The 144,179-nt window shown below is 41.8% G+C and overlaps 3 protein-coding genes and 1 long non-coding RNA gene across 8 annotated transcripts; all 4 read right to left on the reverse strand.

The window, feature by feature from the left end:
• Positions 1–17,777: 17,777 nt before the first annotated feature.
• LOC115156209 (uncharacterized) lies at positions 17,778–74,157 on the reverse strand. 5 transcript variants are annotated; one of them, XM_029703589.1, is made up of 66 exons: positions 73,892–74,157; positions 72,999–73,598; positions 72,266–72,862; positions 71,537–72,148; positions 70,635–71,234; positions 69,902–70,498; positions 69,173–69,784; positions 68,271–68,870; positions 67,538–68,134; positions 66,809–67,420; positions 65,907–66,506; positions 65,173–65,769; positions 64,444–65,055; positions 63,542–64,141; positions 62,809–63,405; positions 62,080–62,691; positions 61,178–61,777; positions 60,445–61,041; positions 59,716–60,327; positions 58,814–59,413; positions 58,081–58,677; positions 57,352–57,963; positions 56,450–57,049; positions 55,717–56,313; positions 54,988–55,599; positions 54,086–54,685; positions 53,368–53,949; positions 49,431–50,042; positions 46,763–47,362; positions 45,239–45,838; positions 44,450–45,061; positions 43,803–44,137; positions 43,525–43,603; positions 43,273–43,418; positions 42,868–42,960; positions 42,418–42,471; positions 42,027–42,098; positions 41,877–41,903; positions 41,703–41,747; positions 41,331–41,384; positions 41,143–41,205; positions 40,725–40,790; positions 40,431–40,484; positions 40,223–40,258; positions 39,071–39,133; positions 38,676–38,738; positions 37,779–37,841; positions 37,353–37,415; positions 36,150–36,200; positions 35,886–35,921; positions 35,572–35,634; positions 35,222–35,284; positions 34,639–34,671; positions 34,479–34,515; positions 33,753–34,258; positions 33,350–33,458; positions 32,319–33,020; positions 31,959–32,067; positions 29,617–29,672; positions 29,168–29,428; positions 28,661–28,744; positions 26,181–26,366; positions 25,673–25,726; positions 19,974–20,159; positions 19,008–19,124; positions 17,778–18,673 (listed from the first exon to the last, which is right to left on the reverse strand). In XM_029703589.1, the coding sequence occupies exons 1-66, from the start codon at positions 73,950–73,952 to the stop codon at positions 18,633–18,635; spliced, it is 22,209 nt and encodes a 7,402-aa protein (XP_029559449.1). In that variant the 5' UTR covers positions 73,953–74,157; the 3' UTR covers positions 17,778–18,632. The 5 variants fall into 5 exon arrangements, with proteins under 5 accessions (XP_029559449.1, XP_029559448.1, XP_029559451.1 ...); XM_029703588.1 differs by having other exon boundaries at positions 44,450–45,067; positions 73,892–74,156; XM_029703591.1 differs by lacking the exon at positions 26,181–26,366 and having other exon boundaries at positions 44,450–45,067; positions 73,892–74,156.
• LOC115156211 (collagen alpha-3(VI) chain) lies at positions 50,089–53,361 on the reverse strand. Its single transcript, XM_029703593.1, has 3 exons — positions 52,153–53,361; positions 51,009–51,566; positions 50,089–50,812 (listed from the first exon to the last, which is right to left on the reverse strand). The coding sequence occupies exons 1-3, from the start codon at positions 52,661–52,663 to the stop codon at positions 50,103–50,105; spliced, it is 1,779 nt and encodes a 592-aa protein (XP_029559453.1). The 5' UTR covers positions 52,664–53,361; the 3' UTR covers positions 50,089–50,102.
• A 2,160-nt stretch (positions 74,158–76,317) lies between the features above and the next one.
• LOC115156212 (uncharacterized) lies at positions 76,318–78,982 on the reverse strand. Its single transcript, XR_003868204.1, has 2 exons — positions 78,625–78,982; positions 76,318–78,414 (listed from the first exon to the last, which is right to left on the reverse strand). It is a non-coding gene; the product is annotated as an uncharacterized LOC115156212 (long non-coding RNA).
• A 33-nt stretch (positions 78,983–79,015) lies between these two features.
• On the reverse strand, positions 79,016–88,693 carry LOC115156382 (collagen alpha-3(VI) chain-like; the record flags this gene model as incomplete). The annotated part of the gene is made up of 8 exons (XM_029703851.1): positions 88,397–88,693; positions 86,167–86,763; positions 83,557–84,150; positions 82,740–83,369; positions 82,011–82,601; positions 81,260–81,886; positions 80,013–80,603; positions 79,016–79,224 (listed from the first exon to the last, which is right to left on the reverse strand). Coding segments are annotated over exons 1-8 (4,050 nt in total), but the record flags the coding sequence as incomplete, so codon positions are not given.
• Positions 88,694–144,179: the final 55,486 nt, after the last annotated feature.

Consider the following 144,179-nt stretch of genomic DNA (forward strand, 5'->3'; position numbering starts at 1 on the left):
CCTCATTGGAGACGTGCGAAGTGTCACGTAAGAGCAGAGATCCTTTGTAAATGATAGAGATAATAAAGAAGGGCAAGAAATGTTCAGACAGGGTACTTCCTGAACAGAAGCATCTCAGGTTTTTGCCTGCCATAGGAGTTCTGTTATACTCACAGACACCATTCAAACAGTTTCAGAAACTTTGGAGTGTTTTCTCTCCAAAGCTAATAATTATATGCATATTCCAGTTTCTGGGCAGGACTAATAATCAGATTAAATCGGGTACGTTTTTTATCCAGGCGTGAAAATACTGCCCCCTATCCATAACAGGTTAATAAAAGCAGCCTAGTCATCCTCTAAAACTAGCTAGAATGATTCAATCTATAGCTAGCTAACAAAACTACTATCATTAGCTTTAGTTGCCTAGCTAGATAGCTAGCTAACATTAGCTAGCTAGTTAGGTTGATGCAATCATGCAGCCAGCAGCTAACATTAATAATTTGCAATCACTGAATAAATGTGTTTGGCAGAATCTTTAATGACGTGCTGCTGCTACCCAAGGCCAAGGGCTATGGAAGTTCCTGAAAAGGGGCGGCAGCGTAGCCTAGTGGTTAGAGTGTTGGACTAGTAACTGAAAGGTTGCACGATTGAATCCCCGAGCTGACAAGGTACAAATCTGTCATTCTGCCCCTGAACAAGGCAGTTAACCCACTGTTCCTAGGCCGTCATTGAAAATAAGAATTTGTTCTTAACTGACTTGCCTAGTTAAATAAAGGTAAAATAAAATTAATACAAATAAAAAAGGTTAGTTGTCCAGTAATGTTGACACATTATTCTTTTATTTCCGCTACTGGTGATTATTCATAAATGTTTGTGATGCAAATTCCGCCACAGAGCCATCAACACAGACAATATTAACACATTTGTGTAACCGTAAGATGGATGGCTAATGCAGAAAGAGAGAATTGATTAATTCTATCCCCACAATAACTACAATAACCACAATCACAAATACAGAGATAAGCAGCCATCATGGAGTCTTTTTCGACAAGCTAATGCATAGTGACACCTACTGATATGAACTGGTAATGAAGGTTTGGTTAGAATAGAGTGTAATATAATGAGTGACACTCAACAAAATCTACTTCATGAAAAGGGTGGTATTATTTTCAATGAACATTTAACAACATGTAGTTGATTTAACGATTGAGTATATGGATTTTACAGGCAATCAGTTCCTACATTGAGCGCCAGGGAACCAACTTCTGGTGGGCCAGATGGAGACCAGAACAACACAAGGTTTAATTTCTTTATTTTATTCTGTTTATATATATTTTTTTATTCTTTATTGAAGAAACACACATGTACAGTTGTGTCAATGTGGGCATAATTGGGACAGTTTACTATAAGTACAAGATAAATATTAACCTCTTATGGCTAGGGGGCAGTATTTTCACGGCTGGATAAAAAACGTACCCGATTTAATCTGATTATTAGTCCTGCCCAGAAACTAGAATATGCATATAATTATTAGCTTTGGATAGAAAACACTCCAAAGTTTCTAAAACTGTTTGAATGGTGTCTGTGAGTATAACAGAACTCCTATGGCAGGCAAAAACCTGAGAAGGTTCTGTTCAGGAAGTACCCTGTCTGAACATTTCTTGCCCTTGTTGATTCTCTCTATCTATTACAAGGGATCTCTGCTGTTACGTGACACTTCCCACGTCTCCAATGGGCTCTCAGAGCCCGGGGAAAACAGGAATGACGTAATTCAAATCCCTGGCTGAAACACACGAGAGCTTTTGCTAAGTGGTCTATCAGAGGACAAAAGCTTAGGCGCATGACCTGCCCCGCCCTTGTCTTTCGGTTTTTCCCTCAGTTTACAGACACGCAGATTCCCGGTCGGAATATTATCGCTTTTCTACGAGATATATTGCATAAAAATTGATTTTAAACAGCGGTTGACATGCTTCGAAGTACGGTAATGGAATATTTAGAAATTTTTTGTCACATTCTGCGCCATGCGTGCGACCGTGATTTACCATTCGGATAGTGTCTAGAACGCACGAACAAAACGTCGCTGATGGAACATAACGATGGATTATTTGGGACCAAACCAACATTTGTTATTGAAGTAGAAGTCCTGGGAGTGCATTAATGAAGAACAGGAAAGGTAAGACCATTTTTCTTATAGGAAATGTGATTTTGGTGAAGGCTAAACTGGGTGGGTGTCTAAATAGCTAGCCCGTGATGGCTGGGCTATGTACTTAGAATATTGCAAAATGTGCTTCATCCGAAAAGCTATTTTAAAATCGGACATATCGAGTGCATAGAGGAGTTCTGTATCTATAATTCTTAAAATAATTGTTATGCTTTTTGTGAACGTTTATCGTGAGTAATTTAGTAAATTGTTAGTAAATTCCCCGGAAGTTTCCGGGGGGTATGCTAGTTCTGAACGTCACATGCTAATGTAAAAAGCTGGTTTTTGATATAAATATGAACTTGATTGAACAGACATGCATGTATTGTATAACATAATGTCCTAGGTGTGTCATCTGATGAAGATCATCAAAGGTTAGTGCTGCATTTAGCTGTGGTTTTGTTTTTTGTGGCATTATATGCTAGCTTGAAAAATGGGTGTCTGATTATTTCTGGCTGGGTACTCTGCTGACATAATCTAATGTTTTGCTTTCGCTGTAAAGCCTTTTTGAAATCGGACAGTGTGGTTAGATTAACAAGAGTCTTGTCTTTAAATAGCTGTAAAATAGTCATATGTTTGAAAAATGGAAGTTTTCGGATTTTAGAGGAGTTTGTATTTCGTGCCACGCCCATCATTGGATATTGGAGCAGACGTTCCGCTAGCAGAACATCTAGATGTAAGAGGTTAACAAACAAATGAAAAAAATAATAATAACAAAGGTTGGTGAATAAAATAACATTTCTTGACACTTTTGTTCTGATTCCCTAGTACACTGAGATCTTTGAGACCAAGGACTTTATTTAGTCATTGCTCTGCTGCTACCCCCTGCTATCTCTGGCATGGGGCCACTGTGCTGTAGATCACATAATCTGGTTCTGCTGCATTTAGTTGTGTCTTGTTCTTGGTGACCACGGTGCTGTATGTCGCTGCATCATCAGGAAATGGGTGCTGTACAAGTCACCGTGGGTTTCAGGGTTCAGGCCCTGTTGTGCTGTTCCTCTAGTGTGACTTATAGTGCTGTAGGAAATGTCCTGCTTAGGGTCAGCCGGCTGTACTAACCCTAACAACACAAGGTTAGAGGTTTTATAACTTACACATATAAAACATTTTGTTACAAGTCTACTGTGTATAGTGTTAACCTTTCTGGGAAGGGGGTTCTGCTAACCGCTAGCGGAACACCTGGCCTACAGCCAGTGAAATTGCAGGGCGCCAAATTCCAACAACAGAAATCTCATAATTAAAATTCCTCAAACATACAAGTATTATACACCATTTTAAAGATAAACTTCTCGTTAATCCAACCACAGTGTCCGATTTCAAAAAGGTTTTACGGTGAAAGCACACCATGCGATTATGTTAGGTCAGCGCCTAGCCACAAAAAACCATACAGCCATTTTCCAACCAAGGAGAGGTGTCACAAAAGTCAGAAATAGAGTTAAAATTAATCACTAACCTTTGATGATCTTCATCTGGTGGCACTCCCAGGACTCCATGTTAGACAATAAATGTTTGTTTTGTTCGATAAAGTTAATCTTTATGTCCAAATACCTCCTTTTTGTTCGCGTGTTTAGTTCACTATTCCAAATGCACAAGACGCGGGACTAAGTCCAGATGAAAAGTCAAAAAAGTTCCATTACAGTTTGTAGAAACATGTCAAACGATGTATAGAATCAATCTTTAGGATGTTTTTATCATAAATCTTCAATAATATTCCAACCGGACAATTCCTTTGTCTTTAGAAATGAAAGGGAACGGAGCTCGTGTTCACGGTAGCGCACGTGACTAAACTAAAGGCTTTCAGCCAGACCACTGGTTCCAACAGCTCTTATTCGCTCCCCTTTTACAATAGAAGCCTGAAGCAACGTTCTAAAGACTGTTGACATCTAGTGGAAGCCTTAGGAAGTGCAATCTGACCCCACAGACACTGGATATTTGATAGGCATTCACTTGAAAACTACAAACCTCAGAATTCCCACTTCCTGGTTGGATTTTTCTCATTTTCACCTGCCATATGAGTTCTGTTATACTCACAGACATTATTTTAACAGTTTTGGAAACTTTAGAGTGTTTTCTATCCAAATCTACTAATTATTTGCATATTCTAGCTTCTGGGCCTGAGTAACACTTCCCTATGCTGCCCCCTATCCCTAAACCCTGCCTTGTTACAAAGTCTACTGTGTATAGTGTTAAATATAACCCTGCCGTACACTGTAATCAGATGAACAAATAATAGGTTTTATGACAAACAATCTAAATACTTTGGCAAAATCTACATTCAAAACCTATCATCTTTCTTATTTTTCAAAGTCCACTACTTAACATTGTGTATGTATAGAGTGAAATTAATATTTAAAGGTCCAATGCAGTCGTTTTTATCTCAATATCAAATCATTTCTGGGTAACAATTAAGGAAGTTCCTTACTGTGATTGTTTTCAATTAAATGGTCAATAAGAAACATGAATTGCTTCTTAACAAAGAGCAATTTCTCATGCAATAATTTTGCTAGGACGGTCTGGGAGTGGTCTGTGGGGAGGGGAAAACATGAAACTAGCTGTTAGTAGCGAGAGGTTTTGAACCATAGAGATCCTAATCCTATGTTTGGAACTCTCTTTCTTATTGTCCTATTAACTGGTGATGTCACGAGGCAGGTCAAAACTACATCTCACCAAAACAGGTTGGAATTTTAGGCGGTCTTTTCAAACAGCTCTTACAATAAAAGGGCATTATCAGAATTTATTATTTCAACTCCATAGTGTGGAAATATATATATAAAAAATGGAAAATCATGTTTTTGATTGCACTGAGCCTTTAAAGACATTGTAACCTTTCTATGCATCATGCTCAGCCCTGCAATAGTAGTTCACTATACTACCGAGTATGTTTTCCATTGAAGTTGTTTTCTCTGGCTCTTTCAATATCCGATTCAGGAATGGTTTGATCCACCTTAGGCCAGGAGTGTTTCCAATTCACATGACCTGACAGGAAAAACCCCAGCCGTATACTCATAGCACAGATGATAAGGGAAGCTATCTACTATAATAATAATATTTTGTCATAGCCTACGAATAGGACCCAGAGTTCTGCCTGACCAGGTCATGAGATCAGGAAAAACTCTGCAGAAAAGACGTACACATTTTGCCAAACCCCTTTTGAACCAGTGGTACCACCTATGCTTAAAGATGTCACCCAGTACTGTTACTATAGTGCTTAAAGATGTCACCCAGTGCTGTTACTATAGTGAAGAGTGCCGCCTTGTAGTGGCTCTTTTTCATTGTCCTTCGAGCCGGAGTTGAACTAAAAACCTTGTCTTTTTTCAGTTGTTCCTTCCACCTTTCATCAGCACTTCTTTCAGGTCCCCCCTCTTCAGGTATCACTATTTTAAAAATGCTATCCATAGTTATATTCTGTTGTGAAACATCTCATACAAACATGAAATGCAAGGTAGCTCAGTATTCTGTGCAGGAACCATTCTCTAGTTGTCTCACAATGTTCTTTATTACACTACATGACCAAATGTATGTGGACACTTGTCCATTGAACATCTAATTTCAAAATCATGGGCATTACTATGGACCCTTTGCTGCTATAACAGCCTCCACTCTTCTGGGAAGTCTTTCCACTAGATGTTGGAACATTGCTGCCGGGACTTGCTTCCATTCAGCCACAAGAGCGTTAGTGAGATTGGGCACTGATGTTTGGCGATTATGCCTGTCTCACAGTCGGCGTTCCAATTCATTCCAAAGGTGTTCGATGGGGTTGAGGTCAGGGGCTGTGTGCAAGCCAGTTAAGTCCTTCCACACCAATCTCGACAAACCATTTCTGTATGGATTTCGCTTCGTGCACGGGGGGGCATTGTCATGCTGAAACACGAAAGGGCCTGCCCAAACAATTTCCACAATGTTGGAAGCACAGTATCGTCTAGAATGTCATTGCATGCTGTAACGTTAATATTTTCCTTCACTGGAACTAAGGGGCCTAGCCCAAACCATGAAAAACAGCCACAGATTATTATTCCACCTCCACCAAACTTTACAGTTGGCACTATGCATTGGGGCAGGTAGCGTTCTCCTGGCATCCGCCAAACCCAGATTAGTCTGTTGGACTGCCAGATGGTGAAGTGTGATTCATCACTCCAGAGAAAGCGTTTCCACTGCTCCAGAGTCCAATGGCGGCAAGCTTTACACCACTCCAGCCAATGCTTGGCATTGCACATGGCTGCTCGGCATTGCACATGGCTGCTCGGCCATGGAAACTAATTTCATGAAGCTCCCGACAAACTGTTCTTGTGCTGACATTGCTTCCAGAGGCAGTTTGGAACTTGGTAGTAAGTGTTGCAACCGAGGATAGACGATTTTTCCACTTCACAATAACAGCACTTACAGTTGACTGGGGCAGCACTAGCAGGGCAGAAATTTGATGAACTGACTTGTTGGAAAGGTGGCATCCTATGATGGTGCCACATTGAAAGTCACTGAGCTCTTCAGTAAGGCCATTCTACTGTCAATGTTTGTCTATAGAGATTACATGTCTGTGTGCTCGATTTTGTATACTGTCAGGAATGGGTGTGACTGAAATAGCCGAATCCAGTAATTTGAAGGGGTGTCCACATACTTTTGTGTATATATAGTGTATATCTCATAATACATATTGCACTATGAATACCCTATGAGTTAACATGGCTGTTTTTTAGTATTGTTATATTAACCGCAATTCTTCCAATATTGTCCCTCTGATGAGAGGAGATACGAATATATCAGATTATCTGTGTCTGGTTAGGTCTTCAATTTGATTCAAATCAGGTCTGAGGATGCTTGTAAAACCCTTGGGTGACTCAGACTGGAAAGAATGCTAAGTAGGTCTCGTTCCCTTACAGAACCTAGGCTTTGGGGTAAAAACACAGACCTATGATGTGGGTTTATAGCTTTGGGATGCGCCTGGATCAACATTTCTGATTATTAGGGCCAGAACATGTACGTGGAATGGATTCAGCTGAAAATAAGCATTGTATATGCGTTGAAAGGACCCTTTATTAACAAATTCTTCAACACCAGCCAACATCCATTGTCATTAAATAGGCTGTACAGTTTGTGAATCTTTTCAAAATAAACAAAGGCTCCAAAATAATTCCACGCTTTAGGTAATATTTCAGGTGGTCTGATGATAAGAATAACATCTGAGTGGAAACATTTGAGCTTCTCTCAGGAGACACTGCAGAATGTAATGAGCAATGACTTCCTCCTATCAGAATGTTTTTTTAATTGCTTTCCCTGGCTCTAGAGATTCAGCAGGATTCTTCCCTAGATGACAAGATACGATACCTTAGTTGAAGCTCGAGGTTCTTCAAGGATAATACTTGCTATGGTTGATACAATTTTCTCTCTTTCTTTCTCTCTCTCGCTGAGCTCTACTCAACAGGTAGGGGGGCAGTACACTGGGGCAGTAAACTGTTTCATAAACTTAAGTGAATACTTAACCTGCTATGGTGAAAATCTCAGGGTGAATATAATGAAGAACAGACAAAACATCTGTTCTTCATTTTATTCAGCCTGAGATTACGTTAAAATCGGGGTGAGCAAAATTACAAAAATTGTACTATATTTTGACACAATTTCAAAAAGTGTCACGGTTACATATCATTCCAGGTGTATGATTGCATTGTGTTTATGCATATATTATTACTATTACAAAGTTGTACGTTCACAAAGGAATATAGCATTCCTTTTCTCTGTATGAAGTTTCTAGTCAGAATTTTCAATCACTTGACTTTTAACAGTACAGTGGCCCTCGCTGCCTCTTTTGCCTCAGATCTCCAAGCCTTCCCCACATCTTACTGTTTTACTTGGCAGAGTTATGGCAGTGGCCAGTCCTGGGAGATTTGCCGACTTGCACACTCAGCATCGGGGAAGTCCAGGAGGAGAATGGAGGCTGACCGACTGTTTTCGGTTGTGCCACAGGATGCCTGGCCTCAAGGGGATCGATGAGAGAAAGAAACAGTTTGGAGTCTAGAAAGAGTTTCCACTGTGACTCAGCCCTGCAGATAAATTAAGTGTATTTACAGCTAGGCTGCTCAATGTGAAACCCATTAAGGGTCCAGGCTTTTATGGCTCCTTTGGAAAGACGGCGAGCCAGAGGAATGAATCACCACCAACCGTTGTAGCTTTGGCATGTGTGGTGCTGCTGAGCACAGTCGTGGAGAGCTATCTCCTCCTTTCTTTCTTTCTCTCTTTCCCACTCCCACTCAACCACAGACATTACTACCAAGGCAGAATATCTCTTCCCACACTCTCAGTTTAACCTTGACAAATTCATCAACTGGAGCACGGACTGACACTGTCATACCACAAGTGCACAAGGACTTTTACCTTGATGCTGCACAGTACTGCTTAATGGCCTTTGACGCAAATTCCTTCAGTGCAAAGACATTGCTTCATTCCACATCTGCGCCCTAGAGGAGTGTTATGTGGATAATCCAACCTTAATCAAAAAGTTGAGGAAAGACACTCTTCGATCGAACCTTAGGTTTTCAAAAGTCACGCAACCTTAGAGATCTGCTTCAGTACTGTTAGTTCTTGGCCTATAACTGAAATATCATTGACCCTCCCTCTAACAATGTCTACGTCTACGCAGTCTCATGACACTCTATGACTCATCAGGCTGAACAGAGGGGAACAGACCACTGTGTTGGCATAGCCAGCATACTGCAGAGCCAACAGAGTCAGTTTGTTAAAGCAGACTCGATGAGATCTCTCTTATACTCAGTCTAAATGGTTTCAATAAAGAACACATTAATCTGTCACGGTGAACAAAGGGAAAACGACAATTGCAGACAGAAAACTTGAGCATTGAGCATACTTATATTTAGGTGCCATAGTTTTTCCTGGTCAGGTCACATGGTCAGGAAAAACTTGGAACCATAATTATACATAAAATAAATCCCTTGCTTCAACTGAATGACCAATGTAATTTCTTTGGTTCAATTTGTGAGAAAGCCCTGTCCTTTCCTCGTCTCAGTCATGTAACATCACAGCTGAGCCACAAGCCTTCAAACACAACATAGTAATGAGGCAAATACAAGTGGTTCACAAGCCCAGAAATGTTGTTCCACTGATCAGTGCTCTCTTCACATGACTTGAGTCTGTTCATGCCAGGTTTGTATCATTACAAGACTTGCCTAGCTACTGCCTCTGTTGATTATCCAATAGGTTGGTAACTACTTAGTAGCCTAGTGTCATTTGTCCCCTACCAACGTTAATCACAGCATTTACCAAATAACCAAAATGTGGAGCTCTGTGATAGCATGATGACACAAACTCACCACACCTACCTTTCAAAATAAGGTTAACAGTAGTATAACATGGTTTTAGACATAATTTTTTAAAACCAAATGTGTGGTTTTAGACAGGGTTCTTGTGACGCCTGTCACTTTTATTGTTAAATGGAAACCAATACCATGATTTGTGCGGTAAATGGAGTTCATTAATTCGGCAGACGGTGGTGTCTTAGTGGCAAGGAAAGGGACGTTTTCTTTGGCCCATGCTGAATGCCCTGCAGTACGCCACTTAGTCACTCTTCATGCCCAGAGGAAACTCTGACACAGTTGGTGCCAGTCTGGCTTGGCCCTCGTTTCTGTTGTACATGGATGGCTGACAACTTAGAAGTTTGCACTGCCAGAGTTCTTCTCTCCCAGGATGAACCACACCTCTTGGAGAATCATGGAGAAGCTACCTAACTCGGCTGTCGCAGCACAGGAGAAGATGTTAAAATCCACACGCCGCTTATCAAGTTCACATAGCCGCACTGGGAGCCATGTGCTTGTGAAGCTGTGTGAGCCCCTCTTAGATGAGTGATAAGAGGTGACACTTGGAATGTGTGCTGGTTATTTATCACAGCTTAAAGTGTTAATCAATGCAAACAGTGGATTGCAGGTTAATGGGTTGTAATTGTGACGGGGATGGAGATGTGATTGTTTTACAAACAAAGAGCATGCCGAGCAAGCACGAAAAGCTTGCATGATATATCCAACTGTAAAACAGAATGGGGCTTGTATCCAGTATGTGTGTATGTGTGTGTTTGTGTATTTGTGCAAGTCTGATTCCATGCCATTAGACTTACACACTTACAGACACATAACACAGCTGTTTAGAACAGTTTAACAGTTAATTTTACAAATCAAACCTAAACATTCTGAAGAATACACCACTCATTGAAACAGTTCCAGAGATCAGAGAAATTCTTTGTCTATTGGCACGGTTAGGGATACTCACACATAAACACAGTGCTTTTAACTTACATATTTGACATACATTGTGCATGTTCATTTAAACAGCAATTATTAAACATGTCCTCACCTGGGATTGGAACTCATAACCTCTTTGTTCACAGTACTCTGATCTTCCTGCTACGCCACCATGTCTATTTCAGCATTTAAGGGCTTTCAGTAGATGTCTGATGTTGGTGGGGCACGTTAACCTGTTTTAATGATACTCCTGAATCATTATGATAAATAAAAAAAGTTTTTTTTGCTGAGACTTACTTCAAAGTGCATTCACCTTATTGCTTACAGCCTTACACCTATCAAGTTGTTTCACATCTACACAATTGCCTAGGGAGGAGGGGGTAGAGTTTATTCTGGACAGAACGGAGCCTAACTATACTGGCTAAATAAACATATGTCCTAGTGATATACCTAATTATATTCCTAATTTAAGTTCATATGGGTGAAGTGGAATAGTAACTGAAATATGGACACTGACTGAAGGGCTATAAACCTCTCACATGTAGCCTAATGTAATATTAACTCCTGCAGAATTATGCATTTCTTGCAGTAAAATTATTCAAATATGTTCGTCTTGTGGAGAAATATGTGGAGAAATATGATTACATTCTTTCTGCATCTCTTGAGGAAATGCAAAAGTGCGTGTAACGTGTTATAGGATGTTTACATGCGTCAACTCAAAAACAGAATACTTGAGTAATAATAACGGGATATTGGTGTGCATGTAAATGTAGTCAGTGAGAAAGTCAATTAGATCAGATAGATGTGTTGTAACTGTTGCCAAATAATGACATTAACATACAGTTAAACTCGGAAGTTTACATACACCTCAGCCAAATACATTTAAACTCCGTTTTTCACAATTCCTGACATTTAATCCTAGTAAAACTTCCCTGTCTTAGGTCAGTTAGGATCACCACTTTATTTTAATAATGTGAAATGTCAGAATAATAATAAAGAGAATGATTTATTTCAGCTTTAATTTCTTTCATCACATTCCCATTGAGACAGAAATTTACATACACTCAATTGGTATTTGGTAGCATTACCTTTAAATTGTTTAACTTGGGTAAAATGTTTTGGGTAGCCTTCCACAAGCTTCCCACAATAAGTGAATTTTAGCCCATTCCTCCTGACAGACCTGGTGTAACTGAGTCAGGTTTGTAGGCCTCCTTGCTAGCACAACATTTTTCAGTTCTGCCCACAACTTTTCTATGGAATTGAGGTCAGGGCTTTGTGATGGCCACTCCAATACCTTGACTTTGTTGTCCTTAAGCCATTTTGCCACAACTTTGGAAGTATGCTAGGGGTCATTGTCCATTTGGAAGACCCATTTGCGACCAAGCTTTAACTTCCTGACTGATGTCTTGAGATGTTGCTTCAATATATCCACATACTTTTCCATCTTCATGATGCCATCTATTTTGTGAAGTGCACCAGTCCTTCCTGCAGCAAAGCACCCCCACAACATGATGCTGCCACCCCCATGATTCACCGTTGGGATGGTGTTCTTCGGCTTGCAAGCCTCCCCCTTTTTCCTCCAAACATAACGATGGTCATTATGGCCAAACAGTTCTATTTTTGTTTCATCAGACCAGAGGACATTTCTCCAAAAAGTACGATCTTTGTCCCCATATGCAGTTGCAAACCGTAGTCTGGCTTTTTTATGGCGGTTTTGGAGCAGTGGCTTCTTCCTTGCTGAGTGGTCTTTCAGGTTATGTTGATATAGGACTCGTTTTACTGTGGATATAGATACTTTTGTACCTGTTTCTCCAGCATCTTCACAAGGTCCTTTGCTGGTGTTCTGGGATTGATTTGCACTTTTCGCACCAAAGTACGTTCATCTCTAGGAGACAGAACGCATCTCCTTCCTGAGCCGTGTGACGGCTGCGTGGTCCCATGGTGTTTATACGTGCGTACTATTGTTCGTACAGATGAACGTGGTACCTTCAGGCATTTGGAAATTGCTCCCAAGGATGAACCAGACTTGTGGAGGTCTTTCTTTTGATTTTCCCATGATGTCAAGCAAAGCTGCACTGAGTTTGAAGGTAGGCATTGAAATACATCCACAGGTACACCTCCAATTGACTCAAATGATGTCAATTAGCCTGTCACAAGCTTCTAAAGCCAAGACATACATTTCTGGAATTTTCCAAGCTGTTTAACCTGTCGGGGCTAGCGGGCAGTATTTGCACAGCCGGATAAAAAAACGTATTCAATTTAAACTGGTTACTACTCTTGCCCAGAAACGAGAATATGCATATAATTAGTAGATTTGGATAGAAAAACTCTAATGTTTCTAAAACTGTTTGAATGGTGTCTGTGAGTATAACAGAACTCATATGGCAGGCCAAAACCTGAGAAGATTCCATACAGGAAGTGCCCTGTCTGACAATTTGTTCTCCTTCTGTGGCATCTCTATCAAAAATAGAGCATCTCTGCTGTAACGTGACATTTTCTAAGGCTTCCATTGGCTCTCAGAAGGCGCCAGAAAGTGGAATGACGTCTCTCCAGTCTCTGGGCGAAAAACAGCAGGATATTTTGTGAGTGGTCAGGCTGAGATCAGTGACACTGGAGATGCGCATTCATGTGAATTCTCAAATTTTTTCTTTCAGCCTTTGAATGAATACAACGTCGCCCGGTTGGAATATTATCGCTATTTTACGAGAAAAATAGCATAAAAATTGATTTTAAACAGCGTTTGACATGCTTCGAAGTACGGTAATGGAATATTTAGAATTTTTTTGTCACGAAATGCGCTCGCGCATCACCCTTCGATACTGACGTGAACGCACGAACAAAACGGAGGTATTTGAATATAACTATGGATTATTTGGAACCAAAACAACATTTGTTGTTGAAGTAGAAGTCCTGGGAGTGCATTCTGACGAAGAACAGCAAAGGTAATCCAATTTTTCATATAGTAAATCTGAGTTTGGTGAGGGCCAAACTTGGTGGGTGTCAAATTAGCTAGCCGTGATGGCCGGGCTATGTACTCAGAATATTGCAAAATGTGCTTTCCCGAACACACTTTGATGTACATGTTTACATGGTGCATTTAAACAGTAATTATTATTCAACATCCTCACCTGGGATTTGAACATCAAAACCACTTGGTTCAAGGTACTCCGATCTTCCCGCTACACCACAATGTCTGTCAGGTATTGGTTAATCTGATTATTCTCACAATTTATTTGATTGACTTATTTCAGCAATTTAAGGGCTTTCTGTATAGTTGTCTAATGTTGGTGGGAAATGGTAACCTGTTTTAATTATACTCCTAATTCACTCTGATCAATAAAATAGCTTTTCTTCATTGTACGTTTATCAGAGCAGAGAATTACCTCAAAGTGCACTCACCCTATTGCCTACACCCATCAAGTAGTTTTTGTACATAAGTGACTAGCGCGTGGCGCGAAATACAAATACCTCAAAAATGCTAGAACTTCAATTTCTCAAACATATGACTATTTTAAAGACAAGACTCTCGTTAATCTAACCACATTGTCCGATTTCAAAAAGGCTTTACAACGAAAGCAAAACATTAGATTATGTCAGGAGAGTGCCCAGCCAGAAATAATCAGACACCCATTTTTCAAGCTAGCATATCATGTCACATAAACACAAACCACAGCTAAATGCAGCACTAACCTTTGATGATCTTCATCAGATGACACACCCAGGACATTATGTTATACAATACATGCATGTCTGTTCAATCAAGTTCATATTTATATCAAAAACCAGCTTTTTACATTAGCATGTGACGTTCAGAAAAAGCATACCCCCGCAAACTTCCGGGGAATTTATTAACAGTTTGCTAAATTACTCACGATAAACGTTCACAAAAAGCATAACAATTATTTTAAGAATTATAGATACAGAACTCCTCTATGCACTCGATATGTCCGATTTTAAAATAGCTTTTCGGATGAAGCACATTTTGCAATATTCTAAGTACATAGCCCGGCATCACAGGGCTAGCTATTTAGACACCCACCCAGTTCAGCCTTCACCAAAATCACATTTCCTATAAGAAAAATGTTCTTACCTTTCTTGTTCTTCGTCAGAATACACTGCCAGGACTTCTACTTCAATAACAAATGTAGGTTTGGTCCCAAATAATCCATCGTTATATCCAAACAGCGACGTTTTGTTCGTGAGTTCTAGACACTATCAGAATGATACATCACGGTCTGGCGCATGGCGTGACAAAAAATGTCTAAATATTCCATTACCGTACTTCGAAGCATGTCAACCGCTGTTTAAAACCAATTTTTATGCCATTTATCTCGTAGAAAAGCGATAATATTCCGACCGGGAATCTGCAATGAGCCTAAACAGCCGAATTAAATTTGTCCACGGGGGCGAATCGTGCACGCGCCTCATTCAATGGTCCTCTGATCGGCCACTTACCAAAGGCGATAATCTGTTTCAGCCAGAGGCCGCCTCGTCAACCTTCAGGTATTTCCCGGGTTCTGAGAGCCTATTGGAGCCCTGGGAATTGTCACGTTACAGCTAAGATCCTTACTTTTCAATAAACAGATGCAAGACGCACGACTCCTTGTCAGACAGGCCACTTCCTGCATGAAACCTTGTCAGGTTTTTGCCTGCCATAGGAGTTCTGTTATACTCACAGACACCATTCAAACAGTTTTAGAAACCTTAGGGTGTTTTCTATCCAAACCTGAACAATAATATGCATATTCTAGCTTCTGAGTTGGTGTAGGAGGCAGTTAAAAATGGGCACATATTTTTTCCAAAATTCTCAATACTGCCCCCTAGCCCAAACAGGTTAAATAGCTGTAAAATAGTCATATGTTTGAGAAATTGAAGTAATGGCATTTCAAACGTTTTAAAAATCGCGCCACAGAATTACACTAGCTGTTACGTAGGTGGGACGAATTCGTCCCACCGGTCCCATAGAGGATAACAACAGTTACAAGGTGTAATGAAACACTTATTGGGGGGAGAAAGTGTCTTTGGGACCATTAGGCGATGTCCTGACAACTGATACACAGAAAACGTGTGAACATTCGTATTTTATCTTCTGCGTAAGTTTGGTGGAATAATCTCCTAACCCTCAGAAAACTGGACACGTGAATGTTCTTGCAACGTTCCAATTAAATGTGTCTAGAACATTAATATCGACTATATGTTCTGAGAACATGGCAACTATGTTCTGTGTATGTTTGGTGGGGTGTCCATGGAATTTTCTCCCAACCCACAGAAAACTGGACACATGAATGTTCTTGCAACGTTCCCATGAAACGTGTCTAGAACATTAATATCTTAAATTCTGAGAACATGGTAACTGTGTTCTGGATAAGATGTATTTGACATTAAGGGGATGGTCTCTTGGAAACATTCCTTGCACATCATGGAAACATTCCTAAGATTGCGTTATTAAATGACCTACTGTAATGAAACTCTTAAGGCTATGTTCTCTAAAGTTATGGGACGCTTCCCCAAAAAATGTATTCACTCACTGTCCCACAAAATCATCCTGTTGTCCCACATTCGGGTAGTTTAAATGTGGTCATCCTAGTCAAAAATCATAATCAAACATGGGCTTGTCTTGACAGTCTTGCATGGCTCAATCAAAAAAGCGGTTATCTTTTGATACAGCAAATACTCCCAAAGGGGTTCAAGGAAAGTTCAGTCAAAAAGTTGGGACACTGTTGCTTGTTGATTCGAGATAGCATGGCGATCAACATTAAATAGATTGGGGTAGTTAAATGCTTTTCCCTCCCTCCCTGATCCAAATGTCTAATTTGCATATGACTTTAGGAACGTTTTTGTGAAGGGTACAGTCCTGTCGTGGCCATCAAAACTACTGCAGAGGCAGGACATCTGGAGTTACTGTGCTGAGTTGGAGAAGGGGGCCAGTGACCCCCTAACAGTACTAAGCCCAAATTCATAATTCACCTCTTCCTCCACAGTCCCCAGAACAGTTTGAGCTCCTTGGACGTGACCCGTGAATGTTCAGGGTAATCTTTGTAGCCAGCATGAAAGTGCAAGACCAAATGTGCAGACTTAGTGTTTCAAAGGTGAGAGGCTCACTGTAAACTATTTGGACAAGGCCACCATTATCCCTGCCGATGACATGAAAGGGTCAGTGTCACTTTCATCCACATAAAGGGATACTTCGGGATTTTGGCAGTTTTGATCTATTTTCCAGGAGTCAGATGAAGTCGTGGATACCACTTTTATGTCTCTGCGTGCGGTTTACTAACTAGCATTTGCGCAGTGACTGGAAGTCTATGGGTATCTGCTCATTGCGCTTATGCTAGTTAGCATTAGCTTGCGAAACTACCTCTGACTTCCTTCATACTGGACACAGAGACATAAAAAGTATGGTGTACCAGTCCTACTTAGCGAGACAAGTCAAGACAAGTTGATGTTGTGATGAAGATTGATAATAGACCACAGATAAATACTTTCTCATCACAATGAACATGAATTTGATCACTTAGAAGCTGAATGCATCAACTTAATGAGTACAGTAGTAAGCCAATCATACCATGAAAATTCTATTTTCAACAGTGGAATATAATACTTAAATGGTGCTAGTAGGCCCATCTCAACTTCTATAGTGGTTAGATGATCAATCCCTAAACTCAAGGGACTTCTGTTCGCCGGTAAGTGCTTGCTGGATCTTTTCCTACTCCTCTCACAAATTATCAAAAATTACCCTATATTGTGTCAGTATCAGATGCACACACATACTGTCAGTACAGGATCTCTCACTGTTAAATATGCACTCTCAAACTTTTGTATAATTTCAGACAGTCGTTTTGAAAGTGGTGCTCACGAGACAAAACTGGCCCCCTTTATTTGTTTACTAAGTCATGCATTTGTGTACTACACCTTTCATTTGGTGTGATATGTTACGAATGTAACAATTTGAAAGATGTCATACACATTTTGCAATTTGTGTGATATGTTACGAATCCAATTCATGCAATATGTTACGAATTTGTTGTGCTTCCTTTTTCGCTTTGGCCTTTGTCTCTTTCATGGTCACTATGACATTTCACAGGCCCTAAGGAACAGTCAGTACTTTACAAGGGCTTTGCTCTCAAACTGAGTCATGTACCAGATTTCCTTCAGCCTTACAGCTCAGACCCTGAATTTCCTCTTTTACACAGTACTGTCCATATAATTCCCATGTTCAAAAATAGAGTTTCATTGGTTTAATTCCTTCCCTCTGCATTTTCTCCAGTCTTTTGCTCTTTGATTCTCTGTTTTGATGTTAGATACACAACGTGTTGCATAGTTGGTGATTCAAGAGATCAAAAAGAAGAAATTCAATGCTCAAGTTTATTAGAAAGTCTAATTCATTTTTATTTCCCCCGTTCCCAGATGAAACACAAAGTTCAGTAAAACAAAACAAAAAACAGCTTGACAAGTACATTCCATATTCAAAAACTGGAACATGTGTTTGAGGCAGTGGTTCCAGAAGTGCATTTACGTTACATGATGAATTCCTTTTGACGCTGAGAAATTGGTTTAACTCATTATATACACACTGCCAGGTAGGACTTGTGTTAACATCAGCGTGAACTCTGCAACTAGGAGAGTATTTGGCATGGTGAGGGAAAGTAAATTGGGGGATATATCAAATTAAATCAAATGTTTTTCATCACATGCTTCGTAAACAACATGTGTAGATTAACAGTGAAATGCTTACTTACTTATATAGTGAAGTAAAATAAACCTATGATGACCCTTTCAAAGTCATTGTGGACCTGTGTGTGTATGTGGACCTGTGTGTGTGTGCATGTGTAAATAACGCTTTATTGATAATCTCTGTCCCAAGATGTTCATACACAGACATTTTAATTATAAAACCTTATTCTCATGAGTTTTTTATTTTATGAAAAACATATGGTGTAACTGTTGCAGAATTTTACATTACAAACACTGGATGTACTCTGCAACTCCATCAGAGAAAACTAAAAAACACTATGTAGCACCAGTAGGAAAAATCATGCAGCAAATTGTGTTGCTTTCATTTTGTGAAAAAGACTACTTCAAGATTGTTTTTGATCAAATCCTGTTCATGGAATCCAGTGCAGCCACCTTTCCTTTGGTATAGCTTTTCTTTGGCCATTTTAGTTGGTTTTCTTCCAAATCTCAGAAGAGGAATACGTTGACAATGAATCAATGTCCTCCTATGTTCTTATTGCGGCAATGACTCCTTGGTTGACAGGTGCTGTCGGTGAAAAGCAGGAAAGAAGAAAGAAGACAAACATGATTTTAAAACAAAACCAATTCTCCCTGCATTTTGGAGTTTCCCTTATTTGATCTTGTTCTGAGGGCAGGTCTACCTCGAGGGCAGAAACAAATGTGATTGGTTAACGTTAGTCATGAAATGTGACTGGTTAAGTTTAGACACGCAATCCCAATTGGCTAAGGTTAGGGTTAGGTGTTGGGTTAAGTTTATAAAATAAATGTTATTGGTAAAGGTTATGGGTTGTGGTAAGATTCGAAAGAGCAACTTTGCATATGGAAAATGTTGTTACGCCCCCATTCTATCACCAACCTACCACCTAGCGAGCCTTTTCTTCTCTTTCCTTTCATTCTCACTCGTCGCTGTGAGTGCCGCTCGGGGTTTGCACGGCTTTCATCCAACCAATCCCATGCCTTTTGCCCTCGAGGCAGAGCTGCCCTCAGGACAAGATTGAAGGAAAACTCCACTGAGCATTTATTTACACATACAGAATATTTGCAATAGCATGTCTGTCCCTGAGAAAATGGTTTTAGGTGGATTGACATATGGAACATAGAACAGGTTTTCAGTAAGGCTATTCTACTGCCAATGTTTGTCTATGGAGATTGCATGGCTATGTGCTCAATTTTATACACCTGTCAGCAACGGGTATGGCAGAAATAGCCGAATCCACTAATTTTAAGTGGTGTCCACATACTTTTTTATATATAGTGTATATCTAACTACAAGGAGGTGAGTAGACAGTCGACTCTTAGATTACTAGATAAATACACAGAGTATACGAAACATTAGGAACACTTTCCTAAAATGGAGTTGCATTTTGGATGGTGGACCAGTCTTGATACACACGTGAAACTGTTGAGTGTGAAAAACCCAGCAGCGTTGCAGTTCTTGACACAAACCGTTGCACCTGGCACCTACTGCCATACCCCGTTCAAAGGCACTTACATATTTTGTCTTGCCCATTCACCCTCTGAATGGCACACATACGCAATCCATATCTCACTTGTTTCAAGGCTTAAAAATCCTTCTTTAACCTGTCTCCTCCCCTTCATCTATACTGATTGAAGTGGATTTAACAAGTTCTTAATGTTTTGTATACTCAGTGTATACAGACCGATGACTAAATAGATGGAAATATTGACAGTTCGACAGACACCAGCAACTAAATATAATTATTGTACAAATAGACAGACTAGATGAATGAATGGAAAAATAGACAGACAGGCACTAGCAGAGAAAGTCAAAGACACACACAGATATGATGACTAGCTAGACCCACCTGCTTTTCCACAGGCCTTCTCACACTCCTCTTGAGTTCCGAAGCGATTCTGGTTGCCGCCACAGCCTCCGTACCAGAAGCGTGTGCAGCTCTTGCTGAGTGCATCGTAGTGCCACTTGAGAACAAACTTTGCGCAGGCGCCTTCCTCTTTGGGGAGCTGACAGATTTCCACTCTTGTCAAGACCGCTGTGAGGGAGGCGAGAATAGACAGGCCAATGAATATGTGTCCGACAGGGTTCGAAAACCAGGGTTAAGCCCTTTAGCCAAAGCCTATGCATTGTGCACATAGCAAAGCAAGGACACCGCAGAACACGTGCTCTGAAAAGGTACACTGTTAGGATATAATACAATGGTGTAGCTAAGGACATGTTTTTGCAGGTGTAGTGTGTACAGAACATGCTTCATGCAGTGGGAATGAAAATCGAATGACATCCAACGTCAATAAACATGTTGTCAGTTTTTGTTTGTGGAGCCATGTTGGAATTCATTTCAGGATAACACAAAACAGTGACATCTGTTATCCATTGACATGACATCTGTTTATGTTGAATATTTGTCCACGTGTTTTTGGGGATGCCTGTAACTGTATGATCCAATAGGAAATTAAGTGTAACATAATAGAGGTGAATATGATATACAACTTGAGAGAAAGCATTCCCCACCACAAGCCCAGTCCTGTGTGGCTCAGTTGGTAGAGCATGGTGTTAGCAACGCCAGGGTTGTGGGTTCGATTCCCACGGGGGACCAGAATGTATGATATGTATGCACTGGGTAAGAGTGTCTGCTAAATGACTTAAAATGTAAATGTAAAAGCCATTCCTTCTTCAAACTCAAGATCTCAAATATAGTTTACAGTACTACAGATCATAATAAGAACTCTCTGCTGCCCAGTTAGGCCAAGACCTAGGAAAACTAAGTCTGACAGTGAACCACTTAATCAGGCTCATTTTTGCAAAGTTCACTAGTCCAAAACACAATGAACCATGCAAAGAATATCCCTCTTCATTAATTTGCTCCACACTTATGACTTGGTCAGGTCTCAGGGAAGACTAAAGTATAACTTTCCCTTTTTCCATGCTTGGCTTTTCACTCATTCCATACTTCATTCAGAGGCAATGGAGGGTTTATAGCCAGACACAAAGGGGATCTTTATTTGCAAAGTGAACACAGACCGAGGAAATTGTGTTACGCAATGTATATAACCTGCTACAGTAGAGATTATATATCAGTGTTTTCCACGGATCTGGGCAAGAGGACCGAATTTAAATCATGTTTCAGTTGAGAGTCAGGGTTGCCTGCCTGAAACCTAGACATGTTGGTTTAGGAGGAAATGCTTTCATGTTTACGTCAGCTGAACCGCAAAGCATTGGATGACGCACTAAACAGCGATCAAAGACGGTCATATGTTCTACAGAGGTAGTTGGAATGGATCAGGCTGTAATCTATTAAGATGAGAGACCACAACTAAATGTGAGGCAGATTTTTTCCACCATAGTCTGAGAATAGTGATCCTTTGTAGCTCAGTTGGTAGAGCTTGGCACTTGTAATGCCAGGGTAGTGGGTTCGATTCCTGGGACCACCCATGTGTAAATTGTATGCACTTATGACTAAGTTGCATTTGATAAAAGCATCTACTAAATGGCATATACACTGAATGTACAACACATTAGGAACCCCTTCTGAATATTGAGTTGCACCCCCTTTTGCCCTCAGAACAGCCTCAATTCGTTTGGGGCATGGACTCTACAAGGTGTCAAAAGCATTCCAAAGGGATTGTGGATCTCTACTCCGAATAGCTTGTTCCATCTCATTCCACAGATGCTCAATTGGATTGAGATCTGGTGACTGGTCAGGCCACTGCAGTAACCTGAAGTCACTGTCATTTTCGTGGAACCATTCCTGGACAATCCTAGCGTTGTGGCATGGGGCATTATCCTGCTGACAAAATCTATTTGTAAATGGATACACTGCTGCCATGAAGGGATGCACCTGGAAATGATGTTCAGATATCCTGTGGCATTCAAACGTTGCTCCACTTTTATCAAGGGGCCCAATGTGTGCCATGGAAACATACCCCACACCATCACACCACCAGCCTGCAATGTTGACATGCAGCATGATGGATGCATGTACTCATGTGGTTTTCGCCATACCCTAGTCCTCCCATCAGCATGAAACAGCAGGAACCGGGATTCATCAGACCAGGCAATGGTTTTACAAATCTCCAGTGTCCAGTGTTTTCGTTCCTTAGCCCACTGCAACTGCAATTCCTTGTTTTTTGCTGAAAAAAGTGGAACTATGTAAGGTCGTGGGCTGCCATACCGCTTTTTTGTCAAGGTACGATGAGTTGTGCATTTTTGTATGGGTCTTTGGGCACCAATGTTGTGCTGGACTGTCAGTTGACTAAGTGTAGCCGGTCTGTTGCTTTGTCAGCCTCTTTTGTCCTCTTTCACCAATGACCCTCTTCGACTACTGGCCTGCCGTTAGCTGGGTGTCCTTTGGGTGGAGGACCATTCTTGATAGCAGATGGGAAACTGTTGAGCATGAAAAACCCAGCAGAGTTGCAGTTCTTGACACAATCAAACCGGTGCGCCTCGCACCTACTACCATACCCTGTTCAAAGGCACTTAAATCTTTTGTCTTGCCCATTCACCCTCTGAATAGCACACAAACAATTCCATGTCTGAATTGTCTCAAGGCTTACAAATCCTTCTTTAACCTGTCTCCTCCCCTTCATCTACACTGATTGAAGTGGATTTAATAGATGGCATCACCATCAAGGGATCATAGCTTTCACCTGGATTTACCTGGTCAATCTATGTCATGGAAAGAGCTGATGTTACTAATGTTTTGTACACTCAGTGAATATTATATACTGAACGAAAATATAAATGCAACATGTAAAGTGTTGGTCCCATGAGCTGAAATAAAAAATCCCAGAAATGTTCCCTACTGTTCACACAAAAAGCTTATTTCTCACCAATCTTGTGCACAAATGTGTTTTGTTTACATCCCTGATAGTGTTATCTTTGCCAAGATAATGTATCCACCTGACAGGTGTGGCATATCTTAAAGTTGATTAACTTCTTTGGGATAGGTGGCAGTATTTTCACGGCCGGATAAAAAACGTACCCGATTTAATCTGGATACTACTCTTGCCCAGAAACGAGAATATGCATATAACTAGTAGATTTGGATAGAAAACACTCTAAAGTTTCTAAAACTGTTTGAATGGTGTCTGTGAGTATAACAGAACTCATATGGCAGGCCAAAACCTGAGAAGATTCCATACAGGAAGTGCCCTGTCTGACAATTTGTTGTCCTTCTGTTGCATCTCTATCGAAAATACAGCATCTGTGCTGTAACGTGACATTTTCTAAGGCTTCCATTGGCTCTCTAAAGCCGCCAGAAAGTGGAATGGGGTGTCTGCTGTCTCTGGCCGAAGAACAGCAGGAGAATTTGAAAGTGGTCAGCCTGGGGACAGTGACACTGGAGATTCACAAGACTACTCCATTTTTTTCTTTCAGCCTTTGAATGAATACAACGTTGCCTGGTTGGAATATTATCGCTATTTTACGAGAAAAATAGCATAAAAAATGTATTTTAAACAGCGTTTGACATGCTTCTAAGTACGGTAATGGAATATTTTGAATTTTTTTGTCACGAAATGCGCTCGTGCATCACCCTTCGGATAGTGACCTGAACGCACGAACAAAACGGAGCTATTTGAATCTAACTATGGATTATTTGGAACCAAAACAACATTTGTTGTTGAAGTAGAAGTCCTGGGAGTGCATTCTGACGAAGAACAGCAAAGGTAATCCAATTTTTCTAATACTAATTCTGAATTTAGGTTGTTACAAACTTGGTGGGTGTCAAAATAGCTAGCCGTGATGGCCGAGCTATGTACTCAGAATATTGCAAAATGTGCTTTCTCCGAAAAGCTATTTTAAAATCTGACACCGCGATTGCATAAAAGAGTTCTGTATCTATAATTGTTATGTATTTTGTGAACGTTTATCATGAGTAATTTAGTAAATTCACCGGAAGTTTTCGGTGGGTATGCTAGTTCTGAACATCACATGCTAATGTAAAAAGCTGTTTTTTGACATAAATATGAACTTGATTGAACAAAACATGCATGTATTGTATAACATAATGTCCTAGGAGTGTCATCTGATGAAGATCATCAAAGGTTAGTGCTGTATTTAGCTGTGGTTTGGGTTTATGTGACATATATGCTTGCTTGGAAAATGGCTGTGTGATTATTTGTGTCTATGTACTCTCCTAACGTAATCTAATGTTTTGCTTTCGCTGTAAAGCCTTTTTGAAATCGGACAATGTGGTTAGATTAACGAGAGTCTTATCTTTAAAATGGTGTAAAATAGTTGATTGTTTGAGAAAATTTAATTATGGTATTTTAGTTGGTTTTGTATTTCGCGCTGTGCGATGCCATTGGCTAGGGGTTCCGCAGGCGGAACGTCTGTTCTCAACAGGTTAAACAGCATGATCATTACACAGGAGCAGGGGACAATAAAAGGCCACTCTAAAATTTGCAGTTTTGTCACACAAGACAATGCCACAGATGTCTCAATTTTTGACAGAGCATGCAATTGGCATGACGACTCAAGAATGTCCACCAGAGCTGTTGCCAAATAATGTATTTTTAATTTCTTTACTATAAGCCAACATCGTTTTAGAGAATTTGGCAGTACGTCCAACAGGCCACACAACCGCAGACCATGTGTAACTACGCCAGTCCAGGACCTCCACATCCAGCTTTTTTACCTGCAGAATGTTTGAGACCAGCCACCCGGACAGCTGATGAATCTGTGGCTTTGCACAACCAAATAATTTCTGCACGAACTGTCAGAAACCATCATCTGCATGCTCGTAGTCCTCACTAGGGTCTTGACCTGACTGCAGTTCGGCGTTGTAACCATCTTCAGTGGGCATATGCTCACCTTCGATGGCCACTGGCATGCTGGTAAAGTGTGCTCTTCACAGATGAATCCCAGTTTCATCTGTACCGGGCAGATGGCAGACAGCGTGTATGGTGTCATGTGGGCGAGTGATTTGTGCCCCATGGTGGTGGTTGAGTTATGGTATGGACAGTCATAAGCTACGGACAACGAACACAATTGCATTTTTTCGGTTGCAATTTCAATGCACAGAGATACCGTGACGAGATCCTGAGACCCATTGATCCACCGCCATCACCTTATGTTTCATCATGATAATGCACAGCCCCATGTCGCAAGGATCTGTACACAATTCCTGGAAGCTGTAAATCTCCCAGTTCTTCCATAGCCTGCATACTCACCAGACATGTCACCCATTGAGCATGTGTGGGATGCTCTGGATCAATGTGTATGACAGTGTGTTCCAGTTCCCGCCAATGTCCAGAAAGTTCACACAGCCACTTAATAGGAGTGGGACAAAATTCCACAGGCCACACTCAACAGCTTGATCAACTCTATGCGAAGAAGATTGGTTTTCTGATCCACGCCCATACCTGTTTTTTTTTTAAGGTATCTGTGACCAACAGAAGCATATCTGTATTCCCAGTCATGTGAAATCCATAGATTAGGGCCTTTATTTAAATTGACTGATTTCCATATATGAACTCTAACTCAGTAAAATCTATGAAATTGTTGCATTTATATATTTTTTCAGTGTATATTCATATCTTTACTTACCGGGAGCGGGAAGGATCTCAGTCTCGAGCTGCTGCTCCACTTGTTGCTGAGGTTCTGGTGATGTAGAATAGGAAAAAAACAAGAGTTTCTGAAGTCAACCTTTTACCAACTGATCTACAACAACCCATAACACTTTAATTGAACGATCAGTCATAGAGCTGTTTTTACACTGTGATAGCATGATATAATAGATGTTGTGTACAGTCATGATCGGTGACTTTGGTGTATGTCACATGAAATAACACTCAAGTAACAATATACAAACTTACCATGGTTAGCTTATCAGCTAGCTAACCAGGTAGCATAGCTTATCAGCTAGCTAACCAGGTAACATAATGTACATTTACTTTCAAAAGTATGACATTGGCTATCAGGACTGCTTAAAACAGCTGTCATCAAGCAAAAGACAGTCTACAATTGGCTACTTAGTTAGTTTGTCAAATTAGACAAGTCAGGTTCAAAGAGCCTCTACAAGCTTTCAGAAAACCTGGCAACAAGGACCACTCACCTGACCTCATGCAGCGTTTCAAGCACTGGGCTTCAGTCTCGAACCTATTGCCATTGCCTTCACAACCACCGTACCAGAACTGGGTACAGATCCCATTCTTTCTGTCAAAGAACCACTTAGCCTGATGGTTTTTGCACGCCAATCCAGGGTCAAAGTCAAGAGAGCATGGGTCTGTGAGCTCGTTAGCTAGAACATGCAAAAACAAGACCAGTCACAAGAGGGGTAAGAGAGAGGAGAGAGGTATTAGTATGGTTAAGATGAACATCACCCATCTAAAAGCATATGTGAGTTACTGTGAGCTAGTTGTCAGCCATCACTAAACAGTAAGTAATTAATATGTAATGAAATTGTTAATTGCTAGAAGTGTTTGAAAAGTGAAAGCAGAACATTTGTTAGGAAATTAAATGTATCTCATTGCTGGTAAATTAAACTCGTGACAATCAATTAGTAGGACTATTGCACATTACAGTGGTTGAACATCTGCAATTAATATTGTGAGTAGTTTTGAACAGTAAATTGTTCATTGTGAGTCGAGTGGAAAAGGTAGGAGTTGTACAGTAGCATAGGTTTCTATTGGTGAATTGTTGAGATGAAAGAATAATAGCCATATTCAATAAACTGCTCTTCAATTAACGATGTTGCTATCAGAGTTAATATATGTTAATGTTAGTACATTTTAGGAATTTATTAGGTCTGTGGCTGTGTGATCTCCATGATATGCAGCGAAACCACCTTCTGTACCTAATCCTGTTGAGCCAACTCCACAAGTACCTCTCGGGTAATGCTGAGAAAGTACATGAATTGATCCACAGTCTTGGACTCAAGCGTACCTGTCAAAACCACCCTACGATAAAGTCCTTTCTGCTTTGCACATTACATAGTGCTAGTATAGCATGTTCCTATTGACAATCAGCACAACAGTTTTCATCTGTGCTAACATAATTGCAAAAGGGTTTTCTAATGATCAATTAGCCTTTTAAAATGATAAACATGGATTAGCTAACACAATGTGCCATTGTAACACAGGAGTGATGGTTGCTGATAATGGGCCTCTGTACGCCAATGTAGATATTACATAAAAAAAATCACCTGTTTCCAGCTACAATAGTCATTTACACCATTAATAATGTCTACACTGTATTTCTGATCAGTTTGATGTTATTTTAATGGATAGAAAATTTGCTTTTCTTTCCAAAACAAGGACATTTCTCAGTGAGCCCAAACTTTTGAATGGTAGTGTATTTATATAATATATACAGTATATATCATATGACATGTACATAGATCACGAATATATACAGTATGTCTATCAATAAAACATCTGCAGTCACTATGACAACTATTGTAGATGACCTCACCTCTTAGCTATTACTACCTTATGTTTCTACCATAAGGGAGAGCTTGGCCTCACTCCAAGGCTCAACATGCGAGCAATACATCTTCATCAATGGAGTTATTTTCCACAAGACATTTTAGACTTTGTAGGTTTTGCAATGAAAAATAGCCTGCAGATATTGCAGGTTTAGCAGCTCTGATGGCCCTGCAACCTACTTATTTTAAGACAGTTTTCGGTCTCTCACTGTAAAAGCTACAGGCACTAAAATAATACTGAAGATATTGTCTGTCAGTGAACAGTTCTTTTGTTTATTAAGTAATATTCTCCTCTGGACTTCTTGGCTCCACATTGAGTTTACAAAATATTAGGAACACCTGCTCTTTCCCTGATATAGACTGACCAGGTGAAATCTATGATCCCTTATCGATGTCACCTGTCAAGAACTACAACGCTGCTGGGTTTTTCATGCTCAACAGTTTTCCATGTGTATCAAGAATGGTCCACCACCCAAAGGACATCCAACCAACTTGACGTAACTGTGGAAAGCATTGGAATCAACATGGGCCAGCATCCCTGTGGAACGCTTTCGACACCTTGTAGAGTTCATACCCCTACGAATGGAGGCTGTTCTGAGGGCAAAAGGGGGTGCAACTCAATATTAGGAATGTGTTCCTAATGTTTTGTACGTTCCGTGTATATTAAAAGCACATTTGTTATTTTCTTTAAGGTCCACTCTGTGATATTTACAGACGTATTTCATATTTTAAAGTAATTATATATGAGTGTGCTTTTAACTTGAAAATGATGAAGCATCATGTGTGATAAAGCTTAATGTGCTTTGAAGAGTGATGCTGCTCCATACTTTGGATTAATTGTAGTAACAACAATGCTGCCAATGAAAATCCAAACACAATGAATTCTCATTGTGACCATTAGATAGAAACAAAGGGGAAAGCTTCTCAAAAGTAGAGGCTGGCTCTTTTTGAGTTTGAATTGCAATTTCCCATGGGACAAATCAATTATCCTCAATAAATATAAATCAGCTACCTGTTTAAAGAAAACCTGGTTTAAATCACGCCAAGCATCTTTCTCGCTCACACACACACACACACGCACACACACACACACGACAGATGTTACTCACCAATCTCTGGTTTGTCCAGTGGTGTAGTGGCTATGATACCAGTCACCTCCATGGGGGCAGTGACCTTATGCTCTGCTGCTGCTTCTGTCCAATCAGACATTACATAATAATGGTCAGTGGATTCAGTTAAAACAATATTTATGGATGTTGTGTGGCTGACAACAGGTGGCTTGTTTTGTTTTGTCTTACATTACAAAAAGGAACAAATTCCAATGAAATATATGAACGCCAAAAAGATATTGACGAAACAGGAAAAGCCCCTATAATCATTGCTTGGATGTTCCACAACAATAAACCAGTAGTCATTTAATTATCATAATAACAATCAATTTGAAATCGTATTTTTCTGAATAATATAGGCTTACTGTACAGTATACACATAACTATCAATCGCTCTGGCGAAACTGTGATCATTGACTATGGATTTCAGGTTGACATCACCATTGCAGAGTAAAACAGGTAACCTAAGCACACCAAACAATCCCTGTGGTGTGTTCATGGACTTACTGGTAGTAATAATGCCTTTGTGTGTGGCCGCAACGTGGCCCTGGGCGGTGTGTGTGGTCACCACGGCGTGGTAGGTCTGGGCGCTTTCCAGGCCGCCTACAGTGATCTCCGTGCCTGTCACATTCCTCCTCAGCACCAGTGTGTGGTCGCGCAGGCGCGTCACCACCACCTCGAAGTAGGCTATGAGCTTGGGGTCCGGGCTGGCCCAACGCAGGGTCAGGCCACTGGAAGTGGCATTGGCTACGTGCAACTCCTCTTGGTCTAGTGGTCAAACCGGGTGGTATTAACACACACGCAAAAATAACAAACAAGCAGACAATAAAATCACAGTCAAAAAACAAAACACATTGACAATTGATTAGTCTTTGAACCACCACGGGAAATGACTGGGATTGATTTATTGAACTGGATGTAAACCCTGCTATTTCATTTTATATTTCATGTCTTACCTTTGTGCTTTCTTGGATGGACTGCCTGGTGATTTTCGTGGTGTTTTTGATGTTTCCTACACATAGAGTGAATTATTGACACAGAATATATAAGATTCTACCAGTGGAGGCTCCTCAGAGGAGGAAGGGGACGACCGTCCTACTCAGTGAATTTCAGAAAAATGTAATATAATGAAACCTTAAAAAAGTTATCCTTTTTAGATAAAACTATACGAAATATATGTCACCAAATACCTGATTAAAACACACTGTTTTGCAATGAATGTCTACAGTAGTCTCAACAGAACTCTGTAGGGTAGCACCATGTACCAGGAGGACAGCTATTTTCCATTCTCCTCTGGCTACATTGACTTCAATACAAAACATATATTGCTCATGCTGCTCACCCCCTTCCACAGACCTATGGTAATTAGGACGACTTCCAGATGACGTCCTCCAACCAATCAAAGCCTTTGCAGTATGAACTGACATGTTGGCCATCCAATCAAAGGATCAGAGTATGAACTTAGTACTATGCATGTGTGGTTTAGAAGCTTGGTGAGTTGGTGACATTGTAGGACAGATTGAGATTGAGAGTTGATTTTTAGGGGGATATTATTCAATTCAAATTAGGAGATTGAGGAGGTAGATTATATATTGTTTTCTTGGTTTTAGAACTTTATTTTTGTAACTTTAGTAGCAAGTAGTTAGCTAGCTAGCTACCAGAGTGCAGTTTTCTCTGCCAGAATGGCTAACGCTAATGACAAAGAAGTGGATTTCTTATTGAAGAACCCTTTTCGTGCCCAGATTAGTTTCAAGCTTCTGAAAAAAACCTGCATCGATCATGTAATGGATGAAGGTCTGCATATTCAAACTGCGCAACACAACAAGAAGGTAAGAAGAAACAGGGATACTGAATTTTGGGGCATGTAAGAGTTGGCCATTGTAAACAATGGCTCGTTGCGTGATGAAGCAAGGGGGCACAATGAGAGGGAAGGTTCTGCTAATAAGGGCAACGATAAGGAGCTTGCAAAGATAATTGCACAGTACGATGCTTTACTTGGTGAACATATGGACATTTCTATTGTCTTCTCTGGATTGTCAAAATCAATTCAGAATGATTTGAAAGCTTCCATCGCATCAACTATTGAAAGTGGCAAATGGATGAGACCACAGACATCAGCTGTCGCTCACAGTTAGTTATCATCAAGTATGTGGATGATCAGGGCTTCATTCAGGAACATTTGTTGGGCTACCTTCAAGTGTCAAGTGGGTGAAATGTTTGACTTTGTTAATTCTTAGATGTCTGCGTTTAACATCATGGAGAAACTTGTTGCCCAAACCTATGATGGCACTACTGTAATGGAATGAATCTTCTATTTGTATTTACTTCCAAGTTCCTCCTGTTCCCTGATTAAGAGGGCATGACCACTCCACTACCAGTGTCAACTCTTTGATATGAACAGAAGCCATGTCTCATATGCCCTCTCATCCACTGGCACATTGAATGTTTCCTTTCCAAGCCCTGTGAGTAGCCCTGTCATTTTTCTCTCATTACTGTATGTAGAGTCAATCACATAGACAAACACATTCACATTATTACACATCAATGCGAGACACTTCGGAGGATCGTGTTTGTCTCCCGGTGCACCTGTCTGTCTGTCTGTCTGTCTGTCTGTCTGTCTGTCTGTCTGTCTGTCTGTCTGTCTGTCTGTCTGTCTGTCTGTCTGTCTGTCTGTATGTCTATTAAACATTTTAAAACATAGAATTTGTTCACCTAATCCTTGTATCCAGCATTTCCACACCGTCATGATTCCTGACATCATACACATCAATGATTTTACTCCTTGCTTGGACGAACTCATTCTTAGCTCTTTTGTCTAACTGTGTTGTGTTATTGTTGTTTGTCTTCTCAGTCAAATCCTGTCCTGCCCTCAGTGGAAGAGTCGAGCTCTTCTCCAACACCACCCATTCATGATGAACCTGTCCTGCACTGAAGCCTCTGAACACCTCAACCACTGTCCTACACTGAAGTCATGGCTCTGAACACCTCAGCTCATGCCTCATACCCTCATTCAATCACCCCTGTGATCCCTTCCCAACACTGTAAGGAGCCTTCTAATTCCCTTTCCCGATTATATTTTACTACAAATGTCTTTATTAAATGTTTTAGGTTAAAATAATTGGTCTTTGACGATTTTTGAAACACGCTTTGTTGTCTCCATGTGGTCCGCGCCTATGCCGTGGGTCTCCAGCCTCTGAATTCTACCAATACATAAACTATAGTGATTTACATGACAATCATGATGAACAATGTCATAATATGATACAAATGTATCATGGAACATGATCTGAATACTCACTCTTGGCTGTGGTGTGATTTGGGGAAGGGGAACTTGGGGAATGGCTGGTCACTCTGGTACCAATGACAGTTTTTGGAGACTTCAGGGGACATGTAAAAAGCGTTCTCAACTGCAGACACAAGAGGAAAAGGACAATCTTCACCTATAGTGTCAACCTGACTAAAAGGCCATTACAAAGTATTTGTTAGTGGTTTCCACAATGTCAACCTGAATGACTGTCAATGTGTCAACAAGTATGTTGATTCAAACTAATTATTGAATTAGCGTTTTCTATGAAAAACCTGTTATCAGTGAATAAAAGGTGGACATAAGTCTAACAGGTACTCAAAAGACAGCAACAGTGTGAAATAAAGCACTTACTGCTGAGATACTTGGGCAGCAGTCGGCCAAAGTTCTGAATGTGCTTGTCGTAAAAGTGCGAGGTGCTGGTCAGCCTCTTGAAGAAGACGTCGGAGGGCTCACTGGCCATGCGCATCATCACGCGGACATCCCCAGCACTCAGCTTCTCGCCAACGCCCAGGATGACCAAGAAATAGCCCTTGCACTTGGCCTCGGTGGCCACGGCAACCAGCCGCTCCTCATCCTCCTCCACTGGGCCTGTCACGAACAATGTCAGCACCTTGAGGTCACGCTGGTGGGGCGCCCTTTCAAACACCTGCTCCACCGTGTGCTCGATGGCTGCCGCCAGCGCCCGCCCACCCTCCAGTTGGGGCGTTTTGTCCAGGAGGAAGTTACGGATGTCTTGGGCCGAGCGGTGGTCGGTCAGGCCCACGTCCACGCGGATTGGCGAGCCGCTACTGTTGCGCAGGAACTCGTAGGGTGCCTGCTGGATCACAGCCACACGGGCATGGTGGATGGATGCCATAGGGTCTGACGAGACTTCAAGCTGCTCCACAATGTGCGCAACGTAGCGTTTAATCTCGGTGAAGACAGTGGGGTAGGTGGTCTCGGAGCTGTCCATGACGAAGGCCATGTCAATGTCTACGTCGGTGGTGGAGGACCTCCTGTCTCTCGACTGCTGAGGGGGGACGTAGTCACACATTTGGTCTAGAGCGCAGGAGTCTGGAGAATAAATGAACACAAAAATTGTCTCAAGCGTTTTGGCTTGTTATGGTTTTCATTATGTCTTACTGGATTTGTTTGGAAAGCTATTTTCGTTTTGTATGCAACTGTCAATGGCACCAAGAAGCAATGTGCACCCAATAAGCTTACAATAGAAGAACTATGATCAGAAAGAAAGTGTGGACAAATCAGTTACACCATCATAAATAAATTCAAAATGTAGAACACAAGAACACACAATGTCTTGGGTGTTGAATATAAATGTAAATAACAATTCGATGCAGCATTTGTGTGAAGTCAATCTCTGAGGATATGAGAAAAGCTCTTACCCAGGCAGATGTGGCAGCTCATGACCTTTTGGATAGCCGAGTTGTACTGTGCACTTCCGGGATTAGGCAGTACGATCACCTGACCCAGTGCTGACCCAGTGTTGTTCATCTGACACACAGGGAGGAGGCAATGACAATTCAAAAACATGGCCAGGTATCTGACAATAAGACATCTCGGTAAATTGATTTTTAAGTGTTGTACACTGCATTCAGGTACCAGAGCAATGGCTACATTCCAATATCTATACTTCCACATTGCATGCCAATATATTACTTTCTTCTAAATACCCTGGTAGTGTAGATAATGGGGCAAAGCCAAAATTATTCCCTACTTTGTGTTATGGTATCAGAGCAAAACTTTACCCTATGAAAGAGGGGTCTATTTCTGCATTGTTTACACTACCTTCAGGGCTCTGGTAAGCTGGCCATCCTCTTTGTTGACCAGGAACACCGAGGCGATGCCGGAGTCGTAGAGACGGAGGGCCGCGGCGCTGACCGCCCGCTGATCCTTCACTGGCCCGTTGACAAAGAATATGGCCACCTTCCTCATGAGGAAGCCGCTGCGCACCCTCTTGAAGGTATTCTGCGCCAGGAAGTTCATGGCCGTCTCCAGGCTGCGCTGTTTGCGCGTCTGTAATGCCTGCAAGCCTTCCACGCGCTGCACCAGGGAGCGGCGCTTCAGCGCATCGGCAAAGCGGATCTCGGTGGTCACCTCGTTGTTGTAGAGGGTGAGGGCCACGCGGGCACCGCGTGGGCAATTGCTCTCGGAGATGGTGATGTTGCCGACCAGGCGGAGCACGGCGTCACGCATGTTGTTGAAGGCGGGCCGACCCACGCCGTCTGAGGCGTCCAGGGCAAAGGCTAGCTCAGTGGGGTAGAGAGGGCACTCCTGTTGACCATAGCAGCAAGCTAAGAATAAAACGAAAAAGAAAACAAGTTTAGGGGCTTTCGTACTCATGTCAATAAATGTTGACGTTTTGGGGCTAGGGAGGGAGGTCGGTTATGCAGTGTGTATCTGAGGTGGTTTTACACGACATACGGTTGTGGGTGCCCCGACCGCCCCCAGTGCCAATTAATACATTAAATATGGTATATTACATGGTGATCAGTGTAAGCATTTTATACTTACGACAGTTGTCTCTGATTTTCTTCACAAGGTCACATTGCTAAGGAGAAAACGGACAATTTCAAACCGATGTTAAGACATTGTACTGTACATATTCCACACATGTAAACTTTGGTAAATTTTCCTATACAAAATGTCTTCTGTTTGATAAATGGATTCCTACCACAACGCCAGGTCCTCTCGGTCCTTTCTGGCCCTGTGGGAAGACAAACAGCAGAGTTGAACAGATGGACACAGCTGGAAGGAGACAAAGCACTAGGCTACTTTCTCAGGCCTGGCACCGCTCCAGATAACAACACCATTATTTGTGTCCATTATATAAACAATGAATGGTTTGTAATGACAACACATATTCTACTTGGCAAACCTCCAAAGACTGTGAATGCTACAAAATTTCGTATGGTGATTTTAAAATGTGACATTACGTGGGAGGTCATGATATTTCATTTTATGGGTAAATATAGATAGCCTCTTCCCAGAGCTGAATTAAACTGCTAACAATGTCTTAGACTATAAAGTCATGACTATGAATATCTATACAGGTATGGATTATTATGCAGTGCCAAGAAGAGAATATAAGGTTTATAAAGTGTTGTGAACACATGCGGCTGGTTTCCTGGATCCAGATTAAGCCTGGACTAAAACACATTATAAGTGGAGAATCTCAATTGAAAGTGCTTTTTAGTCCAGGACCATGATTAAATATGGGTCTGAGAAAGGGACCCACTGTAAAAGTCAGTGCTTACATAAGGCCCGGGGTATCCAACCTCTCCCTTTTGACCCGGAGTACCGATTTCACCTGAAACACCCTACAACAGCAATACAACAGCATTAAAACTCAGATTTAAAAAATTATTTTATTCCAAATGCATGCATCAATTTACCCATACTGTATGGTACACTCTACCTTGATATTTTTACATTTTTATTTGGTAATTTAGCAGACACTCTTAGCCAGAGTGACTTACAGTCAGTGCATTCAACTAATGTAGGTAAAACAAACACACATCACAGTGGTTGTTTGAGTTATAATATCAGTTAAGAAACACCCATAGCACCCCTCATCCCCGTCTCCCATCCCAGCTAAAGCACTCACCCTCTGGCCACGGTTTCCTATGGGTCCTGGTCCGCCATTGTTTCCTCCATCACCTGCCGCTCCCTGCATGGTGACAGAAACATCAGTGTGGGAACTGTCACATGGAACAATAAGACAGACACATATCTGAATTTGACCAATATGAAATGCAAATTTTTGTTTTTGTTGCAAAACAAATTAGAGAGGCTACTCTCTACAGAGAGATCATATTTCCATCTGAGATCATTTGAGTGAAACAGTGCACTTTTCTTCATTTCAGCAATCCTTGAATTGAACTGAGTAAGCTGTGACAGTGATGATGTACTTGACATTACCTTTGGTCCTGGGAATCCTGGGAAGCCCTCATCACCCTGTAAGGAAGACACTTGTGAGTTCATTTGAGCATGGGTTGATAATGGCAATTTAAGATAACATCATGCAAGCTCATTATAACATAGAACATTGATGTATTGATTGATTGGTTGAATTTGTTGGATATTAGTGATTGCATTAATTATGTAGGTGCAGATTGGACTAGTACAGATGAATATGAGGGACAAACAGACATATTGTATTTTGTCAAATGTATGATTATTTACCTTTCTTCCTTTGGGCCCTGCGATACCAAATCCATCTCGACCATCTTCGCCCTGTAAGAAGAGAATACTGAGCTTACCGCAAAGCGAATGACCCAATCTTAGTTAACAGTACAACAATGCTAAACAATGAACAATGTCACTATGTACAGCTGACCGGGGTTCAAATAGTATTAAAGTTCTTTAGCTGTGCTTGATTGAGCTTGCCTGGCACAAAGGAACGGTCCAATGGTATGGTTCCAAAAGTTCAAACCCCACCCATCTGGCACTCCAGGCAGACACAAGCAAACACTCAATGTATTTGAAAGCTGTGAAATACTATTTGAACCCAGGTCTAATGTACAGACTGAGATAATAGTTGAGAAGTAGAACTGTATGCACTGATCTACACTGATCATTACAGTACCAGGACACTATGCACTAGGACCGTGTACTAAGTAACTGCATTGGGACAGATCAAGTAAGAAGCTAATGAAACGAGACAGAACGTACGAGCCCTTCAGTAAAATGATACCAGTTAAGAGATTAAAGACACATGCTCCAGGTTTTAAGAAGTGAGAGGAGTTCAGAGACAGACATAAATCTTGCTGGTCTTTGAACTGGCCGTGACTATGACGTCCAGATTTCCATCAGAAGGCCCAAGAGACTGGTGCATGTCTAAAGTTGACTACTTGCACATTCCCTCTCATGGATTTAACACTGGACTGTGACCAGGTTAACAAAACCAAAGCCTGGATTTATGTCTTACCTAGTCCATAGACTGCTTATATATATATTTGTAATTTGGGTGAACTGTCCCTTTAACATTAATGGAAACTCCCTACAACCAATGTTTATTCCATACTTACACTATGCTCAAATCTGTGGTGGGGAGTGTGCAAGTGCACACTTCTGGAGAAGAGTAGAGTATCTGTGTCTCACACTGTCACAAGCCTGGGCTCATATTAACGAAATGTCATAGGGCTATAATAGAAACAATTAATCTCAGAAATGTATCCACTAAATAGGATAAGAAGGGGAAAAGATGATTCGAACTCCAATAACATACTGCAAATGTTGATATATTGCACTTGTGTATTTTTATTGTATCATCTCAATGTATGTAGACCTCATGTGGTCTACGATCTGATTAATAGTCAGTCTGTTTGTTAATCTTCCCTAGGTGTCAATTGTGTTGAGCTGACAGAATGTGATGTAATGACTTACAGGCTCACCACGAGGTCCCAGAGGTCCCACGATGCCTTTTGGTCCGGGCTCTCCTGGTTCACCCTATAACGATACAGATATACAAAGAATGAGAAGCAGAGAGAGGGAAAGAGAGAGAGGAGAGAGAGAGTTAGAGAAAGAGAGAGAGAAAGCACACTTCGAAAAAACATTCCTTCTGAGTCGCGCAGAGATTTCCTCCAGATTTAATTGCATTCACCCCCGTTACTTGAAGTAAATGTGACACAGGGCCTGGAAGTTTTGTTAGGGATCATTCTGTGTTGACTCTAATAGGCCGTGTATGTGTGTCCAGTAATGGGAGAGTGGGAGGCTTAGGCCATTGTGAATATACTGTAACCTAAACAAGGCTGGGATGACTGTGAGGCATAGGCTAGAGTAGAGCGATGCCAATGATGATCAGTTCTGTACCTTGCGACCCAGAGCTCCTCTCCTGCCCTTGTCTCCGGGGGGTCCCTGGGCTCCTCCTGGACCCTGGAATAAAACATAAACAAATCAGAGAAATCTTCTCACCATTGACACCCATGGCACTGTCAGGTTACATCGATGCTGAAGCAACGCATGTTGTCGTATGTCATGATTACAAAGCACATTCACTCCTACAGACACTGCATGTGAAATGTGCGCTAAAAGTGTCAGCATTTTTTTCCTGTATGTCAGCTGGGAGGCACATGCATTCATTTTGTCTGCGTTTCCTACAGAACATGTGTTACTTCTTTCCAACCGCACATTGCTTGTGTTTACTGTGATTCCCAATTAGATGCCTTTTCATCAAGTTATATGGCGCTGTGCAGTACATCTCAAAGTCCAAACTTAAATGTCAACATACAAAAAAACGTCCAATATCAAAGAGGACACAAAACCCTATGGTAATTCATCACTCTGTGGCACAAACAATTAGGTTAAAGATGAATGGTTAGATAGATCTACTATAACTAGGACCAAAGTTTTAGGGGGTAATATTGGAACTGTTCCTTTGAGAAGCCTACATGTGTCGAATCTTTTGTTGTTGAGAATTTTTAAGTTCGTAATTTCCACTTTAACATGTCAGACTTAATTTGCCCTAACGACAAATGTATCATCCCCTACAAAAAATGTCCATTAATTATAATCCACATAATAATTCACATTTCCTGTTGCTAAAGGATTATTTTTCTGCTGTAGCAAACTGACTCAAATTAAGATCCTACATCTATCTGTATGTCTTGATACAAAGAAGAGACTGAGATCTTAACATGCTGCAGAACCTGCCATTACGGCAATATCAGAAGTGTGCCACATTTAAAATGGCGCTGGTAGTTCACTTACCCTTGGTCCAGGATTCCCATCCTCACCTCTAGTTCCAGGTGCACCGATTGGTCCAGCTTGGCCCTGAATAGGACAAAGCATCACAAACACATGTCTACATCAGAGACTGGTCTCCTGTAGAATCAAAGTGACCAATAGATTTGGTGGATAAAAAATTGTGTTTAGTTACAAAGTGAGTGTGATTTGAATCTGAAGTTCAACTGCCTGTTGGCCTTAGTTCAGCCCCTTAGCTTCAGTATAAACATGGCTACTATGAAAGCCCATGTAATGACTGATACCAATAAAGGTGTAATGACAGTAATAGATTTTTTGGCAAGGGACGATAAACATGCACAACACAAACTACACAATGTTCTGTCAACAAATCTAGAAACACAGTGTATGGAGGCACTTACCCTGGATCCTCCGATACCAGGCTCTCCCTGCACACCATCACCTCCGGGTTTGCCAGGGTTTCCCTATGACATAGGAGAAACCCATGTCTCGGTTAAATACGGTATATGATTAGACCTCAGTAAACATGATCAGTTTATTGAGATTAGATGAAGTGAGTTTACTGTAGATAATTGAGTAGCGTATGTAAAGGACCATCACTAGCTAGATATGCTAAGTTTGATCATAGAAAGTAATGGAGAGGGGGATGCTAAGTCTGCTAATTATGATGGCCCTACACTACAGTACATGTATGTGTATTATGGTGGTGTCGGGTTCACCTAGGGCTCATGATAAGGGTTGTACCAAAATGTTTGATGTATTAGAATAATTGATATTACTTATGTTGTATTAATAGAAGGGAAGGGGTTATAAAACCCCTCCCTCCTTACATTTATAGATTAACAATATATATACATTATGAGGCTTTAATATTTTTCCACAGTTTTTTTCTAATTCTCTCTTTCTGCCTCATTATAAAGAGGTACCTCTGAGAAATGTGTGACTGTGAAGAAGGAGCTCTGCAGGGGAGTGAAGGAGATAAGACTAGTCATTAGACTAACATTCCACAATAAATCAACTTTGGGGAGTGGACGTTTACCGCTAAGTTTTTAGATAACACTAAAATCCATTGTTTATATAGCTTGGTAGGCAGGGTTTTGGTCTCAGCAGTAAAAAGGTAATGACGTAGGTAGTGGCATCACCAGGCTAGACTGAGGGTTTAATAAAACAACTTAAGACCTTTTGTTTGATGCAGAACTTACTCGGAAACATGCGTGCTATGTTCCTGATTGTCAACTTCTGTCTGCAATTGCATTAATAAAGGTTTTTGAATGATTTAATTAAAGATATTGTCATAATGCTAATTTCACCAATGAGCCAATAATGATTGACAAGGACAAAAGGAACGAACCCTAACAGTGGCCATGATTTAAGTCTGATGACTGCATGGGAAGTGCTGTCAATATGCAGATAGCAATGGGTAATTTGGTGTAGAAGGGCTGGTTACCCTGATATCAGGCACAGTAATGTAGCCTGGTTATGCAACATTAGGCCTGTTAATGCAAGGCATGAAGACTGGATATGTTCAGAGGTAAGGTTCAGGGTTCACTTACAGCTTGTCCAGGTGGGCCTCTTCTACCATCAGAACCCTAATTCAATCCAACAGGGAATAAATCAATTATACAGATACAGTTATTACTGAGTTACCTCATAATGTGGTGGTGCATAGATAAGTGAACTATTCGGTATAAAGAAATATTAAGCCAAATATCAGAAAACACCTTTTTTAGTAATAGATAAGAAGAGAGAGAGTAGTCATACCGTCCTGCCTGGTTCACCGGGGCCTCCCTTCTTACCATCCTCCCCTGGCTCTCCCTAGGATTCAAGACAAAGTACATCAATGACAATAACAGGAAGTGACACCAGTGAAAGAAACATAGTGACGGCTTAAACAGGAAATGAGGTGTGAAGATGCTCACTCCTACTCACTGTGCAATTGCAAATCAGCACACTAAACATTAAGAATACAAGGATACTTTATAGTTAATTTCCTATACAAACACTGCAGTCCCCACAGGCAGTTAACACACTAGCTTGGTGAGAGGAAGACATTACCACTGGGCCGACATCGCCTGGGTCTCCTTTAGGTCCAGCCACATTGTTATCTTGACCTGTGGTTCCCTAGCAAACAGAAAGCAAATGGAATCAGATTCAGAATCAGTTTGGCTGTTAATGATGTAGTACAAAATACTTTGTTGACTAGTTTGGTTGGTTTCTCTGTTATATCTACCATAAGAATTCCAATGATTGGGATTCCTGCTATCATTATAAGGTAATACCAACTGAAGACTGAACCAGTATCATTTTTCCCATCCCTGGCCCTGAACTAAATAATTCTGTAATGAAAACAAGCACTGATCTGTTGAGAAAGGCACTTAAACCTAATTGCTCCTGTAAATCGCTAAATTACTGAAATGTAAAATGTAATCTGGAATAAGGCTGTACTGCATTTCAGATGTTAACAGATACTTACAGGATCGCCTCTGATTCCTGTATCCCCGATGTCTCCTGCATGTCCTTTAGTTCCTTTGGGTCCCTGAACACAGAAACAAACATTAGTGAGTGGTAAGCACATCAGAATAATTCAAATGAATTAATGCATGGAAAAGTAGCCCAAAAAAATTATGTTTATGAGGTTGCAATGACCACATGAGAACTCACCCTTCTCCCAGGGTTCCCCCTGTCTCCTGGGGGTCCAGCGACTCCGCTCTTGCCCTGGTGGAAAGCAATAAATCAGTCAGCCACACATTCAAGCGTGGTCTAAAAGTTCATCATAAGTCATTATATTCGCCTTTACTACTGTGGGTCTGTCTTGTAAGCGTAAGCATTCAAAGCTAGATTTACTGTACATTTTGCTTTGTAAAGTCGTGAATTAAAGGGAGGATTTCAAAGCACTTCTGACATGAGGCCAATATGTCAAAAGCTGTAACTGTTCACGTAAAGTTCTGTATGACCTTCCAATTTTAGGATACATTTTCAGCACATGCCATAGAAAAACAAATCTTATTGTAAAATAAATTACGTTTTTCTTACCTCTTCTCCGTTTATGCCATCCAGGCCGATCTCTCCATATTCCCCCTGACAGAAGACAAGGGTTATTGAGGGTAATGCTCATCACTAACATTTAAACAAGCTATTATGTGATCAATATATTATCTATTATCATTTGAAGTAAAGTATTGATTTTTCTATTTAAAAAAACCTCACCTTTTCTCCAGAGTATCCACGACCACCCTGATCAATTGAGAAAAAGGAGATACATTCTTACATATTTTATGCAAAAAGATATTACATTCTGTTTTGATTTCACATAAGTTAACCTTTTGATTGATACAGTAGTGCTAAGTGGGTACTTACCTTGATGCCCCTCTGTCCAGGACAGCCCTGGAAACCTTGCGTTCCATTGACACCAGGAGGACCTCTGTCTCCCTGTCACAGGATGAGAAGAGAGAGAGATGTCCTGTTACACAACATTTACACTATATTGAATAGCATTGAGGTTGATGATGGTTGCCGTTCACCCTAGGGTGCTACACATTGGTGGTGCAATGTGTAGCAATGTGTTACAGCACTTTGAGCACCGGAAAGGCTCTATATACTGTAAATCCAACTATTATTATTTGTAAACTTCAGAGCAGGTGCATAGTGTGACCTGAGGGTACAGTCTTACTAAAGAAGACAGGAAGAAAGCTGAGCAGATATTTGTGAGGTTAAAGTTGTTTCAGATATGAACAGAAATCTGACTTACGGGTCCTCCCTCATCTCCGGGATGTCCTGCTCCGCCTGCTCCACCTGGACTGCCCTGCAAGTTAAGAAGCATATTATGCATACATCTGCACTGTATACCTAACTCATCACAATAGTCTTTCACAAGGCATTTATATTTCCTAGGCATTTTTACACACTTAAGTACACTCTTAGAAAAAAGGTACATTTAAAACCAATAAGGGTTCTTCTGCTGTCCCCATAGGAGAACCCTTTGAAGAACTATTTTTGGTTCCAGGTAGAACCCTTTTGGGTTGAATGTAGAACCCTTTCCACAGAGGGTTCTACATGGAACTCAAAAGAGTTCAACCTGGAACCAAAAATAGTTATCCTGGGGTCAGCTGAAGAACCCTTTTGGAACCCTTTTTCCTAAGATTGTACATTAGTATACAGTACTTAAGTTCAAGTAATAATAACAAAGCACATTAGTAACCTTGGGTCCTCCAAGCCCGACTGCTCCTCGGTCTCCCCTTGTGCCGGTGCATTTACATGGCACTGCACAGCACTCCCTCTCAGCAATGTTGTCCTGTAAATTGGAGCAAATATAAAGTTGGAATTTAAGAAGGGACAAAACATTTTCTGTGTACAGCCAAAATTGGTTGATATCCACTCAATCCAAAACTGCATATCTGTGACTTGACTACGACTTCAAGTATCTTCCTAATGTTCAATGTGGTCATACTGTACAGTAGATTAGTCCTTAGACTTTCTCCAGGTTCTTTCCTAAAAGTATTTGTGTGGCAAAGTTGGGTTACATGGCTGAGTTGGACTGTATGGTACAGGTACAAGTACGAGAACATGTAACGTTTCTGTAGTGAGTGACAGTGACAGCACTCACCAGTTCCTCCAGAAGCTCGTAGTCCAGATCCATGACATTGACTCGGAGGGGTCTGGTGTACCTGAAGCCTCGGCCAAACTCCAGCAGCACAGCCTCCTCAAACCTGGGTACCCGCTCCAGACCCACCAGGATGAAGCTGTTCACACCTAGCATGGCAAAAAACACATATTTAATTATCTTTGTCCAGGATCTTTCTCAGTAGTTTCAACAGCCATAGCAATCCAATAATCCAGCCATAAGACTTATCCTCACCTGAAATTTTAAGTTCTTCAACCTGTCTCTTCATTTCGTTATACTGGCCATCCAGACCGTCAGTCAGATGGATCACAACCTGTGCGTGGTTGGGGGGGAGGCAATCATATAATTTAATTTTACTAATAATGAATGGCATTTATTTCAATAGGTTTGCCTCACTCTCAAGTCGAATTTAACCAAAAAAGATGACAGACTTCAATCTACTCTACTCACACCGTTCCCTGTGTGTGAAGATATTAATTACATTTATAAAAAAAAGAGACAGGCAGACACACCTTGACTGCGTCCGCGGCTCGGCTTTTGAACCTCGAACCGTATGCGGCGATGGTCTTGGCATTGAGGACATAGGGACCGCGATTGCGCAGGGCCCGGAATGACTCAAACAGCATGTCGGCGTTGTCCGTGAACTCCAGGTGGACAGGTTCCGAGGCGGTATCCATGGCCAGAATGCCCACCTGGATCGAGGGGATCTGTCCCGACGAGCAACTGATGCCCGTCATCTTGGTGATCCTCTGGAGGATGGCACCCATCTTGGACTCCAGGATCCTCTGGGCCTGGAAGATGTTCTGCGAGGACACGTCGAAGCCCACCAACACTTCCAGACTGCAAGCTGAAAGAGAGAGAGAGAGAGAGAGAGAGAGAGAGAGAGAGAGAGAGAGAGAATATACGGGGAGGTTGGTTGGTGTTTGGAGCTTCTCTGTACTATGACTTGTAATGTAAATGTTTACCAGATGTTTACAATCCATATGCGGTCTGCTATTACCTGAGTCATTCTAAAGCATAGCAATTTTTTATCAATGTTCTATATGAAAGTAAAGGATGTAAGTTCAACAAGCATGAGGAAGTGACGTAGATCTGCCAAGATATGTCCTCCTAACACCGACACTATGGGAAGATAGGGTAAAATATCTGTGATCCTCACCTTTTGAGGGTTCCTGGCTCACGCCAGTGCACAGCTTGATTCCCTTCACCTCGTCGTCCAATGTTTCCAGGATCTGCTCGTTGAGCTCAGAGAGCTCCATGAACGTGCTCGCCCTGGCCACCGTGGAGGCCTCGCTCGCCAGGTTGTTCAACTCATCCTCAATGTCGCCCACGCCAACGGCGTAGATGCGCACACCGGTGGCCTTCAACCCCAGAGCGGCAGTCTTGCCATCGTCGGATGACCTTCCGCCAGTGACAATCATCAGGATCTGGGGGATGCCCTCATCCTTCCTGCTGCCTTTATCTTTGATGAAGTGGTTATCCTGCACGTGGCGAATGGCAGCACCCGTGTTGATCCTGCGGCCACCCTTGTACTCCGTGCGACTGAGGGCGCTGATGATGTCGTCCTTGGTCTTGTAGGTGTTGAGGTAGAAGACGTCGGTGACGTCGGTGGCATAGTGGGCCAGGCCAATCTGCAGGTTGTCACGCTCGGTGAAGAAGAGGTCTATAAGGTTCAGGATAAACTCCATCACTTCCTTGAAGTTGTCCTTGCCAAGGTTGATGGAGCCATCCACCAAGAACACGATGTCAGCAGCCTTGGCTTTAGGGAGTCCTGAAGCTGAGAGAAAGAGAGAAAACAGAGAGAGAGAGCGACGGAGAGGGATAGAGAGAAAGAGAGGTGCCATGTTGAATCCTATTCACAGTATTTATTTGGCTATTATTCAATATTTATCAGTACATTTCTTATACAGAATAAGGCGAGAATGCATTGCTTTGTGGTTTCACTTACTTGGGTCATCAATTTCTGTAGGGGTCTCCTCGGGGATTGTCCCATTGAGCCTGGCAATGAACCTCTCCTTAATGGTAGGCAAGCCGGGGAAAGTAGGTACCTGAAGAACATCGGCAGAGCTGGTGGCAATCTGGTTGAGCTGCCTGGAGTCTGCTCCACCAGCCCCAATGCCAATGCAGTTAACCCGGGAGCCTTTGAGCATAGGGCCATACACAGACACGTCAGTGGGGGACCTTCCGCCGGTGAGGACCACCAGATGCTGGGAGGCCTCCGCAAGCCGGACACCTGCCGAGGATTTCAGCTCGTTCCTGATCACATACTCGATGGCTTTGGACAGATCGGACGATCTGCCACCCTGCTGGCGTAGTCTTTTAATGGCAGAGAGCACAGCTGCCTTGTTGTTGTGGGAATTGAGAGAGAAATCCGTCTTGACCTTGTCAGAGTATTGGACGACAGCGACCCGAACCTGGTCAGGTTGCACATCCAGCTGCTGAACGATGTTGAGGATGAAGTCACGGATGTGGGCGATGCCATTGGACCCTGTGGTGTCTGAGCCATCTATGAGGAAGATGATGTCCTTCCTCCCCATGTTGAGGTTAGCTGAGAAGTAGAACAGAAAAACAAGTCAAGCAAGTGGGGTTTTACTTTTCATGTTGGCAAAAATGTATTTAAAAATGGAAACAAAGGGGATTGTAACAGTTGAGGCGATATCATACAAAAAAACAGGTTTCCATCCAACCTTTTTATTCAGGGAAAAGTACATGTTGGATAAAACATGTCACAACAGGCCTGATGGAAACAGCTATTTTGTCGGTAGACTTTCCAAATGTTGACAAAACAAAATACGCTAGTCAAGGTGGGATCTTTTTGTGTCTGTAAAATGAATTTAGTGAGAAAAGGAGGTGGAAGTTGACCTTTACGCGCAAGTATTGATATAATAACCATCATACCAAAAGTAAACTTGGAGTCACGCGATGATATGTTGTGTAGTCCTTCCACTACGACTCGGGAAAGCATGTAGTTTATTAGGCTACAGATTAAATAAATTATGATGAACTTCACATGGTGGTGAAAGTACACAGTGATGAGCTTGATGCTCCCTTCCAATAAATATTGAGAGTCTTATTCTGGTGACATGATGATCGAGGCTTGGCTGCCGTTTGGAAAAATAAATAATCTCATCATGTAGGCCATACCCACACTGTATCTGGGAGCTGTTGGCTAGAGCGCACGTGCCAAGACCAAAGTGGGCACATTCACTATATAACGCATTTTGTTTTGTTACAAAACAATACAGCTCAGGATCGAACCAGGGTCTGTAGTGACGCCTCTAACACTGAGATACAGTGCCTTAGATCGCTGCACCACACTCCGGTGTGAAAATATTCATATTGTTTTATGCAGATTTTAGAAAATTCAAATCTGTTACCAATTGGATGGAAACCTAGCTACATTGAAAAATATATTTGATGGGTTAGCACTATTTAGAAACAGCATTGGGTTAAATAATGTAGAATCTCTTACCAATATCTGGAACAGGGGTGGTCATGGTGTTGACTGAAGCAATAAGCTGCTGCTCCACTGTTTGAAGCTGCCCAAAGTTGTTAATGGAGTAGGCGAACTCTGGCTTCAGGGAGATCTGCCTCAGTTCATTGAGGTTGGCATTCTTTGCCCCGATGGCAAGAGGGGCAACCAGGTTGGTCTTCAGCTGGTTGGCTGGTCCAGAGACGTCGTCGTTGGACTTTCCCCCCGTGACTAGAATGAGGAACTGAGGCACACCCTCCTCGATGCGGCTACCGGCTGATCTCTGATAGATGTTCTTGGAGACCCAATCGAGGGCACGGCCAGTGTTTAGACGGTTTCCACCCCTGCTCTGAATCTTCCTCGTGGCCTGGCGGACCTCGTCTTTGGTGGAGTGCTCGTTCAGGAGGAACTCCATCTTGGCATCGTCACTGTACTGCACCACTGACACCCTGACCCGATCCAGACCCACGTCCAACTTTTCCACGACCCTCCCGATCATGTCACGGATGGCGGGGAACTCGCTGCGCACAGCTGTTGTGCCATCAATGAGGAAAACCACATCCCTCTTTTCTCCGCCAGTGGATGCTATGGTTGTGGTGACTGTGGGAGAAGACAAGCACATCAAATGTGTTTGTTAGCAACACAAATTGAGCTACATTAGGGCATAGATATTAACCAAATTCATTATGGTGATATTTTATGTTCTAATTGTACTTCATTATAGCTATGTTTTCACCTTGCATCAACCCTTTTGACTACTGATCTGTTTGTATGAGTCAAAATATATAATCTAGTTTTAATCTATCATTATTATTAATAATACATTATTAGTGATGAACATTTGAGAAACAGTTTTAATTGATATTCAACTAGACTACAGTATCACAGGTGGTGATGCCGATGACTGAAACCAAGTTAACAGTGAATCCGAATGAAAAACAGCTAGCTCTGTAGTGCTGCTTTGACAAACTCCCCAGTAAAATAACCTGTTATTTTCCTTTTTAACCACTGGTAGCTAACATCAATCAAAGCTGTAAACACTCTACCACATGAGCACATTTAGCAGAATTGTTGTTTTTGGTCTCTGGAGACTGTAATGCCTTCAAGAAATAGTATTGTACCAGCACTTTGTTTGGTTGTACTTGTGTGTTAGCTAAGAGATAATTATTTTTGTGCCCCTGCCCATACCTCATAGGTACACCCATGAGCCCGTTCTAAATGGATGGTTATCCTGTTCAGAACAAAGTGGCACCACGTGCTGTAATTAGTGGATTAGGGTTTCTCATTCAAAAATGTAAAACCTCCTCAGCTGACCACCTTGAAGCAATTATTCGCCTATATTTGCTATACCGGGATAGAAGTCAATAGTATGTATTATGAAGTTATGAGTGGTGGTAAAAAAAGAATCACCAAATGGTACAATTTATGTACTACTCCATGCATGAATTTCAGTGTGGCGTTGGCCCCCTCTGTCAGACATGGAAAAACAATACAGCAAAATACATAAATAATGCTAAAGTCAGTGTAGGTCCATTTAAACCAGTTAAAATGTAGCAAGGATGGTGACATCATTTTGGGGTGTAGTGCCACTACTATCCCCTGGAGGGCAGCTAAATTGTATTCATTCGAAGCACAAGACCCAGGCATTTCCAATGATACCTTATACACTCAGATGTAAAGTGTTTGTTTTAATTGGTAAAAAATCTAATATACTATATATATATATTTTTTTTTTATACAGCTTAGTCCCCTAAATTGGGCACTAGTCAATTCAGTCAAGTCAAATTAAATTGTATTGGTCACATGCACCGAATACAACCCGAATACAACACCTGTGGACTTTACAGTCATATGCTTACTCGTGAGGTTTTAAATAGGCCTCTTCTCAAGAAAGTTTGAAAACTTGGCATAAAACATTTTGATTATGTACAATCCATCTAGCCTATTCATGGTAGCTAACTTCCTTTAGCGACTATTCATGAAGACATCTTCTGACCGCATCGCTTGCAGTACGGTTTTGGAAACATAAGGAACATATCTTTCATATCATCGAGAAATAATCTTCAAAAAACAAAATACTAAATTACACTTTTATAGGTTTAGTGTTCCCACACTGCCATGTTACAGCGTTTGTTTACAGAAGACAGATGGAAGACAGAGACAACCACCTGTGCTAATTAGTTATCTAGCATGCTCAAACACTTGTGTGTAAGTGTAACTGGGGAGGAAGTGTAGCGGAAGTGTAGTTCGTCGGATGGAGAGACACAGCCGTATGGATCTGTGCAAACCTGCTAAAGTAAGTGTATCTTTTTTATTTTAAAGATTATTTCTCACTGATATGAAAGATAAGTTACATATGTTTTAAAAACTATCGCAAGTGATGATTATTGACGTTTCTAAATGAGTGTCGGGATTGTAGCTCACATGGTCCCACCGGTAAGAGGTGCTTATAGCTGAGAACCCTTGGGATAAGGCAGATTGCCTTGGGTTCTTGAGAGCAACAATCAATCATGATGCTTTTTTGACAATTTGACACATACGCGACCAGGTAATTAGCCAACCACTGGCCACTACTGTGAAGTGTTGTCCAAATATTCCATAAAATGTGCTAATTCAAACAGACATTAATCCTATAAAACACATTAATGACAGCAAGAGAGGGCATTACCATCCACAGTTGGGAAAACAGGGCGTAGCCTGGCAATTTCGTCATCGGACAACTCTGTGAGCTTGGAGATCAGTGTGTCCTGGACTGTGTACAGGCCAGGGAGGTCATCCACTGTGTACGCAAAGTTGGGAACATAGGAAACAACCTGAAGCTCCTGAGGGTTTACATCTCTGGTCCCGATGCTGAAGGGCAAAACGCCTGACTGCTTCAGTGATGTCGCAGGTCGACTAATATCATCTGTGGACCTTCCGCCGGAGACGACAATCAGGAACTGTGGGACACCCTCCTCCTTCCTGCCACCACGTCGAACATTCAGCACTTCCCTACTGACAAACTCCACTGCCTGACCCAGGTTACGTTCCCGGCCGCCTCTCTGCCTCAGTCCCTTGACAGCATTCATAACCCCCTCCTTGGTTGTGTGGGAGTTCAGGTAGATATCTGCATTGGGGGAGTCGCCATACTGCACCACACCAATCCTGATCTTGTTCTCGCCCACGTTGAGGTTCTTCACGATTGAGCGGATGAACTCCTGGATGATGGGGAACTCCCTTCCGACGCCATCTGAGCCATCAACAAGGAAGACGATATCCTTCTTGGGACCCTGAGACTCAGCTAAAAGGAAGGGAGAACAAACATTTTTAATAAACCACTGCTCCTTTTGTAGTAGGTGGGCTAATACATTTCAAAAGCATGTTTTACAACAATGTTCAATATCCTTTTGCAAACAATGATTGAACACTTCAGCTGAAGGACTTTGCTTCTAAGTGTCTTACCTCCCGAGCTAATGAATATGGTAGGATCAGGATACCTGGCTTTGACAAGTCTTGACAAAGCAGAGAAGAGCTCTGTCTGGATGTTTTGGAGGTTCCGCATGTCACGGACAGAAAATGTTTCGTTAGGGGAATTTGAGATTGACTGCATCTCCCTGTAGTCAGCATTTCTAAGGCCAATACTGACAGGGACCACACCAATACGCTTTAGCGCAATCGCTGAGAGTTCAACACTATCACTAGACTTCCCACCACTAATCAAAATGAGTATTTGTGGAACACCCTCCATGTGCCTGCTGCCAGAGGAAGCGGTAAAGACATTGTCCCTGACATACTGAAGAGCTGCTCCAGTGTTGAGGGGTCTCCCTCCTTTAAGTGTGATGCCTCTGATTGCATGTATAACCTTGTTTTTGGATGCATAAGTGTTGAAATAGAAATTGACCATGGCATCCTTGCTGTACTGGACCACAGAAATGCGGTCTTTCTTCTCATTCACATTGAGCTTCTCAACAGCTCTCAGTATAAAGTCTTGTATAACTGGGAACTCATTTATAATGTCATCAGATCCATCAAACAAGAAGACAACATCCTTCTTGGTTTCTTCAGGTTGAGCTAGAAATTACAATAAATATAGGCTGTGTTTTGTATAACGACTCATGAAAGCATTTAGACATTTAGTCATGTTTTATTTTCAAATTAACTCATTGACTAACTTTCGATTATTCCATAGTTCTTTGGATGTCACCAAATTGTCTTTCCAATATGAAAAGAATAGACAAGTGACACTTATAAAAATAAGGTTACTTACCAATACGAGTGGTACGCTTTAAAGTGAACAGTACATCTAATAAGATGTCTGGAAGCTCTCCAAAGTCATTGATTGGAAAAACAAAATTATGAGCAGTTGTGGGAAGACCAACTGAGTCTGTGCCAATACTAAAGCTCAAAATGCCAAGATCTTTAAGTGTTGAAGCCGGCTGCCTAGCACTATCGCTGGAGGGTCCTCCTGTGAGCAGTATCAGTACTTGTGGAACACCTTCAAGATGTCGGCTTCCAGAGATGGTGCTAAAGACATTGTCCTTAACATACTGCAGAGCTGTCTCAGTGTTGCGTGATCTTCCTCCCTTATGTCTTAATGTTCGTATCTTGCTGATGACAGTGTCCTTGGATGAAAAGGAACTCAAGTAGATGTACACTACAGCGTCACTGCTGAACTGGATCACTGCTACCCTGTCTCTGTCTTCAGCAACATCAAGGTTTTCCACAACTCTTCGTACAAAGTCTCGCATAGCAGGAAACCCACTCCGACTGCTGTCTGAGCCGTCGATGAGGAACACAACATCACGTCGTCCAATCCGCGATTCCACTAGGGAGAATAGTACATGTGGATTTAACAAGATGCAACTCGTCATATCAGTACTAAAGGGGGACAGGGGGTTGACATGCTATAACCATTTGGCATAGCAAAAAAAGAACCAGTGAAACAAATGAAGAAAAAAAAAATCATTTCCAGCATAGAGTGGTGAGAGTCAAGCGAGGATTGACACTTTAAAAGATGTGATGCACAAATCTTAAAATACGCAGCATTTTGTTTTAAAATGCAGCAAAAATTCAAGCAAATAAGAAAGGAGCACAGATGAATTACCATCACATGCTATATATTGCAGGCGAACAGAGCACATTGTCCTCTGTGTTGAGGACAGTGGCAAATTAAGTCTCTAAATACACCACCAAGATTCTACAATCTTGTCTTGTCTTAGGAAAAGTGATATCATTAAAAGAAAATATAAAATTTACGGTTATGAGCCTGCTTTTCCTAAGGAGAAGAAAATTACTCATTCTTCTTACGTTGGAGAACAATGCCAATCAACAGCTTGACAATTACATTATTCACATGGGATTCACGAGTTTCAATTAGTTATTATCTGAAAAGTGTTTCTGACATCCCTTACCCAAAATGCCAGAATATTTCAAAGTAGTGATTCTCATTGAAGATAAAAGTTGATTCTCCAATCTATAAAGATCAAAGTATTCTGAAAATATAAATGCCAAAGAAGGATTGAAAGAAAGAGTTTGCAGCTCTTCAATGTCTGTAGCTTTTGAACCGATGGCGATGACCATGATACCCTGTTGTTTCAGAGCATGAGCAGCATGGCTAATTGGGTCTCTGGATCTTGCTCCACTTAAAATGACTAAAACCTGTGGAACACCAAGCAAGCGTCTACTTCCAGCTGAAGCAATGAAAACATTGTCCTTGATGTACTGGAGGGCGGCCCCGGTGTTGAGAATTGCCCCTCCTTTGTGCTTCAGACTTCTAACAGTGTCTAGAATTTCCTTCTTTGTTCTATAAGTGTTCAGATAGAAGTGGACCTCTGGATCTCTGCTGTACTGGACCACCGAAACTTGATCTTTGGTTTCCTCCACATTGAGTTTGTCCACAACTTTTTGTACAAAATCACGCATCGCTAGGAATCCACTCCTGGTGCCATCAGAACCATCCAGAAGGAATACAATGTCTCTCTTTGGTACTTTATTTCAGGTGGGGAACAGATATTCAATTAATGTAAATATAACTTACGAAGGAATAATGATTTTATAAGATAATACATTAATATACTATATCTCTGGTAAGCAACTGCAGCTGATTGAAGCGAATGCATTCCAGAGAGTTGAAGTAAATTCTATTGCTGCAAAGAAGAGACCCTTAGTAAGACTATGCTGAAAGAATTTGAAGAGAACAATGAAATAAGGAATGAAAAAGTTTTCTAGAAAAAAGGTGGTAATAATACCAAGCATAAACATGAATGCAAAGTGGAAGGATTCACTTTGAATATTCAAGAAAAATCTTTGAAAGAAAAATTTTGAAGCAAAAATGAATGAGAGACCAATATGAAAAAAGGGTTAATCAAGATGTTGTAGGATTTGACAAATGAGGTGAGGATGCTATTAAACAATCCATGGTCACCCATTTTCATTGATGACACTTTAATGAATGAGCAGCTTTAATACTTCTAAAACTGTTAAAATAGTTCAACACATTATTTTGTAGAATGTAGCAAATATCTTGCTAGGAAAGAGTAGATGACTATACCAGTAGATCTAACAGATTTTAACATCACAGAGCAATCAACTGGTAATGAGACTGAGAGAACACAAAAATGTTTTACCTGTCAAACCAGGACTGGAGAATTGAGCAATTGATGATAAAAGATCCAGATGCAGTGCTGACAGGTCTGAAAAGTCTTGTGCCACAAGGATAAGCTGTGGATCTGACGTAATTGACTGCATTTCTCTAGTGTCGGCATGTCTGATGGCAATGCCAACACTCTGAATTCCTTGACGTTTCATATCAAAGGCAGCTTGGCTAACAGCGTCATTTGACTGTCCACCACTCAGCAAAATCAATATCTGAGGGACACCTTCATAACGTCTGCTTCCAGAGGTGTCTCTAAAGATGTTGTCTTTAACGAACTGGAGTGCTGCCCCTGTGTTGAGGGGTCTACCACCTTTGTGCCTCAGATGTCTTATGCTGTCAAGAATGTCCTCCTTTTTGGTGTATGTGTTCAGATAGAAATGTACCTCTTGATTTCTACTATACTGAACCACGGAAATGCGGTCTTTGTCTCCTCCCACATTGAGATTCTCCACTACTTTCAGTACAAAAACACGCATTGCTGAGAATCCATTCCTTGTGCCATCAGAACCATCCAGAAGGAATACCACATCCTTTCTGGCGGTGTCATGATCAACTGAGAAAATAAATGGATTATGTCAATCAAACTGATCAAATGTGGTGTTTTTGGCCAAATTATATAGTAGTTTCTAAGACTCAGCGGCCATTTTGCTAACACATCCTGACTCTTAATTCACAGTGATAACACATACCTAAAACTGTTGGTGATTCTGGAGTAACATCAATAACCACTGCCTCCACCGAGGACAGAAGTTGCTGCTGGATGCTCGGAAGGTCAGTAAAGTCTGAGACAGACAGAGCGTAACTGGGATCATGTGATATCCTCTGCAATTCTCTGCTATCAGAGCTCCTTGTTCCAATTCCAAAGACCAAAACCCCAAGCTCCTTCAGAGCAGAGGCTGGCGTGTCAACATTGTCAACCGACCTTCCACCACTCAACAGAATCAGTAGCTGTGGAACGCCTTCCAAGCGTCTGCTTCCGGAGGAGGCAGTAAAGACATTGTCCCTCACGTACTGGAGAGCTGCTCCAGTGTTGAGAGGTCTCCCGCCTTTGTGTCTCAGACCTCTTACAGTGTTGAGAATCTCTCCCTTTGTTGTGTATGTGTTCAGATAGAATTGGGCGGCTGGATCTCTACTGTACTGGACCACCGCAACGCGATCTTTGTTCTCATCCACACTGAGTGTCTCCACCACTCTTTGAACAAAGTCACGCATGGCTGGGAATCCACTCCTAGTGCCATCAGATCCATCCAGCAAGAACACAACATCCCTCCTGGGAGCCTGACTCTCAACTAGGGAATGTGAAGGTTCAGATAAAGAGTCATATTACATGTGGCATAGGTAAGGGAAAACAGGACAAAGCTGCTTCTGTCACATGAAAGTCATCCCTTTCACTTATCACAAACAACTATTCAACGAAAGTGACAATTTCTGCATTGGCTTGAGTTATATCATAGGGAACATTGGTACAGAGGTATGAAATGAAACCACATGAAAGGCCTCAGGGGAATCTACACAAGTGTTCTAAGCTATCAACTACTCTATCCTAATGTAAAAGAGGAAATGGAACAGATCAAAAGCATATGTTTCTTACCTAGTAATGTTGGTATTAGTGTTGGTGTCATGGTTGTGTCCTGTATAATGGCAGTGTTCATGGCAGAAAGAAGGTGCTGTTGGATGTTGGGGAGGTCAGTAAATTCAGACACGGAGAGAGCATAACTGGGGTCATAGGATATCTTCTGTAATTCTCTGCTATCAGAGCTCCTTGTTCCAATTCCAAACACCCAGACGCCAAGCTCCTTGAGAGCAGAAGCTGGTTTATCTACATTGTCAAAGGACCTTCCACCATTTAGCAGTATCAGAATCTGTGGAACACTTTCAAGGCGCCTACTTCCAGAGGAGGCAGTAAAGACGTAGTCCCTGACATACTGGAGAGCTGCTCCAGTGTTGAGGGGTCTCCCTCCTTTGTGCTTCAGCCCTCTTACGGTGTCAACAACCTCTTCTTTTCTCGTGTAAGTGTTCAGATAGAAGTGGGCCTCTGGTTCTCTGCTATACTGTACCACAGAGACTCGATCTCTGTTCTCCCCTACAGTGAGTTTCTCCACTACTCTTTGAACAAAGTCCCGCATTTCTGGGAAGCCATTCCTAGTGCCATCAGAACCATCCAGCAAGAATACTACATCCTTTCTGGCAATGCTTAGGTCCACTAAGAGTATCAGAAACAAAACAGTATGTCAACAAAACAGTATGTCAACATTGCTTCATCAAATCTGAAATATGTGTTTGTTGCTTTAGTTTTCCTAGATAATGCATCCGGTCTTACCTATGACTGTTGGGGAAATGGGTGTGGCGCCAACGTGTACAGTAATGAGTGAGGAGAAAAACTTATCCTGGACGCTGGGGAGATCAGAGAATTCAGAAACAGACTGGGAATAACTGGGGTCAGAGGCAATCCTTTGAACCTCTTTGCTAGAATTTCTGTTTCCAATGCCAAAGATCAAGACCCCACTCTCTTTCAGGGCAGAAACTGGTATTTCAACATTATCATTGGACCTCCCGCCACTCAGCAGTATCAGCATCTGAGGGACACCCTCTTGGCTTCTGCTTCCTGAGGAGGCAGTAAAGACGTTGTCCCTTACATACTGGAGGGCTGCCCCAGTGTTGAGGGGTCTACCTCCTCTGTGCCTCAGACCTCTGACGATGTCAAGAATGTCGCCCTTCGTGGTGTATGTGTTCAGATAGAAATTAACTTCTTGATCTCTACCGTACTGGACCACAGAAACGCGGTCTTTGTCTCCTCCCACATTGAGTTTCTCTACTACTCTCTGAACAAAATTACGCATTGCTGGGAATCCATTCCTTGTGCCATCAGAACCATCCAGAAGGAATACCACATCCTTTCTGGCGGTGTCATGATCAACTGAGAAAATAAGTAGATTATGTCAATCAAACGGATCAAATGTGGTGTTTTTGGCCAAATTATATAGTCGTTTCTAAGACTCAGCGGCCATTTTGCTAACACATCCTGACTCTTAATTCACAGTGATAACACATACCTAAAACTGTTGGTGATTCTGGAGTAACATCAATAACCACTGCCTCCACCGAGGACAGAAGTTGCTGCTGGATGCTCGGAAGGTCAGTAAAGTCTGAGACAGACAGAGCGTAACTGGGATCATGTGATATCCTCTGCAATTCTCTGCTATCAGAGCTCCTTGTTCCAATTCCAAAGACCAAAACCCCAAGCTCCTTCAGAGCAGAGGCTGGCGTGTCAACATTGTCAACCGACCTTCCACCACTCAACAGAATCAGTAGCTGTGGAACGCCTTCCAAGCGTCTGCTTCCGGAGGAGGCAGTAAAGACATTGTCCCTCACGTACTGGAGAGCTGCTCCAGTGTTGAGAGGTCTCCCGCCTTTGTGTCTCAGACCTCTTACAGTGTTGAGAATCTCTCCCTTTGTTGTGTATGTGTTCAGATAGAATTGGGCGGCTGGATCTCTACTGTACTGGACCACCGCAACGCGATCTTTGTTCTCATCCACACTGAGTGTCTCCACCACTCTTTGAACAAAGTCACGCATGGCTGGGAATCCACTCCTAGTGCCATCAGATCCATCCAGCAAGAACACAACATCCCTCCTGGGAGCCTGACTCTCAACTAGGGAATGTGAAGGTTCAGATAAAGAGTCATATTACATGTGGCATAGGTAAGGGAAAACAGGACAAAGCTGCTTCTGTCACATGAAAGTCATCCCTTCCACTTATCACAAACAACTATTCAACGAAAGTGACAATTTCTGCATTGGCTTGAGTTATATCATAGGGAACATTGGTACAGAGGTATGAAATGAAACCACATGAAAGGCCTCAGGGGAATCTACACAAGTGTTCTAAGCTATCAACTACTCTATCCTAATGTAAAAGAGGAAATGGAACAGATCAAAAGCATATGTTTCTTACCTAGTAATGTTGGTATTAGTGTTGGTGTCATGGTTGTGTCCTGTATAATGGCAGTGTTCATGGCAGAAAGAAGCTGCTGTTGGATGTTGGGGAGGTCAGTAAATTCAGACACGGAGAGAGCATAACTGGGGTCATAGGATATCTTCTGTAATTCTCTGCTATCAGAGCTCCTTGTTCCAATTCCAAACACCAAGACACCAAGCTCCTTGAGAGCAGAAGCTGGTTTATCTACATTGTCAAAGGACCTTCCACCATTTAGCAGTATCAGAATCTGTGGAACACTTTCAAGGCGCCTACTTCCAGAGGAGGCAGTAAAGACGTAGTCCCTGACATACTGGAGAGCTGCTCCAGTGTTGAGGGGTCTCCCTCCTTTGTGCTTCAGCCCTCTTACGGTGTCAACAACCTCTTCTTTTCTCGTGTAAGTGTTCAGATAGAAGTGGGCCTCTGGTTCTCTGCTATACTGTACCACAGAGACTCGATCTCTGTTCTCCCCTACAGTGAGTTTCTCCACTACTCTTTGAACAAAGTCCCGCATTTCTGGGAAGCCATTCCTAGTGCCATCAGAACCATCCAGCAAGAATACTACATCCTTTCTGGCAATGCTTAGGTCCACTAAGAGTATCAGAAACAAAACAGTATGTCAACAAAACAGTATGTCAACATTGCTTCATCAAATCTGAAATATGTGTTTGTTGCTTTAGTTTTCCTAGATAATGCATCCGGTCTTACCTATGACTGTTGGGGAAATGGGTGTGGCGCCAACGTGTACAGTAATGAGTGAGGAGAAAAACTTATCCTGGACGCTGGGGAGATCAGAGAATTCAGAAACAGACTGGGAATAACTGGGGTCAGAGGCAATCCTTTGAACCTCTTTGCTAGAATTTCTGTTTCCAATGCCAAAGATCAAGACCCCACTCTCTTTCAGGGCAGAAACTGGTATTTCAACATTATCATTGGACCTCCCGCCACTCAGCAGTATCAGCATCTGAGGGACACCCTCTTGGCTTCTGCTTCCTGAGGAGGCAGTAAAGACGTTGTCCCTTACATACTGGAGGGCTGCCCCAGTGTTGAGGGGTCTACCTCCTCTGTGCCTCAGACCTCTGACGATGTCAAGAATGTCGCCCTTCGTGGTGTATGTGTTCAGATAGAAATTAACTTCTTGATCTCTACCGTACTGGACCACAGAAACGCGGTCTTTGTCTCCTCCCACATTGAGTTTCTCTACTACTCTCTGAACAAAATCACGCATTGCTGGGAATCCATTCCTTGTGCCATCAGAACCATCCAGAAGGAATACCACATCCTTTCTGGCGGTGTCATGATCAACTGAGAAAATAAGTAGATTATGTCAATCAAACGGATCAAATGTGGTGTTTTTGGCCAAATTATATAGTCGTTTCTAAGACTCAGCGGCCATTTTGCTAACACATCCTGACTCTTAATTCACAGTGATAACACATACCTAAAACTGTTGGTGATTCTGGAGTAACATCAATAACCACTGCCTCCACCGAGGACAGAAGTTGCTGCTGGATGCTCGGAAGGTCAGTAAAGTCTGAGACAGACAGAGCGTAACTGGGATCATGTGATATCCTCTGCAATTCTCTGCTATCAGAGCTCCTTGTTCCAATTCCAAAGACCAAAACCCCAAGCTCCTTCAGAGCAGAGGCTGGCGTGTCAACATTGTCAACCGACCTTCCACCACTCAACAGAATCAGTAGCTGTGGAACGCCTTCCAAGCGTCTGCTTCCGGAGGAGGCAGTAAAGACATTGTCCCTCACGTACTGGAGAGCTGCTCCAGTGTTGAGAGGTCTCCCGCCTTTGTGTCTCAGACCTCTTACAGTGTTGAGAATCTCTCCCTTTGTTGTGTATGTGTTCAGATAGAATTGGGCGGCTGGATCTCTACTGTACTGGACCACCGCAACGCGATCTTTGTTCTCATCCACACTGAGTGTCTCCACCACTCTTTGAACAAAGTCACGCATGGCTGGGAATCCACTCCTAGTGCCATCAGATCCATCCAGCAAGAACACAACATCCCTCCTGGGAGCCTGACTCTCAACTAGGGAATGTGAAGGTTCAGATAAAGAGTCATATTACATGTGGCATAGGTAAGGGAAAACAGGACAAAGCTGCTTCTGTCACATGAAAGTCATCCCTTTCACTTATCACAAACAACTATTCAACGAAAGTGACAATTTCTGCATTGGCTTGAGTTATATCATAGGGAACATTGGTACAGAGGTATGAAATGAAACCACATGAAAGGCCTCAGGGGAACCTACACAAGTGTTCTAAGCTATCAACTACTCTATCCTAATGTAAAAGAGGAAATGGAACAGATCAAAAGCATATTTTTCTTACCTAGTAATGTTGGTATTAGTGTTGGTGTCATGGTTGTGTCCTGTATAATGGCAGTGTTCATGGCAGAAAGAAGCTGCTGTTGGATGTTGGGGAGGTCAGTAAATTCAGACACGGAGAGAGCATAACTGGGGTCATAGGATATCTTCTGTAATTCTCTGCTATCAGAGCTCCTTGTTCCAATTCCAAACACCAAGACACCAAGCTCCTTGAGAGCAGAAGCTGGTTTATCTACATTGTCAAAGGACCTTCCACCATTTAGCAGTATCAGAATCTGTGGAACACTTTCAAGGCGCCTACTTCCAGAGGAGGCAGTAAAGACGTAGTCCCTGACATACTGGAGAGCTGCTCCAGTGTTGAGGGGTCTCCCTCCTTTGTGCTTCAGCCCTCTTACGGTGTCAACAACCTCTTCTTTTCTCGTGTAAGTGTTCAGATAGAAGTGGGCCTCTGGTTCTCTGCTATACTGTACCACAGAGACTCGATCTCTGTTCTCCCCTACAGTGAGTTTCTCCACTACTCTTTGAACAAAGTCCCGCATTTCTGGGAAGCCATTCCTAGTGCCATCAGAACCATCCAGCAAGAATACTACATCCTTTCTGGCAATGCTTAGGTCCACTAAGAGTATCAGAAACAAAACAGTATGTCAACAAAACAGTATGTCAACATTGCTTCATCAAATCTGAAATATGTGTTTGTTGCTTTAGTTTTCCTAGATAATGCATCCGGTCTTACCTATGACTGTTGGGGAAATGGGTGTGGCGCCAACGTGTACAGTAATGAGTGAGGAGAAAAACTTATCCTGGACGCTGGGGAGATCAGAGAATTCAGAAACAGACTGGGAATAACTGGGGTCAGAGGCAATCCTTTGAACCTCTTTGCTAGAATTTCTGTTTCCAATGCCAAAGATCAAGACCCCACTCTCTTTCAGGGCAGAAACTGGTATTTCAACATTATCATTGGACCTCCCGCCACTCAGCAGTATCAGCATCTGAGGGACACCCTCTTGGCTTCTGCTTCCTGAGGAGGCAGTAAAGACGTTGTCCCTTACATACTGGAGGGCTGCCCCAGTGTTGAGGGGTCTACCTCCTCTGTGCCTCAGACCTCTGACGATGTCAAGAATGTCGCCCTTCGTGGTGTATGTGTTCAGATAGAAATTAACTTCTTGATCTCTACCGTACTGGACCACAGAAACGCGGTCTTTGTCTCCTCCCACATTGAGTTTCTCTACTACTCTCTGAACAAAATCACGCATTGCTGGGAATCCATTCCTTGTGCCATCAGAACCATCCAGAAGGAATACCACATCCTTTCTGGCGGTGTCATGATCAACTGAGAAAATAAGTAGATTATGTCAATCAAACGGATCAAATGTGGTGTTTTTGGCCAAATTATATAGTCGTTTCTAAGACTCAGCGGCCATTTTGCTAACACATCCTGACTCTTAATTCACAGTGATAACACATACCTAAAACTGTTGGTGATTCTGGAGTAACATCAATAACCACTGCCTCCACCGAGGACAGAAGTTGCTGCTGGATGCTCGGAAGGTCAGTAAAGTCTGAGACAGACAGAGCGTAACTGGGATCATGTGATATCCTCTGCAATTCTCTGCTATCAGAGCTCCTTGTTCCAATTCCAAAGACCAAAACCCCAAGCTCCTTCAGAGCAGAGGCTGGCGTGTCAACATTGTCAACCGACCTTCCACCACTCAACAGAATCAGTAGCTGTGGAACGCCTTCCAAGCGTCTGCTTCCGGAGGAGGCAGTAAAGACATTGTCCCTCACGTACTGGAGAGCTGCTCCAGTGTTGAGAGGTCTCCCGCCTTTGTGTCTCAGACCTCTTACAGTGTTGAGAATCTCTCCCTTTGTTGTGTATGTGTTCAGATAGAATTGGGCGGCTGGATCTCTACTGTACTGGACCACCGCAACGCGATCTTTGTTCTCATCCACACTGAGTGTCTCCACCACTCTTTGAACAAAGTCACGCATGGCTGGGAATCCACTCCTAGTGCCATCAGATCCATCCAGCAAGAACACAACATCCCTCCTGGGAGCCTGACTCTCAACTAGGGAATGTGAAGGTTCAGATAAAGAGTCATATTACATGTGGCATAGGTAAGGGAAAACAGGACAAAGCTGCTTCTGTCACATGAAAGTCATCCCTTTCACTTATCACAAACAACTATTCAACGAAAGTGACAATTTCTGCATTGGCTTGAGTTATATCATAGGGAACATTGGTACAGAGGTATGAAATGAAACCACATGAAAGGCCTCAGGGGAACCTACACAAGTGTTCTAAGCTATCAACTACTCTATCCTAATGTAAAAGAGGAAATGGAACAGATCAAAAGCATATTTTTCTTACCTAGTAATGTTGGTATTAGTGTTGGTGTCATGGTTGTGTCCTGTATAATGGCAGTGTTCATGGCAGAAAGAAGCTGCTGTTGGATGTTGGGGAGGTCAGTAAATTCAGACACGGAGAGAGCATAACTGGGGTCATAGGATATCTTCTGTAATTCTCTGCTATCAGAGCTCCTTGTTCCAATTCCAAACACCAAGACACCAAGCTCCTTGAGAGCAGAAGCTGGTTTATCTACATTGTCAAAGGACCTTCCACCATTTAGCAGTATCAGAATCTGTGGAACACTTTCAAGGCGCCTACTTCCAGAGGAGGCAGTAAAGACGTAGTCCCTGACATACTGGAGAGCTGCTCCAGTGTTGAGGGGTCTCCCTCCTTTGTGCTTCAGCCCTCTTACGGTGTCAACAACCTCTTCTTTTCTCGTGTAAGTGTTCAGATAGAAGTGGGCCTCTGGTTCTCTGCTATACTGTACCACAGAGACTCGATCTCTGTTCTCCCCTACAGTGAGTTTCTCCACTACTCTTTGAACAAAGTCCCGCATTTCTGGGAAGCCATTCCTAGTGCCATCAGAACCATCCAGCAAGAATACTACATCCTTTCTGGCAATGCTTAGGTCCACTAAGAGTATCAGAAACAAAACAGTATGTCAACAAAACAGTATGTCAACATTGCTTCATCAAATCTGAAATATGTGTTTGTTGCTTTAGTTTTCCTAGATAATGCATCCGGTCTTACCTATGACTGTTGGGGAAATGGGTGTGGCGCCAACGTGTACAGTAATGAGTGAGGAGAAAAACTTATCCTGGACGCTGGGGAGATCAGAGAATTCAGAAACAGACTGGGAATAACTGGGGTCAGAGGCAATCCTTTGAACCTCTTTGCTAGAATTTCTGTTTCCAATGCCAAAGATCAAGACCCCACTCTCTTTCAGGGCAGAAACTGGTATTTCAACATTATCATTGGACCTCCCGCCACTCAGCAGTATCAGCATCTGAGGGACACCCTCTTGGCTTCTGCTTCCTGAGGAGGCAGTAAAGACGTTGTCCCTTACATACTGGAGGGCTGCCCCAGTGTTGAGGGGTCTACCTCCTCTGTGCCTCAGACCTCTGACGATGTCAAGAATGTCGCCCTTCGTGGTGTATGTGTTCAGATAGAAATTAACTTCTTGATCTCTACCGTACTGGACCACAGAAACGCGGTCTTTGTCTCCTCCCACATTGAGTTTCTCTACTACTCTCTGAACAAAATCACGCATTGCTGGGAATCCATTCCTTGTGCCATCAGAACCATCCAGAAGGAATACCACATCCTTTCTGGCGGTGTCATGATCAACTGAGAAAATAAGTAGATTATGTCAATCAAACGGATCAAATGTGGTGTTTTTGGCCAAATTATATAGTCGTTTCTAAGACTCAGCGGCCATTTTGCTAACACATCCTGACTCTTAATTCACAGTGATAACACATACCTAAAACTGTTGGTGATTCTGGAGTAACATCAATAACCACTGCCTCCACCGAGGACAGAAGTTGCTGCTGGATGCTCGGAAGGTCAGTAAAGTCTGAGACAGACAGAGCGTAACTGGGATCATGTGATATCCTCTGCAATTCTCTGCTATCAGAGCTCCTTGTTCCAATTCCAAAGACCAAAACCCCAAGCTCCTTCAGAGCAGAGGCTGGCGTGTCAACATTGTCAACCGACCTTCCACCACTCAACAGAATCAGTAGCTGTGGAACGCCTTCCAAGCGTCTGCTTCCGGAGGAGGCAGTAAAGACATTGTCCCTCACGTACTGGAGAGCTGCTCCAGTGTTGAGAGGTCTCCCGCCTTTGTGTCTCAGACCTCTTACAGTGTTGAGAATCTCTCCCTTTGTTGTGTATGTGTTCAGATAGAATTGGGCGGCTGGATCTCTACTGTACTGGACCACCGCAACGCGATCTTTGTTCTCATCCACACTGAGTGTCTCCACCACTCTTTGAACAAAGTCACGCATGGCTGGGAATCCACTCCTAGTGCCATCAGATCCATCCAGCAAGAACACAACATCCCTCCTGGGAGCCTGACTCTCAACTAGGGAATGTGAAGGTTCAGATAAAGAGTCATATTACATGTGGCATAGGTAAGGGAAAACAGGACAAAGCTGCTTCTGTCACATGAAAGTCATCCCTTTCACTTATCACAAACAACTATTCAACGAAAGTGACAATTTCTGCATTGGCTTGAGTTATATCATAGGGAACATTGGTACAGAGGTATGAAATGAAACCACATGAAAGGCCTCAGGGGAATCTACACAAGTGTTCTAAGCTATCAACTACTCTATCCTAATGTAAAAGAGGAAATGGAACAGATCAAAAGCATATGTTTCTTACCTAGTAATGTTGGTATTAGTGTTGGTGTCATGGTTGTGTCCTGTATAATGGCAGTGTTCATGGCAGAAAGAAGCTGCTGTTGGATGTTGGGGAGGTCAGTAAATTCAGACACGGAGAGAGCATAACTGGGGTCATAGGATATCTTCTGTAATTCTCTGCTATCAGAGCTCCTTGTTCCAATTCCAAACACCAAGACACCAAGCTCCTTGAGAGCAGAAGCTGGTTTATCTACATTGTCAAAGGACCTTCCACCATTTAGCAGTATCAGAATCTGTGGAACACTTTCAAGGCGCCTACTTCCAGAGGAGGCAGTAAAGACGTAGTCCCTGACATACTGGAGAGCTGCTCCAGTGTTGAGGGGTCTCCCTCCTTTGTGCTTCAGCCCTCTTACGGTGTCAACAACCTCTTCTTTTCTCGTGTAAGTGTTCAGATAGAAGTGGGCCTCTGGTTCTCTGCTATACTGTACCACAGAGACTCGATCTCTGTTCTCCCCTACAGTGAGTTTCTCCACTACTCTTTGAACAAAGTCCCGCATTTCTGGGAAGCCATTCCTAGTGCCATCAGAACCATCCAGCAAGAATACTACATCCTTTCTGGCAATGCTTAGGTCCACTAAGAGTATCAGAAACAAAACAGTATGTCAACAAAACAGTATGTCAACATTGCTTCATCAAATCTGAAATATGTGTTTGTTGCTTTAGTTTTCCTAGATAATGCATCCGGTCTTACCTATGACTGTTGGGGAAATGGGTGTGGCGCCAACGTGTACAGTAATGAGTGAGGAGAAAAACTTATCCTGGACGCTGGGGAGATCAGAGAATTCAGAAACAGACTGGGAATAACTGGGGTCAGAGGCAATCCTTTGAACCTCTTTGCTAGAATTTCTGTTTCCAATGCCAAAGATCAAGACCCCACTCTCTTTCAGGGCAGAAACTGGTATTTCAACATTATCATTGGACCTCCCGCCACTCAGCAGTATCAGCATCTGAGGGACACCCTCTTGGCTTCTGCTTCCTGAGGAGGCAGTAAAGACGTTGTCCCTTACATACTGGAGGGCTGCCCCAGTGTTGAGGGGTCTACCTCCTCTGTGCCTCAGACCTCTGACGATGTCAAGAATGTCGCCCTTCGTGGTGTATGTGTTCAGATAGAAATTAACTTCTTGATCTCTACCGTACTGGACCACAGAAACGCGGTCTTTGTCTCCTCCCACATTGAGTTTCTCTACTACTCTCTGAACAAAATCACGCATTGCTGGGAATCCATTCCTTGTGCCATCAGAACCATCCAGAAGGAATACCACATCCTTTCTGGCGGTGTCATGATCAACTGAGAAAATAAGTAGATTATGTCAATCAAACGGATCAAATGTGGTGTTTTTGGCCAAATTATATAGTCGTTTCTAAGAGCTCAGCAGCCATTTTGCTAACACATCCTGACTCTTAATTCACAGTGATAACACATACCTAAAACTGTTGGTGATTCTGGAGTAACATCAATAACCACTGCCTCCACCGAGGACAGAAGTTGCTGCTGGATGCTCGGAAGGTCAGTAAAGTCTGAGACAGACAGAGCGTAACTGGGATCATGTGATATCCTCTGCAATTCTCTGCTATCAGAGCTCCTTGTTCCAATTCCAAAGACCAAAACCCCAAGCTCCTTCAGAGCAGAGGCTGGCGTGTCAACATTGTCAACCGACCTTCCACCACTCAACAGAATCAGTAGCTGTGGAACGCCTTCCAAGCGTCTGCTTCCGGAGGAGGCAGTAAAGACATTGTCCCTCACGTACTGGAGAGCTGCTCCAGTGTTGAGAGGTCTCCCGCCTTTGTGTCTCAGACCTCTTACAGTGTTGAGAATCTCTCCCTTTGTTGTGTATGTGTTCAGATAGAATTGGGCGGCTGGATCTCTACTGTACTGGACCACCGCAACGCGATCTTTGTTCTCATCCACACTGAGTGTCTCCACCACTCTTTGAACAAAGTCACGCATGGCTGGGAATCCACTCCTAGTGCCATCAGATCCATCCAGCAAGAACACAACATCCCTCCTGGGAGCCTGACTCTCAACTAGGGAATGTGAAGGTTCAGATAAAGAGTCATATTACATGTGGCATAGGTAAGGGAAAACAGGACAAAGCTGCTTCTGTCACATGAAAGTCATCCCTTTCACTTATCACAAACAACTATTCAACGAAAGTGACAATTTCTGCATTGGCTTGAGTTATATCATAGGGAACATTGGTACAGAGGTATGAAATGAAACCACATGAAAGGCCTCAGGGGAATCTACACAAGTGTTCTAAGCTATCAACTACTCTATCCTAATGTAAAAGAGGAAATGGAACAGATCAAAAGCATATGTTTCTTACCTAGTAATGTTGGTATTAGTGTTGGTGTCATGGTTGTGTCCTGTATAATGGCAGTGTTCATGGCAGAAAGAAGCTGCTGTTGGATGTTGGGGAGGTCAGTAAATTCAGACACGGAGAGAGCATAACTGGGGTCATAGGATATCTTCTGTAATTCTCTGCTATCAGAGCTCCTTGTTCCAATTCCAAACACCAAGACACCAAGCTCCTTGAGAGCAGAAGCTGGTTTATCTACATTGTCAAAGGACCTTCCACCATTTAGCAGTATCAGAATCTGTGGAACACTTTCAAGGCGCCTACTTCCAGAGGAGGCAGTAAAGACGTAGTCCCTGACATACTGGAGAGCTGCTCCAGTGTTGAGGGGTCTCCCTCCTTTGTGCTTCAGCCCTCTTACGGTGTCAACAACCTCTTCTTTTCTCGTGTAAGTGTTCAGATAGAAGTGGGCCTCTGGTTCTCTGCTATACTGTACCACAGAGACTCGATCTCTGTTCTCCCCTACAGTGAGTTTCTCCACTACTCTTTGAACAAAGTCCCGCATTTCTGGGAAGCCATTCCTAGTGCCATCAGAACCATCCAGCAAGAATACTACATCCTTTCTGGCAATGCTTAGGTCCACTAAGAGTATCAGAAACAAAACAGTATGTCAACAAAACAGTATGTCAACATTGCTTCATCAAATCTGAAATATGTGTTTGTTGCTTTAGTTTTCCTAGATAATGCATCCGGTCTTACCTATGACTGTTGGGGAAATGGGTGTGGCGCCAACGTGTACAGTAATGAGTGAGGAGAAAAACTTATCCTGGACGCTGGGGAGATCAGAGAATTCAGAAACAGACTGGGAATAACTGGGGTCAGAGGCAATCCTTTGAACCTCTTTGCTAGAATTTCTGTTTCCAATGCCAAAGATCAAGACCCCACTCTCTTTCAGGGCAGAAACTGGTATTTCAACATTATCATTGGACCTCCCGCCACTCAGCAGTATCAGCATCTGAGGGACACCCTCTTGGCTTCTGCTTCCTGAGGAGGCAGTAAAGACGTTGTCCCTTACATACTGGAGGGCTGCCCCAGTGTTGAGGGGTCTACCTCCTCTGTGCCTCAGACCTCTGACGATGTCAAGAATGTCGCCCTTCGTGGTGTATGTGTTCAGATAGAAATTAACTTCTTGATCTCTACCGTACTGGACCACAGAAACGCGGTCTTTGTCTCCTCCCACATTGAGTTTCTCTACTACTCTCTGAACAAAATCACGCATTGCTGGGAATCCATTCCTTGTGCCATCAGAACCATCCAGAAGGAATACCACATCCTTTCTGGCGGTGTCATGATCAACTGAGAAAATAAGTAGATTATGTCAATCAAACGGATCAAATGTGGTGTTTTTGGCCAAATTATATAGTCGTTTCTAAGACTCAGCGGCCATTTTGCTAACACATCCTGACTCTTAATTCACAGTGATAACACATACCTAAAACTGTTGGTGATTCTGGAGTAACATCAATAACCACTGCCTCCACCGAGGACAGAAGTTGCTGCTGGATGCTCGGAAGGTCAGTAAAGTCTGAGACAGACAGAGCGTAACTGGGATCATGTGATATCCTCTGCAATTCTCTGCTATCAGAGCTCCTTGTTCCAATTCCAAAGACCAAAACCCCAAGCTCCTTCAGAGCAGAGGCTGGCGTGTCAACATTGTCAACCGACCTTCCACCACTCAACAGAATCAGTAGCTGTGGAACGCCTTCCAAGCGTCTGCTTCCGGAGGAGGCAGTAAAGACATTGTCCCTCACGTACTGGAGAGCTGCTCCAGTGTTGAGAGGTCTCCCGCCTTTGTGTCTCAGACCTCTTACAGTGTTGAGAATCTCTCCCTTTGTTGTGTATGTGTTCAGATAGAATTGGGCGGCTGGATCTCTACTGTACTGGACCACCGCAACGCGATCTTTGTTCTCATCCACACTGAGTGTCTCCACCACTCTTTGAACAAAGTCACGCATGGCTGGGAATCCACTCCTAGTGCCATCAGATCCATCCAGCAAGAACACAACATCCCTCCTGGGAGCCTGACTCTCAACTAGGGAATGTGAAGGTTCAGATAAAGAGTCATATTACATGTGGCATAGGTAAGGGAAAACAGGACAAAGCTGCTTCTGTCACATGAAAGTCATCCCTTTCACTTATCACAAACAACTATTCAACGAAAGTGACAATTTCTGCATTGGCTTGAGTTATATCATAGGGAACATTGGTACAGAGGTATGAAATGAAACCACATGAAAGGCCTCAGGGGAATCTACACAAGTGTTCTAAGCTATCAACTACTCTATCCTAATGTAAAAGAGGAAATGGAACAGATCAAAAGCATATGTTTCTTACCTAGTAATGTTGGTATTAGTGTTGGTGTCATGGTTGTGTCCTGTATAATGGCAGTGTTCATGGCAGAAAGAAGCTGCTGTTGGATGTTGGGGAGGTCAGTAAATTCAGACACGGAGAGAGCATAACTGGGGTCATAGGATATCTTCTGTAATTCTCTGCTATCAGAGCTCCTTGTTCCAATTCCAAACACCAAGACACCAAGCTCCTTGAGAGCAGAAGCTGGTTTATCTACATTGTCAAAGGACCTTCCACCATTTAGCAGTATCAGAATCTGTGGAACACTTTCAAGGCGCCTACTTCCAGAGGAGGCAGTAAAGACGTAGTCCCTGACATACTGGAGAGCTGCTCCAGTGTTGAGGGGTCTCCCTCCTTTGTGCTTCAGCCCTCTTACGGTGTCAACAACCTCTTCTTTTCTCGTGTAAGTGTTCAGATAGAAGTGGGCCTCTGGTTCTCTGCTATACTGTACCACAGAGACTCGATCTCTGTTCTCCCCTACAGTGAGTTTCTCCACTACTCTTTGAACAAAGTCCCGCATTTCTGGGAAGCCATTCCTAGTGCCATCAGAACCATCCAGCAAGAATACTACATCCTTTCTGGCAATGCTTAGGTCCACTAAGAGTATCAGAAACAAAACAGTATGTCAACAAAACAGTATGTCAACATTGCTTCATCAAATCTGAAATATGTGTTTGTTGCTTTAGTTTTCCTAGATAATGCATCCGGTCTTACCTATGACTGTTGGGGAAATGGGTGTGGCGCCAACGTGTACAGTAATGAGTGAGGAGAAAAACTTATCCTGGACGCTGGGGAGATCAGAGAATTCAGAAACAGACTGGGAATAACTGGGGTCAGAGGCAATCCTTTGAACCTCTTTGCTAGAATTTCTGTTTCCAATGCCAAAGATCAAGACCCCACTCTCTTTCAGGGCAGAAACTGGTATTTCAACATTATCATTGGACCTCCCGCCACTCAGCAGTATCAGCATCTGAGGGACACCCTCTTGGCTTCTGCTTCCTGAGGAGGCAGTAAAGACGTTGTCCCTTACATACTGGAGGGCTGCCCCAGTGTTGAGGGGTCTACCTCCTCTGTGCCTCAGACCTCTGACGATGTCAAGAATGTCGCCCTTCGTGGTGTATGTGTTCAGATAGAAATTAACTTCTTGATCTCTACCGTACTGGACCACAGAAACGCGGTCTTTGTCTCCTCCCACATTGAGTTTCTCTACTACTCTCTGAACAAAATCACGCATTGCTGGGAATCCATTCCTTGTGTCATCAGAACCATCCAGAAGGAATACCACATCCTTTCTGGCGGTGTCATGATCAACTGAGAAAATAAGTAGATTATGTCAATCAAACGGATCAAATGTGGTGTTTTTGGCCAAATTATATAGTCGTTTCTAAGAGTCAGCAGCCATTTTGCTAACACATCCTGACTCTTAATTCACAGTGATAACACATACCTAAAACTGTTGGTGATTCTGGAGTAACATCAATAACCACTGCCTCCACCGAGGACAGAAGTTGCTGCTGGATGCTCGGAAGGTCAGTAAAGTCTGAGACAGACAGAGCGTAACTGGGATCATGTGATATCCTCTGCAATTCTCTGCTATCAGAGCTCCTTGTTCCAATTCCAAAGACCAAAACCCCAAGCTCCTTCAGAGCAGAGGCTGGCGTGTCAACATTGTCAACCGACCTTCCACCACTCAACAGAATCAGTAGCTGTGGAACGCCTTCCAAGCGTCTGCTTCCGGAGGAGGCAGTAAAGACATTGTCCCTCACGTACTGGAGAGCTGCTCCAGTGTTGAGAGGTCTCCCGCCTTTGTGTCTCAGACCTCTTACAGTGTTGAGAATCTCTCCCTTTGTTGTGTATGTGTTCAGATAGAATTGGGCGGCTGGATCTCTACTGTACTGGACCACCGCAACGCGATCTTTGTTCTCATCCACACTGAGTGTCTCCACCACTCTTTGAACAAAGTCACGCATGGCTGGGAATCCACTCCTAGTGCCATCAGATCCATCCAGCAAGAACACAACATCCCTCCTGGGAGCCTGACTCTCAACTAGGGAATGTGAAGGTTCAGATAAAGAGTCATATTACATGTGGCATAGGTAAGGGAAAACAGGACAAAGCTGCTTCTGTCACATGAAAGTCATCCCTTTCACTTATCACAAACAACTATTCAACGAAAGTGACAATTTCTGCATTGGCTTGAGTTATATCATAGGGAACATTGGTACAGAGGTATGAAATGAAACCACATGAAAGGCCTCAGGGGAACCTACACAAGTGTTCTAAGCTATCAACTACTCTATCCTAATGTAAAAGAGGAAATGGAACAGATCAAAAGCATATTTTTCTTACCTAGTAATGTTGGTATTAGTGTTGGTGTCATGGTTGTGTCCTGTATAATGGCAGTGTTCATGGCAGAAAGAAGCTGCTGTTGGATGTTGGGGAGGTCAGTAAATTCAGACACGGAGAGAGCATAACTGGGGTCATAGGATATCTTCTGTAATTCTCTGCTATCAGAGCTCCTTGTTCCAATTCCAAACACCAAGACACCAAGCTCCTTGAGAGCAGAAGCTGGTTTATCTACATTGTCAAAGGACCTTCCACCATTTAGCAGTATCAGAATCTGTGGAACACTTTCAAGGCGCCTACTTCCAGAGGAGGCAGTAAAGACGTAGTCCCTGACATACTGGAGAGCTGCTCCAGTGTTGAGGGGTCTCCCTCCTTTGTGCTTCAGCCCTCTTACGGTGTCAACAACCTCTTCTTTTCTCGTGTAAGTGTTCAGATAGAAGTGGGCCTCTGGTTCTCTGCTATACTGTACCACAGAGACTCGATCTCTGTTCTCCCCTACAGTGAGTTTCTCCACTACTCTTTGAACAAAGTCCCGCATTTCTGGGAAGCCATTCCTAGTGCCATCAGAACCATCCAGCAAGAATACTACATCCTTTCTGGCAATGCTTAGGTCCACTAAGAGTATCAGAAACAAAACAGTATGTCAACAAAACAGTATGTCAACATTGCTTCATCAAATCTGAAATATGTGTTTGTTGCTTTAGTTTTCCTAGATAATGCATCCGGTCTTACCTATGACTGTTGGGGAAATGTGTGTGGCGCCAACGTGTACAGTAATGAGTGAGGAGAAAAACTTATCCTGGACGCTGGGGAGATCAGAGAATTCAGAAACAGACTGGGAATAACTGGGGTCAGAGGCAATCCTTTGAACCTCTTTGCTAGAATTTCTGTTTCCAATGCCAAAGATCAAGACCCCACTCTCTTTCAGGGCAGAAACTGGTATTTCAACATTATCATTGGACCTCCCGCCACTCAGCAGTATCAGCATCTGAGGGACACCCTCTTGGCTTCTGCTTCCTGAGGAGGCAGTAAAGACGTTGTCCCTTACATACTGGAGGGCTGCCCCAGTGTTGAGGGGTCTACCTCCTCTGTGCCTCAGACCTCTGACGATGTCAAGAATGTCGCCCTTCGTGGTGTATGTGTTCAGATAGAAATTAACTTCTTGATCTCTACCGTACTGGACCACAGAAACGCGGTCTTTGTCTCCTCCCACATTGAGTTTCTCTACTACTCTCTGAACAAAATCACGCATTGCTGGGAATCCATTCCTTGTGCCATCAGAACCATCCAGAAGGAATACCACATCCTTTCTGGCGGTGTCATGATCAACTGAGAAAATAAGTAGATTATGTCAATCAAACTGATCAAATGTGGTGTTTTTGGCCAAATTATATAGTCGTTTCTAAGACTCAGCGGCCATTTTGCTAACACATCCTGACTCTTAATTCACAGTGATAACACATACCTAAAACTGTTGGTGATTCTGGAGTAACATCAATAACCACTGCCTCCACTGAGGACAGAAGTTGCTGCTGGATGCTCGGAAGGTCAGTAAAGTCTGAGACAGACAGAGCGTAACTGGGATCATGTGATATCCTCTGCAATTCTCTGCTATCAGAGCTCCTTGTTCCAATTCCAAAGACCAAAACCCCAAGCTCCTTCAGAGCAGAGGCTGGTGTGTCAACATTGTCAACCGACCTTCCACCACTCAACAGAATCAGTAGCTGTGGAACGCCTTCCAAGCGTCTGCTTCCGGAGGAGGCAGTAAAGACATTGTCCCTCACGTACTGGAGAGCTGCTCCAGTGTTGAGAGGTCTCCCGCCTTTGTGTCTCAGACCTCTTACAGTGTTGAGAATCTCTCCCTTTGTTGTGTATGTGTTCAGATAGAATTGGGCGGCTGGATCTCTACTGTACTGGACCACCGCAACGCGATCTTTGTTCTCATCCACACTGAGTGTCTCCACCACTCTTTGAACAAAGTCACGCATGGCTGGGAATACTCTCCTAGTGCCATCAGATCCATCCAGCAAGAACACAACATCCCTTTTGAGAGCCCGACTCTTAACTAGGGAATATGAGGGTAAAAAACGGAGTAATGTTGAATGTTGTATACACAAGGAGATAACAGGACACTGTTGCTTCTGTCACATGCAAGCCACTCCTTTCCCTAATCTGAGACAGCTATTCAAAGTAAGAGGTTATATGTGCATCGGAGAGCTCTTGCAAAAACTGCAACATATTTATAAAGTGAAAAGAACATGAAAGACCTTATGGGCATCTACCCAAAATGTAAAAGCTGTCAACTACTCCATGCTAATGTAAAAGAGGAAATGGAAATGATCAAGACCTTTTCCTTACCAAGTATTGTTGTTATTAGTGTTGGTGTCATGGTTGTGTCCTGTATAATGGCAGTGTTCATGGCAGAAAGAAGCTGCTGTTGGATGTTGGGGAGGTCAGTAAATTCAGACACGGAGAGAGCATAACTGTGGTCATAGGATATCTTCTGTAATTCTCTGCTATCAGAGCTCCTTGTTCCAATTCCAAACACCAAGACACCAAGCTCCTTGAGAGCAGAAGCTGGTTTATCTACATTGTCTCTTGACCGTCCACTACTGAGGAGAATTAGCATTTGTTTCACACCGTCCAATTGTCTACTCCCAGAGGATCTTGTGAATACATTTTCTTTCACAAACTTAAGAGCTGCTCCAGTATTAAGGGGTCTTCCCCCTTTGTGCGAGAGTCCCCTCACAGAATTCAACATGTCTTTCTTTCTCAGAAATGAATTCAAATAAAAGTTTGCCACTGCACCGTTACTAAACTGTACCACAGCCACTCTGTCATTCTTTTGTTCCACATTGAGATTTTCAATGATTTTGTGGAGGAACTCCTGAATAGCTGGGAATCCTTTTCTGGTGTTATCTGATCCATCCAGAAGAAACACGATATCTCTCCTATTTCCATCACTTTCCACTGTCCAACACACAATAAAAAAATAAATATATGTAAAAACATATGTCCTGTTATGTCAATAAACTATTTTGTTCTTTATTAATAATTCTAATCGGAAATCAACATTTCCAGTATAAAAGTTTAATATTTTCTTACCAACTCTAGTTACCTCCTGTGGTCTTACTTGAGCAAGATTTGTCTCCAAACTTTGCTGGATGTTTTGAAGGTTTGCAAAATCAGGGACTGAATAAGAATAATTTGGAAGAGATGATATTGATTGCATTTCAACCAAATCGGTCATCCTTGATCCAATAGCAAATGTTACAACCCCCAAAGTCTTGAGGGCCCTGGAAGGACCTCGAGGAGAATCTCTAGATCTGCCACCAGTCAGTAGCACTAGGATCTGTTCAGCACCCTCATGACGTCGACTTGCAGCATTATTAGTAAAGACATGGTCCTTCACAAACTGGAGGGCTGTGCCAGTATATTGAGGCCTCCCACCCTTTGGCCTCAGATTTCTGACTGCTGTAAGCACATCATCTCTTGTCTTGTACGCATTCAGGTTAAAGTTCACTGCTGCACTGTTGCTGTACTGCAGAACAGCAACTTGATCTTTTCCCTTGTCCACATCAAACTTTTCCACCACTTTCGCAACAAACTCTCGTATATCTGTGAATCTACTCCTTACATCATCAGATCCATCAAGGAGGAAAACAATGTCTCTTTTCACACTGGTGCCTTGAACTAGGATGAAAATTGAACTAAATCAGCAAATTGTGCATGGTACATTATACACATTTCAAGCTACATATTTTGAAAATGATTGAAAAATATAACTTCTCTTTTATACATATTTTCAATGAAATTGTTTATTATTGTACTCTTTTTCACTCACCTAAGCCCGGTCTTACTGTGTCTTTATGAGAGACAACTGCTGAGAGCAACCGTTGTCTAACAAGAGAAAGGTCAGAAAACTCTCTTAGCAAATATGCATGATTGGGACTGTATGCAATGCTCTGCATCTCCGCTCCATCTGCGTATTTGACCGCAACAGTCAAAAGCACAATTCCAGCCGCCTTCAGACTCTTAGATGGAACCAGAACATCATCTTGTGATTTTCCCCCACTTAGCAGTATCAGTATCTGAGGGATGCCCTCATGGCGTCTACTTCCTGAGGAGGTATTAAAGACATTGTTTTTAACATAATCAAGAGCTTCCCCAGTGTTGCGGGACCTTCCTCCTTCAAGATTGATATTGCGTACTTCTGCCATGATATCAATCTTCGATGAGTAAGTGTTCAATAAGAAATGAGTGGTAGGTTTGTTACTGTACTGGATCACAGCAACTTGTGCTTTGTCTGGCCCGATGTCAAGATGTTCAACAAATTGGCCAAGAAAATCACAGATTGATTGGACACCTTTTTGCATCTCATCAGATCCATCAAGTAGAAATACAACATCAACCCCATCCACCCTCTGGATATCTGATGTCAACAAAGTGGAATTGTCTGAAATGAGCAAAAATAATAATTGCACAACCAATAGGTCCTTATATACTGCACATCTGTACTGAAATCACATAATTTTGTATTCAATTGTATGACAATGCTGCTCCCTAATAGGAAGATTTGGAATAGATTCTCAGTGAATGACTGTGAATTTGTGATTTTAAAAAGCCTGAAGTGATATAAACTTTTATCTTAATAATCTTACCAATGACAGTTGACATTTCAGGTGTTTCCTGAACACCATTTATTACAGCTGTCACTGAAGAGTGTATGCTGTCAAGGTTATTAAAATTGGCAACAGAAAAAGAGTCTCCTGGTTTAAAAGATATCATTTGTAACTCCAACGTATCAGCATTCCTTGTTCCAATGCTAAATGTTCTTACTCCATCCCCTCTCAATGACTGTGCTGGTCCCATTATATTATCACTAGATCTCCCACCACTGAAGACAAATAGGTATTGAGGCACACCCTCAGCACGTCTGCCTCCAGCTGAAGCAGTAAATACGGTGTCTCTCACAAACTGCAGGGCTGTGCCAGTGTTGAGAGGTCTTCCAACTTTGTGCCTCATGGATCTTATTGAATTAAGCACATCATTTTTAGAAGAGTATGAATTCAGATAGAAATTGGGTGTGGCATTCCCACTGTACTGAACAAGGGCCACCCGGTCGCCATTTTCCTCCACATTAAGAATCTCCACTACTTTCTCTGCAAAGCGACGAATCCCCTCAAAACCAGTTTTAGAGTTGTCAGATCCATCAATAAGAAATACAACATCCTTTTTGTCAGATTCTGAAATGAAGGTAAAGAAAAGTTGCAAAGGGAAAGGAAAGGCACTTTTTTCAGAGAGGGCACAGAAAGCAACTGCAGTGATATCAAGGTCATTGCTAGCATAAAACCATTGTCCAACTGAAATCTTAATAATCTCATTCTCTAAAGGTGAAATATCTTGGACACAAGTATATGGTTTCTTCAAAAGACATGCAATAACATAGATAAGATAATGTATCTAAATGCAGAGAACACGTGACACTACAGCAAAATACAAATGGCCACAGCTTACCAAAATGCATGGTAGGAGCAGCTGGCTCTGGTTGATGGGATGCTTCTGTTAACAATGACAACAATTCTTGCTGAATTCTGGGGTCTTCAAAATCAGTAATGGAAAGGGCATAATTGGGTTCATGAGATATTGTTTGCAGTTCAAGTGTGTCTGCATCTCCTGTGCCAATACCGATTGAAATGACTCCCATTTCTTTGAGCTTTGTGACAGGGGTTCTGATATCATCTCTAGATCTTCCACCACTCAGCAGTATTAGTATCTGTGGAACACCTTGCAGGCTTCTACTTCCACTGGAGGCAGTAAAGACATTATCCCTCACATATTGGAGAGCTGCTCCAGTATTTCGAGGACTTCCTCCTTTGTGCCTCAGACCTCTAACAGCATCAAGAACATAATCTTTTGTTGAATGCATACCCAAGTTGAAATGAACCTCTGCTCTGTCACTGTATTGAACCACAGACACATGATCTTTGTTCCCATCTACATTGAGTTTCTCCACTACTCTCTGCATAAAGTCTTGAATATCTGGGAATATTCTTCGGGAATCATCAGAACCATCAAGTAAAAATACAATGTCCCTCCTGTCGTCAGTTGTTGCATCTATAACCATTCATAAAATGGGTTAATGGTAAAGAATAACTTTTAAAATATACATATAAGGAATTCAACAAACACCTCTGTGTTTTGTGAAATGAAATACATCAATATTATGCTAACTCAAATGACCAACTACAGCATAACTGTTGCCATGATTGCATTCTTACCTATTAGTGTTGTTGGCAAGTTAGGAGTAGTCATTGCAACTCTCTGAACAGCAGAGAACACTTGCTGTTGAATGTTTGGGAGATCATTGTAATTTGGAGCAGAGAAAGCATAGCTGGGTTGACCTGAAATAGTTTGAAGCTCAAGTGTATCAGCATTCCTCATTCCCACCACTATTGCCATCACATCAATTGCTTTCAAGTTTGTCACTGCATTTCTGACATCATCATTGGACCTTCCCCCACTCAATAAAACCAGAATCTGAGGGATGCCCTCTTGGCGTCTACTTCCAGAGGAGGCAGTAAAGATGTTATCCCTGACATACTGGAGAGCTGCCCCAGTGTTGAGGGTGATCCCTCCTTTGTGCCTCAGGTGTCTAACAGCGTCAACAATGTCTTGTTTTGTTGTGTAAGTGTTCAGATAGAAGTGGGCCTCTGGTTCTTTGCTATACTGCACCACAGAGACTCGATCTCTTGTCTCCTGCACAGTGAGTTTCTCCACTACTCTTTGAACAAAGTCACGCATTGCCTCAAATCCATTTAGAGTTTCATCAGAGCCATCCAGTAAAAATACAACATCACGTTGTTTGGATTCAGTGTTATCTAGAAATGCACATGAATGAAATGAAATTCTCAGGTAAAATGATCAAGAAAGATCATGTATATTTGTGACTAGCAAATGATACCAACATTTTTCAAAAGGCATGCATAAAGCAGTATCATGAATGTGCTGAATTTTCAGCAAGAATGTAGTAACCTGAAATGTGACAGATTCAATTGCTAATGAAGAGAGGTAGCGAAATAACTCCTTACCTACTACAGTTGGTTGATACACTCTTGGCTGACGAGGGACCCTTTTTACAAATGACAAAAGCTGCTGTTGAATGCTTTCAAGGTCATCAAACCGAGAGACAGAAAGGGCATAGGAGGGAATATGTGCTATCATTTGGAGCTCTAGAATGTCTGAATTCCTCGTACCAATACTGAATGGTACAATTCTGTCCTGTTTCAAAGCAGCAGCAGCACCTCCAACATCATCTTGAGATTTGCCACCAGTTAGCAGTATCAGTATCTGAGGGACGCCTTCTTGGCTTCTGCTTCCTGAGGAGGCAGTAAAGACATTGTCCTTTACGTACTGGAGGGCGGCCCCGGTGTTGAGGGGTCTACCCCCTTTGTGCTGTAGGCTTCGAATAGAACCTAGAACACTTTGTTTTTCTGGATATGTGTTCAGCAAGAAATGGGCCTCTGGATTTCTGCTGTACTGAACCACAGAAACTCGATCTTTGATCTCTCCAACATTGAGGTTCTCCACCACTCTTTGAACAAATCCACACATGGCTGGAAATCCACTCCTAGTATCATCAGACCCATCCAATAGGAACACTATGTCTCTCTGTGCAGCATCTAATTCAACTAAGAAAACATTGAAGGACCTATTTAATAATAAAACCACTACATATATGCATTAATGCATTCACAAGGGCAGCATATCAATAGAATGTTGTAAAGTAGACCTATACATTGCAAAATTGTCTGAAATATTCTCCATAATATATTTTAACTATGATGACTATCACGTCATTACATAGCTCTATGCAACATGCAAAGAAATAGTGAGTGAAAATAAAGTGAGATCAAATGGCCTCAAATGTAAAAAAAAAATTAAGAAAGTTTGTAGATAAAGAGCTTGAGTTTTAAGAAAAGAAATTGAGATGTGAAATCAAACACTCCTTCCATGAAGAAAGGGGAAGATTAAGACAGATGAGAATCGAAACTAGCTTAAAACAACTAGACAATGATATACTGTATCATTGGCTCAAAAAAGAGCTTAAGCTGAAAGGACCAGAAAAGCATAGTTTCCTGATTTTAAACAATCAAGAATAGAGCTACATTTCTGGAATGTGGAACAAGAAAGAGAGGATTTGGCATTTTTATGCCAATAAAAATGTATTTGATGCAAGTAGAACAGTAACCATCCCAGCACCATCTCTGGTGTTTTGTTCATAAAAGTAGGATTATATAGCGTAACCATTCAAAGAGGCAATTTGAGGGAATGTAAACTGATCCAGAGATTTTCTTCAAAGAATGGTGCACTTACATAAGTAATCAAACCAGTCAAGACCAATATTTGATAGAAGAAAAATGAATGACATCTGGGAAAGTCAACTTAATTGTTGACTCAGAGTCATGGTGGTTCTTACCGACAATAGTGGGGGGCTCAATTCCCATTTTTGACTGGACAAAGGCAAGGATCTCTGGCTGTATGGACAAAAGTTCACCAAAGACTGGTAGGTTGAAAATAAATCTGGAAGAGTAGGCAATGCTCTGCAGCTCCTCTTGCCTGACATTTTTCATCCCAATGGCAAACGAAAGAACCCCAAGGCGTTTGAGATCAGATGCAGCAGCTGTGACGTCATCACTTGACTCTCCACCAATTAACAAAAACAAAATCTGAGGAACCCCTTCCAGATGTCGACTCCCGGACGAAGCAGTGAAAACATTGTCCCTAACATACTGAAGAGCTGCCCCAGTGTTGCGGGGTCTTCCTCCTTTATGCCTTAGGCTTCTAACAGCGTAGATGACAGTCCTTTTTGTTTTATGAGCTTTCAGGTGGAAGTATTCCGCAGCATCGTCACTGTATTGCACAACAGCAACTCGAACATTGTCCCCATCGATGTCAAGTTCATTGGCCATTCTTCGTATAAACTCTCTAATGGCAGGCAATCCATTTCTGGAGTCGTCTGAACCATCAAGGAGAAACACTATATCCCTTTTGCTGCTCACTGTATCCACTAGGTGGTGAAGATAGATAAAAATGGGATACATTGACTAACAATTATATTATAGAAAAGGAATGTAAGATGTAAAAAACAACCAAACATTGTTAAGAATGTTTGAAGCTGAATATGTACACAAGACAGTGGAAAAATATCACTAACAGAATAAATTAATCCAAGATTATGGTTGTGGTTAGTTGTCTGTATTAATACATATTTGCATGCATATCTGCAAGGGTGAATGAGAAGCTGGAACATTGTAGGCAGGTTTTGGCAGTACCGTTCTGAGAAAGTATCATCACAAGCAGAACAACCATCTTTTCAACAAAAATATGTGAAGTTTGGCATAGTTTATCCATACATGGTTGAGGTAAGAGAGGAAGAGAGTGAATAGAGTGAAATAGGGGGAAATTATTTTGGTTTAAGAGAATAAAAAGCCAATAAATGCTCTGAATCAAAGATTTTCTCAACCATGCAACTAAATACCAGAACGTTTCTACCAAAATTCACAATGTATCGACATTGTAGGAAATACTCTACTGAGACTATGTTTACCAAAGTCATAGGCATCCATGTATTTATCATGCTTCAATTTCAGCATTGTTCCAAAGATAAAGAATATGGTATGTTTCTTGTATTTAGCATACTCATATCCAAGCTGAAGTTCTTACCTACTAAATCAGGAATTCCATGAGTCACAGGAGCCACAGCTTCTTCTGTGTCTTTTGACAGTCTTTTAAGCGTAGCAACAAGCTGTGGATGGATTGAGGGCAACTCAGAGAACTCAGCAACCTGGAATGTGAAACCAGGTTGGAAGGAAATCATTTCCAACTCACGGAAATTGGCGTCCCCAACTCCGACCCCTATTGACACAATTTCCAGATCTTTAAGAGCTACAGCAGGGCCCTTAACATCATCTCTGGATTTCTTGCTAGTCAAAAGGATCAGGACCTGGGGCACACCTTCCAGTCGTCTACTGCCAGAGGAGGCAGTAAAGATGTAGTGTCTCACAAACTGGAGAGCTGCCCCAGTGTTTAGGCTCCTTCCACCCTTGTGCCTCATATTACTTATGGCGTGAATAACGGCATCCTTTGTTTTGTGCGAGTTCAGATAGAAATGGGCCTCTGGTTTGTCAGAGTACTGAACCAGAGAAACTCTTTCTCTGTTTTCCTCCACAGAGAGTTTATCCACTACACTTTGAACAAAGTCTCGCAATGCTGGGAATCCACTCCTTGTGCCATCAGAACCATCCAGCAGGAATACAATATCTCTTTTCACAGCATCAGCATGAACCGAGGCTGAGACACAACAATAAGGCACATTTACAAGAAACAATCAGCACATCACAAAGAGCATCATCAAGAGCAAAGACAATGACAGGCGTGTCACACAACATAGAACATGAGAAAAGCTTTTGCTTACCTTCCTCCAGGACAGCCTTCAGCTTTTCCTTGGGAAGGCTCACATAGCTATTGAGCGTTTGTTGGACCGTATTGAGCTGGCTGAATTCCTTCACGTTGAAAGCAAAGGATGGGTTGTGAGAAATAGCCTCGATTTGCTTAGGGTCTGCATCCTTGACACCAACGCCAAACGGTACCACTCCATCGGTCTTTAAAGCACCAGCAGACTCCTTCACGCTATCCTTAGACTTTCCTCCGGTCAAAACAATCAAAAACTGGGGTACATTTTGAGCCGCACGGCTACCATGAACTGGGGACAGGATGGTGTCCTTCATGAATTTCAAAGCCATTCCGGTGTTCAGACTCCGTCCACCAGACAGTCTTAGATCATTAACGGCCCTTAAAACTTCAGCCTTATCCTTATATGTATTCAGGTAGAAATTGGGAGCTGGCCTCTCACTATGCTGGACAACTGAAATCCGGACTCTATCTTGTCCAATATCAAGAGGCTCAATGACTTTGATGATAAAGTCCCGGATGTAGGGGAAATCTGCTCGGACATTATCAGAGCCGTCAATCAGGAACGCAACATCCCTCTCGCCTCCAACAACTGCTGCAAGAAAAGAGGAAAGGGAACACCACCTTCAGTTTTCTCAGTCAATAGCATTATTATGCAGTTTGTTTTAATATTTAGTATCCACTGTTTAACCCAACATGTAGCAATAAAGCTAAAATACAACATAAAGCTCACCAGGTTCCTCGGTTATTTCTGTTTCTGTGATGTCTGTATCTCCGACCACAGTAGTCAAAGGAGTCATGATCTGTTCAACAACACTTGGCAGGTCAGCAAATCTGCTTTCATGGTAAGCCAAGTTTGGTACAAAAGCGACCGTCTTCAAGTAGGCCTCATCTGCCTGGCCAGCACTGACTGTGAAGGTCAGTACACCCGCCACGGCCACTTTGTCTGCTATCCTTTTAACCTCATCCTGGGATGGGCCTCCAGTGATCAGGAGAAGCACCTGTTGGACACCTTGCCTCTTACGTGACCCAGTCGAGGCCTGGAACATGTTGGTAAGTGCATAATCCATTGCCGCTCCCGTGTTCAAAGCAGACCCTCCCATTAGCCTGAGCTGACCCAGGCTGGCCAGCACATCTTGCTTTGTGTTGTGCGTGTTCAGATAGAATTCAATCTTTGGGTTCTCTGCGAATTGCATGAGAGCGATGCGCACCCTGTCGGGCCGCACGTCCAGCTGGTTTACCACACCGGCAATGAAATCCCGCACGTACGGAAGGTTGGCACCCCCAATGTAGCTAGAGCCATCCACCATAAAGACGATGTCTCTGACTACTCGCTGGGTCTGCACTGTTGTAATTTCAACCACTGAGGAAAACAGGGGAGAGAAAAAATATCATTACATCTATTCTAATGTTCAAGTCATAAAATATTATATGTCAATGATTTTTAAATGCCTTATGGAGTCTTGGGATAAGAAAATGTCACATGTTAGGGGTAAATTACATTTAAGTAGCTAGTATCAATCATAGTAACGATAGGATAGGAGCATTACCTGGCTCTGTGGGTCCCTCAGTCACCACAATCCCAGATAGAGTGGAAAGGGGAGAGACAATCACCCTGGGGTTGCGGATCAATGCCCGGAAGTCCTTCAGCATGAACACCAAGCTCTCATCAAAGGCAATCTGCTTCAGCTCCTGCTCATCGGCAGTCTTAGTGCCGGCAGCCAGGGTCAGAACCCCCATGCGCTGCAGTGCCTCAGCAGCCTGCTCCACACTGTCGCTGGACTTCTTACTGGTCAACAACAGAACCAGCTGGGGCACGCCCTGCTGAATACGACTCCCCTTGTCAGGCCTCAGCATGTTGCTCCTCACAAAGTCCAGGGCCGCCCCGATGTTCACCACTTGTCCTGGTCTTGGCTTGAGTCTGCCTAGGGCTGCACTCAAGTCTTCCTTGGATCCATATGCGTTCAGCTCAATCTCAAGCCTGGCAGTATTGCTGAACTGGGCCACACCCACTTGCACTTGATCCGGTCCGATCGGCATGCTGTCAACAAACCTTTTGATAAACTCACGAAGAGAGTTGATCATTGTGGCACCCATAGTGCTGTCAATGAGAAAAATGATATCCCTTTTTCCCACTTCCAAGGCTGAAAGAGAAAATACAGTATCGTGTTAGAATAATCTATGTAAAAACTAGCTATTATTAGCTAAATAAAGCTACTAAAGCTGTGATACTCTGTTGATGATCGGATTAATTGCATCTGTGCTTAGCCTCTTACAAATGTACTTAATTAATAATTAATGCCATATTTAACATGACTGAATGCATTCACAAAGCATTCCATGTTTAATAAAGGCACTAACAAATGGCTTATTATTAGGACAGTTATTCATATTTAAAGTTGTAACATCTGAAGAAGTATGAAATGGCATCTGAATTGCTGCAAATTATACAAATACAGCTGTGTGGCATTCTGGGAATTAGATAATGGTGCCAATTTGGAGGTGTTGAAGATTAAATGCATTTTATGCTACTTGTTTAGGAGAAGGGGGTAACTGTAATTTACTTAAAAAAATGAATAGCTTCTACTTTACAATAGGGCCCACCAATGAAATGAAAACCTGATGCAATAAAATGACGTTCCTGCTTCACAGGAAAAGATGAATAGTAAATCTAGAAAACCGTATACACAGACATCTACATATAAGTAAGACAGCAAGATAACAAAACTATACCAAACCTACTATATCATGTTGCTTTTTTGTATGTCAGCCTGTGTAATTACAGATGATCTACAAGTGTATATAGCAAATTGAATAAACTATTTTCAGTATTCAGTTCGTTTTGTTCATTTTGTAATGCTTGTGCACTTGTTAGGTCTGTTATTTATCGTCAACAAGCTGGTTATTAATGTTAGAAATCAGGTCAAGATGCTATCTTGTCTTTCTATTGTTATAACTGTCCTCACAATGCATTGTCCTCACAACATGTTTGTGCAAGGTTATTCATTCAATATTAATATTATATTGAACTATTAGATTGAGATCCAACACTCAACCCCCAAATTTCAAGCACGCGCTGTCTTACAATTAGATTAAGTGCAATGATTTATTAACGCCTTACTTGAAGAGGGTATACACCTTTATGAAACCAGTCATGATAACCTTTTTAGTGTTGCAGTATTCATAACAACCAAAACATTCATAACACATCTATGCAATATATGTTTTTAAAACAAAAGTCAATTTCCATTACAGTACAAAAATATTTTTCCATCAAAATAGATTAATCAATAATGAGAACCAAGGTGTGTCAGGTAGCCTCAAACCAGTAAGTAGAATGTTGATGGTTCAAATACAATGGCTAATAGGATATCTTGTGGAAGTGTGCCAGATGTTTGTAGATTTTATGTATGCCACATTTGGGACTATTCTCTTGGTTCCATTCTGCCAGGATAGCTCAATCAAGCACAACAAAAATATTTGATATATTTAAAGATCCATTATTCAGCTTTATATAGGACCTGACAGATTTCAGATAGAAATGTGATTTAATCTGTCATTCTCATTGAAAGCAAGTCTGATAAGCAATAGATCCGTTCCATGTGCAATATTTTTTATTTTTTTTGTCTTTTTACTGTCGGTTTAATACACCAGCTTCAAACAGCTGAAAATATATTTCACAGCGGTTAAGATATGACAATGATTCCCTACACTTTATAGACTATACTATATTGCTTGTTATGGCACAAACTGAAATCAGGCGAATTTTAGCAACGAGGAAATGGCAGAGCTATGTCTACATATTACACCTTTAAATTACTATTTGTTGTGTTGCCATTTGTGGCCTTGAGCAAAGCAATATCAACGGGCAGCCTAATGCTCTGAGGCTGACCCTGTGCTGCTCTCAGTCTGTTGTGTGTGTGTGTTGTGCCAGGGGGTTGGGCACTGCGTCGAACAAACTAAAGAGCTTTTGAAAATGTCTCTTGAACAATGATGAATGTGTAATTAAGGTGTTATAAAAGTATCACATATACCCCCTTCAAATTAGGTGTCAGCGATTTATTATTCTTACCTCAAGTATGGAATCAGCTAGAAGACACACTTAATAATTTTTTTCATGATCCCCCCACCCAATCCTACCTTGCATTGAGGTTACCTACCTTCTGTAAATTCATTCTGAATGACAATGGTGCGCTGGGCCACCGCGTTAACATATGGTAGCAACTGGTCACCCATGCTTGCCACTGCCCTGAAATCGGGGGCCGACAGAACAAAGCTCTTGTCTGTGGCGATAGTCTCCAGCTCGGCGGTGGCCACGCTGCCGACCACCACGCCAAACGTGATAATGCTCGCTGCCTTAAGAGCCCTGTCACCCGCACTGAAATCGTCATTGGACGGCCCGGCACTGATCACCACCAGAGCTTGGGGCACCCCCTCCTCTGCCCTGCCCCCTGATGCCGGATTCAACAGGCTCCCAGGGACTGTCTCCAAGGCGGCTCCAAGGTTAGCCTCATCGCCGCCTGTGAACTGAAGGGCCTTCACAGCGTCCAGGACAGCGGCTTTGGTGTCATAGCTATTTAGAAAGAACTGAATCTCTAGGTCCGCGCTGTACAGAGCCACAGCCACCCGAATTGTGTCCCTGCCCACATCGAGGCCCTCAATGACTTTCATAGCCAAATCGCGCACGCGGGGGAAGTTGGCCGCTCCAACGTTCTCAGATCCGTCAATTAAGAGTACAAGGTCAGCTGACTCTTGTGCTTAAAAGGGAGAGAGAGAGAGAGAGAGAGAGAGAGACAAAACAGAAACAAAATGCAACGTGAAAGCGTTAAAACAGAGAAAGGGGGAGAAAGAGAACGTGCTGGCACATCATTGCATGTGACATTCATGATGAACACAATCAATCATTAAAAAAACATCACAAAAGCACATTATACTGCATGTAGGCTGAACCAAGGAGTGATTAGATCTGGAGCTAAAAGGATGATGGATGCAACTTATTCTGTCATGACCCTGTAGCTTGCTAAAATACCCCACAAATGTATTTTTCTGCTAAATGTGTTATTTACGATTATAATTTTTTTTTTGAAGAGCAGTGTGAAAATGAACTACCCCAACAGAACATTACCAATTTACCATTGTACTCATAATATACTCATAGTGTTTTTTTTTTACATATGTATAACACAATGTATAATATGTATTGTAAAATGTCAATTTCTCCTTTTATCTGTCTTATATCAGTTTGGGTTCTATGATAATGCACTTAAACATAACCTCCTGCCAACTCCATTGAGTTCAGCCACCCCATGCAGACTCATGTTACAGACCTCAGAGATAATGAGTACCAGTCATGACCCTGTGGCCCATCCTTGATGCTTAAGAGCCCTTACCGTTAATCAAGAGAATAAATAACTATTCTATAACATTTGTTTCATACATTGTGCTAAGCTGTTATCTTTGAAATCTCTCAATCTAGGCTCTGCTGCAAGTCAAGGATGAGTCCAGGGCAGGTTCATCACTGTTTCAGTTGTAGAATAGTAAGCACATATTTGACAGTTACTTATAAAACATAGCCTAAACACAAACAAACATAAACAAGACACACAAGCAGTGGGTGGGTGGTTAGCCATTGTTAAAAGCTGCGCCGTGTTTCGGGAGGCCGTATTGGAACAGCTTGTCACCGCTATTCATTCGCTTTTTCAAAGATCTAAGCTATAAGGCGCTGATACATGGAGATTTGTTTAAAATCAGACAAAAGCATTTGTGATTTTTGTAGGGCAAATGTAATGGACTGAAGGTGTTTTGCATATCTGTCTTCATTTGATTATAGAGAAAAAAGAGATTATATAATTTAATATCCTGTTACTGTGTCATGTAAATAGATGATAATCCTCCTGTAGCAGTCTGTCATGAACGTTGACTTGTTTGAATATCCTGCTTGTAACTGTTACATAGTCAATGTTGTTGTAGCAAACTAAACTGGCAAACGAAGAGCGATATGTCTTTACCATATCAAAAAAGCAATGGATATTCCCATTGACTGAGATGGCATGTTCTCAGTTCATGCGCAAGCTTCATAAATTTGGTCAATCTGGCTTGGAAGAGGCATAGCAGCCATCAGAAGCCCTCTTCTGAGAAGCATTCAGTGTCAATCACATGCAAACCTGGGTGGTGATCTTAAAGTGTTACGGGCAAATAAAATATGATGAGAAACAGTGATGTTAATGGGTGCCGGACAGTGGATGATAAATGAGGGTTATCGTGTTAAATACCCCTTAATTGTGTTAATACAGGACTCGATCCAGACATGGCCACACATTTGTAGTTACATTCTTCTCTTATGATAATGTGGGCATTAGTATGGTAGTGACACAGGCCCCCTGTTATTACCTGTCACATCTCGAGGCACTTCTTTGGCTTCGACAGCCATCGGGGCGCCACCGGCCTGAGTGACTGCGCCGCACAAGCCCACCACTAAGTCCTGGATAATACCCCTCAAGGACTGGAAAGAGTCTACGCTGAATATGTGTACGTCCTGTGGCACACTAGCCATCTCCCTGAGCTCCCAGTCCACGGCGTCCTGCACCCCCACCGCAAACATGCTCACCCCTGCTAGCCGCAGCACCTGCGCCGGCTCAGCCACGTCATCTTGGGAGCGCCCGTCTGTCAGGATCACCACTGCCTGGGCCACACCCATGCCAGCGCGGCTGCCAGCCGCTGCGTTCAGGTGGGCCCGGATGAGAAAGTCCAGGCCCAAGCCCGTCCGAGTGCCACCCCCCCGGTAGGCCATGGCCCGAATATGGGCCAGGGCCCCCAGCGGAGATGAGTATGTGTTCAATTGGAACTCAGTTTTGGGCGAGCCGCTGTACTGGATGAGGGCGAACTGAAATCTGCCACCGCCACCCTCGTGCAGTGCTTTAACCACGCTGTACAGAAACTGTCGGACGTGCTCAAAGTTCTCTTGTCCCATACTCCAGGATGAATCCACAAGAAAGTATATATCGGCAGCCAGGCCTTGTGCGCAATCTTCAAAAGAAGAAACCTGGTTTTGAGGACTCTCACCGTGCCGAGACAGAGGCAAGTCCAGTGGTATGGCTGTAACCACGACCCTGTTAATGTACCGAACAACAGTACCGCTGGAAACTAGGCCTATTAACTTGTGCTAAAATATTAAGGAAGTACACCTTAGTTCAGCTCACCTGCCAACATGCTACCTTAAACTAGGCGGAACTGTGAGGCCAGGGCTCCAACATGACACTGGACTTGCGCTCTAAGGCAACAGTGATTCCTGAGTAGACCCCTTTTCTCATTCATACCATGAAAATACCTTTGAGTTCCTGCAGGGAACTAGACACTTTTGACTTGTTCCCAAACGTTTATTGTTTCAAGGAAGGCGGAAACTCAACCCATAAATATCAATACAACTCTAGCTTAACAGCAATATTAGCATTGTCATTCCTACTTTTCGTTAAATGTCTGAAATGTTTTGATAATTTAATTATTTGTGCTGAAACCAACAAGGATGATCCGGTAAAAAGTACCCCCCCCCAAAATACAAAAATAAGTAGGCCTTCCAGGTGCTACTAAGATTAATGGATATTTGAAGTGTGAAATAAAAAACGATACTGAGCATGGCTAACAAAACATAATTTTTGAAAAGGGCTTAAGAGAGGGTTCCCACAAGGGCCTGCAAGTTGAATTGAAGACAAAAACAGTGAGTTAAGCTTACCTTCCTGACCCTGGGCATCAAGTTTGGGCAGAAGTCCTGCGAACAGGACACCCAGAAGAGCGCACAGCGGTAACAGCCGGTGTTTCCTCATCTTCTACCTAGCACCAAAAAGAACACCTGCAAATGAAATAGAACAGAAAGTGTTTATTCTCTTTTCAGCATCACAACAGGTACCAGTATCTATGGCAGGTATAATTCTGAAAATTATTTCTATGACATCACAGTAGGGAAAGCAATGAAAGACTTGAATGTTGCAATTTTGTAAAGTAGTCCTAAATGTGTCAGTTTCCCTTTAACATTTCCATCATCAAAGCTTTATAACATCAGTATTGATTCATGAAATACAATGCAACATAATCATCCATCATCATTGTGAAATGGGCATATATTTCAAAATGAAAGGACTTATGAAGGCAAATGACTGAGTTATTTTAATTCTGACAGGGACATTATAAAGCTCCTTGAATACTCTAAATTAAGTTGTGACCTTAAGGTCTGGCATAGACCACTAACTCACACACAAACTCTGACACGCACATACCATCCCAAATCAGTTTGACCAAAGAATTAAGGCTTGTCTGCACTGTCCTTGCCATATTAACTTTTGGAAGAAGAACTCAGGGCAATTGAAGCAAACTAAGTGTAAAGTAGTATTTCAGATGAAATCCATTTCACCAGCAAATCCAATCTTCCAGAATTCTGGAGTTGCTCCAAATATCTGTTTTCCTCCTTGTTTTCGTTCTCCACCCTTTCCCACTGTCATCACATGGTTTGAAGTTAAATTCCTAATGTCAACAGCATGTTTAGAGTTATTTTTACTCTTTAACACACCATTGGAGAAAAAAAATTGCTCATACCACCATCACATGGAGCTATGTGCAGAAATATGTGTTCCACTGCTACCACAATGTCAGTTAGGGCTTGCCAAGACTCTAACATTGGAGTTTTCAATGGCTTTCTCCCTTAACCACATCAACAACAGGCACTTGCCAGCAAATACCTCCAGTTCAGGATTCAAATCAACAGCCACACTTCGGCTAGCTTATGTCTCTCTCAGAGTGCTGTCATTGGCGTCTAATTTCTCTCTGTCCAAATAAGTAGCAGCATGGGCGATATTGAGCTCGAACTTTGACTTGCAGAGCCTAGAATGGCATGATTGATACCACCTGTTCAAAAAGCCAGTCCACATTAGTAATGATCTACTGTTGTGTTCATAGGAGAGTTGTTGGACTGGAAAGTCCAGTTTCACTTACGGGTTTGTGTTTTATATTTAGTCAGCTTTCCCCCTTATTGTGATGTTAACGGGATTGGTGTCCCTAAACTGGGATGGTTGTTGCTAAAGTGACTAGAATGACGTTGTAAACAACAAACAACTTTGTTTGATAAAATCCATTTTATATTCAAATGTAGGAACTGGGTTCTACAGTTTGAACCCCTGCTGTCTCTGGCCACACACCCACCCCGCCCAGCCATCTAGACATGTGAAGGTCAGTGTCTTTTCTGTAGGGAAGCTAATTATCCATCATGTATGACATTCCTGGGAGTGTGTAAACTTACATTTTTTATTACCATAGCATTTTTGTATGTTCTCTATTGTTATGTACTTGAAAATGTATCAATTGACCAATTCGGCACATTTGGTCGTGAGTAGACCCACTTATTTTGAGATCAAAGCGAGAGCTACATGTAGCGACGTGTGCACATTTGTTCATTTGTTCATATCCTTTGCTACAGTGCCTTGCAAAATTATTCATCCCCCTTGGCGTTCCTATTTTGTTGCATTACAACCTGTAGTTTAAATAGAATTTTATTTGGATTTCATGTAATGGACATACACAAAATAGTCCAAATTGGTGAAGTGAAATTAAAAAAAAATATTGTTTCAAGAAATTCGACAAAACTGAAAACGGAAAAGTGGTGCGTGCATATGTATTCACCCCCTTTGCTATGAAGCCCCTAAATAAGATCTGGTGCAACCAATTACCTTCAGAAGTCACATAATTAGTTAAAGTCCACCTGTGTGCAATCTAAGTGTCACATTTAAACACCTGTTCTGAAAGGCCCCAGAGTCTGCAACAACCACTAAGCAAGGGGCGCCACTAAGTAAGCCTCACCATTAAGACCAAGAAGCTCTCCAAACAGGTCATGGACAAAGTTGTGGAGAGTAAAGATCAGAGTTGGGTTATAAAAAAAGATCCAAAACTTTGAACATGCCACGGAGCACCATTAAATCCGTTATTAAAAAATGGAAAGAATATGGCACCACAACAAACCTGCCAAGAGAGGGCCACCCATCAAAACTCATGGACCAGGCAAGGAGGGCAGTTTTCAAGGAAAACGCTATGTCTGGTGCAAACCCAACACCTCTCATCACCCCGAGAACACCATCCCCACAGTGAAGCATGGTGGCGGCAGCATCATGCTGTGGGGATGTTTTTCATCGGCAGGGACTGGGAAACTGGTCAGAATTGAAGAAATGATGGATGGCTCAAAATACAGGGAAATTCTTGAGGGAAACCTGTTTCAGTCTTCGAGAGATTTGAAACTGGGACAGAGGTTCACCTCCCAGCAGGACAATGACCCTAAGCATACTGCTAAAGCAACACTTGAGTGGTTTAAGGGGTCAAAGCCTAGACCTCAATCCAATTGAGAATATGTGGTATGACTTAAATATTGCCGTACACTAGAGGAACCCATCCAACTTGAAGGAGCTGAAGCAGATTTGCCTTGAAGATTGGGCAAAAATCCCAGTGGCTAGATGTGCCAAGCTTATAGAGACATACCCAAAGATACTTGCAGCTGTAATTGCTGCAAAAGGTGGCTCTACAACGCATTGACTTTGGGGGACTTTTGGGTTCCATGTCGAACCCTCTGAGAAAAGGGTTCTACATGGAACTCAACAGGGTTCTACCTTGAACCAAAATGGGTATTCAAAAGGTTATCCTATGCGGATAGCAGAAGAGCCCTTTAAGGTTCTAGATAGCACCTTTTTTTCTGAGTGTATGCGTCTCTAGGCTAGGTCTTTATGAAGAGAAGGCGCGACTGCTAATGTCTCTGTGTCGCAGGGCTTAGAAGATTCATGCACACTTGGCTTCTCCTTGTGTTTGCCAGTGATAAGTCATCCAGCCACCATTCTGGCAGACCTGGGTTGAAATACTATTTAACATATTTCAAATACTTTGAGCATTTGCTCTAGCCTACCTGCAGTGCCAGATGGGCAGTGTTTACCATTTTGAAACTATTATATTGGTCCCTTAAGCCAAACAAGTTCAATCAAGCACAGACAGAGTATCTGAAATGATTTCAAATAGTATTTGAACTCAGGTCTGCATTCTGGTAGCCCATCATGGAAATGCCATGGCTGAAGGACATATGCCAAATTGGCTGAGCTCAGGAATTTATTGGATCTCTGAGAATGTGTTTACAAACACAGTAATCATATGCCTTGTAGGCTGCTGACCAACCCGAGATTCACACACACGCACACATCCCCCAAGCAGTGGATAACTTGTCAGAGCACTTCCATTCACACCAAGGATCTCATTTTAGCACCATTCACACAGAGCTGGTGTTGTCGACCCAATACTGTCCACAGAGTTCCTTTTTAATAGAAGGCCTGCATAGATACTGTATGGCGGGGAACCTTAGCAAACTCAAGAGGTATTCTAAACTCTGGAATTTCTATCGATAATGTCAAGTTCATGCTGCAGACATTTACATACAGAAAGAGCTATATGCAGCACCATGCTGACTTTGCTGTTTTCTGCATGACACCCAACCTCAGCCCCTTTCATTGTAAAATCCAACCATAAGCCCATATTTACAATCTCAACTGGCAACTGAGCTGTTTTGTAATTAGGAAATTCTCGACTAGACAAATAAATGTTGTCACCAAACAGAAGGGCGCCAAAAATGCTATCGCTTTGGGCTGGCATAGATGGCCCATGACTGGAAAGGTATCCAACATTAACATTATGATGAAGGTGAACGCAGTCATATGCCCTTAGTTGAGTTCTTTTTACAGTCCTAAGTGCCCTCAGACAGTGCTCTGGCAGCCAACTGCAGCCAACTCACAGCGGACAGCAGCTGAATGATCCACAGATTACAGTGAGAAAAGTGTGCGTGAGGATATTAAGAACAATTGAAATGTATTGGTATATAGGGCAGTTACGCAATAATGGGGCAAAATTCAGGAGTTGGGGAATTCACACCTTTCTTTAAGGAAATAATCGGATCTTTTAGAAGGTAAAACACTCTCGCCCCAATCAGATGTGATTTCTGGCTAAGTCTGAGCAAGTCATTACTGATCCCACTAAGCATGGACTGACGCCGTCCTGACCAGCCGTCATTTTTTCCCCCTTTTCTTTTTTTGTGCGGTCAGAAACTGCTTGATTTCAATGTCCACGGACGTTGATATTTGGTCCTGACCTAATCAAATCTGAACCAATCATAGATTATATTTTACGTATTATGGATGGTCTATTTTTGATGCCATTAATTCTGTGTGGTTAGAGGGTTAAAAAAGGAACAACACAAAGGGTTATGCTTAGGTATTAATTCCAAGTGGTTAAGTCTGTGGTTTGGGGAAGGCTTAAAACCTAATTATTTAAAACCAAACTACCATCAGGTATCATCAGTATTGTCAATATTCTCGCAGGTTACTAGAGCATTGTGAACTACTGTAGCACAGTGGTCTAAGCAGCGCTCTATGGCTCTGAGCATCACAAGTTCACACCCAGTGCTGTGCAATTGCTTTTCCTTTTTGTGGTGAGCACAGAGAAAGGCATATCACAGTTCTCGGGACCATAGAGTACATCACAGTACAGTACATTACAGTGAAGAAAAATGTATTGTAATACAATACAATAGAATATAGTACAGTATAATGAACTGTATTGAACCCTACTTTACTCTACTCCAGCCTTTCTCAAACTTTTTTTTTGCCAGGGACCAGCAAGGCATGACCTTCATACTCTGGGGACCGCTTTGGTAAAAAATAACTGACATTCACGCTTTCTTAAAAAAAATAAAATGTACTCCTGCTTTCTACTTTATGTATTTAATTGTCTATCTGTTGTACTCATGGTCTGTCAGTGTAAAAAAAACTATAACAACAACTGAATCTTTATGAACAAATAATCTTTAATTCTTTCAATATATATATTATTTAAAAAAATGGAATAGCACGTTTGACTCACACAATCAATGAGATGGGTGTGCCTGTCTCTTGGACACCATCAGGTCAAACCTCGGACAGGAGGAGAGGGACACTTTCAAGGTGTTTTCAACAGCCAGTCTGCTGCAATATTTAGATTTTGTTGCAGCAAGAGAGGAGAAGCTGGTCTCACATAGAGTAAGTAGGTAGATTGAAAGGGTATTAACAACTTCACTGCCATCTCGCGGTGTTGCGGGTAATCTCCGATGCTGAACAGACAGAATGTGGAAAGCTTGTCTCATTAAAACATGGTCACAGACCATGGTCATAGTTAATCCTCAAGAACTAGCCTGGTCTCATAGATTAAACGTGACATAGTAAATATAAATCCGCATCACTCAAATTAGTATGATATAGTATGTTACATTTGGTATGGTTACATAAGACAGATGGTTACTTAAGGCAAAAACAAAAGTAGGGTGGTTGGTCAAGGTGGAGGGGTTGGATTATAACAAAAGTCTAGCAACCAAAAGGTTGCGAATTTGAATCTCATCACGGACATCTTTAGTATATTAGTTAATTAGCAACCTTAACTACTTTTTTAGCTATTTTGCAACAACTTAGAAAGTTAGCTAACTCTCCCCATAACCATAAACATTTCAGCTAACCATTCCTCTAACCCTAACCCTTTTAGATAACCCTAATCTTAACCCTTTAACCTAACTCCTAAACTTAACCCTAACCCCTAGTCTAGCTAACGTTAGCCAGCTAGCTGACGTTCGCTACCTAGCTAGAATTTGTAACATATCAAATATTTTGCAATTGTGTAATGTATTGTAAGTTTTGCAAATTCGTAACATATAATATGAATTGTAATTCGTAACAGATCATACGGAATGGGTGATGAACATCCACAAATTAATACATATCACATGAAACATAACATATCATACTAAATGGTTGTCTCAGATTAACATACAGAATAATTCAAAATGCTCTGAGACCAGGTTGCAAGAACAAGATGTGAGTCTCTTCAGTGCTAGTGAATGAATTACAGTTGAAGTCGGAAGTTTACATACACTTAGGTTGGAGTCATTAAAACTCGTTTGTCAACCACTCTACAAATTTCTTGTCAACAAACTATAGTTCAGCAAATCGGATAGGACATCTACATCGTGCATGACACAACTAATTTTTCCAACAATTGTTTACAGATAGATCATTTTTTATTAATTCACTGTATCACAATTCCAGTGGGTCAGAAGTTTACATCCACTAAGTTGACTGTGCCTTTAAACAGCTTGGAAAATTCCATAAAATTATGTCATGGCAATAGAAGCTTCTGATAGGCTAATTGACATAATTTGAGTCAATTGGAGGTTTACCCATGGATGTATTTCAAGACCTACCTTAAAACTCAGTGCCTCTCTGCTTGACATCATAGAAAAATCAAAAGAAATCAGCCAAGACCTCAGAAAAAAAATTGTAGACCTCCAGAAGTCTGGTTCATCATTGGGAGCAATTTTCAAAGACCTGAAGGTACCACGTTCATCAGTACAAACAATAGTACACAAGTATAGACACCATGGGACCACGCATCCGTCATACCGCTCAAGAATTAGACTACGGTTTGCAACTGCACATGGGTACAAAGATTGTACTTTTTGGAGAAATTTCCTCTGGTCTGATGAAACAAAAATAGAACTGTTTGTCCATAATGACCATCATTATGTTTGGAGGAAAAAGGAGAGGCTTGCAAGCCAAAGAACACCATCCCAACTGTGAAGCACGGGGGTGGCAGCATCATGTTTTGGGGTGCTTTGCTGCAGGTGCACTTCACAAATATGGCATCATGACGAAGGAAAATGACGAAGGAAAATTATGTGGATATATTGAAGCAACATCTCAAGACATCAGTCAGGGAGTGAAAGCATGGTCGCAAATGGGTCTTCCAAATGGACAATGACCCCAAGCATACTTCCAAAGTTGTGGCAAAATGGTTTAATAAGGACAACAAAGTCAAGGTATTGTGGAAGGAACTGAAAAAGTGTGTGCGAGCAAGGAGGCCTACAAACCTGACTCAGTTACACCAGCTCTGTCAGAAGGAATGGGCCAAAATTCACCCGACTTATTGTGAGAGCTCGTGGAAGGCTACCCAAAATGTTTGACCCAAGTTAAACAATGTAAAGGCAATGCTACCAAATACTAATTGAGTATATGTAAACTTCTGACCCATTGGGAATGTGATGAAAAAAATTAACCTGAAAAAAATCCTTCTCTCTACTATTATTCTGCCATTTCACATTCTTAAAATAAAGTGGTGATCCAAACTGACTTTAGACACGGAATTTTTACTAGGATTAAATGTCAGGAATTGTGAAAAACTGAGTTTAAATGTATTTGGCTAAGGTGTATGTAAACTTCCGACTTCAACTGTACGCATCCACTGCTTTCCTCAGGTGTGGGTCAGATTGTGATAGAAAGTAATCCTCGAATTTGAGGAAAGGTTTGTCCCAGATGTGACCCAGTCAATTTACGCATGTGATCCATGTCCACATCACCCTCGTCAGCCAGAGTTGAGAATAGAGGGAACATGCCTCTATCTACTAGGTCTCTCCAGAAGCCCCAACTTATACTTGAAATGGCCAGTTTTATAGTTTATTTGGAAAATGTCACTTGCATGTCCCTGCATAGATAGGTTGAGTTGGTTGAAAGTATATCAGAGAAGTATGCCCGTTTCGGAAATCATTCATCATCTTGCATGCAGGTGCAGAACTAGATCTTATTTCTTTTGGGTCAGAAATGCCTGGATTTCACACCTCAGTACATAAACCCTGTTGATCAATTTCCACCTGGACAACCTGCGCACATCTGCATGTAAAAGCAGGTGACAGTGATCGAATCAAGTTTTATTAGTCACATGCTCCGAATACAACAGGTGTAGACCTTACAGTGAAATGCTTACTTACGAGCCCCTAATCAACAATGCAGTTTAAAAAAAATACGGATAAGAATAAGAAATAAAGTAACAAGTAATTAAAGAGTAGAAGTAAAATAACAACAGCGAGACTATAAACAGGGGGGGTACCGGTACAGAGTCAATGTGTGGGGACACCAGTTACTAGTGTCATGCCTACTCCCATTCCCTTTCTCCAGCTTTCAACGTTGCTGGTCTACTAACCACCGGTCCTGGCAACCCACATAACGCACACCTGGCAACCATCATTACGCACACCTGCTCCCCATTGTTATGCACACCTGGACTTCATCATTACCTTGATTACTCTCCCTTTATTGAGAAATCAGTAGCCTCCGTTTTCAGGCACTATGGGTTTTGTTCACATTCAGTACTCTTCCCTGTTTTGTTTAGCTGCTCATTTTCTGTATTAAACTCCCCTTGCGCACCTGCTTCCTAGTGTATATGTTACAGCCATAGCATGCTACCAGGAACAAAAGCGCATCCATCAGATAATGTGTGTGCAGAACCTGAATGACTAAATAGAATGCCATACTAAATCAGAGGCATTAATATAAATGGTGCAATATCAGCTGATGGCAATTCTCGGGTTTCCAGTCTTAATTTAATTAAGCATTTCATTGCTGAGGCATGTAAGAATTTAAACCTACAAGCATGAAGCTAAAGAGGAGGAAATTCTGAAGAGAGCAAATAAAGTACCTGAAACTCAAAGTAGGTAATGCGAAGACAGACTTACAGTGGGGCTACTTTTGTTACACAGGATTTAGCACCTGTCTCTTTCAAAAGGTTGAAATCAGGGTGAGCTAAAGGCTGAAATGCACTTTAAAGAAACACAAAGTAAATCTGGAAAACTCGGTTTCCATTCTGGCTATCACTGTTCATGGAAAAAAGATTCCGTCTTAATTTCTGGACCCAGTATCCATACAATCCCACAAAATCTGATCCACAATTCCATTTAAATGAATTGTAATTGTAAAATAGGCTAAAAGACTCCCTTTCACAGAGACCTAAAGCCTAGGTCAGCAGAGTTTTGAATCTAAGCCATCCACAATACCCGGCAATAAGGAAAGCATAAACACTACCCTCTCATAAAAAAAATGCAACACTGTGAGCGTTGAGGGCAGAATCTGGACGACTTGTTTGCACTCAACTTTTCCTACTGTTTATCCAGACCCCACTGCACAGTTGACAGTCTAGTCTAACACTGAGTGTTGATAATGTCAATGCTAGTGATCTGGTCAGGGCCTCAAATGAAATCACATTTTGTGGTCGCATACACATATTTAGCAGATGTTATTGTGGGTGTAGTGAAAAGCTTGTGTTCCTAGCTCCAACATTGCAGTAATATCTAACAATGCACAATACATATGAATCTAAAAAAGTAAACAAATGGAATTAAGAAATATTAGGATGACCAATGTCGGAGTCAGGAGTACGTGTGTGTATATATGTATATATACAGTACCAGTCAAAAGTTTGGACACACCTACTCATTCAAGGGTTTTTATTTTTACTATTTTTGTAGAATAATAGTGAAGACATCAAAACTATGAAATAACACATATAGAATCATCTAGTAAACAAAAAAGTGTAAAACAAATAAAAAAAGATTTTATATTTTAGATATTTCAAAGTAGTGTCATGACGTGGCCCTTTTTGGGTATAGCTAGTGGCTTCCCTCTCTCTCTCTCTCCTACACCCAGGTTCTGTTATCTCAGGTCGTAAATTCCTGGAGGAGACTCTCTCCCCCTGGCCGTGCAGAAAGAGACACATGGAGAGAACAAAGGATTTCACATGGTGAACTCCTAAATCTAAATCCTAAATCATACAAAATGTCCACTTGTGAGAAGGTGGGAATGGTCCGTGGACACTTAAGGGACGGGTATGACAAGTGTGTTTCATTTGGTGACCTCAGAGATGACAGGAAACACACATGACTATACCTCTGAATATGTACATTTCTCAATTATGGGGTTTAATTCTTGTTTAAAATGAATGAGTAAAGATGAAACTATTTGTGAAATGATATAATATGATGTTAAACCTTTAATGTGAAAGAATTGTATCCCTTTAAAGTCATTGGCCCGCCCCCGTGAGCACAGACATGATCTGGTGTCATGGAACAGCCCTTTTCTACTATTACGAATACAACCCGCTCCTGAGGAAATCCTCCTCAGACCATGTGTACCTCGATGGACACTAAGGGGAAACCTCAGTATAAGCTAAGGTTGTAATGGTTGTCAAATTCCTAACCATACCACGTGGAGCATTGGCTACACGGCTGGAAATGGTTAAACTCTGAGACTATCCATCCCTACCGAATAAGAACAAATCATAGATAATAATTACTAGTCTGCAGCTAGAAATTATGTCAGTCTGGGATGCGAAGACCAATAACCGCCGAAAAATCTATTCTATGAGAACATTTCTGAATGGTAGTCTGAAGTGTTCATTCTAACCACCTAAGACTTCAAGGAAGCAGAGAGAGAGGCGCTTTGATGATCGGACTCTCCGCACACTGACAATTCCAACAGAGATCACAACGACACACTGGGCGTAAATATATATTGATTGCAAATATTCCCGAATGAGTGAGCGTTCATGTGCAAAGGATAAGCATTTCAATTAATATACAGTTGAAGTCAGAAAATTACATACACCTTAGCCAAATACATTTAAACTCAGTTTTTCACAATTCCTTTCATCACATTCCCAGTGGGTCAGAAGTTTAGATACACTCAATTAGTATTTGGTAGCATTGCCTTTAAATTGTTGAACTTGGGTCAAACGTTTTGGGTAGCATTCCACAAGCTTCCCACAATAGGTTGGGTGAATTTTGGCCCATTCCTCCTGACAGAGCTCGTGTAACTGAATTAGGTTTGTAGGCCTACTTGCTCGTACACACTTCTTCAGTTCTGCCCACATATTTTCTATAGGATTGAGGTCAGGGCTTTGTGATGGCCACTCCAATACCTTGACTTTGTTGTCCTTAAGCCATTTTGCCACAACTTTGGAAGTATGCTGTCCATTTGGAAGACCCATTTGCGACCACGCTTTAACTTCCTGACTGATGTCTTGAGATGTTGAATCAATATAGCCACATCATTTTACTTCCTCATGATGCCATCTATTTTGTGAAGTGCACCAGTCCCTCCTGCAGCAAAGAACCCCCACAACATGATGCTGCCAACCCCGTGCTTCACGGTTGGGATGGTGTTCTTCGGCTTGCAAGCCTCCCCCCTTTTCCTCCAAACATAACGATGGTCATTATGGCCAAACAAGTTATATTTTTGTTTCATCAGACCAGAGGACATTTCTCCAAAAAGTACAATCTTTGTCCCCATTGTGCAGTTGCAAACCGTAGACTGGCTTTTTTATGGCGGTTTTGGAGCAGTGGCTTCTTCCTTGCTTTTGCGTGCGGCCTTTCAGGTTATGTCGATATAGGACTTGTTTTACTGTGGATATAGATACTTTTGTACCTGTTTCCTCCAGCATCTTCACAAGGTTCGTTCCTGTTGTTCTGGGATTGATTTGCACTTTTCGCACCAAAGTACATTCATCTCTAGGAGACAGAACACGTCTCCTTCCTGAGTGGTATGATGTCAAGCAAGAGGCACTGAGTTTGAAGGTAGGCCTTGAAATACATCCACAGGTACACCTCCAATTGACACAAATGATGTCAATTAGCCTATCAGAAGCTTCTAAAGCCATGACATAATTTTCTGGAATTTTCCAAGCTGTTTAAAGGCACAGTAAACTTAGTGGATGTAAACTTCTGACCCACTGGAATTGTGATACAGTGAATTATAAGTGAAATAATCTGTCTGTAAACAATTGTTGGAAAAATTTCTTGTGTCATGTACAAAGTAGATGTCCTATCTGACTTGCCAAAACTATAGTTTGTTAACAAGAAATTTGTAGAGTGGTTGAAAAACGAGTTTTAATGACTCCAATATAAGTGTATGTAAACTTCTGACTTCAACTGTATCTACAGTACTAAATCCATGTGTATGTATAGTGCGTATGTTATCGTTTGTGTGTGTATGTGTGTGTGTGTTTGTGTGTGTGTATGCATGTGTCTGTGCCAATGTTTTTGTTGCTTCACAGTCCCCGCTGTTCCATAAGGTGTTTTTTATCTGTTTTTTAAATCTAATTTTACTGCTTGCGTCAGTTACTTGATGTGGAATAGAGTTCCATGTAGTCATGGCTCTATGTAGTACTGTGTGCCTCCCATAGTTGTTCTGGACTTGAGGACTGTGAAGAGACCTCTTGTGGCATGTCTTATGGGGTATGCATGGGTGTCTGAGCTGTGTGCCAGTAATTTAGACAGACAGCTCAGTGCATTCAACATGTCAATACCTCTCATAAATAAAAGTAGTGATGAAGTCATCGCTTTATTATATACAGACTTCTCCCCATCTTAGCTACTACTGCATCAATATGTTTTGACCATGACAGTTTACAATGTAGGGTTACTCTAAACAGTTTAGTAATCTCAACTTGCTCAATTTCCAACTTATTTATTACAAGATGTATTTGAGGTTTAGGGTTTAATGAGTGTTTTGTTCCAAATACAATGCTTTTAGTTTTAGAAATATTTAGTGCTAACTTATTCCTTGCCACCCACTCAACCCAAACTAACTGCAGCTCTTTGTTGAGTGTTGCAGTCATTTCAGTCACTGTAGTAACTGATGTGTATAGTGTTGAGTCATCCACATACATAGACACTTTGGCTTTACTCAAAGTCAGTGGCATGTCATTAGTAAAAATTGAAAAAAGCAAGGGGCTTAAACAGCTACCCTGGGGAATTCCTGATTCTAACTGGATTATATTTGAGAGGCTTCCATTAAAGAACACCCTCTGTATTCTGTTTGACAAGTAACTCTTTATCCACATTATAGCAGGGGGTGTAATATACCTCAAGAATACGTAATATAGAATAGCATATAATAGTATTATGGAATAGCATACAGTGCACTCTGAAAGTATTCAAACCGCTTGACTCTTTCCACAATTTTATTCTAAAATTCATTTTTTTGAAATCCTTCATCAGCCTACACACAATACCCCATAATGAAAAAGTGAAAACAGGTTTAGACATTTTTGCTAATTTATTACAATAAAAAACTGAAATTTCACATTTACATAAGTTTTCAGAGCCTTTACTCAGTACTTTATTGAAGCACCTGTGGCAGCGATTACAGCCTCGAGTCTTCTTGGGTATGAAGCTACAGGCTTGGCACACCTGTATTTGGGGAGTTTTTCCCATTCTTCTCTGTAGATCCTCTCAAGCTCTGTCAGGATGGATAGGGAGTGTCGCTGCACAGCTATTTTCAGGTCTCTCCAGAGATGTTTGATCGGGTTCAAGTCAGGGCTCTGGCTGGACCACTCAAGGACATTACCCCAAAAGACTCCAAGCTGTAATCACTGCCAAAGGTGCTTCAACAAGGTACTGAGTAAAGGTTTTGAATACTTACGTAAATGTGATATTTCCGTTTTTTATTTTTAATGCATTTGCATACATTTCTAAAAACAAGTTTTTGCTTTGTCATTATGGGGTATTGTGTGTAGGTTGATGAGGGAAAAAACGATTTAATACATTTTAGTATAAAGCTGTAACGTAACAAAAAATTGAATTAAGGGTTAAGGGGTCTCAATACTTTCCGAATGCACTGTACATAGTCAGCAGCCTCTAAGGTGCAAGGTTGAGTACCGGGTGGAAGCCAGTGAGTAACAGTGAGTAAAGTTCAGGGCAGGGTACTGGGCGGAGGCCGGTTAGTGGTGAGTTTTTAACAGTCTGATGGCCTTGAGATAGAGGCTGTTTTTCATTTTGATCTAAACAGGATCTAGGAATTTACTCTACTGAACTATAATATGGGTAACAGAAAAGAATGCTTTGTGATTCATGCTTTTTGCTATACATGCCATCTCACAGAAGTCTAATTTGTTATTGTCCGGTACTAGTGATCAGTACAGTATTCAACTACAATACATACTCAACTACAATGTGTTCTGAGGCCTCCAGTCAAAGCAGACAAAGTTTACATAGTCTAGACAAGGCCAAACCCTTCCAACTGTCTATCCTACTCATCTACTACCTATCTACTACCTATCCACTTCATATAAAAATACTGAGAAAAAGGCTTATAAGCTGCTAGATGGCTGTGCTCTCCATTCATGTGCTGAAGTCTTTTCAGGGTCACTCGAAAGCCACTTCTGTGCCGAGAAGTGTCTCTGCCGAGAAGTGTCTCTGCCGAGGCAGCTAAGCTGACCAACATGTCATCACTATGGCTTTCACTCTGCCTAGCTGCACAAAGAAAAACATGGAGCACACTCATTTCCATATTGCACAGGTCATTATGAGCCAGAAACACAACAAGCTAAATATAGAGATAAAACAGTGTGGGCTAGAAAAAAACACAATTATTGCCTTCATTCACAAACCAGTTTCCAAACATGTCTCTGATTCATTCTGCCATGAAACCCATTTTTAGGTGAAAACTGATGTTTAGGGCGCTACAACTTTTGGCTCATACTTTATCTTCATAACCACTTTATTGACATAATCAGATTGCTCAAATTAGCTTTCAATTTGAGATAAGTGCACCGTATTGTGGAGAGCAAAAAGTGATCTTTCATGTTTTTCAGGATGAGTCAAACACACCTATTTTCCAGTGGCAATTGACTAGACTATAACTGACTAAATAGACCCAGCAAAAAACTATAAATAAACAAAAATTATTTTTCATTTAATTTTATTAAAAAGAGACTAAATTGTCTCTGTGACTAAAATCTGACCATTAAATGGACTGGACAAGAATCTTTGGGGAGATTGAGAGCTTTACCGTGATAAGCACAATTAATATTAGCAGCACAGATGCACCGTACAGTTCTGTTCAGCAGAGGGAAGGACCCGACACACACAGCCTAGCCTTCATCAGCTGGTGAACTATGGGGGAGCAAGCAATGAGTGTGGGCAGACAGGCTCCGTTTCGGCTCTGCCTCTGATTATACACATCGTGCATGCAACTCTCTTGCTTCCCCATAGCTATCCAGACACCACCAGCCGTCTAGTAAGATACCATTTGCCTGCTTAAGAAACACAAGCTGCTTTACAAAATAGAAAACCATTGAAGATGCTCTATGCAGAAATCGCTCCAACATTTCCTTGTTGATAAAATTCTAATAGTTTGCCTAATTTCAGTTTATGTGACAAAACAAGCAGTTATTGTACCACCTAATCCGCTGTGGAATATATTTACCACAAGCAAAAATATTGTCTATTCAACTGTTTGAAGCTGGTGTACAAAATCGAAAGTTAAAGACGCAAAAACGAAACTTCTGAACGGGAAGCATAAAAATTGCACACACAGATCTACTGCTTCGTAGACTTGCTTTCAACATGAATGAAAGATCAATAACTCACATTTCTATGGGAATCTGATCTGGTCACCCAAAAAGTTACATACAGTAATGTAGCTTCAAGTTTAATAGTAAAACAACAGTCTAGCTATGTTTTCCTCTCCTTTTTGAATTTGTAATCTCGCTCAACCCTCCCACTTTCCCCATTGCATTTTGTAGCCAGGTTCTGTAGCCAACGTACTAGCCAAGTCTCCATCTTTCCTCAGAGAAAATGTCTTCAATCTAACTATTACCATAAATAAAGTTATTACCCATAATACCAGCACTACATTTTTTTTTTATCGTGCATTGACCGGTCGCATTTTACATTCATAAAGCATATCGCGGGCCGTACTAAAACTAGGCTACTTGCGGACCGGCCCATTAGGCTACACCTTTTTCAGTCATGTTAGCTCATTAGCTAGCTATAGCTAACAACCTGGGGCTCGTTCAGCAGGATGCAACATTTTGGAACGTTCAGATAGACATATGTTATGTAGAACAAACATGCCTTTCTGACATGTTGAATAAGGAATAATGTCGGCTCTATTCATGGAATTTCTAAAATTAAAGGCCATTTAGTTGACTAAAATGGCAGACATTTTCAAAACGGTAACACTATTGTGGAATTCATTAGGACCATTTCCCATTTTTACAGTCTTTGGTATGATTCCGATGTGGATCGGACTCCCCACCTTCCAATCTCAGGGCAGACACACCACAATGCCACTGAGTTGGTTCTATACTAAACTGTGACATGGCCTTTAATTTGTTCCAATTACAGGATTAGAAGTTCTCATACCTTTGTTCATGAAACAGGTTGAAAGTAAAACATTCTGTCTGCTAGGCACAGTTCTAACTGAAACACAGCTTGAGAGGATTTTCCACAGCAATGGTGAACTATTCCAACCTAATAGCTGCTATATTCCCCCAGTCACAGCTGTAGTTAGTCCGAATTTGCTCCTTATATGGGCATTGCAAAGTAGCTTTAGTAGCCATTTGTTTACATGCTCATGTAACTGGTAGGATGTGAACCCCCCCAGTCTCCTGCTCCATAACCAAACGTCTTAACAATAAGACCCCAAAAATATTCTGTCTTTGGCCGAGGGTGGTTTAAGTCGCAGGCAGAGCTACCTCATCAATAGAACATTTAAACTCCCCTCCGCTACACTCATCCCAGAAATGTTACATTTCACTCTGTACTAATTTGAATATACTGTGTGTTATTGTTAAACCATTTGGTTTTCAGGAGATTCATGGCAAGAAGTACTGTATATGGCAGAAATATATTACATTTAAAAATCAAACAGTTATAGGAATGACTTTTTGTAGATTAAAGGTTTGCAAAATAGTGGCTCAGGTTGCAGCATTTTAGTAAAATAGCTGATAAGGCTCTCAAGGGACAATCTGTGGTGGCTCCACATATCGGCCTCTGTGCAAAATATGGTGTATTATTCTGAAAATATGCCTTCTGAACTGCAAATTATAACACCGTCTGTGGCCATTTCATAACATGACTGCCAAGGCCCCCATGGGCCAAATCTCTGGGGGCTCCATATCTAAATCTTTTCAGGGTCCATAAATCTACCTAATGGTCAAATTTGGAGCCTTTATCTTAAACAATACATCTGAATACTAAAATATAGTAGCTGTGTTCGAATACCCGTACTCATATACTGTATACCAAATACTTAATGAGTATACACCACATACTATCATTTTAGTATAATGTAAACAAACAGTATCCTTTCAGTTGAGTGTACTAGTGCTTCGCCTGTTTACCGGAAGTAGATGATGTTGCTATGCAACTTCTTGCTAGCTTGTTAGCATAGCTAACAAATTCCCAGCTAGACATCTTACAACAACAATGTCCATTGAGAACACACAACGAATATACCACTTGGCTATGCTAAGAATGATGTGAATAATCAAGTCAATAAACATTGGGTAGTTAGTTAGATAGCATATACAGTAGTTACAATACTGGCAAGTTTGATATATTAATAGCCAACTAACGTTAGGTAGCTAGCTAAAATACCGGTACATACTAGCAACTGCTGTAATGATATGCTATGTAGCCAGCGTAGCTAACAATTGTCAGCCAACGCAACATGTAACGTAACTTATTTGAAGTCATTACTTTATTATATTGCTCAACATTTATTTTACATTTGTCATAATTAGTTAAAGCAATGAATTTGTATCCTCTCTCATTGGACTTCGGCTGCATATTTTCCACCATATTCTTCAATCTGAAAATGGTGTGAAGTCATTTTCTGAGGAATTGCATTATCGGCCCTAAAAGCACCGCAATAGTGTCCACTGCTTGTTTACTTCGTATTTTGGTGAATGTAGTACGACATCCGGGATCTTTTGGCATACTAACTATATCCATACTACGACCAACAAGCATACCACATACTCAATATACATCACAAATAGTACAGTTAGTGCAGTTAGTATGAGTATTTGAACACAGCTCTAGTTACTGTCGGCGGCCATTTTGAAAAATTGCGGCCACACCCCCTCTGGGGCCAAATCTGGGGTGGCTCCATATCTAAATCTTTTCAGGCTTCATACATCTACGATTTGGTGCTTTTCACAAATAAATATGATTGTTTCAGATTTTTGGAGCTAAGCGGCCCACTGGGCTCTATTACACTAAATGGCCATGATCTGTGCAATACAGGGCCAAGCGCCCACATGCTGCTTGTCTCCCACAAATCATGCTGCAAGGTCAATGTAACGTGGGGTTCACACATTAACACTACACCAGCAGCTATCCAAACATGATCTTACTGTATAGAACCTATAACTCTAGGAGGGAGCCCCATGCTTAATCAGGCCTCTTGGCTACAATGAGTTCTGAGGTGTACTCTGCTGGCACAACAGAAAATAAAAACAAGAAAAGTTTCAGGTAGAAATATAGGGTCTAGAATGGACATTGCTGTTTTCCATATTAAATGTCTTCTCTGCATTCTATTTCTCAACATTACCCTTAAACTGTGCCCACTAAGAACACCTGAAGTCTGTTCCCTGTGAATGAGCCAATCGAAGGGGCACACTGGCCAAAAGGCCTCTCCAACCATCTGGCAGGATATGATATACAGTATGTGCTGCAGATGAAGTATCAATTAAAGTTAAAAGAGGACAGGCGCCAGGCATGCAGGCAGGCGAGTTTCACACAGATGGTCCCTGTTAGCCTGTCTGATACCTAGCAGATGTGTGTCCTAATATTGTTAAATAACTAAATATAGTTTCAAAGAGTTCCAAAACATTGATGGAACAACTAATTTGCCACACATGGATCTAGACATTAACCATTCGGATGAGTAATGGCATCAGTTGTAGTGAATCATGAAGTCATGAAACTTGGAGAAAATGTTCACTCCAAAATAAATTATCCTTGGGGACAAACTCTTTCATATGTGCCTTAAAAATGGCTCCAACCCCCCCCCCCCCCAAATGTCTGTGCTGCAGCGTGGAAAAAAAACTAAGACTTTGTTGGAGAGCACAGAGGAGCAATAAAGTATAGCTAGGTTGATTTACAAAGCAACTCCTTCAAAAATATTTTCCTAATGCTGCTCTGCCAGTGTTTAATGATAAGAGCTTCTCCAAAAGCCTGGCTGTGGGAGTACAACTGTGTAGGGAGTACAGTTTCGGGAGTGAAATGGAAAAGATTAAGCACTTACAAAAACATACTCATGACTAACTTCACTGACTTCACTTTTGAAATAAAGCATTACGTTTTTTCTTTGTGCCTCTGCTGAAATACATTTTCAACAATATCATGCTTTTTAAATCATAGAAATGGTCACATCAAACAGTCCTGGTGCAGTAGCGCATAACACAACTATTTATGACTATTTTCAATGTAACTCAATTCTGCATTCACTTGGGGGAAGGAATAAAATGTATTTTCTGACCATATCCCTCTGCATGTCATAAAACACTGTGATGAAGGCAGAGCTGAATTCCAGTGTCTACACTTGGACAGCCATGGATGTGAGGGTAAAGATTAATGATGTACACCTGGTTTCCCCGACTCTAGATTTCATATGGAAGGACCAAACTCCCCCAGGTTTCTCAGTCCATCTGGCTGGTAGTGTGGAAAACGCTCTTTCTTCACACTTTCCACTATCCCATTCGTTACAGAGGGTGTGGTTTGGAGCTGGAGCTGAAAACATCTCTACACTCAACCGCCACCGATCAGTGGTGTTGAATCGCCAATGTGGGGACACAATCTATTCCAGTAAGCCTGACGTTTCTATGTCAAGCCAGTTCTATCAGTCTGGAATACAGTATATTTATTTATACTAACAGCTATTGGGGGACACTTATGTTACGCTAAATGGACAAATGCAAAAATAATATGCATATTAAAAGAAGCAAACAATGAACAAGTGACTCTGGGACACTTTGACATGAGCTTCTTGGAGAACACATTTAATTCAGTGCTGCTATTTTGATATGCCTGTTTACACAGGGCTCCAATAAAGCCTTAAATGAACACTACATTGGAATTATGTCAAACACTTCTCAAATACACCACACGTCCGTGGAGGAGAGCGTGACTGCCCAACTTTGTGGAATGCAGTCCCTTATATGTTCACAACTCTGGTCTGATAAATGATCTGCACTTGGACTTCATCTTGATGGTGGTATTTCAAGGTTTTTCCAAAGTGAACAACAACAAAAAATAAATTTGAAACAAGCACTCAATGTCGAGTTGAAGAGATTATGAGTTTTAGCAGTTCTGGACTGGTTCCGACTGACATTTTGGTGTACAAAGCAATCTGTGAACGTTGTAGGGTCCTGAGCCTTATAGTGCCAGAAAGATCCATCTGGCTGCTCTCCACTACTACTCTCTCAGCGGAGCAGACTTGAAGTGTCAGGTTTTAGACCACACATTTGCATAGGGAGTGCCATATTTTCTGGCCTATCCAGACAAATAATTGTTTTGCTCTTCCTGTGAGTGATGGAGCCCAGCTTGGGAGACAGCATATGAAAGGTGTCAGTCTAGCAAATCCTGGGATATTCACATCTGGTTCTAGAGCTCTCAACATGAAAAAATACTCAAGTTAACTTTCCCATGGTCACAGATGGACAAAGCTTCAGCTTAAAGCTGAAGTTCTAACGAGTCTGCACACATTTGAAATGTGTCTCTGCGCCACTCAGTGTGCGTTTGGAAGAAAAATATCTGTCAGTTATATGAAATGGTGCCGATATTGTACTGTCACTAAGTATGATCATATTTATTTTACAGCTATAAGAAAGGTGAAACCTTACAGTAAATCGTTTATAATTGGAATGTTACTATATTTAGAAAGCATTTCAGTCATTTCAAGACCAATTGCTCCACTTTTGATGAATAGAAAAAAAATCTAATGATTTTTTAATTTTCATAATATTTGTACTATAAACTTGAGCTTGTGTACTCAAAAGTGACTACACCCCTAATTTAAATATATATTTTTAAATACCAGAAAGGTGAATTCCAGACTTTTCTAAAACTATTCAACATTACCAGTTATTGCAGTTATTGTTTATGGCCAGCTCATGAACAATAATTATAATTTGTTTGGGTATGTCTATTTAGGCAGAAATCTACATTTTGCCCTATCATTAAAGGGCAACTCCACCACTTTTCAACCTCATTTTCATTATATCTAGCACAACACCAATGTCAACATATGTGAAAATGGCGAATTTCAAAGTTTTGTAGAAAAAATATATAAAGTTAAAAAGTTCTACCCAATGAGATTTGCGGTGATGTGGAGAACAAGAAAATACCTTCCCTTGGTCTGTAAAGATTGAAAATCACAGTTTTTACTTTTAATTCTACCCTGTGATGTCTCAAAAAATGTTATGACCTTATCTTTTTAACTATAACTATGTTTCCACATATGCAGACACTGGTTTGGTGCAGAAGGTGATGAATATGAGGTTGAAAAGTGACGGAATTGCCCTTTAAGCACTCCTCATTTGCCCCACTGTAACTGCAGCTCACCTCTAAACCTTCCACTCTTCAACCACTCTAAGTGTAGGTATCACTCTGCATTCAAACACATGGTGTCTGATATTTATGAGAGATAAAAACGTGTCAGACAAAACCTATTATTATGCAAGATGTGCTTGCATGCTCACATGTTATAATGAGGCAACCTACCATGGCCAGTTTCAGGCAAACACAAGTTCAAACTTATCACTTACCCTGAGCTGAAATAGCTGTATTCCACAGCCTTTGGTAAAAACAAAAATCTGCAAAAGGACAAAGGCCTTTAGGTCATTATCCTCCTGGTATTTCCTCTCTGTGCAGCTGGCTTGTCCAGCTCCCCTGAAGGAAGGCGGATGAGCGTGGTGGAGATGGGGCTGATAGACCGCAGAGGAGTCTTGGTTATCGGCACACACTGAAACTCAGCACTTCAGAAACAGACTGACACCCTCCCGATCACTCTGCAGAGGAACTGTGGCACTGACTCTAAGGTTGAGATGGAACAAACACCCAACCTCCTGGAGCACTGCCACTCTTTTCCTCCTCCCACTTTCTCCAAAGAGGGAAAAAATGAAAAGATTGAGGAGGGGTAGGGGAGAAAAAAAGTCTTAAACAAGAACCAGATGCACAGCCCTGTTTGATCTAGATGTGATGTCACAAACCTAGAGCAGGATTCTCCCCTCCTTCCCTTCCTCCAACACTGCAGGGCCCTTTTGGTCAACCTGGCAACCTGGAGATCTGGATATTTGTTTCAAAAGGAAAAAACAACAACACAAAAACAGCATCATTAAGTTATCACTGTACTCTTTTGTTTTTGCTCTTGATGTCAACGTTGAGTCAAGTTTGCAAGCAGTTTAAGTAACTGGCATGTGGTGGTAATGTGACGCACCCCTGTCGATTCCCTCTCATTTAGCCATGGAATGACAAGGCTCTTTGAAACTTGGGACAGAGGTTTACCTCTGGGTCTCGGTTCAGCTGGTTCTCTCTCTGTAACAGAGAGAGGGTGAGAGGGATAGCGAGAGAGAAGAAGAGAGAATAAACAGGCCCCGTGCTGTGAAAATCATTCCAGGGTCATTGACTGTGCACAACATCTCAGAATGTGGATGGATGATTGGTTGGTCTGCCAAGACCTTGGTTTGGAGCCCCCACAAACGAGATGATTACACTTGCTTAGTGTCAAGATGTTCTTCAGGAAATGTGCAAGACAGTGTTGAGCACTAATAAAATAGTTTGGCACCTGATGGAAATGCAATACTGCTGCTAGTGAAAGTCTGCTAAAACAACCACACAATGCCATGGACCTAATTTAAATAAAGTCATATACTGGTGCAAAAGTCCCTGATAATGCTTTGTAAAGTTTTTGTTGCAACTTCTTGAAACGACAGTGCAGAACCTCAAGGGCCCCATTTTGACAAATTTAAAAAAGACCGCAATACTCCCAATACTATTTTATAATTTATTCCAACCTCTAATTCTGGGAAGTTTATGCAGGCTGCCAATAATTCATGCAAGGTAAAAGTGCATATACAAAATACATGATATAATGTAACTGCTTTAATTTCATTCTGAACTTGCATTATGAGAATTTAAGTTATTCTATGATATCACCCTAACAGCCCAAAAATGTACGAAATGTTAAAATCTAAGCCAATGAGAAGAATGGCTACAGAAAAAAAGCCTAAAAGAGTAGCTGTAAGTAGAGGCCGCAGCATGTTTCTGAATATGAGAAAACCCAGGCTTTCTCCCAGTTGTCACTGCACTGTTAAATTAACATTTGTTCTTCACATTCGTTTAAACATTGCTGCAAATTTCTACAAGCGATAAGCTAAGAAAAATAAGAAATTCCCTACTCCAGCAGGCAAAGTCAGGCACATATCGTGGTGTAACTTTCTGGTTGTTAACTGGTTTTCTGGTTGAGAGGACGTCACCAAATTACCAAGCCGATAAAGATGTAATTTTCTGCTTGCTAAAAAGACATTTACAAAACGTAGATTTACAATCAGTATAAAACCTGACCATGACGTCATGAGATCATTACAATCTGTTTTGCCTGCTAGGACCATCCTAACCGCCTGGAAACCTTCATAGTCTGTCTACTCTAGAGTGCTCCATGATGTGTCTGGGTCCATGTGCTGTGCTGCAGCCAGCCTGTAAGGTTTTACTAGCACCCCCCAATATGTCCTGCATTGCGTTACACTGTTATGATGGTGCTAGGCAACAGCTTCCCAGAAATGTTGTCGTATCCCACTGAGTTACAAGCTGTGTTAAATTCAGACACAACATGCATATTTGTGTGCTATCCAGCTAGCTAAAATGAAAATGTTACAATAATGAGGGGTGGCTACATTTAAAAAAAAATATTTCAACTGTTTTGTTGATTATAAATTGTTAGAGTGTAGTTCAATGTATTAACTGTCCGTGCCTTTCCATGTATGCTGTAAAATAGGCCTAGTTGAAAGTCGGTGTTTAATGAAATTCTTCCTGGTTCATCATCTATCACAGCCAATGGTGTCACCATATATTGCATTACCGACAACCAACCCCCCATATTAAGATAGAAAATACTAATGTGAAGTTCGACTGTGGCCTAATTGGTGCCCCATGTCCCTCTACATAAAGACCAAAAGGTCTCGGATCAAAAGGAAACATGTCTTACATATTTTCCCCTTCACGGTTCCGATGTGGCAAGCGCTAATGATTGTTGCACACTATTAATGTCTCCCTCACAACTTTAAGCAACTGACCAACATGTCAAGGCAGAGCTCAGCTGACATCTGTGCTAAGAATCTCATTCAACGCATGCCACCTAAATGACTTCATTTGGGTGGATAAAAGCATTCTGAGGGTATTCTCATGGTGCTTTTCAGCTCGTTACGTTCTTTAATGAGAGTCAGCTTTCAGATGTAATACTAACAAGCAGGTAGCTGACACAATGCAGACTATGGGACTGATTATTTTCAACTCCACATAGGACGAGGATGCCATTTTCTTTAGCATCCAGAGGATTCTCATCCTGATGATTCTATGGGTGTGGTTCAAATGGTGTTTTATTTTCTATTCATAAGCAACAGCATACTGTCTCTGTCGTAACCAAAGTATTCACGCTACTCTTCCTGGTGGTGCCTCTCCTTGCCTTCCCCCATAAACACATTATCAAAAGGAAGAAACAGTTCAATGACCACCTTTTGGCTTTCAACAGGAAATGTATGTGTCAGTTCTCCAACATGTGTATTGCCCCGTTGGATTGTAAACAAATAAAAAGGTGGACATGGGGGTGTCTCAGCGCGCTCACAGCATGTCTGAAATATCTTGGCTGCTGGAGAAAGTATTAAGTACAGCAGTTATGATGGACAGAAGGCTCTGCAAATTGACACATTTAAAGTGTCCAACTTGGTTCCATCCTTTGTCTTCAAAGCTCTGTTTTTTATCTCATGCTGTGCTTATCATAATGTGTTAACTTCTGATCGTAAAGAACAAGTCTTTATAAGCCAGTGGAAAAAATGAATACTCTGATAAATTAGGCTATCCAATACACCACTCAGCTACAGTGCCCTCTGTAATTGTCTTCTTTTGGCTCTATACTTCAAATGTTTGGATTTGAAATCAAACAATGAATATGAGGTAAAAGTGCAAACTCTCAGCTTTAATTTTAGGGTATTTTCATTCATATCGGGTGAACTGTTTAGAAATTACATCACTTTGTATACATAGTCCCCCAATTGTAGGGGAGCAAAGGTATTGGTACAAATTCTGTTATGTGTATTTTATTTTATTAGGATCTCTTTTAGTCCTCATTTGGACTAATCATCCAAGAGTCCTTAAACATTAAAATACAATTTATAATATGATCACATTTTCACATATAACACACATTTACAAACAGACATAACACACTGACATATTGACCAGATAAATACTCTTGAAGTCTGAAAATATAGATCGATTCCTTCATCTATCATAGCCCCACACAACCTTCCAATTTATTATATTTAAATGGTTCTAAACCATTGTTTGGATGTATATATTGAAAGGTTTCTTGTTTTCTCAGGTAAATTATTCTGTTTCTTTATTGCTCTAATGTCACGCCCTGGCCATAGAGAGGGTTTTATTCTCTATTTTGGTTAGGCCAGGGTGTGACTAGGGTGGGCATTCTATGTCCTTTTTTCTATGTTTTTGTATTTCTTTGTTTTGGTCTGGTATGGCTCTCAATCAGGGACAGCTGTACATCATTGTCGCTGATTGGGAGCCATACTTAGGCAGCCTGTTTTCCTTTGGGTTTTTGTGGGTAGTTATTTCTGATTAGTGTTTTGCACCTGATGGAACTGTTGGTCATTTTATCTAAAGTGTTCTCAGTAAATACATTTCATGATAAGCACTAACCACGCTGCATTTTGTTTTTTACATAGATGAGTTGTTTGAGACGACCATGATGAGCAGTTGTCCAGCTGCACCCCTAGTAGTTTGGTTTCTGCCACTTACTCAATTCTGCTCCAATATCCAATGATGGGCGGGGCACGAAATACAAACTCCTCTAAAATCCGAAAACTTCCACTTTTCAAACATATGACTATTTTACAGCTATTTAAAGACAAGACTCTCCTTTATCTAACCACGCTGTCCGATTTCAAAAAGGCTTTACAGCGAAAGCAAAACATTAGATTATGTCAGCAGAGTACCCAGCCAGAAATAATCAGACACCCATTTTTCAAGCTAGCATATAATGTCACATAAACCCAAACCACAGCTAAATGCAGCACTAACCTTTGATGATCTTCATCAGATGACACTCCTAGGACATTATCTTATACAACACATGCATGTTTTGTTCAATCAAGTTCATATTTATATCAAAAACCAGCTTTTTACATTAGCATGTGACGTTCAGAACTAGCATACCCACCGCAAACATCCGGTGAATTTACTAAATTACTCACGATAAACGTTCACAAAAAACATAACAATTATTTCAAGAATTATAGATACAGAACTCCTTTATGCAATCGCTATGTCCGATTTTAAAATAGCTTTTCCGCAAAAGCACATTTTGCAATATTCTGAGTAGATAGCCCAGCCATCACGGGCTAGCTATTTTGACACCCACCAAGTTTGGCCCTCACCAAACTCCGATTTACTATTAGAAAAATTTGATTACCTTTGCTGTTCTTCATCAGAATGCACTCCCAGGACTTCTACTTCAATAACAAATGTTGGTTTGGTTCAAAATAATCCATCGTTATGTTCAAATATCCTCTGTTTTGTTCGTGCGTTCAAGACACTATCCGAAGGGTGACGCGCCCGATGCGTTTCGTGACAAAAAAATTCAAAATATTCCATTACCATACTTCGAAGCATGTCAACCGCTGTTTAAAATCAATTTTTATGCCATTTTTCTCATAAAAAAGCGATAATTTTCTGACCGGGAAACCCTGTTTTCGTTCAAAGACGAAAAAATAAAAACATGGTGTCGCCTCGTGCACGCGCCTCAGTCTCATTGTTCTCTGATCGACCACTATCCAAATGCGCTACTGTTTTTCAGCCAGGGGCTCCAAAGGCATCATTCACCGTTTTGCCTCCTTCTGAGAGCCTATGGGAGCTGTAGGAAGTGTCACATTACAGCTGAGATCCTCAGTTTTCAATAAAGAGAGTGTAGAAGCCCAAGAAATGGTCAGAGAGGGCACTTCCTGTAAAGAATCTTCTCAGGTTTTTGCCTGCCATATGAGTTTTGTTAAACTCACAGACACCATTCAAACATTTTTAGAAACTTTAGGGTGTTTTCTATCCAAAGACAATAATTATATGCATATTCTAGTTTCTGGGCAGTAGTAATAACCAGATTAAATCGGGTACGTTTTTTATCCGGCCGTGCAAATACTGCCCCTACCCTAGAGAGGTTAAAATCCCCAGTGAAGTTCTTTCAGGGCCGACGAGGGATCTGCTTGGGGGGGGGATATACACAGCTATCACTATAATCGAAGAGAATTCTCTTGGAAAATAATGCGGTCGGCATTTGATTGTAAGGAATTCTAAGTCGGGGGAATAAAAGGACTTGAGTTCCTGTATGTTGTTGTGATTACACCCCTGCCCTTCTTACCAGAGAGATGTTTCTTTCTGTCGGCGCGATGCGTAAAGAAACCGGGTGGCTGTACAGACTCTGACAACATATCCCGAGTGAGCCATGTTTCCGTGAAACAGAGAATGTCACAATCTCTGATGTCTCTCTGGAAGGCAACTTGTGCCCTAATTTCGTCCACCTTGTGATCTAGAGATTGGACATTGGCAAGTAATATGCTAGGAAGCGGTGGATGGTGTGCTCGCCTTCTGACTCTGACCAGTAGGTCGTTCCGTCTGCCTCTCCTGCTGCGACTGCGTTGTTTTGGGTTGGCCTCTGAGATAAGATCCCATGTCCAGGGTAGAGGTCCGAACAAAGGATCTGCTTGGGGTAAGACGTATTCCTGGTCGTAATGTTGATAAGTTGACATCGCTTTTATATCCAGTAGTTCTTCCCGTCTGTATGTAATAACTTTTGAGATTTTCTGTGCTAACAATGTAAGAAATAATACATAAAAAAAAAAATAACTGCATAGTTTTCTAAGGACCTGAAGCGAGGCGACCATCTCTGTCGGCCCCATCTTGGTAATCTGGTGTCCTTTGTGAATTTAAGTATGCTCCCTCTAATTATCTCCCTTTCCCTCTCTCCCTCCCCTCCCAGAGGACCTGAGCCCTGCCTGAGGACTACCTGACCTGATGACTCCTGGCTGTCCCCAGTCCACCTGCTCGTGCTGCTGCTCCAGTTTCAACTGTTCTGCCTGCAACCCTGACCTGTTCACTGGACATGCTACTTTGTCCCGGACCTGCTGTTTTCAACTCTCTCTCTATACCGTACATGCTGTCTTGAGCTCTGAATGCTCACCTATGAAAAGCCAGCTGGTATTTACTCCTGAGGTACTGACCTGTTGCACCCTCTACAACCACTGTGATTATTATTTGAGCCTGCTGGTCATCTATGAATGTTTGAACATCTTGAAGAACAATCTGGCCTTAATGGCCATGTACTCTTATAATCTCTACTCGGCACAGCCAGAAGAGGACTGGCCACCCCTCAGAGCCTGGTCCCTGTCTAGATTTCTTCCTTAGGTTCCCACCTTTCTAGGGAGTTTTCATAGCCACCGTGCTTCTACATCTGCATTGCTTGCTGTTTGGGGTTTTAGGCTGGGTTTCTGTATAGCACTTTGTGACCTCTGCTTTATAAATACATTTGATTTAAATTAATTGTGAATAACGATGAGTGAGAAAGTTACAGAAGCACAAATATCACACCCCCCAAAAATGCTGACATTCCCAGTTATTGTAATGGTGAGAGGTTAGCATGTCTTGGGGGTATGATATGAAATGCTAACATTCCCAGGGGGTATGATATAAAATGCTAATCTTCCCTGTTATTGTAATGGTGACAGGTTAGCATGTCTTGGGGGTATGATATAAAATGCTAACCTCCCCTGTTATTGTAATGGTGAGAGGTTAGCATGTCTTGGGGGTATGATATAAAATGCTAACATTCCCAGTTATTGTAATGGTGAGAGTTTAGAATGTTTTGGGGGTATGATATAAAATGCTAACCTCCCCTGTTATTGTAATGGTGAGAGGTTAGCATGTCTTGGGGGTATGATATAAAATGCTAACCTCCCCTGTTATTGTAATGGTGAGAGGTTAGCATGTCTTGGGGGTATGATATAAAATGCTAACCTCCCCTGTTATTGTAATGGTGAGAGGTTAGAATGTCTTGGGGGTATGATATAAAATGCTAACCTCCCCTGTTATTGTAATGGTGAGAGGTTAGCATGTCTTGGGGGTATGATATTTGTATCTTTACTTTTCACAATTTATTCAGGATTATCTGTAATCATAGTATCATCCACATTAATGTAGAAGTGTTTAGAAACATGTTATATTCTTATTTAAAAAAAGTGACATTATTTACCATTAATTTCTATTGGGCACAAAATAATCTTGAACAACCAAAACAAAGAGCAAATTAATTCAACAAATGTGTAGAATCACAAGCTTGATGTAGTCATTGCATGCTATGAACATGGGACCAAATGCTTAACTTTTTACTACTTTAATACATATAAGCGAATTTTTCCCAATACTTTTGCTCCACTAAAAGGGGGGACTATGTACAAAAAGTGCTGTAATTTCTAGACTGTTCTCCCGATAAGGATGAAAATACCCTCAAATCAAATTTAACCTCATAGTCATTGTTTGATTTCAAATTCAAACTTCTGAAGTATAGAGCCAAAAGAAGAAAAAATGCTTCACTGTCCCAATAATTATGGAGGGCACTGCATTTAGATGAAGTGGGCCTAAATTTCCGGTTCTGTTTCTCTCTTGTTTATCTCATGCTGGGCTTATCATAATGTGTTATATTTTGTAATCCTAAAGAACAAATCTCTATAAACCAGAGTAAAAAGTGAATGTACTCTTCTACACTGTATTAGCCTATCCACATCACTCAGCTATTTAGATGAAGTGTGCCTACTTTTCAGCTGCCGTGCAAGGTTTTTACCTCAGATTTAATAGTTGTTATTACTAAACATGCATCCTTTGCTTTGTGGTCTCTCTAATACCACCGTTTCTCCACAACAAGCAACACTGCCATACTCACATCAGGTCATACAAATCTGAGAGGGCTAGTGAATTAAAGGTGGTTCTGCCACCACATCACACCAATGTATGTGATGTCACAGGCAATTATGGCCTTTTATTCGATTGATGTGTGTTGATTTTGTGCCTTCTTGCAGTGTCGACTTGAAACTTTTTGTTCACAGTCAGCTGGCCCAGCTGCAGCCTTTCGGGAATCAACAAAAATGACCCTTAAATAGCTTGGACTGTTTTCTCTTCTGTGGATCTTGGGGCAAATTTACGATTTTCCCATGAGCTTCCTTAACTTTGGCCTTGCCTGAGACCTTGTTGAGCCATAGACTCTTAGAAAAAAGGTGGTATCTGCAACCTGAAAGGGTTCTTCAGCTGTCTCCATAGCATAATCTTTTCTTTGCAGGTAGAACATTTTTGGGTTCCATGTAGAACGCTTTTTACAGAGGGTTGAACCAAAAAGGGTTCTATATTGTAACATAAAGGGTTCTACCTGGAACCAAAAAGGATTCTCCTATGGGGAAAGCCGAAGAACCCCATTGGAACCCCTTTTTTTCTGAGAGTGTAGGGTCTGCGATTCTATAAGCAACAAAGCCACCTCCCCACCATTTATTTTGATATACAGCTAAGGGATGGGGCTAAGGAAATATATCCCCTTCCAAATTCAGTGCTCTAGATGCAGGGACTGACAATCTATTACATCCAAATGATAGTTTTAACCATGTTTTGAAGCTAGACATGTTTTACAAACAATGGAGTAAAACAAGGAATAACAGTTGCACTTTGCTCATGAGGTATTTATATGTTATATTCTTTAAGAATCAGTAGCTATATATTAGTAATTCGATTTTTTTTTGATGTACCAATTCAAGACTGTAGCTTTAAAGTAGGGGCCATTACGAAAAATCTCTCCGCTGATCCAAGCTGCAACCACTCATGAAACAACAACATTTACCGTTAATTCGTGTGAACTGTTCTGATATCTTCTTTGGCTCTAGGGGCAAATGTAAGACATTCCCATGGTCTTCCTCGCATTTGGCCTCACCTGAGGCCATTTGATCAAGCTGGAAAGGACTAAAAGTCAGTGTGCACTAAAGTAGGGGCAATCTCTGTGAGTCATCTCCGGCAGGGGCATCGACACAGATTGGGCAGAAGTTCAGATGTCACATATTGCATTTTAGCTTGCGCTGTTGTTCAAAGACATGAACCCTGTACAACCCTTTAGGGCTCTCCTGAACTTTGAGGCCCCAACTGGGGAAACGAGTGATGAAGCCCACTGCAGTAGGGCCTCTACACTGAGGTGGATTCTCACGGGACACATTAACAGCTGACTCTCAACACGCTGCTCAATGCCACGTTTTGAAAAGATGGCTTCCCCCGTCCCCCTCTAAAAAACAGATGAACTCATACAATTATTTTCCCACTCCATTTCTTTTGCACATTCTCAATGTTTCTGTCTTCCTGCCTCTCAACCTCAGTCTCTCAGTTCTGAGGAGAGAACGATCAGCTCTCAGGAAAAGGAAAGATACACAGAAAGACATGTTTTGGATTAATGAAGTGAGAGAGAGAGAGAGAGAGAGAGAGAGAGAGAGAGAGAGTTTACTCCAATTGGGGGAACGGTGGTAGGGTTTGGGCCTCTACACTGATGGGGGATTGGAAATGAGGCAGACAATAATTGATGGAAGCAACAATCTTTCCGCAATATTAAGCTGATCCACCCTTTTAAAAAAAACACAACGTGCCATTGGAACACAAGAATGATGGTTGTTGATTATAGAACTCTGTACGCCTATTTAGATATTCCATTTAAAATCTGCCGTTTCCAGCTACAATAGTCATTTACAACATTAACAATGTCTACACTGTGATTTGATGTTATTTTAATGGACCAAAGAGAGAGAGAGAGAGAGAGAGATCGCATTTTGTAAGGAAGGTGGTACACTAGCTCTGACCAAATTATGAGGTCTCTATGGTGGTAAAACATAGAGGGCTAATCAGCACAACACATGGAAAACGTTCCTTGTTGTGGAGAGACCAGCAATGTGGAACGCTCCACATGTGTTCCACATGCACAGCAGTAAAATGGTCCATTAATTTATGTAGTTTGTATGTTATGTTCTGTGGTTTGTATAGTATGTTCCTGTAGGTTTCAACACATTAAAAAGGCTCATGTGCTGTTGTTTCCATAACCACCAACTGAAGAAATGCCAGAGGTGAGTCAGAGGTGCCTGGGGGGAGGGGGTTCCATCAAGTTGGAAAATTCCAACAATATGTAAGAGGGTATGACATGATAGACACCTCTTACATATACACAACCGTTCAAAAGTTTGGGTTCACTTAGAAATGTCCTTGTTTTTGAAAGAAAAGCAAATTTTTTGGTCCATTAAAATAACATCAAATCACAGTGTAGACATTGTTAATGTTGTAAATGACTATTGTAGCTGGAAACGGCAGATTTTAAATGGAATATCTAAATAGGCGTACAGAGGTCTATAATCAACAACCATCATTCTTGTGTTCCAATGGCACGTTGTGTTTTTTTTTTAAAAGGGTGGATCAGCTTAATATTGCGGAAAGATTGTTGCTTCCATCAATTATTGTCTGCCTCATTTCCAATCCCCCATCAGTGTAGAGGCCCAAACCCTACCACCGTTCCCCCAATTGGAGTAAACTAAAAATCAATAACACTTAGGCTTCTACCTTCAGTATAAACATGTTATACACATTTTAAAGACACAATTTATTTCACAATAGTTCTTTTTTGTTTGTTTTTAGTCATTCCTCTATTTCTGGTGCCCATCCAGTTCTATTTGTAACTGTGCTATTTCACAACATTTCTGAAGCTATATACATTTTACAGACCCGGTATGTTTTACATTGGTTATCTTGTTATTAGGCCCACCCTTCAGCTACATTCAACCCCTCCCATCTATCTCTCAACACCATCCATTTTGGATTTCTATTTGCCATATACAGTGCCTTGCGAAAGTATTCGGCCCCCTTGAACTTTTTGACCTTTTGCCACATTTCAGGCTTCAAACATAAAGATATAAAACTGTAATTGTTTGTGAAGAATCAACAACAAGTGGGACACAATTATGAAGTGGAACGAAATTTATTGGATATTTCAAACTTTTTTAACAAATAAAAAACTGAAAAATTGGCCGTGCAAAATTATTCAGCCCCTTTACTTTCAGTGCAGCAAACTCTCTCCAGAAGTTCAGTGGGGATCTCTGAATGATCCAGTGTTGACCTAAATGACTAATGATGATAAATAGAATCCACCTGTGTGTAATCAAGTCTCCGTATAAATGCACCTGCTCTGTGATAGTCTCAGAGGTCCGTTTAAAGCGCAGAGAGCATCATGAAGAACAAGGAACACACCAGGCAGGTCCGAGATACTGTTGTGGAGAAGTTTAAAGCCGGATTTGGATACAAAAATATTTCCCAAGCTTTAAACATCCCAAGGAGCACTGTGCAAGCGATAATATTGAAATGGAAGGAGTATCAGACCACTGCAAATCTACGAAGACCCGGCCGTCCCTCTAAACTTTCAGCTCATACAAGGAGAAGACTGATCAGAGATGCAGCCAAGAGGCCCATGATCACTCTGGATGAACTGCAGAGATCTACAGCTGAGGTGGGAGACTCTGTCCATAGGACAACAATCAGTCGTATACTGCACAAATCTGGCCTTTATGGAAGAGTGGCAAGAAGAAAGCCATTTCTTAAAGATATCCATAAAAAGTGTCGTTTAAAGTTTGCCACTAGCCACCTGGGAGACACACCAAACATGTGGAAGAAGGTGCTCTGGTCAGATGAAACCAAAATCGAACTTTTTGACAACAATGCAAAACGTTATGTTTGGCGTAAAAGCAACTCAGCTCATCACCCTGAACACACTATTCCCACTGTCAAACATGGTGGTGGCAGCATCATGGTTTAGGCCTGCTTTTCTTCAGCAGGGGCAGGGAAGATGGTTAAAATTGATGGGAAGATGGATGGAGCCAAATACAGGACCATTCTGGAAGAAAACCTGATGGAGTCTGCAAAAGACCTGAGACTGGGACGGAGATTTGTCTTCCAACAAGACAATGATCCAAAACATAAAGCAAAATCTACAATGGAATGGTTCACAAATAAACATATCCAGGTGTTAGAATGGCCAAGTCAAAGTCCAGACCTGAATCCAATCGAGAATCTGTGGAAAGAACTGAAAACTGCTGTTCACAAACGCTCTCCATCCAACCTCACTGAGCTCGAGCTGTTTTGCAAGGAGGAATGGGCAAAAATTTCAGTCTCTCGATGTGCAAAACTGATAGAGACATACCCCAAGCGACTTACAGCTGTAATCGCAGCAAAAGGTGGCGCTACAAAATATTAACTTAAGGGGGCTGAATAATTTTTCAGTTTTTTATTTGTTTAAAAAGTTTGAAATATCCAATAAATTTCGTTCCACTTCATGATTGTGTCCCACTTGTTGTTGATTCTTCACAAAAAAATACAGTTTTATATCTTCATGTTTGAAGCCTGAAATGTGGCAAAAGGTTAAAAAGTTCAAGGGGGCCGAATACTTTCGCAAGGCATTGTATGTTTCAGGTGTGCTGTGATGCTTGACTAAAGTACTGAACCTTCAGCATGAATATGTCGCACTGTGGTATGATTCAGTTCCATTTGAGCCGTTGCCTCTATAAACCAATAGATTAGGAGTTTCATTTGTTGGGACTAGGAGTGTGCCAAAACAGAAGCTCACCTCACATCTTGATGGGTGGATAAGCGTAGTGCGAGCTGGGATGGGAATAGCTCCCAAGGACGTATAGTTATAAATAAACTCAGCAAAAAAAGAAACATCCTCTCACTGTCAACTGCGTTGATTTTCAGCAAACGTAACATGTGTAAATATTTGCATGAACATAACAAGATTCAACAACTGAGACATAAACTGAACAAGTTCCACGGACATGTGACTAACAGAAATGGAATAATGTGTCCCTGAACAAAAGGGGGGTCAAAATCCAAAGTAACAGTCAGTATCTGGTGTGGCCACCAGCTGCATTAGGTACTGCAGTGCATCTCCCCCTCATGGACTGCACCAGATTTGCCAGTTCTTGTTGTGAGATGTTACCCCACTCTTCCACCAAGTCACCCTCTGACCCAACAGGTCCCAGACGTGCTCAATGGGATTGAGATCTGAGCTCTTCGCTGGCCTTGGCAGAACACTGACATTCCTGTCTTGCAAGAAATCATGCACAGAATGAGCAGTATGGCTGGTGGCATTGTCATGCTGGAGGGTCATGTCAGGATGAGCCTGCAGGAAGGATACCACATGAGGGAGGAGGATGTCTTCCCTGTAACGCACAGTGTTGAGATTGCCTGCAATGACACAAGCTCAGTCCGATGATGCTGTGACACACCGCCCCAGACCATGACGGACTCTCCACCTCCACATTTATCCCGCTCCAGAGTACAGGCGTCTGTGTAATGCTCATTCCTTCGACGATAAACACAAATCCGACCATCACCCCTGGTGAGACAAAACCGCAACTCGTCAGTGAAGAGCACTTTTTGCCAGTCCTGTCTGGTCCAGCGACAGTGGGTTTGTGCCCATAGGCGACATTGTTGCCGGTGATGTCTGGTGAGGATCTGCCTTACAACAGGCCTACAAGCCCTCAGTCCAATATCTCTCAGCCTATTGCAGACAGTCTGAGCACTGATGGAGGGATTGTGCATTCCTGGTGTAACTCGGGCAGTTGTTGTTGCCGTCCTGTACCTGTCCCGAGGTGTGATTTTCGGATGTACCGATCCTGTGCAGGTGTTGTTACACGTGGTCCCTGCGAGGATGATCAGCTGTCCATCCTGTCTCCCTGTAGCACTGTCTTAGGCATCTCACAGTACGGACATTGCAATTTATTTCCCCGGCCACATCTGCAGTCCTCATGCCTCCTTGCAGCATGCCTAAGGCACGTTCACGCAGATCAGCAGGGACCCTGGGCATCTTTCTTTTTGAGTCAGTAGAAAGGCCTCTTTAGTGTCCTCTGGTTGACGTTGTCCCAGATTCCTGAGAGGGGCAGGTGAATGTATACTGAACAAAAATATAAACGCAACATGCAACTATTTTACTGAGCTACAGTTCATTTAAGGAAATCAGTCAATTGAAATAAATGAATTAGGCCCTAATCTATGGATTTCACATGACTGGGCAGGGGCACAACCATAGATGGGCCTGGGAGTGCATAGGCCCACCCACTTGGGAGCCAGGCCCCACAAAAGGGCTTTATGACAGACAGATATATTCCTCTGTTTAATCAGCTGTCCAAGTGGCTGGTCTCAGACGATCCCAGAGGTGAAGAAGCCGGATGTGGAGGTCCTGGGCTGGCGTGGTTACACGTGGTCTGTGGTTGTGAGGCCGGTTGGACGTACTGCCAAATTCTCTAAATCGACGATGGTGGCGTCATATGGTAGAGAAATGAACATTCAATTCTCTGGCAACAGCTCTGGTAGACATTCCTGCAGTCAGCATGCCAATTGCACGCTCCCTCAAAACTTGAGACATCTGTGGCATTGTGTTGTGTGACAAAACTGCACATTTTAAAGTGGCCTTTTATAGTCCCCAGCACAAGGTGCACCTGTGTAATGATGCTGCTGTTTAATCAGCTTCTTGATATGCCACACCTGTCATGTGTATGGATTATCTTGGCAAACGAGTAATGTTGCCTTACAGGGATGTAAACAGATTTGTGCACAACATTTTTGAGAAATAAGCTTTTTCTGTGTATGGAAAAATTCTGGGATGTTATTTTACTTCAGCTCATGAAACATGGGACCAACACTTTACATTTAGCGTTTTTATTCTTGTTCAGTATATTTGGATGAGCCAAGTTCTCCAACAAGGTTGTTTGGCTCGACTATGTAATCCTTACAGGCCCGATTCGAGGAAAAATAGAAACAGGACGCAGCTCTTCGGGTCTTTTTCCCAGGAAAATCCTTGAGAGGGTCGGCCCGGCAGCTCCCAAGGCTTGGTGGAAAGGGTCCAGGCCAGAGGCGGTTGCCTGGGCCAGGGGGTGACTTCAATGTTGGTTTTTGATCATCTTGGTGCTTCTGGGCAGCGGCGGCCGTCTTGGCACAGATACCGTGTTGGGTCAAAGGAGAGTGGGGTGTAAACAGATTGTTCTACGGGGTAAGAAGCTGACCTCGGCCCCTAACTGGAGTCCTGGGGAGGAGGCGTGTTCTCTGGGCCTTCCGCCCCAAGAATGTACTGTGGCAAAAGTGCTCCCAAGTGGCTTGGTCAAGGGGACAAGCTACTGGTTGCCAGTCCCCGAACCCAGTGTGGGCTGGCTATCATAATGGCGATAACACATAAGCACATTGTTTCTACCTAATGTTCATCAGTGCTCAGGTGTATCGAGATTGCAGTATCATCCAGATGTGGACATAGCTAACACAGTTCCTTCCCCACATTCAGACACACAGTTGTCAAGAGTGGTGGAGATGAAAACAAGGATGACATCAAAAAACAAATTATCCCAGTCCTCAGGGTGGCTCTCTGCCCCTTCAGGAGATATGGGAGACTGGTTTAATTTATTGGTTTTATATCACAACAGAATCACAACAAATAATATATACATTTACCCCCCCCCAAAATAAAAACGAAATAGGCCAACAATCAGCATTTTATAAGACACTGTAATTGTTTCTATGGTACAAGTTATTGTTGACCCCAACAAAGAAACCAAGGAGCTGCACAGCGGAGATTGGAGTATCTGTCCATAGGACCACTTTAAGTCGTACACTCCACAGAGCTGGGTTATATGGAAGAGTGGCCAAAAAAAGCCATTGCTTAAGGAAATAAATAAGCAAACACGTTTGGTGTTTACCAAAGGGCATGTAGGAGACTCCCCAAACATATGGAAGAAGGTACTCTGGTCAGATGAGACTAAAATTGAGCTTTTTGGCCATCAAGGAAAACGCCATGTCTGGCGCAAACCCAACACCTCTCATCACTCCGAGAATACCATCCCGCAGCATCATGCTGTGGGGATGTTTTTCATCGGCAGGGACTGGGAAACTGGTCAGAATTGAAGGAACGTGCTCAATCCCATTGAGCACGTCTGGGACGTGTTGGATCAGAGGGTGAGGGCTAGGGCCATTGTCCGGGAACTTGCAGGTGCCATGGTGGAAGAGTGGGGTCATATCTCACAGCAAAAATGGGCAAATCTGGTGCAGTCCATGAGGAGGAAATGCACTGCAGTACTTAATGCAGCTGGTGCCCACACCAGATACTGACTGTTACTTGGATTTTGACCCCCCCCCCATTTCTGTTAGCCTGTGGAATTTGTTCAGTTTATGTCTCAGTTGTTGAATCTTGTTATGGTCATACAAATATTTACACATGTTAAGTTTGCTGAAAATAAACAGTTGACAATGAGAGTTCACAAACGTCAGCTCAAAGCTGTGTTCAACAAAAAGCCTCTGTGCAAATCTGTGGTAAAACAACTAATGGTTACTGTAATTTTTATGATAATTAAAGGGTGACTATAATTCAAGAAATGGGCTTATTGTTCATTAATGCGCATGAAGAAATGCTAGCGGCAATGAGTTAAGGCAAACAAAAGTCTTGGGGGTGTGGTTTGATGTGGGTGTTTCTTGAGTGTGTCTTTGCCATTCAGTCATACAAACAAGGGCAGTAGAGAGCTAAGCTAAGCTAGGTTTGCTATTGAGAGAACTGCATTTCAAAGCCATCAAGATGGTCAGCAAATGCAGATGTAGGCTAAGGAGACGGCTGCCGTTTACGATCCTGTAATCAATTCTGCTATTGTGTATAATTTTTTTTGCATTGTTTGTAAGGTATTTTGTACATAATGTTTCTGCCACCGTGTCTTATGACCGAAAAGAGCTTCTAGCCTGTTGAGGACAGACATTCCGCTAGTCAATATCCAATGGAACAGCGTGGTGCGAAATACAAAAACCTAAAAAATGCAATAATTTCAATTTTTCAAACATATGACTATTTTACACCATTTTAAAAATAAGGCTCTCGTTAACCTGTCTGGGCTAGGGGGGCAGTATTTTCACGGCCGGATGAAAAAAACGTACCCGATTTTATCTGGTTACTACTCTTGCCCAGAAACGAGAATATGCATATTATTAGTATATTTGGATAGAAAACACTCTGAAGTTTCTAAAACTGTTTGAATAGTGTCTGTGAGTATAACAGAACTCATATGGCAGGCAAAAACCTGAGAAAATTCCAAGCAGGAAGTGGCCTGTATGAGAATTTGTAGTTCTTCTTTCTAGTCCCTTTCGAAACTACAGTATCTCTGGGGTTACGTAGCACTTTCTAAGGCTTCCATTGGCTCTCTAAAGCCTCCAGAAAACAGATTGAGGCATCTCCTGTCTCTGGGCAGAGTATAATAGCTCAGTTTCTCAGTGGTCTGCCTAGTGACTAAGAGATTGGATATGCTCGTTCACGAGACCACGCTGTTTTTTCTTTTCCTCTTTGAATGAATACACCATTGTCCGGTTGGAATATTATCGCTATTTTATGAGAAAAATACAATAAAAATTGATTTTAAACAGCGTTTGACATGCTTCTAAGTACGGAAATGGAACATTTTGAATTTTTTGGTCTCGAAATGCGCTCGCGCGTTACCATTTGGATAGTGACCTGTACGCACAAACAAAACGGAGGGAATTTGGACATAACTATGGATTATTTGGAACAAAAACAACATTTCTTGTGGAAGTAGCAGTCCTGGGAGTGCATTCTGACGAAGATCAGAAAAGGTAATACAATATTTCTAATACTAATTCTGAGTTTAGTGTGCGCCGAAGTTGGCAAGTGTCAAAATAGCTAGCCGTGATGGCTGAGCTATGTACTCAGAATATTGCAAAATGTACTTTCGCCGAAAAGCTATTTTAAAATCTGACATAGCGATTGCATAAAGGAGTTCTGTATCTATAATTCATAAAATAATTGTTATGTATTTTGTCAATGTTTATTTTTTCGGTGGGGATACATTTTCTGAACATCACACGCCAATGTAAAAAGCTGGTTTTTGATATAAATATGAACTTGATTGAACAAAACATGCATGTATTGTATAAGATAATGTCCTAGGAGTGTCATCTGATGAAGATCATCAAAGGTTAGTGTTCATTTAGCTGTGTTTTGGGTTTCTGTGACATATATGCTTGCTTGGAAAATGGCTGTGTGAATATTTTGGGCTATGTACTCTCCTAACATAATCTAATGTTTTGCTTTCGCTGTAAAGCCATTTTGAAATCGGACCAACGTACAATCAGCCAACGTACAATCAATCGATAATAAAATAGACAAACTACGATAGCATATATCCTACCAACAGGACATTAAAAACTGTAATATTTAATGTTTCACCGAGTCGTGGCTGAACGATGACATGAATAACATGCAGCTGCTGGGTTTTAAGCTTTTTTCGGCAGGATAGAACAGTGGCATCTGGTAAGACAAAGGGTAGCGGGCTATGTATATTTGTAAACAACAGCTGGTGCAAAAATCTAAGGAAGTCTCGAGGTTTTGCTCGCCTGAGGTAGAGTATCTCATGATAAGCTGTAGACCACACTATTTACCAACAGAGTTTTCATCTGTATTTTTCGTAGCTGTCTACATACCACCACAAACCGTTGCTGGCACTAAGACTGCACTCAATGAGCTGTATACGGCCATAAGTAAAGAGGACACTCACCCAGAGGTGGCACTCCTAGTGGCCAGGGACTTTAATGCAGGAAAACTCAAATCCATTTTACCTAATTTCCACCAGCATGGTAAATGTGCAACCAGATGGAAAAAAAACTCTAGACCACATTTACTCCACACACAGAGACACATGCAAAGCTCTCCCTCGCCCTCCATTTGGCAAATCTGACTATAATTCTATCCTCCTGATTCCTGCTTACAAACAAAAACTAAATCAGGAAGCACCAGTGACTCAGTCAATAAGAAAGTGGTCAGATGAAGCAGATGCTAAGCTACAGGACTGTTTTGCTAGCACAGACTGGAATATGCTTCCGGGATTCTTCTGACATTGAGGAATTACTGGCTTCATCAATAAGTGCCTCGATGACGTCGTCCCCACAGTGACCGTACGTACATACTCCAACCAGACGCCATGGATTACAGGCAACATCCGCAGTAAGCTAAAGGGTAGAGCTGCCGCTTTGAAGGAGCGTGACTCTAACAAATCAAATCAAATTTATTTATATAGCCCTTCGTACATCAGCTGATATCTCAAAGTGCTGGACAGAAACCCAGCCTAAAACCCCAAACAGCAAGCAATGCATGTGAAAGAAGCACGGTGGCTAGGAAAAACTCCCTAGGAAAAACTCCCTAGAAAGGCCAAAAACCTAGGAAGAAACCTAGAGAGGAACCAGGCTATGAGGGGTGGCCAGGCCTCTTCTGGCTGTGCCGGGTGGATATTATAACAGAACATGGTCAAGATGTTAAAATGTTCATAAATGACCAGCATGGTCAAATAATAATAATCATAGTAGTTGTCGAGGGTGCAACAAGCACGTCCGGTGAACAGGTCAGGGTTCCATAGCCGCAGCCAGAACAGTTGAAACTGGAGCAGCAGCACGGCCAGGTGGACTGGGGACAGCAAGGAGTCATCATGCCAGGTAGTCCTGAGGCATGGTCCTAGGGCTCAGGTCCTCCGAGAGAAAGAAAGAAAGAGAGAAAGAGAGAATTAGAGAGAGCATATTTAAATTCACACAGGACCACGGATAAGACAAGAGAAATACTCCAGATGTAACAGACTGACCCTAGCCCCCCAACACATAAACTACTGCAGCATAAATACTGGAGGCTGAGACAGGAGGGATCAGAAGACACTGTGGCCCCATCTGATGATACCCCCGGACAGGGCCAAACAGGCAGGATATAACCCCACCCACTTTGCCAAAGCACAGCCCCCACACCACTAGAGGGATGTCTCCAACCACCAACTTACCGTCCTAAGACAAGGCCGAGTATAGCCCACAAAGATCTCCGCCACGGCACAACCCAAGGGAGGGGGGGCGCCAACCCAGACAGGAAGACCACGTCATTGACTCAACCCACTCAAGTGACGCACCCCTCCCATGGACGGCATGGAAGAACACCAGTAAGCCAGCGACTCAGCCCCTGTAATAGGGTTAAAGGCAGAGAATCCCAGTGGAGAGAGGGGAACCGGCAAGGCAGAGACAGCAAGGGCGGTTCGTTGCTCCAGCCTTTCCGTTCACCTTCACACTCCTGGGCCAGACTATACTTAATCATAGGACCTACTGAAGAGATAAGTCTTCAGTAAAGACTTAAAGGTTGAGACTGAGTCTGTGTCTCTCACATGGGTAGGCAGACCATTCCATAAAAATGGAGCTCTATAGGAGAAAGCCCTACCTCCAGCCATTTGCTTAGAAATTCTAGGGACAATTTCGAGGCCTGCGTCTTGTGACCGTAGCATACGTGTAGGTATGTATGGCAGGACCAAATCGGAAAGATAGGTATGAGCAAGCCCATGTAATGCTTTGTAATCCGGAAGCTAATTAGAAATTCCGCTATGCCCTCCGATGAACCATCAAACAGGCAAAGCATCAATACAGGACAAAGTTAGAATCGTACTACACCGGCTCTGACGCTCGCCGGATGTGGCAGGGCTTGCAAACTATTACAGACTACAAAGGGAAGCACAGCCGCGAGCTGCCCAGTGACACAAACCTTCCAGGCGAGCTAAATTACTTCTATGCTCGCATCAAGGCAAGTAACACTGAAGCATGCATGAGAGCATCAACTGTTCTGGACGACTGTGTGATCATGCTCAACATAGCTGATGTGAGTAAGACCTTTAAACAGGTCCACATTCACAAGGCCGCGGGCCAGATAGATTACCAGGACGTGTACTACGAGCATGTGCTGACCAACTGACAAGTGTCTTCACTGACATTTTCAACCTGTCCCTGACTGAGTCTGTAATACCAACATGTTTCAAACAGACCACCATAGTGCCTGTGCCCAAGAACACTAAGATAACCTGCCTAAATGACTTCCGACCCATAGCACTCACGTCTGTAGTCATGAAGTGCTTTGAAAGGCTGGTCATGGCTCACATCAACACCATTATCCCAGAAACCCTAGAACCACTCCAATTTGCATTCCGCCCCAACAGATCCACAGATCATGCAATCTCTATTGCACTCCCCACTGCCCTTTCCCACCTGGACAAAAAGGAACACCTATGCGAGAATGGTATTCATTGACTACAGCTCAGTGTTCAGCACAATAGTACCCTCAAAGCTCTTCACTAAGCTAAGGACCCTGGGACTAAATACCTCACTCTGCAACTGGATTTTGGACTACCTGACGGGCCGCCCCCAGGTGGTAAGGGTAGGTAACCACACATCCGCAACGCTGATCCTCAACACGGGGGCCACTCAGGGGTGCATGCTCAGTCCCCACCTGTACTCCTTGTTCACTCATGACTGCATGGCCAAGCACGATTCCAACACCATCATCAAGTTTGACGATGACACAACAGTGGTAGGCTTGATCACCAACAACGATGAGACACCCTTTAGGGAGGAAGTCAGAGACCTGGCTGTGTGGTGCCAGGACAACAACCTCTCCCTCAACGTGATCAAGACAAAGAGATGATTGTGGACTACAGGAAAATGAGGACCGAGCATGCCCCCGTTCTCATCGACGGGGCTACAGTGGAGCATGGTGGGAACTTCAAGTTCCTTGGTGCCCACTTCACCAACAAACTATCATGGTCCAAACACACTAAGACAGTAGTGAAGAGGGCACGACAAAGCCTATTCCCCCTCAGGAGACTGAATAGATTTGGCGCGTGTCCTCAGATCCTGAAAAGGTTCTACATCTGCACCATCGAAAGCATCCTGACTGGTTGCATCAGTCCCTGGTATGGCAACTGCTCGGGTTCTGACTGCAAGGCACTACAGTGGGTAGTGCGTATGGCCCAGTACATCACTGAGGCCAAGCTTCCCGCCATCCAGGACCTCTATACCAGGCGGTGTCAGAGGAAGGCCCGAAAATTGTCAGACTCCAACCACCCTAGTCATAGACCGCATGGCAAGCGGTACCGGAGCGCCAAGTCTAGGTCCAAAAGGCTTCTTAACAGCTTCTACTCCCAAGCCGTAAGACTCCTGAACAGCTAATCAAAGGGCTACCCAGACCCCTATTTTACGCTGCTGCTACTGTATGTTTATTATCTATGCATAGTCACTTAAACTCTACCTACATATACAGTGAGGGAAAAAATTATTTGATCCCCTGCTGATTTTGTACGTTTGCCCACTGAAAAAGAAATGATCAGTCTATAATTTTAATGGTAGGTTTATTTGAACAGTGAGAGACAGAATAACAACAAAAAATCCAGAAAAAAATGCATGTCAAAAATGTTATCAATTGATTTGCATTTTAATGAGGGAAATGCTTGTTGGCATCTTTTGGGGGGATTAGCTAAATACCTATTTAGTTTCCTTGATTATTTAGCAGGGATCTTACAGTAGTTAAAACTTCTTCAGGATTGGTGGGTCCCCTGTGGGACGGTTGAGCTAACATAGGCTAATGCGATTACCATGAGGTTGTAAGTAACAAGAACATTTCCCAGGACATAGACATATCTGATATTGGCAGAAAGCTTAAATTCTTGTTAATCTAACTGCACTGTCCAATTTACAGTAGCTATTACAGGGAAAGAATACCATGCTATTGTTTGAGGAGAGTGCACAGTTTTGAACATGAAAAGTTATTAATAAACAAATTAGGCACATTTGGGCAGTCTTGATACAACATTTTAAACAGAAATGCAATGATTCATTGGATCAGACTAAAACTTTGCGTTTGTTTTTTTCTTTGCATTATCTTTTACCAGATCTAATGTGTTATATTCTCCTACATTCCTTTCACATTTCTACAAACTTCAGTGTTTTCTTTCAAATGGTACCATGAAAATGCATATCCTTGCTGCAGGGCCTGAGCACAGGCAGTTAGATTTGAGTATGTAATTTTAAGCGAAAATTGAAAAAAATGGGCCGATCCTTTTAACTTATCACACTTACTGTAAGGGCTCTTGTGTTGACATTGCCAGCGTACAGTTGTGTGAAGTATGTATGGAAGTGATGCAATATGTTACAAAGTAATGTGCAGTAATGTGAGATGCAGTTTAGTGAGCCCATGACTGTTATGCTCTCCAGTGTTTAATCTGTCCTCCTCAATGAGACTACTTCCTGACTGGGGAGTCTGCTGTCTCCATTATACACTGGAAATGGTCTCTTTGGGCACGTTCCCCTTATAAGAACATCTGGAATATGGGGTGTGTGTGTGCTTTGGTTTTACTATCCTTGTGGGGACCAGACGTGGGGACGTTTATCTGGTTCCCACGAGGAAAAAGGCTATTTTAGGTTTAGGGGTTAGGTTTAGGGTTAGAATTAGGGGTTAGGGGTTAAGGTCAGGTTAAGGGTTAGGGAAAATATGATTTTTAATGGGAATCAACTGTTTGGTCCCCGTAGTGATAGTAAAACAAACATGTGTGTGTGTTTGTGTGTGTGTTGACTGACACTGATAGCCCACAGTCCAGGGAGGAGTTCTCACAGGGACAAAGTGTGCTGAAACATAGACAAAATAATAACTGAGTCAAGCATTGACCCCTGAAAGCGTGAAAATGGCAAACACAGCTGACAAACACACCTTCCCTGTGGCTCAGTTGGTAGAGCATGGTGTTTGCAACGCCAGGGTTGTGGGTTCAATTCCCACGGGGGGCCAGTACAAAAAATAATAATAATAATAATAAAATGTTTGAAATGTATGCATTCACTACTGTAAGTTGCTCTGGATAAGAGCGTCTGCTAAAATGTAAATGTACATGTTTTACACTGTGTGTACATGTGTGAGGGGATGCTAAGTTACAAGCCACAGGGGATGGCAAAACTATACAGGCCATTTCCTTTGCAGGGCCAAGCCAAACCCACAGTACAATCTTGAAATGCCATTGGTGGAGCACTCAGCTCATCATACGGTAGATCTGTTTAACTTAACTGTAATTATACGTGGGTTTGTTATCATTTCGTTAAAGATCAGGGATTGTTGGGAAGCGAACTGCACAAGCTCTAAACCAGAGAGTCATCAAGGCAAACAAATATGCAACTAGACATGTTCTCAAATTATCTATGATATTGTATCTTCTAAGAGAGGGGAGGAATTACATGGTCTTTCAATTGAAGAGGCAGTCCACTGCTGTCAACCATAATGAGGAAAAAATGGGGCTTTGATGCATCTAGATTGTCGTTGAACCCCCTAAAATGAAAGACAAGTTCATTAAAAAAAACATTTACAGTGCCTTCACACCCCTTGACTTTTTCCACATTTTGTTCTGTTCCATTCTGAATTTAAAATGGATTCAATGGAGATTTGTTTATCACTGGCCTAAACACAATACCCCATAATGTCAATGCGGAATTATGTTTGTAGACATTTTTACAAATGAAAAATGAAAAGCTGAAATGTAAATAAGTATTCAACTCCTTTGTTTTGGCAAGCCTAAATACGTTTAGGAGTAAAAATCTGCTCAACAAGTCACATAATAAGTTGCATGGACTCACTCTGTGTGCAATGATAAAGCTTGTCTGTCGAAACGTTGGATATTAGATTATTCAATTATTGCATCTGAGCTCCTAGAGTGTGCCATTCTAGTTCTCCACAATACACACCTAATTGGAAGAGTGTAAAGAAAGAAGCCTGAAGAGAAAAAAAATTGTTCAAAACATGCATCATGTCTGCAACAAGGCACTAAAGTAATACTGCAAAAAATGTGGCAAAGCAATTCATTGTCCTGGATACAAAGCCTTATGTTTGGTGAAAATCCATACATAGCTGAATACAAAGCTGAACACCGCAGCTCAATCAGGTGTAAGAACACTGATTATCCAGTAGCAGCTCACTTTGTTGAAGCTAACCACCCTATCTCCTCCCTCAAATACACAGGGATTGAGCATGTTACTCTACCATGGAGAGGAGGTAACATTGGTATTCTACTACTACAGTGTGCATCCTACTGGATTTCCTATCTAAAAACAGGGAATCCTATTTCTCTTTTTAATGAACAAGTCTTATAAATGAATATATTCTTTCTAGATCTTATCAGCGTACACCCAATACGTTCCCCTGTTGATGATGCTTATTATGCATTATGGTTGAACCAAAATATTAAATGTGACAGAATGTAATGAAATTGGAAACAATTAAATATATATGTGAAATTAACTGAAACAATAATGTATGTTGATACTAATATTATGTACAATATCTAATCATGTTTCCATATGATAGCAATAGCCTAATGCATTCTATATGCTGTGAACAATTGTCTTTTAAGAGTTTCACTCAATTAATTCTGATCAATCAAATAATTATGACACACCCCTCACTATTGTCATTGGTTACACTAATTTCACTGTTTGTCCTCAAAACCTGGTTCAACCATTCATGACATTACCCTGAAGAAGGCACAGTGATGCCGAAACGTTGGTGTTTTCCCTAATACATTACTGGGAGCTTATATATGTATATAGTGTGCGACTCTTTATTTTTTATAGCAAATCCCATACAACACATTACTGAGTACCACTCTCCATATTTTCAAGCATAGTGGTGGGTACATCTTGTTATAGGTACGCTTGTAATTGTTAAGGACTGGGGAGTTTTTCAGGATAAAAAAGAAACGGAATGGAGCTATGCACAAGCAAAATCTCAGAGGAAAACCTGGTGAGGTGTATATCTGTCTGTAATAAAGCCCTTTTGTGGGGAAAAACTCATTCTGATTGGCTGGGACTGGCTCCCCGGTGGCTCCCCACCCATGGCTGCACCCCTGCTCAGTCAGCTAAAATCCATAGATTAGGGCCTAATTTATTTATTTCAATTAACTGATTTCCTTATATGAAATGTAACTCAGCAAAATCGTAGAAATTGTTGCATGTTGCATTTATATTTTTGTTCAGTATAAATCTGCTTGAAAATGTATGGCAATACTTGAAAATGGTTGTCTAGCAATGATCAACAATCAATTTGACAGAGTATGAAGAATTTTGAAAAGAATAACAGGCAAATATTGTGGAATCCAGGTGTGCAAAGCTTAGAGACTTGCCCAGAAAGACTCGCAGCTGTAATCGTTGCCAAAGGTGATTCTAACATCTATTGAATCAGGGGTGTGAATACTTATGTAAATTAGATATTCGTGTGCTTAATTTTCAATAAATGTGCAACAATTTCAAAAATGCTTTCAATTATTCATTTTGGGGTATTGTATGTAGATGGGTGAGAGATTTGTTTTTATTTAATCCATTTTGAAATCAGGCTGTAACACAACAAAATGTGGAATAAGTCATGGAGTATGAATACTTTCTGAAGGCACTGTAAATGTTCCATTATCCAGAAATGTTAATGATTCACTTACTATATTTAGTTCAAATCCTTTTGGAATTCCAACGGTCGTAAATTTGACGGAAGGAAAACCAAAGCAAGCCCATCATATGCGTCTTTAAGCAAATAACAATGATGTCTCACAATGGCTGTCAATCTCCAAAACTTCTCTTAGTGGGAGTAAATGCTACAGAGCTTAGTGTAGGTGAAACTGACCAGTTTGCTATTTTTGATGGCATTCTGTCGTCTCTAGGGTGCCCAAGTAAGGGAGGAATGTTTAAAAGACAAAGACTAAATGGGAAGCAGACATCCTTGACAGCCATCCAAATGAAAAAAGCAAGAAGGCGGAATAAAAAGAAAGCTCTTGGGCCCAAGAAGACGAATAAGCTTAAAATGTGCTGCGCACATGGGAAGCACAGGCACAGCTGCAAGCCATCTCTCAGTGAACCCATTTCCTTTGATTCCCCTCATTCTTAAAGGGATTAAACATTGATATTCTGGAAAGACACCAGGCCCTCCAGATGATCCGCGGTGGTGGACAGATGAGTAACTCGTCTGGGTCTCACACCTGGAAGTCAGAGTGGGTCTCACACCTGGAAGTCAGAGTTAGTCTATAGAAACAGTCCTTTCGCTTTCAAAACCTGGGTTTGCTTTTGAACACAAAATTACTGCATTCAGTTAGTGGGGTACATTGGGTTTGATTGAGGTGTGTGCATGGGTACGCTGGCAATGTCAACACAAGAGCCCTTACAGTAAGTGTGATGAGTTAAAAGAATCAGACCCTTTTTTTTAAATGTTCACCTAAAATGACATACCCAAATCAAACTGCCTGTAGCTCAGGACCTGAAGCAAGGATATGCATTTTCTTGATACCATTTGAAAGGAAACACTTTAACGTTTGTGGAAATGTGAAATCATTGTAGGAGAATATAACACTAATGGCTGTGACAGGAAAATCACCTTTGAAATGCAAGAGAAAGGCCAATATATGACTTAGGAATCTAGGCGCAATTTCAATTTTGGCCACTACATGGAAGCAGTGTATGTGCAAAGTTTTAGACTGATCCAATGAACCATTGCATTTCTGTTCAAAATGTTGTATCAAGACTACCCAAATGTGACTAATTGGTTTATTATACATTTTCAAGTTCATAACTAAGTTCAATAACATGGTATTCTTTCACTGTAATAGCTACTGTGAATTGGACAGTGGAGTTAAATTAACAAGAATTTAAACTTTCTGCCAATATCAGATAAGTCTATGTCCTGGGAAATGTTCTTCTTACTTACAACCTCATGCTAATCACATTAGCCTACGTAAGCTCAACCGTCCTGCGGGGGACACACCGATCCTGTAGAGGTTTAAAGAGGGGCTGCCATGAAGGCAACTCGTAATTACACTATGGGTGCAGGTGAGCTTTTCATAACGCATAAGCAATACATAACATCTGACATGATCAATGAACAGACTTCATTAAGCTTTTAAATTGATGGTTTTGATGATCTCCTTCCAATCTGCCTACCAGACTGGTTCAACAAATTCGTTATTTTGAAAGAGCGATTCACTAATTTTGTTTGCGTAATAACACGTGACAAGACCGTGATCAACTTAGCGTTGATGACTCATTTGGATCCCACAGCCACTTCTATCTGTTGCTGTTTAACTGAATCCAGCACATAAACTCTCCAATACTGGAGTACCAAGCGTGAATCACCAGTATATGGGGGTTCATAGAGAGGAAACTGAAACCTGTTTGTCTCAAAAGGAATGCATTTCACTCCCCCACTGTGGCGCCGTCTTTTTCCCCACTAATGTCACTAATCCTTGGTTCTGGACGACTGTCAGTAGCACCTGTATTTTTTCGAAGTTTTTTGCAATATATTTCAAGGGTTTGCATGACCAATTTAGCTGCAGAAAAGCCCAAAGAATGTGTTCCACCAACTGCTAGGTTACAGTCTGGAACCAGTGGCCCACTGATAATGGATGTTCGTACTGATGCCTTGCATCCAGACAGCTGTTGGCATCCGTTCAAAACTGTGATTGATCAGATTTGTTGTAATGGGTAAACAGTACAAACCAGGGTCAATAGTGGCAGACAAAGTTAGCAAGACCCAGCCCTCACCTTATAAGAAGCAAGGGTGGCCCCCAAATCAAAACATTGAAGGCCCTTTCTAAAATAAATCCCATTTAGTCTTAGTCACAGACAGTGCCAACTCAAACAATGTTACGTCACCAGCGGCCATATGAACCTGAAGCATCATCATGGGGTTATTTTTGAAAGTTACACCGTTACATCATCCCATCAAAGGGGATCACACCCACTGGGCACTGGCATCAGTTCAACATCTATTTTTGATTTACATTGGTTGAGTTGTCAACTAATGTGAATTCAACATGAAATCAACAAAAAATGTCACCATGGCATTGGATTTAGGTTAAAAGTTGGCTGGAAAAAAGACGAAATTCCCTTACATGGATGACATTTTGCAAATCCGATCAGATTTCCGCATTTTTTTCTAAAAATGTTGTGGAAACAACGTTGATTGAACCAGTTTTTGCCCAGTGGGCAATGTGTTTCGATAAACTCATATGTGCAAGAAGTCTGCGCGCATGTACGCACAAACGCACCCACACACATACAGATGGGCACAATCTGTCCCTAATTGCATCCCATTTTGTATGTGAAGAGAAGGAATTGAAAACATGATTCATACTCTTGATCCAGCATTGTTTTCAGATTTTGAACATTAAAACCCAGAGGTGGAACCAAGTCATTATTATTAGAGTCACAAGCAAGTCTGAAATCACAAGGTCTGAGTCTCGAGTCAAGTCCAAGTCGTGCATTCTAAAAATAAAAAAAATAACCAAATCTAAACATGCAACATTCTTCAACTTTGTCTATTTATTGAGACTATCAGACAGCCCTTTTCATTATTTTGATTATGTAGGCCTAATTGTAAGGGCATGAAATCAGCAGAAGGCAAGGTAGGTTGACGTGCTCAGAGTGTAGATTTATTTACAGGTTTTGGTGATCCAATGGTGAAAGCGCCAAATCAAACAAAATATACAAGTAGATATACCAAATATACACGACAATAGCACAAAAGAAATAGCCTCTCTATCAGGCTTAACCTGTGCAATCTGAACGGACAGAGGTAGAGGGCAAGACTGCACAGCCTCCCCTTGAGAAACCAAATCCATTCTGTCTAACAGGAGCTCAAACAGGCACATTCAGTATAAGCGTATAAGCACTTGGCCCCTCCCAGGACCATACAATTGGCAATTACAACCCATAAATTGGTCCTAAATTAGTATATTTGTCTTAATACAAACTTAATGATTACTAATGATATTTCATCACCATTCATACAATGACTTGTAAAAGTATTCATCCCTCTTGGTTTTTTTCCTATTTTGTTGCATTACAACCTGTACTTTAAATAGATGTTTATTTGGATTTAATGTAATGGACATACACAAAATAGTCCAAATTGATGAAAAAGTTGTGGAGAAGTACAGATCAGGGTTGGGTTATAAAAAAATATCCAAAACTTTGAACATCCCACAGAGCACCATTTAAATCCGTTATTAAAAAATTGAAAGAATATGGCACCGCAAGAAACCTGCCAAGAGAGGGCCGCCCACCTAAACTCACAGACCAGGTAAGGAGGGCATTAATCAGAGAGGCAACAAAGAGACCAAAGATAACCCTAAAGAGCTGCAAAGCTCCACAGCGGAGATTGGGTTATCTGTCCATAGGACAACTTTTAAGGGGAAACATTTAAATGTCTTGCAATGGCGTAGTCAAAGCCCATACCTCAATCCAATTGAGAATCTGTAGTATGACTTAAATTGCTGTACACCAGCGGAACCCATCCAACTTGAAGGAGCTGGAGCAGTTTTCCCTTGAAGAATGGGCAAAATCCCAGTGGCTAGACGTGCCAAGCTTATAGAGACATACCCCAAGAGACTTGCAGCTGTAATAGCTGCAAAAGGTGGCTCTACAAAGTATTGACATTGGGGGGTGAATAGTTATGCCCGCTCAAGTTCTGTTTTTTTGTGTCTTATTTCTTGTTTGTTCTTCAAAGTGGTAGGCATGTTATGTAAATCAAATGATACAGACCCACCAAAATCTATTTTAATTCCAGGATTTTTTTTACATTTTTTTTATTTCACCTTTATTTAACCAGGTAGGTAAGTTGAGAACAAGTTCTCATTTACAATTGCGACCTGGCCAAGATAAAGCAAAGCAGTTCGACAACATACAAAAACACAGAGTTACACATGGAGTAAAACAACATACAATCAATGATGCAGTAGAAAAAAATAAGACTATATACAATGTGAGCAAATGATGTGAGATAAGGGAGGTAAAGGCAAAAAAGGCCATGGTGGCAAAGTAAATAAAGTATAGCAAGTAAAACACTGGGATGGTAGATTTGTAGTTTGAAGAAAGTTCAAAGTTAAAATATAAATAATATGGTGCAAAAGAGCAAAATAAATTAAATAAATACAGTAGGGGAAGCGGTAGTAGTTTGGGCTAAATTATAGATGGGCTATGTACAGGTGCAGTGATCTGGGAGCTGCTCTGATAGCTGGTGCTTAAAGGTAGTGAGGGAGATGTGTTTCCAGTTTCAGAGATTTTTGTAGTTCGTTCCAGTCATTGGCAGCAGAGAACTGGAAGGAGAGACGACCAAAGGAGGAGTTGGCTTTAGGGGTGACCAGAGAGATATACCTGCTGGAGCGCGTGCTACAGGTGGGTGCTGCTATGGTGACCAGTGAGTGGAGATAAGGGGGGACTTTACCTAGCAGGGTCTTGTAGATGACCTGGAGCCAATGTGTTTGGCGACGATTATGAAGCAAAGGCCAGCCAACGAGAGCGTACAGGTCGCAGTGGTGGGTAGTATATGGGGCTTTGGTGACAAAACGGATGGCACTGTGATAGACTGCATCCAGCTTGTTGAGTAGGGTATTGGAGGCTATTTTGTAAATGACATCGCCGAAGTCGAGGATTGGTAGGATGGTCAGTTTTACGAGGGTATGTTTGGCAGCATGAGTGAAGGAGGCTTTGTTGCGAAATAGGAAGCCAATTCTATATTTAACTTTGGATTGGAGATGATTGATGTGAGGCTGGAAGGAGAGTTTACAGTCTAACCAGACACCTAGGTATTTGTAGTTGTCCACAAATTCTAAGTTAGAACCGTCCAGCGAAGTGATGCTGGACAAGCGGGCAGGTGCAGGCAGCGATCGGGTGAAGAGCATGCATTTAGTTTTACTTGTGTTTAGGAGCAGTTGGAGACCACGGAAGGAGAGTTGAATGGCATTGAAGCTTGTCTGGAGGGTTGTTAACACAGTGTCCAAAGAAGGGCCAGAAGTATACAGAATGGTGTCGTCTGCTTAGAGGTGGATCAGAGATTCACCAGCAGCAAGAGCGACATCATTGATGTATACAGAGAAAAAAGTTGGCCCAAGAATTGAACCCTGTGGTACCCCAATAGAGACTGCCAGAGGTCCGGACAGCAGGCCCTCCGATTTGACACACTGAACTCTGTCAGAGAAGTAGTTGGTGAACCAGGCGACGCAATCGTTTGAGAAACCAAGGCTACTGAGTCTGCCGATGAGAATGTGGTGATTAACAGAGTCAAAAGCTTTGGCCAGTAAGGCAACAAAATGGGAAAAATGCCAAGGGGGGTGAATACTTTCGCAAGCCACTGTACATTAACATGTTTCTCTTATTCAATTTACTGACTCTGTACAAAAGGCCATTCCTGTGCACGTGACTTTCCCCACAGTCCCATTAGGGTGATTTCTGCGC

The sequence above is a fragment of the Salmo trutta genome, chromosome 20, assembly GCF_901001165.1.
Source record: "Salmo trutta chromosome 20, fSalTru1.1, whole genome shotgun sequence".
NCBI classification, from domain to species: domain Eukaryota; kingdom Metazoa; phylum Chordata; class Actinopteri; order Salmoniformes; family Salmonidae; genus Salmo; species Salmo trutta.

Excerpts from the sequence above, each read along its gene's own strand:
- LOC115156211 (XM_029703593.1), bottom strand. The coding sequence starts at position 52,663 with ATGCGTGATTTTGTACAAAAAGTTGTGGACAAACTCAATGTGGAGGAA. Across the intron at positions 51,567-52,152 it reads GAAATATTCTGGCATTTTGG|TGGAATCGCGGATTGGACGA; the intron begins GTAAGGGATGTC and ends TATTCTCCCTAG. Across the intron at positions 50,813-51,008 it reads AAAGCGTACCACTCGTATTG|CTCAACCTGAAGAAACCAAG; the intron begins GTAAGTAACCTT and ends TGTAATTTCTAG.
- LOC115156209 (XM_029703588.1), bottom strand. The coding sequence starts at position 73,952 with ATGAACACTGCCATTATACAGGACACAACCATGACACCAACACTAATA. Across the intron at positions 56,314-56,449 it reads AGAATCACCAACAGTTTTAG|TTGATCATGACACCGCCAGA; the intron begins GTATGTGTTATC and ends TTATTTTCTCAG. Across the intron at positions 44,138-44,449 it reads GAGCCAGGAACCCTCAAAAG|CTTGCAGTCTGGAAGTGTTG; the intron begins GTGAGGATCACA and ends TCTCTCTTTCAG.